Genomic DNA, 144179 nt, shown 5'->3' with positions numbered 1-144179 from the left:
TTCCTTCCCAAAAACTATCCAAAAATACCCACCCAGTCATCTGTAATCATAAAAGGTGAGGGGGGAGGTGTTGTGAAAGTCGTGAGGACACATTGTGTGTGTGGGGGGGCAAAACCGCACAAATTTTCTGTACCGACCTATGTCATTTTACACCTGCACAATCGTGTTTAAAACTGCCCAATCTGGCAACACTGTCCACACACGCGACAGTCTGTAAAGGGCCGCACACACACACACATCGCGAAATGCGGAAGTTTTTCCTCTTTCTATTTGGCGTTCGTTATTAAATTGAATAACACTCTCACCAGTCCTTACTCCTTATTTTCGTCTAATACCTCAATTTGTCACGAGGGCATAAATTACATGTTCATGAGTGAATGTGAAACTGCGAACTGCAGTTAAAGTCACCCAAAATTACTTGAAACTCTTACAAGAAAGCACTTCACGTAAACACCTTAATTATATTATTGTCTATTAATGCAAATAACTAGATTACAGATGTCCATGTTAACATATTCAGTAATGTCTTTAAAGTTAGTGGAAGATCCAGAAGGGCATCCTGCTGATTTGATGCAGACTATCATTCACCGTCATTCATTTTAAAAACCACCAGCTCCATTTTATTTGTATATATTTTACTGGAATGCATTAACTCTATTTGTGCCTGATAGTTACATGTGGAGCTAACATTAATCAGATTTACTCTAGTGAGCACATACAAAACACGTCTCAATCGCGCGCCCCACAGTTTGAAAATCCCTGCCCTAAAGAATCCTTAGTCTATATCGATCGCTGATTGGCTCCTGTTCAAATAGGTGGGGCTTCATTTACCATATTAACACAAGTTACACTTTTCCTCATGCAAAACTATATAAGTGACACGTCTTGTGTATTCTATAGTCACTGTTTATATTTCTGCCGTGCCACATAGCAGCATCTATACAATTTCATTTTAAATAACATGCGAATGTGTGCATCCGGTGTGTGTTACTTTCAACCATCGTGTATACTGCACATCCAGTGTGTGACCCTCTTTAAGGATGGAGTCTGCTTTAGCTTTGTGGATCAGTGACTGCAGGAAAAAGAACATTGCGCTGGTTTTTTGCTGACAGAGATGAATGTTTGTGCCTGCAACTGATTTTGATCTTTGGTTTCATTCTATAATACTGGACTTAGAGAGTGTTTAAGTGAAGTTTATTCATAAACTAATTTCGAGAGGATCACAGGATTTTGATTGAAACATAATTTACTTGAAACTAGTTTAAACTTTAACAGGCCGGTGGTCGTTTCTGTGCGTAGTTTGCATGCTCTTCCCGTGCTCGCGTGGGTTTTCCCCGGGTCCTCTGGTTTCCTCCCACATTCCAAAAACACGCACAACAAGCGAATTGATCAATCTAAATTTAGCACTACCGTCAGTCCCTCATCCTTCAGCATATCTCCTCATAGTATTCATTTTAGTCATCAGCTCTTATCAAGGAGGGATTTGTCGAGATCTACCTGAGCTCAAGGCTCCCCTCTCACCCTGCAAACAGGAGGGAGCCCAGGGCTCAAGGACCTTTTGAGCTCAGGGCTCTCTGCCGGGACTGCATGCCAAACTTGCTTATAATCAATCATCATGTGAACTCTTGAAACAAGAGAGAACAGTGTGAAAATGTTAATGCCGGTCTGAGAACAGTGTGTAAAGTGTGTAGTGAGGGGTTTTACAGCCTTAAAACATCTCAAATCATTGTAAAAAATAAAGCGGACTACTTCAGGGATTTCGCCTATTGCGGTATATTTTTAGAACGTAACTCCCTCGATTATCGAGAGACCACTGTGTATGAAATAATTCTGGACACACTTTACTGTACGCGAGTATACGAGTGGTTAAATACAAGAATAAAGCGAGTAAAGACACCACACCACATGTTTCACCACTAATTGTTTCGACAAATCTGTACAAAGTGAAATGATCTCACATGTATTAAACAGTTGTTTTATTTCGATGAATAAATTGAAATAATAAGGGCCGTTTTTCATGGGAAAGTGAACATGCATCCGTGCCGAACCACTGCTTGTCCTCTGTGTGGGAAGCAAGAAAGTAACTTTCCAACTTCCTTAAATGCCACCGTAAATTGGACATATTCAGTCAAGTAATTCACTTTTGATCCAGATTATATCCTTCTCCAATACCCACCCTGTGATTTCCTCTTAAAATACCCTATAAGTCTCACTAATTGCTCTCTAGGGGGGTGGAAATCCAACCCTTGAATAATTCTTACTTTTAGTTCACTTAGTAGACTTACCTACTGCGTGTGGATCTATTCCTCGGGCTCAGGACGAAATAAAGGTCCATCAGTAATTTGAAGAGTGTGAAGCACTGGTCACAGTTAATTACCCCTGTGTGTGTGTGTGTGTGTGTGTGTTGTAGCAGGCTTTAATAGGCTGGGGACGAGGTCGGCACTTCAAACTTCTCTACCAGGTAGTCTCCATTAGACCTAATTGTGGAGAGAACACATTTTAGTAACAGATGGACCAAAGTTTCCAGTTGGTCTGTAATATTAGCCCATAAACACACACGCATAGACACACTTAAGTAGGACAACCTGACGACAGACCTAAAATGAGAACACACACACACACACACACACACACTTGCAAATCAAGCTGCTAACCTGCGGTAGTTTTAAAGTGTTTTTTGTGAGTTTGGCAGGTGTTGACCCTAATGGGAGTGTGTGTGTTTTGTGTATTTGGGTCTGTAATTTTGAGAATTTGCTTTCCATGGTAGTTTCATGAACAGTTTGTCTTCTAAGAAGCTCATTATTGTTGAACATGCTTAATGTGCTCTCGGAGAAGCTCAATTGAAAGTGTAAAAAAATGCACAAAAATTGGCATTTCAAGCATGTTTTTCAGAAATTGACCATTCGTGTTTGTGATTAAATCTGTTGTGATGGAAAATGGTTATTCCAAGAGTTACACTGATTTCTTGGCTCTTTCAAATCAAAATTTTTGGTATTGTGTTGTCTAAAAATGATTAGAAACATTTCTAAAAGCATGGAATGTTTTATTCTTTAAATAGCACAGATTTTGTTTTAAATTTGGGAGAAAAAGCGTCAACTGAATATGATACATTCATTCTATTGGTGTAATAAAATGTCTATATATGCATGTGTATGACACTTGTATTGAAAGGAGATAGTGACTTAAGAGAACATTGTCCATGTTCACATCAAAAAAACATACACAGTTGAAGTCATAATTATTAGCCCCCCTTTGATTTTTTTTTTCTTTTTTTTAATATTTCCCAAATGATAACAAAGCAAGGAAATTGTTCACAGTATGTCTGATAATGTTTTTTTCTTCTGGAGAAAGTCTTATTTGATTTATTTCGGCTAGAATAAAAGATTTTTTTTTCGATAGTGTACAGAACAAACCATCATTATACAATATATATATATATATATATATATATATATATATATATATATATATATATATATATATATATATATATATATATATATATATATATATATATCAGTGGCGTAGCACCGCGTGATTAGGGGGCCCCGCGTCATCGCGATTTAAAAATCCGGCAATAATCAAAATCCCTGGGAACAACTGTGGTCGGAACCAAAGTTCACAGGACTGTGTTTTCTGAACTCCTCTAAAGCGGTGGACTACTTCACACTGATTGCTTGCTGCCGAACCACGTCATAGCTTATTACCATAAAGTTGACTTGATTTCAACTCTCCTCGACACCCACACCGGAGAAGATGCGCTGCGATGCTCCTCGTCGCCGGTTCTCATTGAAAATGAATGACTACCGGTTACTTTGACGCTCTTGCCACTTGTTTGTGATCGCTCCTCAGTTTGTGAACGCTACCCCGCATCGTCGCTCTACCCCGCCCCCCTTTCCCACTCCTTAGTTTGTGATCGCTTCTCAGTTTGTGAAGGCTTCCCCGCGTTGTCACTCCACCCCGCCCCCTTTTCCCGCTCCTCAATTTGTGATCACTTTGTTTGTGATCGCTGAGTGATCGCTCAGTTTATGATCGCTGAATAGCGATAATATTGACTGTTTTTTCCAAAAGTTTTCCAGAACACTTTTCTCATCTGCTATTGGTCAGTTAACAGTTATTATAAGGTTCTATCTGCGTTCTGAATGATTTTGAGATATTGAGCATCAAAGTTTTTGCATTCCATATAGCAAAAAGTATGTGTGTAACATTTCTTTTTAAATTAAAAGTCTTAAAATGTAAAGAAATTATACAAAAAAACACCCCATGATGTAAATAAGTTGTCATTTAATAAGAATATGTCAATAACTCAATTTTGACTAAAATGTCAGATAGAACCTGATAATTCTAAGGTGACGATGCTGGCTCCGCCCCAATTCTCCTCATTAGTCGAGCTGTTGTTGCTGTGCTGACTCATGCTGAAATCCAATATAAATAATTTCCTCATATTCGACTCAAATCCATAAATCACAAAACACAGAATCCTTATCAGCGGTAAGCCTTTATCCTGCATTTAAATGACTAATAAAATAAGGAAGTGGAGGCAGAACAGTCTGTTTATTAAATGTAAATCATCTTCCCGCTGAGGCCTTGCGCGCACATTTAACAGCCCTGAAGGGACAAACACATAATCACACACTTTCACAATATAAAGTTACCCCATGAATTGTGCTGTTGTTTATGTCCCCGCTCAGATTTTCGGCGAGCTTTGCAAATGTTAGAAAAAAAACACTCGTTTGTTTATTTCGACAGAATTTGAGCAAAACCATTTGAGATGTCTGACATCAGTTATCATAAATCCGATTGTTTGGAGTCGCCGGCTTTAGTCAGTATCTCCAGCACTAGATGAGCAGCTCTCCATCTCCATCATAGATCTTTCACCTTCTCAGCCGGATGTCTGCTCCTATACAACGGCTTACACTGATGGTTTCCAACAATTCAACTGCATGCATTATTAAATTTCTTCCTACTGCGATGCATCTTCAAATGGATCTTGTCAGAGAGCAACTTCACAGAATGCTGGGTCTGAAACCCTTAGAGAATGCCGTAGGGTACCTTTAAGCGACCTGTGGGAGGAATGAATCCCATAGAGAAGAGCAACGAGCAGAAGCCTAGTGAGGAATCAGACCCGAGGGGAGCCTGTCCTGCTTTAATTGGCAGTGGGCAATTACTGTACTATAGTTAGAGGTTGTTCGGTCTTGCTAACTCATTAAACATATATTAAGGGGTTTGGGATTACTTTGGGGTTTTGGAGACATTCGGATGAAAAAAAAAAAAAGAAATGGAAAAAAAAAAACAAAGAGCTGGAGAAAGCGTGGGAGTAATATGCAAGTTGACGGCAGTTGGAAGAGGGTGTAAAGACCAGCAGGCTTCTTCTGTCGCTAGCTGAAAAAAAAGATGAGTACTGCCAATCTCAAACAACGCACCATTGTGGAAGACCACTTCAGCTAAACTGATCTATGACTAGCAGAAATCATGCATTTTAGAAGATTTGGCTTAAGTTCAGTGTTCTTTTTCCCAGCTAATATGTTAAAATTATTCATTTTTACTTGTGAACAGGCTAAAATAAGTCTAACACTAGGTCTGTTTTGACTGAGAGATGCTAATACACTACCTGACAAAAGTTTTGTTGCCTATTCAAGTTTTAGGAACAATAAACAATAACTTTTAGTTGATTATTTGGTATCAGAAGTGGCTTATATGACAGGCAAAAGCCTCTAGATTATGCTTATTTTACCAAAATAAAATATGATCATGCCTTGATTTTTTTTGTTATTGAATTAGGACAGTAAGGTCTGACTTTGCTTAGACAAAAGTTTTGTCACTAAACAGAAATAATGTACAGTATAGAATATATAAAGTCATGCTGCAGTGGAGAAAGAATCAATAATGTGTATGACTCCCATGAGCTTGGAGGACTGCATCCATACATCTCTGCAATGACTCTAACATTAATAAAGTCATCTGGAATGGAAAAGAAAGCGTTCCGGCAGGACTCCCAGAGTTCATCAAGATTCTTTAGATTCATCTTCAATGCCTCCTTGGCATTGACCCTGAGAAAAATTATTTTACTAGAAGAACATTTCAGGTGGCACTTAATGGCATTTGCATGTGAACTCATTCATTCATTTTCTTTTTGGCTTAGTCCCTTTAATAATCTGGGATCGCCACAGCAGAATGAACCGCCAACTTAACCAGCACGTTTTTCCACCTGCAACACATCACTGGGAAACATCCATACACGCTCATTCACACACATACACTATGGACAATTTTAGCTTACACAATTCACCTATAGCACATGTTTTTGAGGCGATTATGCTACCCACTGTGCCACCGTGATGCCCGCATGTGAACTGATTTTATATTTAAAATATATTCAGCGGGGTGAAGCAGTGGCGCAGTAGGTAGTGCTGTCGCCTCACAGCAAGAAGGTCGCTGGTTCGAACCTCGGCTCAGTTGGCATTTCTGTGTAGAGTTTGCATGTTCTCCCTTGTGTTTGCGTGGGTTTCCTCCGGGTGCTCCGGTTTCCCCCAGAGTCCAAAGACATGCGGTACAGGTGAATTGGGTAGGCTAAATTGTCCGTAGCATATGAGTGTGTGTGTGTGTGTGTGTGTGTGTGTTTGTGTGTCTGTGTGTGTGGATGTTTCCCAGAGATGGGTTGCGGCTGGAATGGCATCCGCTGCGTTAAAAAAAACATGCTGGATAAGTTGGCGGTTCATTCCGCTGTGGCGACCCCAGATTAATAAAGGGACTAAGCCAACAAGAAAATAAATGAATGAATGTATTCAGCCCTTTTTCTATATTAAGCACAGTTGATACACATATGCATGTTTATTGACAAGTCATTGCAATATGAGGCCCCTAGTTTAAATGCAATGAAAGCTCCTCCTACTGATAAGTGGTCTGATTGGCAATAAACCCAGTGGGCTGTGATTGGCCAAACGCTTTGGTCAGAAATATAATGCCCCTTAAAAAAAAAAAGTCACAGTTTCAACTCCTAAGTCTTCAAAAGCAGTCATAAGCCGACTGTTAATAATGGCGTCAGGTTTATCATATTCCTTTTAGACCGTGTCAGATTCTGACAATGCAGATGATCAAGCAGATCCAACTATGTGAGGAGAAGAATTCAGTGTGAAGTTTTTAATTCTCTGGAAACCCACAGTCTCTTCACACTGAAGCCTCCCTTCTTAATTTGCATATGCAATTTCCTAAAAATTATCCTAAGCATCATCCTTAAACGTGACGTAGACTTTTATGTAATTCCTGGAGTTCTTATATTGGAGATTATGAGCTTTATAGCTTTGCAGATTTTAAACATGCATAAAAAATACATCATACAATAAGTGAAGAAAGTATTAAACACTTTAAGCTGAAATTATATATATATAGTTGAAGTCAGAATTATTAGCCCTCCTGTTAAATTTGATTTCTTTTATATTTAAGTTCTGTTTAATGGAGAGAAGACTTTTCAACACGTTTTGAAACATAATAGTTTTAATAACTAATTTCTAAAACCTGATATGTTTTATATTTGCCGTGATGACACAATAATATTTGACTAGATATTTTTGAAGATACTAGTATTCAGCTTAAAGCGACATTTAAAGGCTTAACTAGGTTAATTAGGCAAGTTAAGGTAATAAGGCAAATCTTTGTATAATGATGGAAATATATATATACACATCTTTTTTCTAATAACATTGATCTTAAAATCATTTTAAAAACAATTAAAACTGATTTTATTCTTGTAGAAATAAAACAAAAAAGACTTTCTCCAGAAGAAGAGGTATTATCGTAAATACTGTGAAAAATTTCCTTGCTCTGTTAAATATTACTTGAGAAATTTTTGAAAAAGAGTAAATATTTCACAGGAGGGCTAATCATTTCGCCCTTAACCCATATATAATATTTTGACACTAGCTATGTTCCATCCAAAAAATACGAATTAAATGTATGTGCTAAACTGCAATATCGCATTAAAGACAAGCAGATAAAGCAGAGTTTCCATCCAACAAGTCCAGGAGAACAAAATCATCACTTCCTGATCAACTGGCACCAAATATCAACAGTAAAAACAGAATTGACTGACGCAGGAGAAGCTGTGTGAATCTTTTCCTCATTTAATAAATTACTTGCGCCTCAGAAGACAATGCCGACACGCAATGAATACACAGTGGTTTTTGAAGGCTTGAGTCACAAAGCACGGTTGCTGCGTCCTAATTCACTTACTTATATTACACCCTAAAAGTATGTACTTTTGTATGTTAAAAAAATATGTAAAAGTAAATCTTTCATGCAAAGAAATCTCCTCAGGTTTTTGGATATATGCATTCAGACGTTAATGTCCAAACACGTCTTTTTTCACAATCCCATTTATAAGACAAGAAATCCCACTCATTAAACCTGACGGGGCACACCTGTGAAGTGAAGACCATTTCAGGTGACTACCTCATGAAGCTCATCAAGAGAATGCCAAGAGTGTGCAAAGCAGTAATCAAAGCAGAAGGTGGCTACTTTGAAGAAGCTAGAATATGACATATTATTAGCTGTTTCACATTTTGTTGTCATGTATATAATTCCACGTGTTAATTCATAGTTTTGATGCCTTCAGTGTGAATCTACAATTTTAATAGTCATTAAAGTAGTAGTAGTAGTATAGTAGAGAACTCTTTGGATGAGAAGATGTGTCCAAACTTTTGGTCTTTACTGTATATCCAAAATGCACATAAAAATAGGTGGATGGAAACGTAGCTATTGTATTGCCGTTGTTTATTTTTCACTTCTCTTCAAAAATCTGGAACAATATACTTAAATAATATAATATACTTTAATACTTAAAACACAACCCGTAACTCCATTATGTTTTTAAGTGAACTTACTTCATTATTCGAAATGCATGTGTTCACTTAACATTAAATCTACCATAATGCTTTCCGTGATGAATGCACATGCAGAAGGAAGTGCTCATTGTATTAAATTATTAACAAAGTCACATCTGCACTCATGAAAGAAAACAACCCTCATGCAAAACCACACACACAATCAGCTAACCGATCATTTTAATAGAGGAGCAAACTCTTCCAGACATCTCCAAAGAACAACTTACTGAACACAGCGACTGGGTAAATAAAACTGGCAAACGGTCAAACAATGCAAGTGTATTATTTATTCATGCCCCAGTGCATGCTGGGATCTCTAGCACTCCGAGAAAACAGCATCTGCGCTGCTAGTTAGTATAGAAATAAAATGAACATTTGCCACAGTCTTGACAGCTACTAGACTCCGAGCTATGCCATTATGACACAAGCCAGAACAATTCAACAATACAAGTTTCTTAGGCATTTTCTTTGCTGTAAGTTTGATTGTACGTTGCAGGAGAGGTCAAGACATGACCTGAATAACCAGGCATTTCTACCCGCAGGGCCACAAGCTTTAATAGGAAAATGGCAGATTTAATTTAATCAATATTATTTTTTATGTGTGTTTTCGCACTCTTTTTCTGGAGTAAGTTCTAACTCAGACTTCCAGCTCATAGTTTTCCGTCTCATGATATTTGCAGAATTTATTAATTGACTAATTTTGAGCTTTTCATGTTTTTTTTTTTATCAGTTTTTTGTCAGTCGAATGTAAAGAAAATATCCAGCATGCATTCTTAAGTGTTACTTTTGTTTCACTTTATCAATTTGTGGCTATAGATTAGTTAAATATACATCAGATATAGATCAGTTACAATACCATAGTATTGCTGTATTCCGATTGGGGTTCCTTGAGGTTTTTTATTTGATTAATCTCCATTTTAGAAGCTCATATCTATATTCTGAAGGTTTTTACAGAAGTATATTGTAATTTGCCTGATTATAGACAGCATTTTACAAACACTGTAAAAATGCTGGGCTCCACATAAGCGATTTGTGTTTGGTCAACATAAAGGAATTAACTTAACTGGTTAGTTTTTACTAATTTGAGTGGATTGAACATTAAACAATTAAGGGTGCTACTTTATATTAAGTGTCCTTGACTACTATGTACTATAGAAAAATAGAAATACAATGCACTTAATGTGTTCATAATGTATTGCAGAACACTTCTGGTGATATTAAGGTGGGATACGGGTAAGTTTTGGTAAGTTTGGATAGGTTTAAGGATGGGTTAAGGTGATCATCAACTGTGTAATTAAAAATGTAATAATAGAAATTAATTACAGATGTAATTACATGCAGGTATTAAATCAATCATAAGTACAATGTAAAAAGATGTATTTACACAATAAGAACATTGTAATGATTTATTTATTTCTATGTAAGTACATTAGTCATGGCCACTTCATATAAAGTGGGACCCAGTTAAGTTGTCACAAACAATCTCAAGAAATGTGTTGTTTCAGCTCATTTTAAATAAGTAATTTGAACAAACAGCAAACATCTTTTTTTAGTGTAGGCTGTTTTCTCAAGATTAGTTTTTGCATCATTCTCCATTTCTGAAACTCATATACACACCAAACAACTGTTTTATTAATATCTACTTTCCGAAGGACTTTACTAAAGGATATTATAATTTTCCTGATAATATACAGCATTTTACAAACACTGTAAGAAATTGATCGATTTGTGTTGAGACAACTTAATTTACAAATTTTTACAATTTTAAGTGGATTGATCATAAAACAATTAAGCTACCAATTAAGCTTTTTGTCAAAAATTAGTTTTTTTCTTTCATAAATCGCCTTTCTGGGGCTCATACATACACCAAACTTCAGTTCCATTCATATATAGGATTTTACCAAAGAATATTGTAATTTGCCTCATTATATACGACATTTTTTAAAGCACTGTAAAAAATGCTCAGTTCCACACAGTTGATTTGTGGCAACATGAAGGAATTAAGTGAAATGAACATAAAACAATCAAGTTGTCCCAAAAAAACCTTAAGAATTGTTGTTACAGCACATGTTAATTAAGTAGTGTGAACAAACAGTGAACATAATTTTCTTTGAGTCTAGGAGTGTTTTCTCAAAATTAGTTTCTCAGTTTTTCTCTAGTTTTTCATAAATTTCCCTTTCTGAAGCTCATATACACACCAAACTTCAGTTTTATTTATATCAGCATTGTAAAAGACTTTGCAAAATTATATTGTAATTTCGAGCCTGATCTCACAAGGAAACGTATATATTTTACGTTTCGTCAGTTAAGTGGCTAATTTGTACGAATTCATACGATTTTAAAAAGGAGGCCCGACACTAAACCCCGACCCTAAACCCAAACATCATTGGGGGATCAGCAAATCATACTAAATAGTACGAATGAGATCGTGCAAATTCTTACAAATTAGCCACTAAATCAAAAAGCTATGAATCGCCGTGAGATTGTGTTATTTCCTGGTTATAAACAACATTTTAAAAACACGGTAAAAAAAAGCTGGGTTTCACACAATCGATTTGTGTTGAGAAAACATGAAGGAATTAACTTATTAGTTTTTACAAATTTAAGTGGATTGGACATAAAACAACTAAGTTGTCCCAAACAAAACCTCAGGAATTGTGATATTTCAGCTCATTTTAAATAAGTAGTTTGAACAAGCAGAAAAGGTCATTTTTGAGTAAACAAATTAATAGTCATTATTTATTTTATTTTTATTTATTTAATAATTTTCCTTTGGCGTAGTCCCTTACTAATCAGTGGTTGCCACAGTGGAATGAACTGCCAACTATTCCTGCATATGTTTTAGCAAGTGGGTGCCCTTCCAGCCGAAACCCAGTACTAAGAAAAAATTTATTCAGTATTTATTTATTAATTTATTTTCTGAATTATAGAGTGATAGTAAATAGAGATGTCCAAAATATTCACTCTAAAATCCTTCAATTGAATGTCAATAAATAAATAAATGTTGATTCTGATTTTGTCTGATGTTCAGATTTGTGTGCTAGAGATATATGCAAATAAGTGCATATGCATACTTTAACAACATTTTAGAAAACTTGTTTTCTTTCAGAAATAAAGGTACGCAAGCTGTCACTGGGGTGGTACCTTTTTAAAAGGTACAAATATTTACCATATTAGTACCTCAAGGGTACATATTAGAATACTTAAAAAGTACAAAAGTGTTCCTCTTAAATTTTTTAGGTACTATACTTTCGAGGTACCAATATGAACCCTTTAAGTACAAATGTGTACTTTTTGAAAAGGTAGCACCCCAGTGACAGCTCGCGTACCTTTATTTCAGAGAGTGTACATACAATTTTTGCAATTTCTAATGTAATCAATTAACTGGGGAAGTATTGCCAGACAGAATTTTTTTGCATTTGCACAGAATTTTGTGAAAAAAAAAAAAAGAAAATTGAGGGGGGATTTTGCGAGTATCATAACTAAAGACGTAATATAAAAAATAGTACATTTTTAACTTTTATTTAATGTTTGCAACACTAATCCAATCTGATCCACTTATTTGGTAAACAAAGCAAGTCTCTTCTATAATACATCTACTAAAAGACAGAACATATTACTTTACAAGCTGAAGAATAAATAAATCATATGAACATTTTCAAATTAGTCAGTAATATTACTGCCATTCATTTAAAAACTGAGTAAATATAAATATACACACATTTACACAAGTAAATAAATAGACTCAATGTCTAAAAATCGGTGGAAATCTGTCTATATATGTCTAGTTATAATTATTAGTATTTATTTTTGTTTTATTTTTAAAAGCATATTAACCTGCAGCGTCTTGCCTTAAATTTCAATTAAACATCTTGTGAGATTCTCTTTGGACTTCTAGAAGTCTTATCTAACATCCCATTAACACAGACACACACATAACACACACTCATACAAACAGACGCTGAGTTCACGAACTGTTAACAGAATGATATTTATTCAGTCGGACACCCACTAAGTACATAATTCATCATGCCATACACACTCATTTTAGGCGTATATTCACATATTTATGACCAAGCCCCTACTCCCCATGCACATACATGAACATACACACTCTGACACGTATTTATTTATTTATGAAAGACACACACACAAATTCCCACACCTACATGCTTTCATCCGAGGCTTCATGAATGCATTTATGAAAGGTACACTCATAAGATCTCATCAGCTGATTCCAGCATGTGCAGCGTCATGAACATTTATTTCTTCGTCCTGTCCATTAGCCTCTACACTAACTCTAGTTCATGTTACAATTAATTAATAAGTACTACTTTTACCGCATTTGTTGTTGTTTGCTTTATATTTAAAGGTTTTTAAAAACGAATACATTTGATCTTTTGATTCTGATCTTGCAGAACAAATAAAAAATTACATTAACCTCAAATTACATTAACCTGTAAAATTACATTTGTTTTGTTTGTTCAAACTTCTTATTTAAAATGAGCTGAAACCCAATTCTTGAGGGTTTTTTGGGACAGCTTAATTATTTTATGTTCAATCCACTTAAATTTGTAAAAACAATTAAGTTAACTAAATGGATTTGTGTTTAGACAACATGAAGGAATTGTGTGAAACCCTGCGTGTTGTACAGTGCTGTCACGGTTATGGGTTTGTGCACACTTTCTGTTTGTTTTTATGTCAGTTTTTGTGTGTCTGGGTTGTTGTCACATGGTTATGCTTTTCTTTATTCCATGTGGGTTTGTTGTTGTGTGTCTGTGTTGTTGTGCTCATCATTGCTTTATGTAACCCCGCCGTTACAACACCACTCAACCTGATGCGAGCTGAAATTGAATCATGATTCTTTGCAAAGGAGTCGGTTGCTCTAACCATGGCCATCTATGGGTCTGTCTTTAAAGCACCTTTAGAGGTCAGAGGAGTGAGGTTTACCTGCACAGAACTTTGATAGCTGGCCTCTACTACACTCACTTCCCCAAACCCCACTCCCATCTGGGTCACGGCCCCAATGTAATCCCACCAATCCAACACCACCCAACCCGCTCCGAGCTGGAATTGTACCAGCAATTCGTTTAAGCTAAAGAACATGGCCTCTAGTGTCTGTCACTGGAGCACCTTTAGAGGTCAAAGGAATGAGGTTTACCTGCACAGCACTTTACTAGCTGGCCTTCGCTACCCTCACCACCCTAAACCTCACTCCTATCTCGGTCACGGCACCAAGTTGACCCCGCTAGTCCTACACCACCCAACCCGCTACAAGCAGGGATCCAACTGAGGATTCTTTGCATCAGAGTCGGTTGTTCTAACAGGGAGGCTAAACACCATGGCTTCATAACGTCTGTAGCTAAAGCACCTTTAGAAGTCAGACAAGTTAGGTTTACCTGCACTTCTCAAGCTGGCCTCTGCTGCACTCATCCCTTTAAACCTAACTCCCATCTGGGTCACAGGATCAATGTAACCATGCTGGTCCTACACCACCAAACCCGCTCTGAGCTGGGATCGAACCGGTGATTCTTTGTATGGAAGTCAGTTGCTCTAACAAGAAGGCTAAAGACCATGGCCTCTAGCTAGAGCACCTTTAGAAGCCAAAGGAGTGAGGTGTACCTGCACAGCACTTCACTAGATGGCCTCCGCTACACTTACCCCTCTAAACCTCAATCCCATCCAGGTCACGGCACTAATCTAACCACGCCGGTCCTATACCGACAAACCCACCCGAGCTGAGATCGAACCGTCAATTCTTTGCATGGGAGTCGGTTGCTGTAGTAAGGAGGCTAAAGACCATGGCCTCTAGCTTTAGCATCTATACTTGCCTAGGGCGGTAGAATAGTGATATCACTTCCATCCGCACATGGCAAATGTAACAAATTTAAGTGGATTGAACTTACCACAATTAAGCTGTCCCCAAAATATCAAGAATTGTGTTGTTTCAGCTCATTTTAAATAAGTAGTTTGAACAAACAGCAAATCATTTTTTAAGTGATTCCTCAAAAATATTTGTTTTGCACTTTTGTTCAAACTACTTGTTAAAAAAGAGCTGAATCCACACTATTCTTGCTCAAAATAAAGACATTTTATTTGTTTTATGTTTAATCTGCTTAAATTAATATTTAAAAAAGTCATAATTTTGAGTTGGGACAACACAAAGGCAACAAAAATAATCTGAGATGTGTTAAGAGAAATACTTGTTAGAGTTTAATCTCCACATAGTTTGAAGATTTAGAAGGGTTGAGTAAGGTTTTGAGGTTACCACCTTGCAAAAAAGTAACCCTCATGATTTGTGTGTTGGCAGTTTTATTAACAACATTAAGGTTTGCTGCCTCACTCAGAGAGCCATAACTGTGCTTGCTCTGACACAAATATCAGTCAACAAGAAGCATTATTAATCTAGCTCCTAAATCTGAACTGCAATACATAACAAAAAATTCTGGTTGTCTAAATGAAGTGATTAAGATTAATTGGCTCCACAAGATTAAACTGTGGTCCAGGGAAATTTAATTCAATTGAACGTGATTTGTAATTAATTTTGCTCTTGAGTTCCATTTGCCTAAAATACGTAGAAATAATGCATTTAAAATAAGTGGGAACGTGTAATTAGTTACAGTTACACCAACGATTTATTTAGTCATTTAATTGGTCAAAATGAAGAAAAAGGCTATTCTGTTTATATTCATGCATGCACATAATACTGCACTATATACAGCATAAAGTCAAGGCTGAAATTATTTTTATCCCAGGCAAAGTCTGACTTGACAATTAGTGTAAAAAAAAAAAATAAAATATATATATATATATATATATATATATATATATATATATATATATATTTTATTTTATTTTTTTATTTATTTTTTTAATATATATACACACACACACACATACACATGTATATATATATTTTCCACAATAATGCCTCATACATCATCTTATTTAATTTTAATCTTAAAAAATTTAAATGAAATGTAATCAAAGTAATTCTATTTATGAATTGGTCATAATAATTTTTGAATAATTTTGGGCTGGACTGTACATTTGTAGGCTATTGGTCAAAGAGGAGATGTACTATTTTGATGTCCGCATTAAATGACATTAACAAAAGTGATATTATATAAATAGAAACAAGTGAAGTTTCTTGATATTTCAAGTAACTTTTGTGAAAACAAAATGTCAATAATCAATGGATTACGGTGCGATTCCAAGGTCCTTTGTCAAGTTATGGAAACGTTAAAACTAGTTTTGCTCATTGCATTGCAATATTTACAGAAATGTCATAAGTCATGACTTGTTATATCATCTAGTCCCTGTTTTAATCAGTCACAGCCAGACAAAAAGGATGGCAGATAATGTGTGGGCTTGTAAACAACTAATATAGCTCATAGTAACATCTGTTAGCTACCTCTTTGGAACTTGTTTGAGCATTGTGATGAGGTTGGTTATGTTGAAGTTAGTTTGTGTTATTTATACAAACATTTTTACTTATTCATTTTTGCTAAGTTATCAGCTGCAAAAAAAGCTCAACTTCCAGAAATATTTGTCAAAAAATTGAAATCAGAATGATTTTGAGGTTGCATTTCCATAGCATATGCGTTTTTAAATTCCAAATGTTTTGTGTGCTTTCATTAAACCGTCATCTTCACACCCCCTATAGGTTATTGATCCATTTATTTCCTTTAATATGCAGGAGCCAGACGGCAACATGAAGGCAGCGCCGGTGGGAATTCATTCAGGACGCGCGATGCAGGGCAAACTCAAACCTGGCTCTTAGCAAACACGTGCTCAACCTGCTGCGTCACGACTCCAGCAGAGAGTATGCTTCCAGAAGCTGCAGTCCTTCACGCTGAGTATCACCAGCATCTCACCACGACCAGCTGTTTGGCTCAATTTCACAAGCTCATTTCAAAAACATCCCAATCTCTCCCATTCATACCAAATGAGAAGCAGAAATGCCAAAAAAGATATGCAAATTAGCCACGTAGCGCCCCGTCTACTTCTAAGGGTGGGAAATCTTCCGAATGCAGCAGAGTTTTTCCTGTTTCCTCCAGATTGCAGGCTTTGGCAGTCATTATAAGCGTCCCCTCACATTTAGAAATGGGGAACGTTCTTTGTCAGTGCTTTTGGGTAGATAATCATTACTTTTCAAAGATTCGCGCTTTGATGTGTCTCCCCTCCGCTTCTCGAATCTGCTTTTTTTTTTTATTCTGTCCATCAACTCACTCGTAATAGGAGAATCAGAATAGACAATGTTGGTGCTGCGCAATCACAGGCCTTTTCTCTTCTTTCAAAGTGCGCCCTAATTATTCAGGAGTCAGAATTCCTAATTTCCGACCATTTGGATTTGAGTTTGATTAGAACAGATCAAACATGGCACAGTGCCTTATGTGTGCGCCTTTGTGATTACTTCTGATCTGGGAATTTCTGCTCTAATAAGGGCACCTGAGTTTGCATAAGGCCCTTTGTTTGATAATGCATCACATAGGCAATTACAGGCTCAATTTAAGGGGGGTTTGGGACCCTTGTCTTTCATCTAATCAGTGATGAATTTAGCTGTCAGTATACCCTTAAAATGGTGATTATCTGATCGTTTGTGTTTACTGAAACATCGGCATCTTATTTCATGGGTCATTTCTTCCTCTTACTAGTCATTAGACTCATAAACAGTAAAGCTTATTCGGTTAAAGGGATACTTCACCTTAAAATTAAAATTGTGGCTTTGGTTCTTCACCCTTGTGTCATTCCAAATCTGTGGAGGGAAAAACAAGACAGAATCTCAAACAACTGTCTTGATATTTAGACATATACAGTTGAAGTGATTAGCCCTAAATATGTCACAAATGATAAAACAGAGCAAGGAATTTTCAACATTATTTCCTATAATATTTTTTCCTCTGATGAAAGTCTTGTTTTATTTTGGCTAAAATAAAAGCAGTTTTGATTTTTTTAAAACCATTTTAGGGTCAATATTATTAGCCAACATAGGTTCATTTTAAAAACATACCTTTTTCTGGATGGCTGGGATGGGTGGGCGGGTCAATCAGTGCTTTCAAAAACACTACCGGTTGGGTTTTGGGAAGTGGGCGGGCGGGTCAATTAGTGTTTTTGAAAACACTATCGATTGGGTTTAGGAAAGGGGAGGTCAGGCAGTCGACAGCAGCCTCTGGTGGATTTACGCAAGAACAGCAAGAGTGAATGGCGTGAGTGAAATTTGAGATCTGAACAAACCATTTAAAAATTTTAATTTCAGTCTTTAAATTGCAATATTAAGCTAAATACTAGTATGTTGAAAAATATCTAGCAAAATATTATTTACTGTCATCATGGCAAAGATTAAATAAGTGAGTTTAAATGAGTTATTAAAACTATTATGTTTAGAAATGTGTTAAAAAATCTCTTCGTTAAACAACAATGGGGGGGGGGGTGATTACAGGCGGGTTAATAATTCAGGACTTCAACTGTAAAAGGTAACTTATTCAGCTATCCTAATTAACTCTGCAGTTTAAAAATATAACTAATTCTTTTGTACCTTGTATCTGGGATGCTTAGATTTGCGTTTGTTCCAGTCCATCTGTGAGATCCATTGTAGCAAATGTCGAGTAAGGCCGTCAAACTCAGACTTTGTTCTTTCCGTGGATGTAAAAAAAGGAAGCTTCCAAAACTTTATAGCCTTCCTAAAGATCTGAGTATTAAAAGTGCATGGCTGAAGTTTATTTTTAATAATGCGCCCGAGTGACTGAAAGAAACTTTTTGTTTATTCTTCACATCTCGTGCTGAACTCTTCTGTGAAGTAATCTTAACATGCTGCTGGTTTTTCAAAATCTTTTTTTTTTTATTGAAATATACGGCAGTGGCAAGCATTTCGTCTTCTGAGGCAATGCAGGTACATGCATTTATTTTTAATCCCAGAGTATATTTGTAGTAAACATCAAACCAGAATTGCATCTTAAATTCCACACTAGGGGTAGGAACATTACAATTTATTCTCGCTTCAAAAATAGTATTTATTCAAGGGATAGTAAAGCATCCGTCTAATGTACACCCTACTCTTTATTCTAAAATCTACAGTATGGATGTACGCAAATTCAGATGCAGGTGTGAGTGCTGGTGATAAAGGCAAATCTTATAATCTCTAATCAGAAATCTTAAAAATCGTTGTGGTTGTGCTGTTTCAGGCATCTTGAGTGTAGAAACATATGACCTGCTGCACAGGAGGGTGTGGATGTAGTGAGATTAAACCACAGTGTGCATTTACTTCAGTTTCTGCAGGAGGTGTAATGCCCTTGACATTGACTGTTTCTTGCAGAGACTGAAAATGGGGATGCATAATATTGGTCTTTTTGTGGCTGCAATCATAAAGTAATCTTGACGAACGTAATACAGAAATAAAAAAGTGCTTTCATTACCCCTTCAAAGCGTATGGTACCTCACTTCAAACACCAGTAATGGTGTAGGTCAATATTGGGTCAATAATAAAAGGTCAATAGAAAATCCTCCATGACCTCTATTTTTCCAAATATTAAATGTTACCCTGAACCACAAAACCAGCAGGGCCGGACGAATTTTGTAGATATTTTTTTGCAGAAATCTGTTAATAATCTGCAGTTTTATACAGAATTATGTTGATAGTAACTAAAAACCTAAAATATAAAATCTTTTTACAATGCAAATCCAATTAGATCCACTTGTTGTGGCAAACAAAGCAATCTCTCATATAATATATCAAGTAAAAGACAGAAAATATAACTTTACAAACTATTGTAAGTGAATCATATAAACTTTGCATAAAAATGTGTATATGATTCAATAATATTACTGAAATTAATTTTAAAACAGAATAAATATAAATTTACACTTACATAGGTAAATTAATAGGCTAAACAATCTGTAGAAATCCGCAAGTGCAGATTCCGTGCGGATAGTTATAAGTGTCCATTTTATAAATTGAGATTAATTTATCACCTGAAAGTTGAATAAATACATTTTCCACTGATGTATACATTCTTAGGTCTGGACAATATTTGGTGTGATCATTAAAAAAGATCATTTTGACCCATTCAGTGTATTTTGGCTATTTGCAAAAAATATACCTGTGGCTATGCAACTCATTTGTGGTCCAGGGTCTCGTATATAAAAAATGTCATAAGTATCAGGACAAATGCCAGTAAATAAATATGTGACAGTGAATGTGTAAAAAGATTTATGATATGATTTTTTTAACACTTACATTTTTGTCGTCTATATATAACATTTTAATTAATGTACAATTACAGTTAATATCTGCGAAAACAAAGACATTCTACTAACTTTTAACTTTATCAACACTGACTACATTTTAATGGACATCAGTAATCAAATGATGCGCATTAAACTGAATAACAATAATATGATTCAGGTGTTTACATGAGTTGCTTTTGAATGTTCCTTTCACGTTTTACATGTTACAGTTTGATTAACATCATTTTGTCACCATTTAATGCTAGTTTACTCCAGCGTTTCCAATGATATCCCACAGCAATTCGTAACTGTTTGATTTAGTGGCTAATTCCTATGAATTCATACATTTTAATTCGTACAGTTAAGTAGGATTTCCTTATGCCCCAATGACGGTTAGGTTTAGGGTGGGATTGGGTGCCATGGCTCCTTTTTAAAAATCATACATTTTCGTATGACTGAACTCTAAACTGACAAAACATAAAATGGTTACGTTTCCTTGTGGGATCAGGCTTGCTTTTCACGCAACAAAACTTTGTGTTTGTCATGGCACCCATGCCCGGCCCTAACCAATTTGGCGCCCAGTCACATCACGTTTATTCCACTGCTAGTGTATAGTTATAAGAGACTAAATAGCTTTTTGATCGACTACTACAAGCTGGGAAAACATCATATAAATATGTTATTACTGAATAGATCTAAGATTTACACATTTGCTTGAGGAAGGAATGATGGAGGTAGTTACATTACTATTACTATTTTCCATAACATCTATGCCCTTCCATAATAGAAAATATTGACAATAGAATAAAAGGTTAAAAACATGTATGGCTTATACAGAAATTAAATAAAGCTATAAAATCGATTTAACTTTTAATTGTATTTGCATATTTCTTAAAGTTACTATAGTTATTTAGTGAAGAGCAGCAGACGAATCTCTCAGTGTTTTGTTTGATAACAGAGATGTTAATGTAAGAATGCACAGATCTATATGAATGAATGAATGACTGAAGCATTCGACTACTTTAGTAACTGTTTGTGCTCATTTAAGAGAAAATTAGTTGTGTTTAAAATAAAACACGCAGGACAGAGCAAAAAAAAAAAAAAATTTAATAAACGAAAAAAAGAAGCACTTTTCCGACGGTCCCTTACTGAGAGCTCCACTCCGGCGAGCTCTGCCGGCTAAACGCATATCTCCGGCTAAACGGAGCAGTGCTCGTAATGTCGAGCGAAAAAAAGCAACAGACAGCTGTGAAACATAACCAGCTTTGTCTTTTTGTAGGAAACACACTTTAGATCTTTTTAGGGTAAGAGGTTTGAGTTATTGCCATCTATCTCTGAATGTGTCAGGAATATCAAAAACAAAACCAACTTGACCGCGCTCATTTCTGGCGCCCCCCTGGATGTACAGCGCTCTTAGCATTTGCCTATACTGCCTATGCCACGGGCCGGCCCTGATGGCACCATATGTGATTTTGGAAATTTCATTTTTAATTTTGCTACAAATTCAACTGCAGTTAATCTCTCACACTATATGTTACAAGATACAAATCCTCAATCCTTAACAGCCTTGTCTAGCAATTCATTTACCAACTTTTCAATCGTGCCCCTCATGATAAACCCTGTGAGGTACTGCATGAGAGCATAGACATCGTTTCCCACAATCGCACCAAAAAAAAGTGCCATTCTCATTTATTTGTCATCAAACGCCTGACAAATATGTAGCGAAAAGTACTACAAAATGGTAACAGTCTGATAAAGGTGTTTACATGTCTGTACTGTGCATCAATAATGCGACTAAAATAGGAATACTCCACGTCTTATTTTGATTTCTGTTTAGTTTATGACTTTAATTGGTTTAAAGGAATCAAAAATCACTGCTTGCACCATAGGTCTCAAAGTCGATTCCTGGAGGGCCGCAGCTCGGCACAGTTTTGCTCTAACCCTAATCAAGCACAGCTGATGCAAATAATCGAGGTATTCAAAAGAGTCTTGAACACATTGATTAGTTGCATCAGCTGCGTTTGATTACAGTCGGAGCAAAACTGTGCAGAGCTGCGGCTCTCCAGGAATCGAGTTTGAGACCCATGGTTTACATGGTAGACTCTTAATCAGAGTATTGTCTTAATCATATTTAAATCAGAGTATTTGTGTCCATGTAAACATACTCACTGTCAAGTAACCCTAACTAGACCCTAACAGTCTACCAATACTCAGCGTACACTATACTGACAGTCAGAGGATACATTATTATCAGTTATTAAATGATAACCTCCTTTTTTGTTTGACAGCATGCGTGTTCATCTCAACATGAGGGAGAGCACATAAAATGACAGATTTTGAATTCTTGTGTGCGAAATATCTCCGTGAAGCAAAACACATCATTCTGAGTCACAGGATCTCAGGATCACCCTTTGTAAATCAGCGCTAGCCTTCAGCCTGCGCCATATTTACACACGCACAGTTTTATGACTCAAACAACTTTCTCCTTAATATATTTCTCTTCTTCCACTCCACATACACCTACGGCATTTCCTGAATCAGACAGCTGGCTTCTAAAGACCATAAACGCTCTCCAGATTAATCTGTATTTAAATCTGGCTTCAAAGTTGCAGTTAACGGGTGACACCATCCGAGCGTCAGCTTGAATCGTACAGTGGCCCCGAAAGCGTATGAGATCAGACTTACTAAATTTACTACCCTAGTAAAGACAGGATGATTCTCTTGAGCTGCTCCTGCGGTCACCATATATTATTCAAAATAGTGCATAGGTCCATGCTGAGTCCTGTGACTGTGACTGCATGTGTGTGTGTGTGTGTATGAGGGAGAGAAAATGTTCTTGCTGTGAAAGCTCTCATCCCAGACAGCACACCCTGCGGGAGATAGTGAGAGAGAGAGAGAGAGAGAGAGAGAGAGAGAGAGAGAGAGAGAGAGAGAGCGAGAGAGAGAGAGAGAGAGAGAGAGTAAAAAGACTGAGAGTGTCTGGGGAATGCAAAACTTGAACTAAAGTTAGCATATTTTCTGTCCGTTCTGATAAGTGCTCATCGTTCTATTGTGCGTGTCTGTTGTGTGTGTGTGTGTGTGTGTGTGTGTGTGTGTTTGACTTGGCCAGCTGGTCTAACCCAGATTGAGAGGAAAAACTGGTGTCTGATGGAACATTGCTGAGTGGCCTGAAATTATTGAGCAGATTTTGCAAAAGATGTACATTTTCATAGTTTAAAAAATAAAAAAAAGATGTTTGGATCGATAAAGGAGCGCTCATCAGAACCACTTTATGGGATGCGGCGTAATTGAAGTCTGTGCATGAAAGGGCTAAGCTAGTCTTTGCTCTCCACAACAGACAAATCTGAGTTTCTCATCATCTTCTTGTGTGGAAAGCCGTCTTTGTGACTGTAAAAGTAGTCAAATCTGACAAGGATGTGAGGAAAGCATAGGAAGCTGTGTTCAGACTGGAATATGCCTACATATAGAGCGCAGAACAGATGGTGTTTTTATAAAATATGGTGATAAGACAGTGGGGAAAAATCTATTTGCAATGTATCACAAATCCTAAATTATTGTAAATGTGTTTTAGACAAAAACATGATGTTCTGTGAGAAAAAGAAGTAAGATTTAGGACTGAAACTGAATATCTATATCTGGATATATAGAATAACCTAAAACAGTCATTTCCACTGTTTTGAATAATTGTTTGCAAAAAATTTCAAAATCCAAATGATTTATTAAGCATTTTCATGATTTAACATACAATTGATGAGTTTTTTATTATTCAGCATTTTTACCCCAATAAAATATGTGATCTGGATTACAAAATCAGTCTTAGTTTGCACAGGTAGTGGGGGAAATAAGTATTCAGCTCGTCTTAAAGACGACTCTCATATGGAGAATGAAGTCACATGCATTGCTCAGGTGTGAGTTTTTCACAAACTTCAACAGAGCGTAAAAATCTTGATCGTTTTGTGGGCCTCGTCTATCAAATCTGATCTTTTATTTTGTTTTTTCTATTGGATTCAGGTCAGGCGATTGGCTGGGCCATTCTACAGCTTGATTTTGTTTCTCTGAAAGCATCTGAGAGTTTCCTTGGCTGTGTTTTGGATCATTGTCTTGCTTTAATGTCCACCCTGGTTTCATCTTCATCATTTTGCTAATGTAGATGTTGGACTAAAGCAGCGAATGTTAATTTATAATCTGAGGAAGGGCAGAGGGTTGCTGAAGAACTGCTGAGAGATTTCAGCTGCTGTCTGGACTTTCATTGTCTTTCTACACTTCCCTTCCTTCATGTGTTTGATACTTTTTCCCTGCGTCATTTTATTTTATTGCACATAACTTCATTTGTAAACTAATTAGTTTTGTTTTCTTTTATGGATTTCTTTGGTTTTTGTCCACATCTAGTGAAAATTTCAAGTCAGCAGCACCTTCGGAAATTTGTTTTCTGAGAAAAATGGTGAAATATTTAATACTTATTTACCCCACTGTATTTTTTGGCAAATAGTTAAAATACATTTAATTGATCAAAATAATTTATTTTTATCTTATGCCTAAAATTATTAACATTTTAAGAAAATTTCATGTTCAATGAAGAAATGTAAAATTTTCATTTATAAATTTAAAAATCATTTTTAAATTAGTAACGTGCATTACTAAATGCTTTATATAGACAGTTTTAAAGGTAATTTTCTTAATATTTTTCATTTATTTTTTTATTTTCAATCCTCATATTCAAAATTCAAGATAGTCGTATCTCGACCAAATATTGTCCAGTCCTGACAATGTACATAGATCAATAGAAAGTTGATGTATCAATGTCCATTTTTTTATAATTATTAATTATTATTATTATTATTATTATTATTATTAATTATAATTGGTTATTCTCCAGTTTCATATTTTAAGCCCAAATTCCCCAACCCTGTTCCAGGAGGCACACCAACAGTACATATTTTGGTCGTCTCCCTTATCTGCCCCATTCCTTTCAGGTTGTGGAGTCATTTCTAATGTTCTGATGAGTTGATTCAGGTGTGTTTGAATTGGAAGAGGTTGAAAATGTGTACTGTTGGTGTGCTTTCAGGAACATGGTTGGGAAACTGTTTTAAGAATACAGAAATATATTCTGAACATTAATAAAAATGCTGATGAAGATTTAATTAACTTATTGCCCTCTCTAAAATTAAAATCAATATTAGAATTAGGCTTCCTAAGCAGGATCAAGATGCTGGTCCTTTATAGAAAATAATCCAGTTGTTAAATTGAATTTTAAAAGTCTGAGAAATATGAACTTTTTAATTTATTTTCAATTAAATAGAGACTCTTTTTGAAGTTTTCTTAAAAATACATGACATGCTATGAGTTAAAATGATTAGCCCCTTCCACGGGTCCTAAATGACCTCACCTGAAAGCAACATCATTTCAAAGGTGCAAAAGTAATATGCGTTCTGTATTTGCATTATCAGCAATGCTAAAAACATGGGTTAGACTTATACAAGAATCTGTCTAAGAGTGCATCCTTCATACATATAAGGACATCGGCGCACACAGATTCTGGTGATAAAAATAGGCCTTTGTTCACTCTGAGGTGTTTCTGAGATGCAAGTAATTTCAGAGAACCAGCCTCGGGGTCTCTCACTTTGTGTGTGTGGCAGAGATAGAGCCGCAGACAGAGTTGCCCTTAGACAGAAGTAATAATATTTCGTAGGCGCTCCGGGGCTGACCATTCAATACATGAGAGAGGGACCGAAGTGTTTGTGTGTTGGCAATGGGAACACAGCCAAGGTAGATGAGGAATATCTGGGTAGATGAGCGAAAAGGGGAGAAACTTGTTTAAGAGGAGATATGGGGTCAAATGGGGTGAATTTAGGTTAAAGAAATATCAGGGTTGTTGACGTGACATTACATTTTTACTATCACACATGACAAAAATGAATAAACAGTGTAAAAAATACAGGGTTCCACACAATTCCTTCATGTTGTCCCAACACAAATCGAGTAACTCCTTAAGTGAATTAAACATAAAAAAATTAAGTTGTCCAAAAAAAAAAAAAAAACCTTAAGCATTGTGTTTTTTCAGCTCATTTTATATAGTAGATATATAGTAGAAATATTTTTATTTCTATAATTTTATAAGTAGTTTAAACAAGCACAAAAAGTCGTTTTTGAGTGTAACTGGTATTGCCGTCATTTCAAATGCAGTAAATTGTTTAACATTTTTTCAGCCGGAGTAAAAACTGCTGTGTTATTAAATTTTTTACATTTTTGAGCCGAATCTTAAAACTGTCCTATGGTGTGACTGTATCAAGCATCGTTCAATAAATCATAGCTCTTAATGATATCGTAAATACCTCAGGCCTGATTTTAAAAGTGGCTTTTTTAGTGAATCATTTTTTCATCCATAAATTTCTAAAAATATAGGAACTCTGGTGCTATGCTAATTTTAAATTGGAAATTCCTAGAAAAACTTAATTAAAGGGCGACACGGTGGCACAGTATGTAGTGCTGTCGCCTCATACAGAAAGTATGTACCAAATGCTGATGTTTTCTCACAGTATAGTAGTTATACACTTGGGAAATTGTAAATAGTTAAAAAAAAAAAAAAAAAACAATATAGGTGACACAGTGGTGCAGTAGGTAATGCTGTCGCCTGACAGCAAGGTGGCTGGTTCGAGCCCTGCATTGGGTCAGTTGGCATTTCTGTGTGGAGTTTGCATGTTCTCTTGTGTTCAGGTGGGTTTCCCCTTAGTCCAAAGACATGCACTATAGGTGAATTGGATAAACTAAATAGGTTATAGTGTGTGTGTGAAAATGAGTGTGTATGGGTGTTTGCCAGTAGGACCCCATTTAAGATCATGTGACTGAAGCCCCCTGTGAAGCCCATGATCTGCGCATGTCTTGGCTTTGTTTTTAAAATGCCAGATTCCTTGTTTTCATTCTCCTGCTTCTGTGAGCGACGTATCTCTGTAATCCAATAGCGTTCAGCTACGCGTCTAGCTTTTTTTTTTTTTGTACCCTTTTCGCGTGCTAGGTACCCTTTCGAAAAAAAAAGTGGTACAGTACGGTTCGCTTTTAGGTACCCTTTGACAATGGAAACAGCCATAAAAGCCAAACCTGACCATACCACTCAGTGGAAACGGGCCATAATAGGTAATGTAATCTACACAATATTTAGTGTGGGAAAAAGGGGGCAGTGTTTCGTGATCCGGTGATGTTGTGGTTCTGTGACTGCTGGTCTTGGTTGCTGTATGGTTAAAATTATAACAGTTAACATAACTAGGTTAATTTCGATTTATTCATTCATTCATTTTCTTGTCGGCTTAGTCCCTTTATTAATCCTGGGTCGCCACAGCGGAATGAACCGCCAACGTATCCAGCAAGTTTTTACGCTGCGGATGCCCTTTCAGTCGCAACCCATCCCTGGAGAACATACACACACACATTCACACACACACACACTCATACACTACGGACAATTTAGCCTACCCAATTCACCTGTACCACATTTCTTTGGACTGTGGGGGAAACCGGAGCATGCAAACTCTCCACAGAAACAGCAACTGAGCCGAGGTTCGAACCAGCGACCTTCTTGCTGTGAGGCGACAGCACTCCCTACTGCGCCACTGCCTCGCCCCTTAATTTCGATTTAAATAAATTAAAATTTTATTTTATTTTATTATTAGTTTTAGGTGTTTTTTGTGCATTTTTGGTGGGTTTTAGACAGCTTTTGGGCTGGAAAACTTGCGTTATATATCTGGCAACACTGATCGTCAAAAATGTTGTTTTACAAAAAAGCTTTTTTTAAATGTCTGTTTGTCACCTACCTATTCACACAAAATAAAAAATCCAACTCAAAATGAAATATATATATACATATACTGTATACACACACACACACACACAAATTAAGAGACGATATTTACAGTTTTTCTTAGTTGTTTACACACAATTACTTGTACTTCAGACACAATGACTAAAACAACTGATGCACCAACCCCCTGAACCAATTCTGCTGCAAGCAGAACTTTACTCTCAAATTGCAGGTTTAAAACACACTTTTTTCATGCCGAAAATCTCGTTTTCACAAGGAACACACTGTCATTCAAAATTGTAAGGTCAGTTGCCCTACTTTGCATACTAACTCATCACATGAGTAAACACCTGTCACACAGAATTGCAACTTAGAAATCAGAGCTATGACTGGTTCACTGCCCACCCATGTTCCCTACATATTCTGCATTTCTCAGTTGGGGAATTTTTTTCTGCCTGGGGATGAAAAGTTTATGACCAAAATCCACTTTTTTTTTTTTTACTATAACTGTATTCTGTAAATCCTTCTGTTGATGGCATATGTAGACCACGTTAGTGCATCTTTGTGTTGGTTGGGAGAAACACTGTGTACATGGTTTTTGTAGTTAAAAATACAGTAAAACATATTCAGCACAGTGTATTTTGTATAAAAACAATTTTCTGAAATATCTTACAATGCACTTATGTAAGCATATGCACTGTCTGTAGTAAGTGTAACACTGAACCAAAAAAAGGCTTAAAGTAAGATGAAGAGAAGTGGTCATAGCGTTTTACATTAAGCACATAGGTGATCAACCGGGTCTTATAAATGTCTATTGATGTGATGGTTTGTGTGTCATCTAAAAACAAAATACCATTTAAAAAAAGTAATTACATTGTTTTGAATGTAAAGTTTAATTTTGCAGGAGAATTGAAGGGTTTTGCCCAATGTGTGTGTGTTTTGATTAGTGTGTAGAGTTCTGACAATATGAGATATGCTTTCAGAAAATGTGTAAACAATTGGGGGAAACTGAAACACTTGATGTTTTCTATTGTAAAACATTAAAAATTGGAGCTTCCAAATTGAATGTAGATCTAGCTTGTATGATTAATTCGCATGATATGCTGTGTTTTGTGATGAGCAGACCCATTCAAACTCATTTAAATACCAAACTTGACAGCCTCAGTCCCTATTCACGTTCATTGTAAAATAATAATAATAATAGCCGTACTTTCCAGCACAAACCAGCAGATCTTATATTCCGCCTAACAACTTTCTTTTGTGTTCAACAGAAGGCAATCATTCAGGTTTAGACAGACTTGAGGGTGAGTAGATGACACAATTTTCCTTTTTTGTGCCCATTGTTAAAGTGTTTGATGTGTATTATAGACAGCCTTCAACAATACACATTTATTTTCTACTTTCTCTCTCTCTCTCCTCTCTCTCTTTCTCCCTCTTCCCACTCATGAAGCTTTGTTTGTGGTTTTTCTCATTCAGCACAGCACCACTGAGCTCATCTTTACAGAAATTTATCGCTCCAAGTCCCCCTCCCTCGCTCATTTCTCATCAAAGAGACAGAAAGCCACCTTGTTTTGACCCTTTTCCGCCAAAACTACTTTCAAAAGACGCTTTTACCCCATTCACACACCATCTTGTCGACGAGACGCGATCTGCAAGAGCAATGTTGTTTATGACGGTTTTGATTTTCCACGCTCTCTAGCTGTCGTCACGCTGTTTTGTGTTGTTAGCTGCTGACCCCTAGTGGTGACTGCGCGGCATTACGCGACCAAAGATAAAAACAGCATCAGTTTCTCCTCGCTGGGAAGGATAAATATTACTTCTAGATATGTAACGTGTTGCTATGGAGATGGACTCACGGTCTTCTTTACCGAGATGATCGGAGGACACCAGCAGCAGCAGCGGCGTAAAGCAATGCGGCTCAGGTGACATTGTACTGAGTGGCGGACTGTTCCCATAGAAATAAGCGATGGTCGTTCCACGCCTGAAGCGCGCGCGCACGTAAAGCGTGAACGCTAATTTTGTCAATGGAACAACAGGTTTCGCGTGAGGAACAGGGGGGATTCAACGTGCATAGACTATGGCGAGCGAGTGAGAAGGTTAAACAGATATTACAGAAAAGAAATGTGTGCTGAATTTAAAACAATTCATTCTTCAATTCATTTTCCTTCAGCTTAGTCCCTTTATTAATGAAAAAAAGATGTATTAGTGATTTTTGTGTTGAATTTAAACAAATTAAATTTAGTAATGTTTAATTTGTTTGTTTAAATTCAGCCCAAATAAATTGTTGACAACCACTTAACTTAAAAAAAAAATGTAGTAAATCCAAGGATTCATCTTTGAATATTTTTTTCAGTGCATCAGTGTTCGCCGCAGTGGAATGAACTGCCAACTTATTCAGCATATGTTTTACATATACAAGGATGCCCTTACAGCTGCAACCCAGTACTGGGAAACATCCATACACTCTCATTCACACACATACAATTTGTTTAATTCACTTCACCTATACCGCATGGATTTGGACCCAGCGGAAACCCACACCAATATGCAAACTCCACACAGAAATGCCAACTGACCCAAACTCGAATTAGGGACCTTCTTGCTGTGAGGCGACTGTTCTAACCACTTAGCTACCGTGTCGCCCAAATTTAACACAATCTTGAACTTAAAATTAAAGGTTCTTTAATGCCATTGATGGTTCTAGATTGATTCCATATTTTTTTCCACTAAATGTTCTTTATTGTGGAAAAGGGTTATTTAGAAAATCAAAATGTTCTTTACACAATCACTCGGTGATTCTTTAACGTTTATTTTTAAGAGTAAAGTGTTTTTTAAAAATCTGATTTAATTTAAGACAGTTCTTGACATTTATCTAACTGTGATTGACTCTTAAACTGTAAAGCCACCAGACAAAAAAAACTATTCAGACTGTGTTGTTGTTTTATTTAAATTCAATGAGGTCTCAAAAACACCATACAGTGCTTGACAAAAATTATTGAAATGTGCTGTATGAAAGTGTTTGACTCTTCTAAAGCATAAAAATACCATAATATGTTTGCAGATATTTAAGAAACATGTCAAGTGTACATTCAAAAACACAGTGCTGAAAATGTGTTTTCCGTGCTGGAAATATATATATATATTAATATTTACTATTTTCCCAAGTGTATAAAACTACTGTAAGAAAATATCAGCATTTGCTACATACTTTCAGTATTATCTTTGCTTGAACTGACCCGATCTAATCCTGTTAATATGAATTAAGCTGCTCCCAACCAGGTTTAAGCTACCAGAACTGTTGCTATGACAACAACTCTCGGATCAGCTTTGAAGAACGAAGCAATCCTGGATCGTGTCGAATCTTCAATATCCAAATCCAGCTAACTGAGTAATCCACGTATGAAGAACAAACCCCTGTCCTCAATCTGGTAACCTGCGCTTGCGTTTGTTTTGATCCAGGAGTGCAATACCAAGCTCAACCACTGGGTGTCAAACTTACCGCACGGTAAATAAAGACAATTTAGCATGGAGTTTTGACATTTTGGTTCCTCCTTTCCACACAATCCATTGCTTTCCTTTTATATCAGACTGGAACCCTTCTATGCTGCCTTTTATATCACAATTATGTCAGAAATGATAAAGCAATATATTAAAACAAGAAACTGTGGTGGATTTTAAGCTAGTATTGTGTGGGTTTAGCCCGACATGTGGAGAAACTCAGTAAGTGTTCATACTCAGCTGAACACATGGGCACAGACAATCATTCTGAAAGCATCGCTATTGACAGCTGTTGTTCACCGAGTGTCAAAAGAACAGTAACAGATTGCACTTTTGACAACAGAACGTGCATTCAATACATTAGCATTTTAATAACGTTCAGGGATGAAACCCTATTTGCCCACAGAAGTAAATGTGCACAAATGTAGCAGGAAAAAAGGAGGTAGTTAAAAGCTTGATTTCTTTAATGCAAGAATCATTATTGTACATTAACAATTCAATGGTCTCTGCACAGCTTTTTTTTTTTTTTTTTTTACAATATGTACCACAAGTCTATGTCAGCACCTACAGGTATTTACATGACATAATGTTACACTGGAGATAAAGGTGCTGGGGAAGAATGACAAAAGAGGATGAATGAAAAGAAGATGGATGCTCAGGAAGAACGAAGGGAAATTATTGAAGAGATTCAAAAATGATTGAGAGATGTGCATGACAGCGGATGTATAGCCATCACAGCACTTGTGCCTGCTGCTCGAGCAGAATTAAGAGAAGGCAAAACAAAAGAGAGAGAAAGAAAAGTCATGAAAAACATTGTCAATAATATTAAAATAAAACATTTGTTGCTTTTGAAAGCCGCAGCATGGTAACTGAGAGCTGGGGCAGTGACAGGTGCTGGAGGAAGAGGCAGGTACCACACACACAAACACACTCTAACACAAACTCATCAGTCATACACACACACACACACACACACACACACATACACACCAAGTACTTGTATACACACGCAATCATACAGACGTTGCTCATTATGTTGCGAACATGCACACAAAAATGTTTTCTTGTTCCTGCGTTCGATCACGTCTCAGTTCAGCCATAATAACACACACTCACACACACACACACACACAATCAACTCACACAGCAATATAGTGAATGAGGGTTGTGTGTTTGTCGACAGGATCCTATGGAAGGGCACTTAGGCCTCTGCACTGAACACCGTCTCCCACCGATGACCTCAACAGGGCTCTGTAGACCAATCAGAGATGTGCTGGGCTGTGGTGAGCACTGTTATTGGCTGCTTTTATTTCCTGGTCTGAATAAAGATGGGAGGATGACTGAGGAGTGGCATTTTTTTTCTCACGCATGGTGTTGTTTCTGTTTACTTAAGAGCTCAGATCATCCTATTGCGTTTGTGAGTGGGAGAGTCTGTTATGACATCATTGCACTGGGCGGAGCTTCGTTTCCGAGTTCCGTTGTCGAGGTGGAGCGCCATCTCCTCGGCAATGAAAGTGTTGAGGTCTACGTCGTGGAGACCGTTTCTGCGGCGACTGGGGGCGGAGCTGGCGCTCAGGTGTGTAGGTGAACCTGGAGCTCCGGAGCGCATACTGATACTCGCCATGGCTCCACTTAGACCTTCAACACAGAGGTAGAGAAACATATTCAATATATTAACTATTACTTTTGTCAAAGCAACATGCGGCCACTGTTGACCTTACTATTCAATGCGGAAGTACGCTCATTTTTGCCATTGTTTTAGAACTTCTGATTCAGTCATCTATGGGAGAAATGACTAGGTATAATACACGGCAGAAAACGGTCAAACTACTTGCTCTACAAACAAGTGTGTGCATGACTTTACATAATAAGTAGAATAATTTCATTAGAAAATATCAGTTTGCAACAACAAGCAGCAGAACGAGCTGTTTTAAACATCTAAAAATCAATGGAAGTGAACGAGACTGAAAGTCTTGAGCCAAAAAGTATGTGAAGAATAAGGTCAAGCCAATAAAGCAGTGATCAAATATTGCTATTTTATTATCAGTGAGCACAGTTTTGTGCTCTGAAAACCTATCATCAGTGATCTTTTTCTGAATTGTGTGGTAGTATTTTGGATGGGAGCACATTTGAACATAACCGGAGGACAAAGAATGAGTTGCAGCGTTAAAGTGTTCGACAAAAAAAAAAAGCCCAAAGCAAGGGAGCATTTTAAATTATACCGCTTCAAAGAATGTCATAAGACAGTCTGTGCTGTTCAGGTACAGAACATGCAGCGTACTAATGTTTTATTTTAATAGAGCGATTTCATTTTGCTAATGACCCATTCTAAAAGCAATCAAGCAATTATAGGACTTTTCCATATTTCTGGTATTGTGTTTAATCCTGTGGTGTGTTCTTCGTACATGGATTACTCAGTTAGCTGGATTTGGTTATTGACGATTTGACACGATTCAGGATAATTTCATTCTTCAAACTCTTCAGAGAGTTGTCATAGCAACAGTTCTGGTAGATCAAACCTGCTCGGGAGCAAGCTCATTTGACATATACAGGATTAGTTTGGGTCTTTTAAAGTAAAGATAATACAGAAAGTCTGTAGCAAATGCTGATGTTTTCTTACAGTATAGTTGTTATATACACTTGGTAAAATTGTTATAGGTGACATGGTGCCACAGTAAGTAGTGCTGTTGCCTCACAGCAAGAAGGTCACTGGTTCGAGCCTCGGCTGGGTCAGTTGTCGTTTCTGTGTGGAGTTTACATGTTCTCCCCGTGTTCGCGTGGGTTTCCTCCAGGTGCTCTGGTTTCCCCCACAGTCCAAAGACATGCAGTACAGGTGAATTGGGTAGGTGTGTATGTATGGATGTTTCCCAAAGATGGGTTGCAGCTGGAAGGGCATCCTCTGCGCAAAACATGTGCTGGATAAGTTGGCAGTTCATTCCAATGTGGCGACCCTAGATTAATAAAGGGACTAAGCCGAAAAGAAAATGAATAAATGAATAAAAAACATTAAGTTTAAAAAGTATATACTTCTAAAAAAATAAACATAAAACTTTACAATCTGCACTATGAAATATGACTGTACGAAGAAGTTTTAGACACAAACGTGTACTATATTAAAGGTACCAGGATTAGTAAAATCTTTGTATGATAATACACATGCACAATATTCGACAGTTTTTTTTAAACAATAATAATTTGTGGTCAAGCACACAATTGACTACTAATATGACGGTGATCTGATGCTTCACAAGAGTTGCTGACACCTTTAGCAAAAATTTTTACTTGGATCAAAATGCTTTTTAATGCAAAATTAGTTTAAACAGCCAGTTATTCCTCACCCCAATTAAGAAACTTGAATAGGCCTAATAAAGAAAATTTGCTCTAAATGTAAAACTACATAAATTGCTAAATACTCTCGACACATGAAAGTGTAGAGCATGCAGCCCACAACAAAGGTGTAAAGTTATTGTGTATCATATTTAGCCGTTTTAACTGTTTATTGTTAATGTAATTTTTCCCACATGAATAATTTGATATTATTTCGATGATGTCATCAGCCAATCGTTGCATTGCTGATCATGATTTCCAGGATCCATAGATCAGTCTTTCACAACACACGCAGCAATCTCCAACCATTTCATCCAGACATTTTAATCTGATCTGCAAACTTGCCAGAGATCAGTTATTAAGATTAAAAGTTTCAGGATCTGTCAAATCATCTAGTATGAAGTAAACAAAAACCTGCTCAATTTAAAGAAATCATGAAATTGTGCAGGAATTGAAAGGTTTAACACAACATAGTTATAAACTCTTTAAAAATGTAAAAACTGTTTTATTCCTGTTGAAATTAAAATGTTTAAGATAAATGGTGTAATTGTTATTATCATTACACTAAAGAGTATGTTACTCTCAACAATACATTTTTTACAATTTCAACAAGATCAAACTTTAACTGATGGGTCTTTGCAAAGAAGCTGTGATTATATGATACTCTGGAGATGACATTCATGTGCTTATATATTTAAAAACATCAAGTGTCGTGTGTTTGACTGTAATGCATGACACCACGCAAATCATTCACACAGACGTCATAATCCAATAGCCTTTATCCTATTTAATATTCACAGATACAGATTAACATTACAATGCGATTAGATATTACTCCTTAATTATTACAGTTTCAAAATTGTGACATTCTGCAATAAATAGTTTCTGTGTGAAGTCTCAATGAAATGGATGTCATCGAACACACTCACCGTGCAGGGCAATGGCCTCCCTGAAAGGCTGCAGGTCAGTTTCTACAGATGAACTCGTCTCCGAGGGCGTGGGTCGGCTTGGTGACACCATTGCAAGTCTTGGCGGAGCCCTGGAGCTACGTGGCGGTGGGGCTTTACCACAGAGGAAGCTGATAAGATCCTCACGCCGAATAGTCCGCCTCCGTTTCTTCACCCACGCCAGGACATCTTTATTTCTCCTCTGATGGCCTATCTGAATACCCAGCTCATAACTCCGCTGATGGGCATCAACACTCTCTGAAAAGAAGAAAAAAAAAATAGGAAATGAGCATTTTTGCATGCGTGTCAGGAATCAGCACAGCTGCATCAACGTCTCCTAGTGTTTTATGCCCAATGATGTCAGTCTCATTTAACAATTCCTGAAATCAAAAAGCCCCTCTTAGAATTTTAAAACAGCATCAAGCAGAGAGCAAACATTTTACACGAAGGAAGAAAATGAACAGCAGGTAAATTATTGCTGATGGTTAAAATAGGAAGATTTAATAATGTAATTATGTAAATCTTACATCATCAACTTCCAAAGCAATTGTGTAACACCATAAATTTTTGTTCTGCCAGAACAGCAGCATTATCTCCTCAGGACCGGCAGCCACTGTTCTTCAATATATTATTTTCTCTCCATAATAGGCAACAAATAAACCGCCTCAACCAAAACTGGCAGGCATGAAGATTTGTTTCAATTGACAGGGTTTCCGCTGCCAGGCTGGAACCAGACTGAAATGAATTATACGCTTAGAAAATCCTGAGATGGGGTGCATGAAATGGTTGAAGAGATGATCAAATCTCAGCAAGGTGTTGGTGAAAAATGGGAACTTTTATAAAATACACTTTTCCAAACTATCGGCAGATCAGTTCCAAATATGAACTTGCACACTAAAGAACACACAGCATGATGAAAACCAACTACATCCTACATGCTTTGAAAAATACTCATAAGTCAACTTGCTAAATCAGTCAATGTTGTAAGTGATCTCCAGTAATCTGAACACACAAACAACTCCCTATGCGTGACAGTTCCTAATAGCATGACTCAAATCATCCACATGACATCTAACATCCTCCCTACCACATCATCTCTCATTACCCCAACCAAACCTATAAATGACGACTCAGGTTTTTGCTAGAAGACACTACCAAACGATGCTGAACACATGTCCATGAAGTTCTCATAACTGCAATCTAATGATACACAACTACTCCAGGTTGTGTGAACCAGGCGTCCACTCTTACACAGACAGATTCTGTCTGGAAAAATAAATCAGCTGGACATTAAGAGTCACTGCCAGCCATGTTGTTGCTATTTATCAACATATAAACCTATTACACACTGTTTAATAGTGAATTTTAATGAGCAGGCAGGCATTCTTCACTACAAACTAAATAGTGGAGATATTAATTAATCTTAATTACTAAACAAAATACACTATAATTAATCCTTAAATAGAACATTTATGCAAGGTATCAAAATAATAATTAATAAGTTTGTTTTTTTGTAACTTGGGTTTTTCTCCTACTCTAGCACTAAATTCTCTGAGCAAGTAACTTTGAATAAACAGCACTTCTTGTGTGTATTGCCTTTTGTTGAATCGCTGAAAACCTCCTCAATTTTTAAGTTGCTTTGGACAAAAGCATCTGCTGAACGACAAAATGTAAATGTAAACAAGACTGACTTGTGTGATAAACTGCCTGAATAACTGATAGGTCAATAGGACAGTAGTTGTGTAATCATAAAGTGCTTTTATAATTAAAAACCTTGTTCAGATTTAAAACACTTGACCCAGTGACTGTTTGTGTAAAGGACCAACCAATGACATTTCTCCTTAAAGCCTGCACTTGAATGCTATTGGTTTGCACTAGGTACTACGGCAAGAAAAATCTAATCCAATCAATGGTAGTTCGCATAGTAAACACTAAAGAGTGATTTAGTCTTGATACAAATACACTGCATATAGGTACAGACAAGCACACACACCCTTTTAGTAGTGTACTATGCAAAAATGCACATTATGCATTACACATACAAACGAAAACATTTCACTCATGTCCAGTGTATTCAATGAGGGCTGTGAATTCAGAAATTTCATCATAAAAAGTTTTTCACCAACTAAATAATATAAATAAAAAATATTCCAGAAGTCATAAATAAAAAAAAAATATTTAAACTGTGACTATCCCTAAAATCAAGGGATAGTCATTTGATCTAATGTCAAATGTGCCTATTGTTGTTGCAGACTCTAGTAGTTTATTGTTGTTCAGTCTCCTTGACAGCATCTGAAATCACATACTTCACTAATACATAATGGGTAGGAAAAGACATATGCGACAAGCGCAGAATGTCTGAATTCCAGTGCACAGTTCAGTGCATATGAACATTTTACAATACCGTGAGGACTTGTGTCTGTAAGTGAAGCAGCAAAACTAATGCTATTATCAGCAAAATGAGAAACAAATCTTGTTGTATTAGCTGAATACAAAACAGGTTCATACTATATAAATACTTTAAGTGACCTGTAAAAAAATAAATGAAGAGTTTAGATAAATGGTCCCAAACTTAATTCCTGGAGGGCTGCAGTTCTGCGTAGTTTAGTTCCAACCACCTCCAACTCAGGTTTGAGACCTTTGGTTAAGACACAAAAACCTCTAAATGTCTCCGAAATTCTCGTCTAAAATGAGCATTTTATCAGGCTCCTGTGTGTTTGTTCAGTAATATCACTTTTATGACAAACAATAAGTCTTGGTCCTGGTCTTTAAGATGAAACATCTCAATATAAACAAAGGAACTTTCATATCTTGATGGAATTTTTTTTTTGTTTTTTTGCATCTGAACTCTTCAAATACCTTTTAATAGCCTTTAAATTATAATAGCCGTATTTCTTTTTTTTTGGCTTCGAGCATGTACTGCATTGATACAGCAAACTATATGCATCCCCTTACATATGCAAATACAGTATATTAGCTTATATGCATAGGCTTTTGTAATGTAAAATGCAAAGGAATACACAAAAGTTCTCTGAACTTACCTTTGTATAGGTTAGTGACGGCAGTTGCAGCATTTTGAAAGGGAACCCACAAGGAAAGGCCCTGTTGTTGTTGACATACTCTATCTGAGGGGAGGTAACAGACAGGACAGGAAATGTTTACGTTGCAATGGAGATACATCATTTCCCGTTCAAATAACACACACACACACACTTTTAGACACTGTGCTGAAAGAATACCAAAAAAAGCACACACACAAGACAACTAAACCAAACCTAGGCTTTATATTTAGTACCTTTACAGCCTCTCACACTGACTGTGTGTTATGAGATAGTGAGCTGCCTACTTAAACAGCACTTTTGGGGCCGTAAGCACGCCTGGAATGTTCTAAAAGCGTCTGTGATGACCAAAAGTGCGGTCCACATCAGCAGCTCTATGTTTTGAGACATAGCCATTAATTACACGACGTCTAAATTTGATATGTAGCAAGAGCACTCAACGCCATTTTGTTGAGCAGATTCAGTTTATCTGATTGTAGCGTTTTGTCACAACAGAACATTGCGTGTAAAAGCATTGTGTTCATTAAACCAGCTTCGTACTGTTTGGCATATTTAATGACACACCAATAAGAACAGAACAACTCTGACACAATAACACACAATCTTTGAACTTAGCCAGCTAATCCTGCCTTCGCCATTTTGTTTCGCATACTATTATTGTTGTTAAAGAAAAATATCCCGTTTTCACCCGGTCACTACGTAGTTTGTATTTCTAGATCGTTTCGTTTAGATACACGACATCTGAGTTCATAACAGAGGAGTTTTCGATCCTAAATCGAGTTATTTTCATCAGATGAACTCCTCCCTGCACTTCGCCATTTTGTTTCGCTCATAGACAACCAGCTGGGTGACGCTTTAAATATTTTAAAATATCACAATAACGTTAGACGTTTACGCATTATGTAGTCAGCTCTATTAACAGCTAAAACTGATAAATGGAGACATTTCTGGGTTGTTTCCTCATATAAACGATGAGTGTCAGTTTACGTCGCTCGTCTGCCACTTAGCATCAATGCTAATCTGTAAACACCACCGACCTTCAAAACAAGCAAATAACAGACGACATAGCCGTATTTGAACCCCAAACGTGAGTGTTTTGTTATTAAGCAACCGCTCGCCAGCCTAATTTATTCGTGTTAGGTTTAATTTGGTGGCTATTCACTGAGCTTTTGAGTTAGTGTCCTTTGTTTGTCAGTGTCAAGAGTTAGCTGGCTAGCTCGCGATGACTTTTTATTACACATTTCACACCTTTATACAGTTGTGCGACGGCGGTGGCGGAGTTTTGGAAAAGATGCCAGAGTTTTTGTTGGCTCTGATCGGTCTCCTCCTCGGCCGGTTCCTCCTGCTCGGCCTCGGCTAGGCACTGCCGCTCCCATTTGGAGAACCAGTGCTCGGGTCCGTGTTCCTGGATCTCCGCTTCCCCCTCCTCCTTCTTCTCCTCCATGGCCACAAAAACACGTAAACCGCTGCTGTGATGCTCTAACGTTCGCTGGAAAAGTTCTCCGTGGCGTTTAAACCCGGCCGAAGTGGTTTGTCGGCGGCGGCCTCATCGACAGCTGTTAGTTTACGTCTGCATAGCGAACGGTGCTTGCACTTCTCCGCCACACAGCCGATGAAAACAACTTAACGTTGCCGAGGCACAAGCCTCTCCCTCTAGAGTTATACTCGATTCTCCTTGGCTACATATTTTTGGGGGCGTGTACTGGCCTAAACAGCTTAAATGTTTATTGGTCGCGTGAACAGTCAGTCATCTGTCATAGAGCGACAACGAATGAAGACACCGCCCCTGTTTATGTGCGCTGCCACACCAAATACTTGAGCCTCAAGTACACTCAGTACGAACAGGAGATTGCGCAAGCACATAATGAGTCGCTATTCATGCAGAAGAGTGTCCTTTACAGTCCTTTACTGTTTCTCTTCTGTTCATTACAGTAGGCGACTGTTAAACAAAGAGAACGGTGTTTTGATTATACATCCTGTTGTGATCACCATCTTCGGACTGCAGATGGCGCCAATGTGCAGCTGCACGATGCGTCTTTTAAGTTTGAAGGGCAGAGTCAAGACTTTCACAGGGAGGAAACTAAATCACGGTGGAGGATTACAAAAACAGTCTAATTACATGTCTAATCATTCATTCATTTACTTTCCTTTTGATTTTTCCCTTTATTCATCAGGGGTCGCCACAGCTGAATGAACCGCCAACTTATCCAGCATATATTTACACAGCAGATGCCCTTCCAGTTGCAACTCAGTTCTGGGAAACATCAAAACATACTACGGCCAATTTAGTTTATTCAATTCACCTACTGCACATGTCTTTGTACTGTGGGGGAGACAAATGCCAAATGACCCAGCTGAGACTCGAACCAGTGACTTTCTTGCTGTGAGGCAACAGTGCTAACCACTGAGCCACAGTGTTGCCCACTATATTTATTTATTGCATATAATATTTTATATATCATGCTTTTGGGAAACGGTATTTGAAACTATTTAATGAATATTTAATTGAATAGATAGCCAATAAATAATCAAACAGTATATTAAGATCAATAAATAAACACACCTACGTATAAAACTATTAAAAATAAAAGCAAATTATGGCTTACAGTTATGCAGTACTTTTGATTATAATAAATCCACAAATATTATCTAAAATGCAAATAAATAGATTTTCCAAAATACCATAGAAATAAATGTAAAAAAAAAAGTTTTAAAAGAAATAAGCAATTTGGCTAAAATTGATTATAAAAATGTTATTAAAATAAATATGTAAATACTGTATATACAGTATAATAAGTAGGGACAAAGTATTAATGCAAGCGAAAATATTTTCCTAATATTATATTTTGGGGTCCATGGGATCTGAAAACCCTTTAGATTAGATTAGATTAGATTAGATTCAACTTTATTGTCATTACACATGTACAATTACAATGCAACGAAATGCAGTTTAGGTCTAACCAGCAGTGCAATAGCAGCAAGTGCAGGATACAGGTATAAGTTATAAAGTGCAGTTATAGAAAAATATGGTGATATTTACAGATGGATGTACTATGAACATTATATACAGGTTGTATTAGCTTTAGGGCGGCATATAAGACTCAGTTTTATTAAGAAGTCCAAATTAAGCTAAAATATGTGTTATGTTAGTTCTAGTTGCATACATTTCCAATAGAATTAAGATAATATTATGAAAGATATAAAGTTAATGAGATGTTTATAATCCCATAACACACTACTTGCATGAAAACTTGGATGTCCCAGTCTTAAATGCTGATTTTACTTAGTCTTATAATAAAATAATTGCATTTTTTTTATTGCGAATGCTCATCAAAAACCTGTTATATCTTATTTAATACTCACATTTAAAGTGATTTTTCTTTAAAAAAAAGATAATCAAGTAATATGTTAAGGATACATTAAGCATATAACCAACATGGATGTTGGATAATCAACATCTTTCCATGTGATAAATGATTAATTTAAAATATAGTTTATTGAATTTGACACCACAGATGGTTAAAAATTGACACTGAAAAACATTTTTAAACCATCAAATACAAGTAATTCAAACCAAAATAATATTACGAGTAGATCACATCATTTTACATCACAATTCTTTCATCTTCAAGAAAGCTAAGTGCAAACCTTAACATTTTATATCTTCTTACCTAAGCACAAGAGTTATACTGTCGCAGCAGAGTTACATATAGCCTGTGAGGACTTTGGCAGGAGGCGTGCAGTGAGCTCTGCTTGTATAAGTTAAAAGGTCATCATCTGAAATAAAATGCCCTGAAAGGGTGGAGCATCAACAGTCTTTTGATTGTTCATTTCACCAGGATATTCCTCACTTTTCCTCTCCTCTTCAGCTCCATGGAGGTGTGTGAGATAAAAATGCTGCCTGCTTTGGAGAGTGATGGCGCAACAGTGCATGTAAAAGTGCCAGGACCAATTCTGACATACCAGAATATTCACTACTGTATTAGAGAAAGCCGTGGGCTGTGCTGCAAGAAAGCACCTGAGAGAGACATCCTGAAAAATGTCAGGTAAGTGCTGTAGAAACAGATTTTATATGATAAATCGCTTGTAATGTGAGTATTTGCAGCAGAACACACTGCTGGGCTGTTAGATGTTGATTGCAGATTAATTCGATAGCGATAACTGTTATCTTCAAGATGTGCGTTCCAGAGATATCAAAGTCTTTCGGTTTATTTCAAGAGTTTTCATATGTGAAATAAAGTGACTGACTTAATGTATTAAAAATATCACACTAAATTTGTTGCAGAGTTCAAATGTTTATAAAGATATGAATAGAAGGAATAAGTGCACAAAAAGAAGTGTTATTTTTGCATTCTTCTAGTCAACAATTGGATTTTAAATTTTATTTATTTATTTATTTATTGTTTTAATTAATTTATTTTATTTAAATTTTTATTGAATATGTCACTGCTTATGTTCTACCTCCAAATATGATATGTGGAAAATAACTTCTGTTACATTATTACGTTTTTCATACTAATTATATACTATATTTACATATTTATTTACTTATTTTAATTTTATTTACATTTTCATGAATCTTTTTAACCATAATTCTTTTTAAAATCTAATTTTACGACATTTTGGATTGTGTTTTATTCCAGAACATTAAAATATATGTGCTTGAATTTGCTGTTGCATTTTGATTGCAGATTAATTTGATATCGATACCTGTTATCTTCAAGATGTGCGTTCCTGAGATATGAAAACCTTTCAGTTACTTTTAGGAGTTTTCATATGCGAAATAAAAATGACTGACCTAATGTATTTGAAAAATTTCACACCAAATATGCTGCTGAGTTCAAATGTTTATAGTGATAAGAATGTAAAGAGTGAGTGCACAAAAGAAGTGTTATGTTAACATATTTATTTACTTATTGTTATTTTATTTACATTTTCATAATTCCTTTTAACCAAACTATATATTTTTAATATCTATTTTTACGACATTTTGCATTGTGTTTTATTCTAGAACATAAGAACTATGAGTATTATTTTTATAACTTATTTTTTAATAAAAATGTTTTGTGTTTAAGCATGTGTGTTCAAGTATAATGATGCACATAAAATAATATTTAAGAAATAAATAATAAAACTTTTAGTGATAAATTGTACACTTTAACAAAGGTTTGTTGTCAATATGGTTTTTCATGCTTTTCAAAATCTCCATTTACTGACCATACAGCATTTATTTAATCAAATATACAGTAATATACTAATACTTTTGCAATGTTATTACTGCTACATGTGTTTTATTTGAAAATGTAATTAATGGGATGGCATAAATGTTCATGAACTTTTAGCATGATTTCTCTAGTCTTCAGTGTCACATAATCATCCTCATATATGCAGATTTGATAGTTACAAAATATTTATTGTTATCAATGTTGAAAACATTTTTTCTTATTATTATTAATTGATGAATAAATCATACAAACAGCAATTAAAATAGCAATCTTTTGTATCTATAAACGTATTTTGTTGTTATTTTTGGACAATTGAATGCATCTTTCCTTAATAAACATGTTTATTTCTTGTATCTTTTAAACACTACTATGTATATGAAGAGTTCAGATGCAAAAACCTCTAAGTTCCATCTGGAGTTATCATCTACAATAAGCATTTTTCAGTTATTTCATGTTAAACGTGTTGAAAATAACCTTTTTTTTTTGCAATCAAAGTGAAATTACACATCAAAGAAAAATACTAACATTAGAAGAAAATTTTGGATGGTACTTAGAGGTTTTTGCATCTGAACTCTTCATATATATGTTGTGTATACTCTAATTTAGATGTTGCCACATGAAGCACTTTTCTATCTTATTTGATAAACTTTTTACAGTGCACTTACCGTAATGAATGCTTTGTTATTGTCCTTTTGTTTCTGTTTTATAGTGGAATCATGAAAACAGGACTGAATGCAATCATGGGAGCAACTGGAAGCGGCAAAACATCGTAAGACGATCACAAAATCATTACACCATACAAAGGTTGCAAATGCCAACGAGCACCATTTATAACCTTTTTTATCTGAAGGCTGTTAGACGTGATGGCTGGTCGCAAGGATCCTCGTGGTTTGCGCTCAGGTCAAGTTCTGGTTGACAACAAGCTTGTGACCTCTGACCTCCGACTCATGTCTGCTTATGTAGTACAGGTGAGAACGCATTATTCATTCCTTTTAGTCCCTTATTCATCAGGGATCACCACAGCAGAATGAAGCGCCAACTATTCCAGCTTGTTTTACACAGCGAATGCCCTTCCAGCTGCAATCCAGTACTGGGAAACACCCATTAACACACACACACACACTCATACACCATGGCCAATTTAGTTTATCCAATTCATATATAGTGCATGTCTTTGGACTGCACCCGGAGGAAACCCACGCCAACACAGGAAAAACATACAAACTCCACACAGAAATGCCAACTGGCCGGGACTCGAACCAGTGACCTTCTTGCTGTGAGGCAACAGTGCTAACCACTGAGCCACCGTGCCTCCAGAATGCATTATTATCATTTTCTGTTCTTTTGCTTTAGGATCAAACAATTGGTTTAATGCCCGGCATTTTCTTTGCCCTCTGCTTGTGTGTCCATCTAGGATGATGTCCTGATGGGCACTCTGACTGTGCGGGAGAATCTTTTATTCTCTGGAAATCTGCGCTTACCAAGGGAACAGTTTTCCAGTGCTGATAAGAAAAAAAAAGTGGAGAGCATCATCGAGGAGCTTGGACTGGAGGACTGTGCAGACACCAAGGTTGAATTCAGTTTATTATGCATCTTTATTTTAATGTCTAGATATAATTTTGGTAGAAGCAATTTTAAAACTGCAAATATTACTTAATTCCTTTATTTTTGTCTCCAAAAATGTGACTATCGTGATTTCACATATTGAAAATGTAACTTTGATCATGATCATTTTTTGAACAACCAACCAGCAGCCATTAAAAAGTATCTCCTTAGCCTAATTTACAATAGTAAGCTGATAATATTATTTATCCTTGTGTTATTATGTCAAATCAGTAGACATAAAGAACTCATTATCTGTAGTTTGTGGATCATTTATAGCATTTTCTGACAGAAGCTCAAATAAATAAACTTAATGAATTAATTTTAAATGAATGAATGTAATTAAAATGGTATAACAATTACATATTGCAGTGGTTCTCAAACTTTGGTACGTGTACCACTAGTGGTATGCGGACTTCCTTCTGTGGTACGCGGATGAATCAAATATGTCATATGTACATGCTACATATATTTAAATAAATTATCAAAATTATTTATATATGAATATGATGACATAAATGAGGTCTAGGCAACATTTCCAGGTGCTGATAAACCAGGAGTTTTTAGTTTTTTTACTTTTTAAAAACAGTAACCTACCATTTTTAACTTTTAAAAGCACATTTTAATTTAAATGTTCTTAATAATAGGGATATGCCTTGTTTTTGAACCTGAGTTTTAGCTGCTTTACTGGACCTGATACGCTGCTGTATTTTTCAATTATGACGGTGCTTGTAAAGACAACTTTTTTCTGAGGTGGTACTTGATGAAAAATGTTTGAGAACCACTGATATATTAGATTGTAGAAAAATTGAGATCTACAAGTAACACTAATATACATTAAATACACTCATTACAAAGAGGCAAAAGTAAAATTGATATGGTATAATCATTTTTATTAGTTCTTCCTTTTATTTTTGTCCAAAAAAACAACCAATTTTGCTAGTTTAATAAACTGTCCTGTAATAAAAAATATTTATTAACTTTATAATTAAGTTTGTTTTAATGTACATTTTTAACATTTATTTAAATGTATAAATAGTAAAATAGTAACATTTGTCTTTAAAATAGTAATATTTGAAAAAAATCTGGTCAACCCTGTAAAACCGGCCGCACAGTCAAATTAATACAATGAGCTCATTTCACTTTAATATTGAGGAGAGTTCATTGTACTCAATAGACCAAAATGACATGAACATGACTTTTAAACGTTACATAAGCAAAAAGGTTATTCATGAGTAAATTATTTATGAGAATATTTAATAAGCTGAGCTGCAATTATAAAGCATGATCCCTAACTAAATGCATGCATGTCTACACTATAAAATGACTCTCTTTGATAGATGCATTAACACAAGCTATGGCCTCTAAGCACAGCGAGAGTTTTAAAGCTAAACATCCAGTGAAAGCTTAATGTGAGTATTTTCAATTTCATAAGGCTGTTTTTACAGCATGGATGTTGTAATGTAATTACAATACATTCAGTTGAACAGGCTTAAGCGTTCATTTATTTGTTCAAGCGTAAAACAAAAGACCGTTGTAACCACAAGTGCTATCAGTAGCAACAGGTTAGCGCAGAAATTCCATTTGTAAAACTGGGGTAAAATAAACTGTCATATTATAAAGACATAGCAAGGGGGAAATGAGATTTAATACAGGGCTTTTTGTCCAATCTGAGACCCCCTTCATATTGTATATCTAACAAGCAGTGAAGATTTTTTAAGAAATCATATAGCCCATTGACAAACACTTAATCATGAAGATTTGAGTCTGTGTGATGTTTATGCTGCACAAATTAATTTATTTGGTATTTTAAGAAAAAATTGATAAACATTGTGACTGTTAATGAGAGACAGATATGTGCCATATGTACTTGTTTTAGTACAAAATAAAGTTGTACAGTTCTGCTAACATCTTAGAAGATTATTGGTGAAGTTTTTTCCTCGGCGCTGTCGCCACTGGCTTACATGTTTAGAGATCTGTAGAGCTGCGCATAGATGGATTTGCTCTTCAGTGTGTGGACTCTCAGTAGTGATTATGAAACCACACTAAACTAAGCCAAACTGAACTACACTGTTTCAATTTACTATGATCTTCTATGTGAAGCTGCTTCGACACAATCTACATTGTAAAAGCGCTATAGAAATAAAGGTGAATTGAATTGAATTATGCTTTTATTTGAGGAAAGTAGCTAAAATTGTTTTTTGCTTAAATGTTTTGAAGTAATTAGAATTTACCTGAAAATAATGAAGACAGAAAACACACAAAAATGTTTTACAAATATCTTTTTATTTAAGTAAATATTCCCATTGATTTAAAAATACCCCCTGAAAAATAGATGTCACTTAAATATGTTAAGTAGGTATCGTCTTTCTTCCAGATTGGTACTGAGTTTATAAGAGGTGTGTCAGGAGGAGAACGAAAGCGCTGTAGTATAGGAATGGAGCTCATCACGTCTCCTACGCTTCTGTTTCTGGATGAGCCGACCACAGGCCTGGACTCCAACACTGCCAACAGCATCATTGCTCTCCTGCACAGGTACACACTGCTTCCTCCTGAACACTCCTCCTGAAAGAAGATTTTTTTCAACACATTTCTAAACATGATAGTTTTAATAACAAATTTCAATTTAATATCTGATTTCTTTTATTTTTGGCGTGATGGCAATATTTTACTAGATATTATTCAAGATACTAGTATCCAGCTTGTTAAAAGACTTAACTAGTTAATTAGGTTAGATAAAAAATGCTAGGATAATTAGGCAAATCATTGTATAATCATAGTTTGTTCTGTAGACACTCGATAAAATATTGCATATGGGGGCTAATAATATTGACCCTAAAATGTATTTTAAAAAATTAAAAACTGCTTTTATTCTAGCCGAAATAAAACAAATAAGACTTTCTCCAGAAAACTGTGAAACATTCCTTGCTCTGTTAAACATCATTAGGGAAAAATTAAAAAAATAAATTCACAGAAGGGCTAATCATTTTGACTTCAACTGTTCTCCAACACAGCCCTGGCTTAACCTCGGCTTGTTCGGTAACCTGTAGAAATCTTTATGTTCATGTCTTTTTTATCTTGTCTCTTCTGATTCTCTGCTCTGGTTGTCTTTCAGGTTGTCAAGAGGTGGTAGAACGATAATTTTCTCAATCCACCAGCCACGTTATTCAATCTTCAGGCTCTTTGATTACCTGACGCTGATGCATAAAGGAGAAACCGTTTATGCTGGCCCTGCTGGAAAAGCCATCGACTACTTCCAGAGTCTGGGTAAAATGAGTGGTTGGCTGGCCACATAAATATGAATTAAATACTAAAATATTTATAAAATTTATAAAACATATTTATAAATACTAACCCATCTTATATATATATATATATATATATATATATATATATATATATATATATATATATATATATATATATATATATATATATATATATATATATATATATATACATATATATATATATATATATATATATATATATATATATATTTTTTTTTTTTTTTTATTAATACATAAATAGAGCAGTCTTATAATCAAACTGCAAATTATAATAATTAATTCATTTATTATTTTATTGGTTGTAATTTATTGAGATCTTATGCATTGTTTCCTACAATACTCAACATTTTATAGAAGGAAATATACAAAAGATAGAATAATAGAAGAAGAATCAATAAAACAGTTTATAAAAAACTGAATTTAAATATATATCTAAAAACATTTTTACATTTTAATTAATATTTAATATAATGTGTATATAACTATACAAATAACCCTAAATTGAACTGAATATCTTTATAATGCTTACTATACAATAGAAATATATGCTAATATTGAAATATTAAATTCATCCTTAATTAAATTTCACATCTATTGATTAGGTTATGAGCGTGATGCTTTCAACAACCCTGCAGATTTCTTTCTGGACATAACCAATGGAGAGACGGCTACTTCAATGCCAACAGGTATTTCATATACTGTACATGCACTGACTGAGACATCATTGTATATTTATAAATGTTATGTGCTATTGTTACTATATACAAGAAAATACATTTCATATACAAGAATCTGTACTGTCTGTACCTTTGATAAAGATTAATTTTATTGAATTGTTTATAATTCAATAATTTATAAACGAAACTATGCCGTTGTTTAACATTTGATTGTTACATTTCTGTAATACTGTTTGGCTCTCCAGAAAACCATAGAGCATGGTTTATTGTAGGGATGCACGATATATAGAGCATCGATATCGCAATGTTAGCGTCCGCAATAGTCACATCACATGATGTGCAGTGGTGAGTTGGGATTTTAGTTGGCCAGAAGGCACAAGTCAAAACACATGAGATTTGTGGAGGCACTGCAGAATTGAACCATAATAGGGGGAAAGTTTATCATCTGCAAACTGTTTTAAGGCCTGTGATTATTTGAGCATTTTAAGAAAGTTTAAAACATTTTAATAGTGCATAATGAAGTTTAATAAAGATTAATTTTATTTAATTATTTATATGATGAAGACTGTTATTTATTTTAATTTCTGAAAACCATAAAGCACTGTTTATTTCACTTTGCAATTGTGATTATTTATGACTGTGGTTTATTGTATATGCCGTTGAAGTCAGAATTATTAGAAACCCCCTTTTTTTGAATATTTCCAAAATGATGTTTAACAGAGCAAGGACATTTTCACAGTATGTCCGATAATATTTTTTCTTCTGGAGAAAGTCTTATTTGTTTTATTTCGGCTAGAATAAAAGAAGTTTTTAATTTTTTAAAAAACATTTCAAGGACAAAATTATTAGACCCTTTAAGCTATATATATTTTTAATAGTCTACAGAACAAACTATCTGTTTATAAATGTTTTGAAAAAAAATCTTCTTTCTGTTAAACAGAAATTGTGGAAAAAAATAAACAGGGGGGCTAATAATTATGACTTTAACTGTATATACTAACTTACATAAAAATATATTTATATTTCACTCCCCTACAAAATCATCCCAATAAATCTGAAACATTGACTTTCCAAACAAAGCTGTTTAAGTCATCTGGTGAAATTATGTTTATATCGTAATATATATCACAGAGAATAAAATTGCAATGTCAAATATTTTTAATATCGTGCAGCCCTAGTTTATTGTATATTTGTACATGGTATTTTTTAATTGTAGCTTGTATCTTTGCTGTGTTGTATTTATCTTTGTTTGTAGTTTGATTATTGTATTTTTATGCACAATTTACTTTCCTGCTTTCATACAAAATCATCCAAATCTGTCTAAATTAAGAAATTCTTTGCAAATAGAGCTATTTAAGCCACGTGGTAAAGTTGTTTTTATATTGTAAATTCGTAATATACATTTGTAGTCAGAATTATTAGCCCTACTGTTCAATTATAGACTTTTTTTTCCTCAATTTCTGTTCAATGGAAAGATTTCTAATCATAACAGTCTCAATAACTAATTTCTTTAATCTTTGCCATGATGACAGTACATAATATTTTACTAGATATAATATTTTATTCAGATTAAAGTGCAATTCAAAGGGTTAATTAGGTTAATTAGGCAGGTAAGGGTAATTAGGCAAGTCATTGTATAATGATGGCTTGTTCTGTAGCCAAATGAAAAAATACATAGCTTAAGAGGGCTAATAATATTGATCTTAAAATTATTTAAAAAAAATTTAAACTGCTTTTATTTTAGCTGAAATTACCCAAATAAAACTTTCCCCAGAAGAAAAAATATTATCAGAAATACTGTAAAAATGTCCTTGCTGTGTTATGTCACATGTAGGGATCAAAGCAAGGAACAACAGAGACGAGGATCCAAATACAGGTAAAATAAGATTATATTTAAGGCAAACAATGCAGGCATAAGGTCGTACTAAAACAGGAACAACAACAAACAAGGCAATGATCTTAAATACAAACTGGCAAAAACAAGACGCTAGGCCATGCAAGGCATTTACACCAAAGACTCCATGATAAGCTGGTGTGTGTGTGTATGTGGTGCATATATAGTTCGAATGATCAGTGATACAAGTCTCAGCTGAGTGTGTGTCATCAGCCGGGATCAGCATCTGGTGTGTGTGACATTGCCTGAAGGGATTTGTAGTTCTTAGAGGCATCTGTAGTTCACCTCAGTCTATCTGGAAGGGTCACTGGTGATTGTGACATGTTAAGCATAATTTGGGATTTTTTTAAATCACATGACGGCTAATAATTTTGACTTCAACTGTATATCGCAGAAAAGCAAAATATCAGATTTTTCCAATATTCCGCAGCCGTAGATTGAAGGTTTCTCTCTGTTGCTCACTCAGAGAAGTCATTGGCTGAGCTTTACAGAGAGTCTCAGTTCTGCACCGCCGTGGACGAGGAGCTGAAGTGCATCACTGGACCATCAGATTCTTTATCTGAAGCCAAGAGCAAAGCACCATCCTATGTCACGTCCTTTAGCTATCAGGTTTGTTTCATAAAAAACCTTTCAGCGTGTCTGCTTACCAAGTAAATGGTTAACCTGTATGCTGCTAACTTGACCCGCTGTTCAACTTCAGCTCACTGCTGTTATCAGGTCAGCTATGGGTGAAATGAACAGAGAGTCATAAACCTTTATAATTGTTTTCTGCCTTTTGCATTTGTCTGCCTGCATGAGTTAGATAATTCTATATATTTTTTGTAGTTAAAGGTGGTATGTTGGAGGACAGGGCTGAATGTTGTCAGGAATCCTCAGACGTCATATGCTCAGATTGCAATGAACATCCTCTTTGCTCTGCTGATTGGACTTGTCTACTATCAGATGCCTTTAACTCTTCCCGAAGCCCTACAGAACAGGTGCTGCCACATTCACTGTCTATCAGTCCATTTATCTGACTCTCCATGCATATCCTCATCCAGCTGTATGACCACACATCTATCCATATAGACATGCATTCATCCATTTACCCACACATTCATCCACTCATACATTTATACATTAGTATTTATCCACCTTGTATTCGTCCACCCAACTATTTATCCATCCAATTCTTCCATCCATCCATTCACCAAATCAGTTGTTCACTCCTCCATCCATTTGTCCATCTACTCTTCCAATTACTTATACATAGATCCAGCCACACATCCAACCATTCATCCATCCAGACTGCCACTCGTCCATCCATCCACCCATTCCTGTGTTGACTTATCCATCCATTTATCCATCTACTTATCCAATTACTTATACATAGATCCAGCCAGACATGCATCCATGCTGACTCCAACTCATCTGTCCATCCATCCATCCATTTATCCATCTACTCTTCCAATTACTTATACACAGATCTAGCCACACATCCATCCAGTCACCCACTCATCTATCCACTCATCCATTTATCCACCCATTTATGTGTTCACTCATCCATCCATTTATCCATCTATGATCTACTCATCCATTATACATATTCCAGCCACACATTCAGCCATCCAGACATTCACTCATCCATTTACTCATCCATCCATCTATCCAACCATTCATGTGTTCACTCATCTATCCATTTATCAATCTTCTCATCCAGTTATTTATACATGGATCTAGCCACACATCCATCCATTCAGACTCTCACTCATCAATCCGTCCATCCACCTATCCAACCATTTATCCATCCATCCATTCACCAAATCAGTTGTTCACTCTTCCATCCATTTATCCATCTACTCATCCAATTACTTATACATAGATCAAGCCACACATCCATCCATACATCCAGTCACCCACTCATCTATCCACTCATCCATTGATCCACCCCTTTATGTGTTTACTCATCTATCCATTTATCCATCTACTCATCCATTATACATATTCCAGCCACACATTCATCCATCCAGACAATCACTCATCCATTTATTTACTCATCCATCGATCTATCCAACCATTGATGTGTTCACTCATCCATCCATTTATCAATCTTCTCATCCAATTATTTATACTTGGATCTAGTCACACATCCATCCATTCAGACTCTGACTCATCAGTCCATCCATCCACTTATCCAACCATTTATCCATCCATCCATTCACTAAATCAGTTGTTCACTCTTCCGTTTATTTAGCCATCTACTCATACAATTACTTATACATAGATCCAGGCACACATCCATCCATTCAAATTCCCATTCATCCGTTCATCCATCCAACCATTTATCCATCGATCCATTCACCACCCCTCATCCACTCATCCATCTATCTGTAAACTCATACATTCATTGAGTTATCCATTGATCCACTTATCCATTTATCCATCCACTTATCCAATTACTTACACATAGATCCAGCCACACATCCATCCATTCAGACTCTTACTCATCCGTCCATCCACCCATCTAACCATTTATTCTTCCATCCATTCACCAAATCAGTTGTTCACTCATCCATCCATTTATCAATCTACTCATCCAATTACTTATACATAGATCCAGCCACACATCCATCCATTCAGACTCTTACTCATCCGTCAATCCACCCATCTAACCATTTATTCTTCCATCCATTCATCAAATCAGTTGTTCACTCATCCATCCATTTATCAATCTACTCATCCAATTACTTATACATAGATCCAGGCACACATCCATCCATTCAAATTCCCATTCATCCGTTCATCCATCCAACCATTTATCCATCGATCCATTCACCACCCCTCATCCACTCATCCATCTATCTGTAAACTCATACATTCATTGAGTTATCCATTGATCCACTTATCCATTTATCCATCCACTTATCCAATTACTTATACATAGATCCAGCCACACATCCATCCATTCAGACTCTTACTCATCCGTCCATCCACCCATCTAACCATTTATTCTTCCATCCATTCCCCAAATCAGTTGTTCACTCATCCATCCATTTATCAATCTACTCATCCAATTACTTATACATAGATCCAGCCACACATCCATCCATACAGACTTTCACTCATCCGTCCATCCATCCATCTAACCATTTATTCATCCATCGCTCCATTCACCAAATCAGTTGTTTACTTATCCATCCATTTATCCATTTACTGATCCAATTACTTATACTGTACATAGATCCAGCCACACATCCATCCATTCAAACTCCCACTCATCCATTCATCCATCCAACCATTTATCAATCCATCCATCCATCCATTTACCAGTGCATTTAATCACTCATCCCTCCATTTGTCCATCTACTCATCTATGGCCTTATCCATCCATAGTTCCAGCCACTCATGCATTCATTCCTCCATCCAGGCATCATTTATCTGTTCATCCCTCATCCACTCATCCATCCATCCGTCAACTCGTATATTCATCGAATCATCCATCGATCCACTCATCCTTTTAACCAGCCACAAAACAATCCAAAAAATCATTCATTTATCCATCCACTCATCCATTCATTTATCAAACCACTCATCTACCATTCCGTTCTTCATGTCTGTGTGTTTGCAGGATTGGCGCTTTCTTCTTTCTCATCATCAACATGGTTTTTGGCAACTTGTCAGCAGTAGAGCTCTTCATTAATGAGCGAGCAATTTTTGTGTGAGTATGATTTTATCTGCCTTGCTTATAATTGTATTTGATGTTTCTAATGTTTCATTGATACAACATTATAGTATATATTAATATTTTGAATTAGCTTTTCATTTCATATTTGATCATTTGGGCATTTCAATTTAAACATTATTTCAGATTTTTTTCAGATTTTTTTTGACAGATTAAATAGAAACAATAACACTTACATTTATGTGTTCGAATTATATGTGCATGTTATGTATGGATGTAAACAAACTTCACTTGTTCATTTGGCTTACTTTTTTAAAAAGTTTTTTTTTTTCTGTATGTCTGTGTCTGTTTTAGGCATGAAAACTCTGGAGGATATTACCGTACATCTGTGTATTTCCTCTCCAAGGTGTTCGTGGATCTGTTACCAAATCGCATTGTCCCGATTTTAATCTTCTCCAGCATTTCCTACTACATGATGGGTAAAACAATCTCTGTTTCACATAAAACTGTGATTAAACGTCAACATCAGCACATGCTGTTTTCTAAATAAGCATTAATATGCACAGTAATTGAATATATGTATTTGTAAACAGGGTTGAATCCAGCATTCACATCCTTCCTGTGCTTCGCGTTGACCATGTCTCTGGTCAGTCTAGCAGGAGTGAGTTTGGCCTTTCTGGTCAGTGCCAGCGTGAGCACTTTCGCCATGGCCAACATCCTCGTCGTCTTGCCTTTCGTCTTCATGATGGTCAGATTTCAAATGCTTACTTGCTCATAAGCTTTTTACAAGATGTAAAATAAGTCGCTGATGTCCCTAGAACAGGGATGGGCAAACTTGATCCTCGAGGGCCGGTGTCCCTGCAGAGTTTTGTTCCAACACTAGTCAAACACACCTGAGCAAACTAATCAGTGTCTTCAAGATCACTTGAACTCTATAGGGAGGTCTGTTTGAATAGGGTTGGAGCTAAACTATGCAGGACTCTGGCCGTCCAGGATCAAGTTTGCCCACACCTGCCCTAGAATGTGTATATGACAAATAATGTTTTTTAACTGCCTGTTTTAGGCTTTGATACTAATCGTGCTATTTTGGTGGCTGTCACTTTAAATTCAAATGAGATTGTGCTCTTTTCAAAAGAGGGCGGAGCTAAAATTACTATGTGTTAGCACAGTGGCAGATTTAAAAACAAGGATAACATCATATGCTAATGAGGGAGAGATCGTCACTAATGGGCGGGGCTTTCCCCGCTGATGACATATACAAAGGGAGAATGTCGATCAAAGTGTTTCTGCAGGCTATTTTATCAAGTGTGGGTATAAAAATTTTAATTATAACATTTTTACTATTAGAAGCTGGCTATATTAACACACTGTTGACACACAACTGTGCTTAAATTCGTTATAAAAGTGATTTTTGTTTAACAGGCCCCCTTTAATTTGGTTCAGTGTTGGCTTTAATTAGTTACAAAGTAGCTATTTACTGTATTAAATTACTTTCTTCACTTAAAATGTAAAGTAAGGGATTCATTTTAATAATTTAAATACAGTAACTTATAATTTACTTGCCTAAATGTAACTTGTGCCTAATGTGCCTAATGTTACTTTTGTAATGAAGGAAACGCTGAGAGCAGACTTGCGGATCCATGTGCAGTTTATTAATCAAGGTCGTGCAGGCATGGGTCATAAACAAGGGCAAAACAGTATCATAAGGGTAATCCAATAATCATGATCAATTTACAGGTGAGAGGTCAGACTAGGCGGCAATGGGTCAAGACAAGAAGCAAGGCAAGAATCAAAACACACAGGAAAACAAACCAGGAGCACTGCTTTGTAATGTTCAGGATAGAAACAAGACTCTGCATTGGGTGAATGAAGGAGAGGTGTATTTAAAGTCCTGTAATCAGTGTAGATGAGCAGCAGCTGTGTGAGTGTCCAGATTATTGTCAGCTGTTGCAAGAGTTGATGAGCTCAGGGGGTTCTGGGCGTTGTAGTTCGTTCAGCAGTAAGCTCTCTGGCAGCTAGCTCTCTGCAACTCTCACATGGTCGCCCACTGAAGCTAAGCAGCGCTGCGCCTGGTCAGTACCTGGATGGGAGACCACATGGGAAAGCTAGGTTGCTGCCGGAAGTGGTGTTAGTGAGGCCAGTAGGGGGTATTCGGCCTGCTGCCTGTGACCCAATGCCCCGGTGTAGTGAAAGGGACACTATACTGCTTAGTGAGTGCTGTTGGATAAGACGTTAAACCGAGGTCCCGACTCTCTGTGGTCGTGAAAAATCCCAAGTTTGCTCACTGGCCTCTGTCAATCATGGCCTCCTAACCATCCCCATATTATAATTGGCTTCATCACTCTGTCTCCATCAATCAGCTGGTGTGTGGTGTGCAGTCTAGCGCAATAATTATTATTATTATTATTATTATTATTATTATTATTATTGTTATTATTATTTTTAGAAGTAGTAGTCGTAGGGCGACGTACTAGGTAGTACTGTCGCCTCACAGCAAGAATGTCGCTGGGTAGCTGGTTCAAATCTCGGCTCAGTTGGTGTTTCTGTGTGGAGTTTGCATGTTCTCCCTGTGTTTGCTTGGGTTTCCTCCGGGTGCTCCGGTTTCCCCTACAGTCTAAAGACATGCAGTACAGGTGAATTGGGTAGGCTAAATTGTCCGTAGTGTATGAGTGTGTGTGTGTGTGTGTGTGGATGTTTCCCAGAGTTGGGTTGCGGCTGGAAGGGCATCCGCTGCGTAAAAAAAATGTGCTGGATAAGTTGGCGGTTAATTCTGCTGTGGCGACCCCGGATTAATAAATGAACTAAGCCGACAAGAAAATAAGTAAATTGTAGTAGTAGTAATCTCCCTTATAGAAAACCTTGCTGGCAATTGCAACAAACTACAGGAAGGTAAACGCCAGCAGAGACAACACCACTGGCAATCATATATTTTGTTGTTTAAATATACACTGCTTAAAAAAATAAAGAGAACACTTAAACAACACAATGTAACACAATTGTCTGAGCAGTATATTTAGCTAATTTTTTTAGTTGAATTCTAATTTCAACTAAAGATTATATTTATCATGACAATTGCATATGCTTAAGATAAAATGAATCGAGAGATTATATTGTTTAACTTCAGAGAATCCTCAAGAGTATCTTGACATTCAGGTATTTAACATAATAATTCAGTTTTTTCAAATAGAGAAGGTTAGCATTATCTGACAAATAAACATGCGGAAGAAACAATAAAATGTTTTAGAAAATTAATGTCAATATATGTGTATGCAATATGGTGTCATTACTTTGAAACATTTGATTGAAGTTTTCATTTTTTAAAACAATCTAAAAGGTTTGACTCAAATTTAATGAATGTTTTTCAATATCTGTTGTCTGTGTGTTTAGATTTATGTGGAATTTGGTTGTGACATGTTTATTTAAGGTTATCAGAATTTATGTACAATGGGCTTTTACAGGCATAATCAGAGGCCAGTTTTAACAAAAATTATGCAATGGGTAGGCCCAGACAAAATCTGCGCGCGCAGAATTCTGCAGATTTTCCACAGAATTCCGCAGATTTCTGCAGATTTTTAGCCCATCATTAATTTTGTTTATTTACTTAAGTAAACGTGTCAATCTAAATTTATTCAGTTTTTATTCAGTAATTTATTACTTTTTATTTCATATATCAAGGTTTTAGTTATGATACTCTGCTGGATACTCCCAAAATAAATCTGCAGAAATCCGTAGATTTTTACCAAAATTCTCAGCAGAAATAGCAAAAAACATCCGCAGAATCCGTCTGGGTCATTATCCAAATACAACATCAAATAATAAACATAAGTAGCAAATAGGTTAACTAAATATTTACCAAATTAATTAATAAATACAAGAATATTTAAGGGCAAAATAATTATAAAGAAATTATAGTAATCCTTAAAAAGAAGAAAGTAATAAATAAATAGATGGAGATAAAGAAAAAGAACAAGAAAGGGAGACATCATACCATCTAGAAGTACTAATTTTGGTGTTATGTGGATTTTTAGTTTTGTGTCAAGTAATTAAAACTAAAAATAAAAACTGAGATCTACATTAAATACAATTTCTTTCTTCACTCAAAAAACACCAAACTGTTCAAACTACTTATTTAAAATGAGCTGAAACAACACAATTTCTGATTTTTTTGTGACAACTTATTTGTTCAATCCACTTAAATCCATAACACTTAATAAGTTAACTTAATTCCTTTATGTTGTCCCAGTTTTTTACATGTTTTTCTTTCTCTCTTTCAGGTGTTCGGAGGGTTTCTGGTGAATCTGAACTCCATGCTCAACTGGTTGTCCTGGCTCAAGTGGATCAGTATCTTCAAATATGGACTTGATGTAGGAAGCATTTCATTTTAAATGCGTAAAGTACCATGCATAAGAGTTTATATAAGAATGATTTAATATATAAGAGTGCAGAAAAGGATGTTTTATGCATGTTTACACATTATGAGATTATACAAACACAGCACTGATTATAACATGGTTATGTGTTGCTCTTTTGTATAGGCTGTGACTATAAATGAAATGAAAGGGCTGGTCCTCTATAGTGGCAATGCTACGTAAGTAAAACTGTATAAAGATAACGTAATGGCAGTTCACTGAAAGTTCAGGGTTTTATAACTCAGCTGGACGACCTTCTGCATATCATAACAGATAAGCACACTACTGATCAAAACATGACCTTAGTATGATAAAGTTTATTGAATTAAATGATTGAAATTGAATTAAATGATTGAAATGAATGATCTGCCATTTCAGATGACTTTATTAATCAGTGATTTAAGTCATTGCAGAGATGTATGGATGCAGTCGTCCGAGCACATGGGAGTCATACACAATATTCATTCTTTCTCCTCTGCAGCATGACTTTATATATTCTTTACTGGACATTATTTCTGGGAAAAGTGACTGACTTTTGTCTAAGCAAAGTCAGACCTTACTGTCCTAATTAAATAATGAAAAATCAAGACGTGATCATATTTTATTTTGATAAAATAAGTGTAATCTAGAGGCCTTTGCCTTTCATTAAGCCACTTCTGATACCAAATGATCAACTAGAAGTCAAGTTAGTATTTGTTGTTCCTAAAACTTAGATAGGCGACAAGAATTTTGTCAGGTAGTTTACATTTTATAGCAACTACCAATTGTTTACATCTGTTTGTTTGTTTGTTTGTTGTCCTCCTGTTGGTGTTCAGACTGCCAGGAGAGCTGTATCTAGAGTCTCAGGGCATCGACTACAGTGTGTGGGGTTTCTGGCAGAATGAGGTGGCCCTTCTGGGAATTGTACTGGTGTGTATGACATTTGCATACATACAGTTACGCAGGATCAACCGCTGGAAATGACGAACAAACCATCCATAACCGTTTCCCCCCATACACTGAAATTTCATCAAAGGTTTATTTTTGTAAACCAGCTCTGTTGTATCTCTGATTCACTGTTTGCAGATTCTAATACTTGAATTTAATAGCTACTCTTGACTTATTTTGTAAACTAGAATTACTAAAAAAATTATATATATTTTTTATTTAAAAGTTATTTTATTAAGTTATTTAATGTTTAATACCGAACTGAAGTAGTGAAAGAATGATTAGTTAATTATTAAATAACTATTTTATTATTTTTCTGCCAAAAACACTATTTTTTTCACACAATTGCACAAAATTTCACAGTTACTGAGATATAGTGTGATGTAAAAAAAATAAATGTTCTTAATTCTCCATGGGGAATGTATGATGCACTGCAAAAAGATGCATGGTGATGAAATTGGGTCTAGCTTAATTACAATTTGAATCTATCTATCTATCTATCTATCTATCTACCTATCTACCTATCTATCTATCTATCTATCTATCTATCTATCTATCTATCTATCTATCTACCTATCTACCTATCTATCTATCTATCTATCTATCTATCTATCTATATAATGATCAATATGTTTGTTTTTTACTACAATGTGTTGCCTATTAGTGAGTAAATTAACCCATTGAGGTCTATTTTGAGTCAAAGAAGATATGTAAAAGCTTTTTAAAATGTATAGCCCTTAATAAAGAAACAAATTATGCAAATGCTATATAACACCTCCAAATGCACAATATGTTTGAGACTTAACCTTTAAAAAAAGTTCATATTTCTTATTGCTTATGCTTATGCTTATTTCACTCGAGGTGTCAAAAAATAATAATGTAAATAATGTGTAGCCCTTTCCCCATATCTCACATATCTGAAAATGAAATTCGTAAGGATGCATATGACTGCATGTATTGCTAGTATTGACCATTCATTGGACATTTTTGTTATCTGGAAGTGAAAGTTTATGTATAAACTTAGTAAATAAATGTATTTTATTTAAAAACTTTACTGACTAATGTTTGTTATTGTTGTCATTTTGTTAGAAATAAGAATGTGCATTATTGTATACATTTTTATGAACCATTTTTGAGCAAATTAATATTAATTAAAATAAGTGTCATTTAATTACTGATTATTATGGAACTCTCAGATAATATGCTCTGATAAATGTGAAACAATTATATTATCAAATAAATGTACTCCTTTATTATTAAATTCCGCTTATTTCTCAGTTTTTGTATTTATAGAAAATGTGGGAAATGCAGTAATAGCATGGTAAACAATTGAGAAAATATTTTACCATTGACTGAGGAGCTGCTTATTACATACTAATACTATGTATTAAAATTAAAATTAAAAAAACGTACCAAACACGTGGTTAGCAATATCACCTCACAGCAAGGAGGTCGCTGGTTCGAGCCCCGGCTGGGCCAGTTGACGTTACTGTATGGAGTTTCCATGTTCTCCCCATGTTCGCGTGGGTTTCCTTCGGTTTTCTCTAATGACATGCAGTTGTGCAGTTCAGGTGAATTGAAGTGTATGTGTCAATGAGTTTCCCAGTACTAGGTTGCAGCTGGAAGTGCATCCGCTGTGTAAAACATGTGCTGGATATGTTGGTGGTTCATTCCACTGTGGCGATCCCTGGTTAGTAAAGGGACTAAGCCGAAGGAAATGGAATGAAAAACGTGAAATATTTGGAGCGTTATGATAAGGGTGAGCCGCTAGAGGGCAGCACCGCTCTGAATCACTGTAGCTGCGTCCCAAATGGCACACTATACACTATGCACTCATGCACTATGTACTTATGCACTTACACACTCAACAGTATAGTATATGTATGTAGTGTCGTCCCAAATGGCACACTAATGTTTTTTTACTAAGCGGAAATTCAAACCGTTTCCCTGATGACGTTTGACGGACGCCAAATCAGTGAAATAAACGACCGAATTATCAAATATTACCTGCCGTGAGTATAACCGCATTCACCATCGGGAGGCGCTATAATCACTCTCGTAGAAGAATTTTGTTTTCACCATCCAAAATAAATAAAGTTATCCAACATGTGCGTCCGATAGCTCCGCCTCTTCCGCTACGTAGGCAAACCTGCGGTCGTTGAGTGCGTGAAGTGTCCATCATTACACACTTTATTTTAGCGGATGAATGAGTGCATCATCCGGGTAATTTAAGTGCACTTATTATTTTTAGAGTTTTCAGTGTGAACACACTACTTACACTATTTATACTACAAAATGGCGTAGAATAGTGCATAAGTATGCGATTTGGGACGCAGCTTGTGACACATCGCACATGCTCATTAATGTCTTCCTCTGCCCTAATATTAATTGTGTAGCTTTGGAAGTTTGAACAATGACATTATCCTTTAACATGTTCAAAGTTTGAAAGTGAGTTGAAATTCATTTTTGGTCAATTAAAGGAGCCTTATAGCCTATGTTCCTATGGATATTTTCACATTAAGGAAAATGCTATTCACGAAAGTACAACTTGTAACTATATTCAATCTGAAGTCATTTATACTGGCTTCAGGAATCTTGAACTCTCTGCTCAACTTTTTAAGTGAAATCTGTCGTGTTCTCTCTCTGTCCTCGTTTTTGCTATTGTGTCTCACAGAAAGCAGCTGCAGACACTTCTATGTTATATCCACAAAATATTCACATCTGTTAGATATTAGTATCTCTGTGTGTGTGTGTGTGTGTGTGTGTGTGTGTGTGCGTGCGTGCGTGCGTGCGTGCGTGCGTGCGTGCGTGTGTGTGTGTGTGTAGTCTCCTTGTCTACATTCAGACCCAGAGCCACACTGTCAGCGTAAAACTCTTGGAAAATCTCCAGGGTTGATGTGCACAGAGCACATAAAGAAAGACAAAGAAGAAACAATAAGTTCTCATATTTCCTTTAGAAAATGTAAGTTTTTACTCATCTCCAAGTTAAAAATGCATTTCTTTTATTCATTAAATATTACATTAAAACTTCAAAGTAATCACTCTTTAAAGGTGCCACAATATCAAGCCACAAGCAAAATGTGACATTTATTTACAGAACTTATTTAACACGCTTATCTCTATAAGATGTTTAGCCTTCTAATGTTTCTCAATGTTGTTTTAAGTGCAAATTCGATGTTAGTAGCCTACTGTGATGCATGTGTTGTGGCACTGTGACAGGATTAAGACTGGAAAGAAATCCCAGCAGTCAACTTTATCGAATGAAATGAGTGTAGATAACTCAAAATGTTAATTCTACTCATATGAAAAGAGTTTTGAACTCAGTGTTGAAGCTAATGAGTTAATTAAATACCTCATTACCTTAACCTAAATGGAGTAAGTTCACAGTACTCATATAGATTCGTTTTTTAAATCAAATGGTTTGAGTTGTCTAAACTTATTTGTTTTACTGTGCTCAAACTGCTTTGTTTACTCAAATGGATTGAGTTCACAGTACTCATTAGGATTTGTTTTTTTACTTGAAAGGTTTGTTGCAGTCGGTTTCCTCAAATGGTTTGAGTTACTTTAACTTTTTTGGTTTTACGGTGTTTTAATTATGTGACAAACTTAAAGACACAGTATTTACTTTCTGACATTTTTATTAGTTTCATTGTCATATCCAGTTGCAAATGACACATGATGAGAATAAAATAAGAAATAAAAAAGTTCAAATAACTGCATTTTCACACCTTAGGGGATCTGACCTCACCAAGGAAGGCACAAACACTTCATCTTAATCTTCAACACTTTCACATGAAAAAGCTTTAGCCGAAAAAGAGTGCAAATCAACATGTTATCAACAATAAGCCGGAGTTACATTAAAAAAGCGCTTTAGTTCCTGTAGCCAGAACAGCGCTGAATACAAATCTTGTCATTGAAAATGGCCACAAACACTACAAAATTGACAGACAAATGATTTGCTTTTGAGTGTGTGTGTGTGAAGTCTGAATCTCTCTAATGTGAACGTGTATTTTTCTCCTGTATTTTCTGAGCCGTGATGCTGCTATTTAAATCCTGGCCTCATTACAGACGCCAGCTCACGCTAAAAATGTTTTTGGGAGCAAGAACAAAACCTATGGCCAAAGGCTCAGCTTATGAGACACGGATCTACGCCCATTTTACATAAGCAAATTATTGTCCATTATGTAACAACATCTAGATTTTGAATTTCTTAGAAGCAGCTATTGAGTAAAATAAGGCCATGAAAGCCCCTGGGAGGCAGACACAGTGACTTTGCATGAGCCTATATACAAAGTGCATTCAATTGCTTAGTCTAAATTAGTATTTCTCCTTTTTAGGAACTTATCTTAATCTGTTATTGAGCAAAGCACATTAGGAGTTTGTGTGACAATAATTTTAAAAATACTATAGCTTGTGCTTCTCTTAAAGGGCCAGTTTACCTAAAAGTAAACATTCTGTCATCATTTCCTCGCATCATTCCAAACATGAATTAACTTTCTTTATTTGAAACAACAACAAAAAACGATTATGGAAAAAAGTATGGAGCCAGATCAGTCTCAAAAATAATATGCAAAAACAAAACTCATACTGTACATGCACAGCATAATTCAAATCTACAAAATCTAGTTAGTAATTTCAAAACACAATTCGTAAATACACAAATCCAATTTGTAAAAATCTAAACACAATTTTACAAATCATACTGTAAATGTTTCATAAAATCATAAACACAAATAAATATTTCCCCAACTGAATTGGATGTGTGCATTTACAAACAAATTGTGCTTAGAATTTACTAATTGGGTTTGTATATTTATGAATTGTGTTTAAAATTTTGTAATTATGTTTTGCATAGTTATGAACTGTTTTGATTTTACGAATTGTGTTTTGTGTATTTACGAATTGTGTTTTCAATTTACGAATTGGATTTGTGTATTTATAAATCATGTTTTGAATTTACGAATTGGATTTGTGTAGTTAAAAACTGTGTTTTGAATTTATGAATTGCGTTTTCTTCATTTACAAACCGTCTTTTGAATTTATGAATTGTGTTTTGTGTATTTACGAATTGTGTTTTGAATAGATTAGTTGTGTTTTGTGTATTTACGAATCATGTTTTGAATTTATTAATTGGATTTGTGCATTTAAGAGTCGTGTTTTGAATTTACAAATTATGTTTTCGAGTTGTGTTTTGTGTATTTATAAATCATGTTTTGAGTTTACAAATTGTGTTTTGAATTTACAAATTGTGTTTTGAATTTACGAATTGTGTTTCGTGTATTTACGAATCATGTTTTGAAAATATGAATTGTGTATTTACGAATCATGTTTTGAATATATGAATTGTGTATTTACGAGTCGTGTTTTTAATTTACGAATTGTGTTTTGTGTATTTACGAATAGTGTTTTAATTAGATTAATTGTGTTTTGTGTATTTACGAATCTTGTTTTGAATTTATTAATTGGATTTGTGTATTTACGAGTCGTGTTTTAAATTTATGAATTGGAATTGTGTATTAAAGAATTGCCTTTTAAATTTACAAATTACATGTTGTAAATGTGAATTGTGTATGAATTGTATTTTGCAAACGTATTATTTTTGAGACTGATCTGGCTCCATAAAAGTAAACATATCTTGATTTGTGATTCTCAAGTTTGAAAAAAAAATAAAAACAGAATGTAGATTTCTGAGTGAACTACCCCTTTAAACCAAAGACAAATCGTTTGTGCATTTGTTTGTACTTTTACATTCAAATGTGTTTTTGTGCCTTGAAGACTTATGTTGAGATGTAATGTAATTGTGTTGTGTGATATGACGACTGTCTGCTTGTGCTATAGAGGATGTGTTTAGTTGGAATATTGAAAGGAGCACACATTTGTTTGTCTGTGTGGCTTCATAAATGTTTCTCAGTATTCCCACAATGTGGCATCAGCAATCCCCTGAGCGCTGGCTTTCAGCACTCCAGCGTGGTCTCCCTTAAGATATTTGCCCTCCTTCGTCTTAATAGCCACTTTGTTAAAATCGCAGAACTCAAAGTGGAAATAGACAGGAGCCGCACCACTGCTGATCACAGAGCCGTCTGACTCCACCGTCCAGTACTTCCCCACGGAGTCTGAAAATCACACAAACACACAATTTAGGAAAACTCGTAGGACTCTAATAAAGCAACAACAACAAAGGGGGGTGGCAGCACCGTGGCTCAGTGGTTAGCACTGTTGCCTCACAGCAAGAAGGTCGCTGGTTCGAGTCTAAGCTGGGCCAGTTGGCATTTCCTCAAATATGGCGAATGCAGTAATATATATCCATTCAGCTTCTTTAAGGAACTGTTTTTACATCTTACCAGCTGTCAGTAATGCATCAGGAGTAACTGTTGGCTCTGTCGCTCACCTCTGAGGCTGTATGCATTGTTGTTGTACTCTAACTGGAAGACATCATAGGAAGATCGGTTGGAATCGAGTGTACCGGTTCCTTGTTTGCGGCAGCCAATAAAGCCATGTTCACCGCGCAACACAATCAGCGGCCTGTTGATGAGCTTCAACACAAACTCCTCCTGCTCGCCTGTAAAACAACATCAGCTACTCTACACACAGTACATCGTTACCTATGATCAATATCTGAAATATATGTGTGAAGCCGGTCAGACCTGCAGAGTCCACCGCGGCTGCCAGCTGTCCGTTCTTCTTGGCTGCCAGATATTTGCCATTGCTGGCCTTCAGTGCCACTTTTGAGCCCTTCCACTCCAGGTCGAAGAAACAACTGGGAGATCTGGATATGAGCAATAATTAGATTTAGTCTCTAATGTACATTTCTGGTCAACTGAGTGATTATTACTTTGAATAAATGTATCTGAAAAAGTCTCTATATAAGTCAAGGTTTTTATTTTACTTTCTAAAGTATAATGTAGTTCAGTGTGAAAGGGTGTACACTTTTCTCTAATATTTTAGATCTGAAAACATTAAATATGTTATGCTGATCTAGTGAATTTTGGCAAGTAATATATATATATATATATATATATATATATATATATATATATATATATATATATATATAGATAGATAGATAGATAGATAGATAGATAGATAGATAGATAGATAGATAGATAGATAGATAGATAGATAGATAGATAGATAGATAGATAGATAGAAATGACAGTTTTGTCTGGTTCTTGAATCTGATTGGTTGATAGCCGTGTAATATTCTGCAGCAATAACAGCACTCATACAGCCTCCTCACCCTTCTGTATTACTCTGCCCACGTAGAGTGACAGCAGATCAGTAAACTCACAACAGTTTGGACAACATAATGTACTTTTAAGGCTTTTTAGGCAAGAATGTAGTTGTTTAGATTGCAGCTATGCAGTTTATTTATAGGAATAGTGCCTGTTTTAAATATTTAACATTTCGGAGATACAGTGTGTCGGCATACATCAGCCTGTCATACTGAGCAGAGCAAAGACGGTTGACGTTCCACCAAAAGATGGCGACAGAGACAGCATAAGTCCTAATGCTGTGTTCGCACCAGACGCAGAACGCGCAAACAAATTGCGATATTCGCGGGTAAATAGACGCATGAACATTTTGAGATTACTCGCTTCATTTGCGCGTTTCAGCGGCTCTTCAGACTGAGCCGAGACAAGTTTGAATAACTGTTGTCTTGTGTTGGAAGGAGGATTTCCTCCTGGGACACCAACAACAGGCTCCATGCCATAATCATGCCCATACAAGACAAAGCTCATAATTGGTTAACGCGGCGCAAATGTAACCACAGAAGTTCAGAAATTTTAACTTGAGCGATTTGCCCAAAATGCGTGATAAACATATTATGTGCATCAATCGTGCAAAACGTTCGACTCGCTCACTTCGCTCTCGCTGTTTGTTTTTGAATGCGTCTCCTGTTTCCGTTACTGCAGAGTAAAAATAAAGAAAGAAGAAATGCCTGCATGTGTTTTTTCTTATTGCAAACACAACAGTTATCTGGTAGTGTTTGTGTTGCTTTGGCTTTTTTGCGGTTCATTATTGTGATCTAATTGTAACAGTGAAATACTGGGAAATGTCTCTAGACTGATGGCATTTCATGACGTTCAGCCTTATAATCTTGAAATATGAGCAAAATCCCCTGTTTTATCATCACATTAGACATTACGCTTGAGAATCATTCAAATACTAGCTTTAAAGTGACGTTGGTGAATTAGTTACGGTTTCTGTTGTTCTGACGTCAGCTGCATGGAATGGCGGAAGAAAGTAGTTCCTCATACAAAAGATTTATTATGACTCTCCGTGTTTGATTTTCTTTTTTATCCACGCGATTATGTCGTCGAACTGTTCTATAAATGCAATATCACACTCGTAGCAGTGCAATATGGCTGTGTATCGTCACTGGTGGGACACTAATGCATGCTTCCCACCAGTGACGATATACAGCCGTATCGCACAGCTGTGAGTGTGATATTGCTCATATATGGCTATGGAACTCACTTCCACTAATCTTAGGAGCAGTGATAGTCTTCACAATTTTAATTCACGTCTAAAGACCCATCTTTTTAAGCAGGCTTTTACTTAACTTTTTTTTAAATCATGTTTTTATTATGTTCTTTTATGTTCGCTATTGTGTTTTAACTTGTTTGGTCAATGATTGTTTTAGTAATGTTTAATTTGTTTAGCATGTCTGCTGATGCTTATTGTAAGGCGACCTTGGGTGTCTAGAAAGGCGCCGTTTACAAATGAAATTAATTATTATTATTATTATTATTTATCTCCAGTTGAGGTCTCTTATTTCTGTTTCTGCTTAATGAAAAGATTATTTTCTACACATTTCTAAACAATATTTTTTAATGACTAATTTGTAATAATTGATTTCTTTTATCTTTCCCATGAGGAGAGTACATAATATTTGTCTATATATTTTTGAAGATACTATAGTATTCAGGTTAAAGTGCAATATAACACCGTTACTAGGTTGATAGGCAAGTTACAGTAATTTGGCAAATCATTATATCACAAAGGTTTGTTCTGTAGACAATTGAAAAAAATATATTGTTTAAGGGGGCTAATAATATTGACTAATATTTAAATAAAAACTGCTTTTATACTAGCTGAAATAAAACAAATAAGACTTTCTCCAAAAGAAAAAATATTATAGAAAATAATGTGAAACATTCCTTGCTCTGTTAAACATCATTTGGGAAATATTTAGAAAAGAACAAAAAATTCACAGGAGAGAAAATATATATATATATATATATATATATATATATATATATATATATATATATATATATATATATATATATATATATATTCTTTAAAAATGTATATATGTTATCAGTATGACATTTTACTCAAAACTTGTTATTGGCAAATCCCGAGAACTGATAATAACTTTGAAGTCATTTCCACAGCTATATATAGTTTAAAACTTGAGTAAACAGATGATCAGACAAACATCTCCGCAAGACAATCTGTTCTGTTATTCTGTTTATTAATTCCTTTTGCCATATGGTTCAGTCAGCAAGCGATCTTGAGACTGGCTAATCTGCTTTTCTACCCTGTGTTTGGTCTTCTAGTATGCTTCTTACTTGGTTAAAGCAGAGCACTGGATGGCTCCACTCGAGGTGAGACTCCAGTATCTCCCATTGAAAGACCTGAAGGCACAGCGCTTGCTCTCTCTGTCCATCTCCATCTGAAACACCTCCTGATCAGACTCCTCATCCTGATTGGCTGATAAATCAACTCCTGAAATACAGTGGGGTTTCAGAGGGAGTGATGTTAATCACCGATGATAAAAAGCACACAGGTGTTCTCATAAAAACTGGAAATGTACTTCTGTGACATTCAAGAACAGGATAACCTCATTTGCATCCTGAACTATAAGTTTTTCCTGAAGGGTGACTTTGTTGTATTAAATAATATTTAGATTTCTTTCAATCCTGTTAACATAACAAATTACACTCTTTTAAACTAAATCTTTATTGGCACTGGAGGTTAAAGAACTTTTAAAGAACCATCCACAGAACTGTTATAGTACACAAAAGGTCCTTTAAAGTGGAAATAAATTACTCAGAAAATGTTGTTTACACTACGGAAAAGGTTATTTTTGGAAGTAAAGAAAAATACAATTAAAAAATATTGCAAAGATAAAGTTAAAGAAATGGGAGCAGAAAAAAATAAATGGGAGCAGAATAGAGGAAGGGTTGTTGAAATTCTGATGATGTATTTCTGCATAATGCACACATTTACTGTAAAAGCACAGTTAAAATGTACATTCTTTATTGTTTTCAGTGATGATCCATCGAACGTTTCTTTTCCACATTTAGTTATTTTTAGATTAAAGGATTCTGGAAATATTTCTTTAAAATAATGTCCTTTCATGAACTTGAACTTTCAAATACTCAAATACTAACATTGTTCTGTGATAATCGGCTCGACTAAAAAGAAAAACGTAACAGTGAAAGGTTTAAGAGTGTACAAGAAGTTATGAACAATTTGGTTTTGTTTATTTTTATTATTATTATTTGCGTTTTAAGAGGTATTTTTAATCTTTTGCGTTTGATATCTGCTACATGAGACAATTATGCTGAAACCTAAGTAGAAGTGCAGCTAAATGGAAAGTTTTAGAAGAAATAAAGAGCAGCCTGCTGTTTTAGATTACTTTCTAAATCCAAACATTTGCATAAGTTAAAAAAACGCTCCATAAGCATTATTAATATTAATGAGTGAGCATGCTGCATTGGCATCTCACCCTGGCGCATGGAGATGTTTCTGTCATTGCTGGCGGTGAGCACCACTTGCCCGTGACTTTGCTCGAGGACAAACAACTCATCTTTGCCAACACGCGCGCTCCTGCCCGACTTCATGGTCCCGGTGGGGCCCGTAGGCGCGATGTATTTTCCCGTGGCGTCTCGGAAAGCCACCTTACCCGCGCGGAATTCCAGCGTGAAGCCGGTGTCCCGGTCTGGTTTGGCTGTCAGGGTTCCGCCGCACGAGAGGAAGCGGTTGTCAGCGGTCTGCAGGTGATAGCGGTGGTCCAGATACACGAGTGTGAGCAGCGAGTCCACACCCCACGGCACGTCGCGGTCTACGGCGAGCTCATTCCTATCGGCGCACAGGTGCGCGTACCGTTTGCGCGCGATGCTGTACACGTTGACCTGCGGGTGCACGGCCAGGTGCACGTTCCACTTCTCCGCAGGAGAGATGCTTTGCGCAAAGCACGCGATCCGGTCCTCGGTCCCGCCCAGGTAGCGCGCGTGGGGCTCGGACTGCAGGGACCACCGGCCGTCGTCGTGGGCGATCACGAGGAACCGACAGTCCGGGCCGGGCTGCTCGCTGTCTGCGGTCACCTTGCCGTCCTTGTCGGAGGCGAGGTATCGACCCAAGTGGCTTTTGATGAACACAGCATTGGAGTCTCCGTGGTCCCCGGACTGCTCCAGCGTCCACACCTGCTTCTTCTTCATTGAGCTCGCGGAGGCGTTGATTTTAAAACCAAACATCTCCGCTGTCAGATATTTGTTATCGGCATTTATCAGGCCGAACCGAATCACCAGCGTCTCGCCTATTCCCTCTGAAGACATGCTGGAGCTCGGTGGATTGTTGCACGGTTCGGTGAAGATCGAGCAGCGGTTCTGAAGAGTAGTGGGTGTGACGAGGATGAGCGATGGAGAGAGAGAGAGAGAGAGAGAGAGAGAGAGAGAGAGAGAGAGAGAGAGAGAGAGAGAGAGAGCATGTGTGTGGTAGAGAGAGAGAGTGTATGATGCTGATATGTAGGCTGTATGTAAACTTTTAGATGTCTTGCTGTATTATTCCACATTCAGAGTCTGCTCTGATCTTCACAGCTGTTTGCACCTTTTAATTTACTCAGTAAAATGCAATGTGTGGAGCCGCTACAAACCCACGTCATCTCGCTGCTGTTGCTATGGGAAGAACAGACCAATTTTAAACTGCCTCCATTGTGAACAAAAATAAATAATAAAATTTTTAAAATCCTTAAAGGATATTCTCATACAAAAATAGCTGGTTTAAAAGAGCACACATTTAAAAAAAAAATATTGCAATTGCAATGCACTTAAAAATTTAAAAGTGAAGACTTAAACATCTGTTTTAGTATTAATTAAAAAGTGCCTTTTGGACCCAGCTTTTTAACAACTTAACCTTTTTATGCAATTACTGTGTCTTGTATTGAAATAGCTACTGTAGCCTATTTATTATAGACATTTGCAATTTTAGGTTGCAAATTACCATTTAAAAAAGTAATGGCTGTTTAATTAATTATATCACATAATCTATGATTAAAATAATACCCATTACATGTGGCAAAATCTAAATATTGGTCTGTCTGTGTGCATGTTTGACAAACATTAAAAAAAAACAATGATTTAAGGTGTGTTTTAAAATAAATTGTTTAATTTATATTGTAGAAGATTTGTACATCCGTAATTGTGAATTCAATAATTATACAGTTCGTTTTAAAGAGTCATCACAAACAAAAAATCTAACTGATTTACTGCCACATTACGAAGAAATAAAATACCTCAGGTCCATCTCTAGATCTGTGTGGCTTTTTCTAAATTACTACAAATGCTATTGAAATTTAAGCCAGGAAAAACAAGAACCAGCAGGGGAGTATTTGACACGGAGGTCTTCCGCAACAGCTGTCAACCTGTAGCTTTTGACTGAGGGATTGAGTCTGGTCAGGGTGGATAGGAAATATTCTGAGGAAGCCAGAGGGGGGCGCTCCTCCTTAATCTTAATGCCACATGTGAAAGCAAGGTCTGGATGCTAATCCACATTGCTGACTCTCTGAGGCTAAACTTGGGATCTTCATCTCCAAAAAAAAAACTGTTTAAATTCTTCAGAAATAAATTGTTTATGATAACTGAATTATTTGGAAGTTGGAAAAAGGGGATTTGCCATCTCCAGGTTGGAGGAAAGTCCTTACCCCAGGTGGAGGAGTTCAAGTATATTGGGGTTTTGTCACGAGTGAGGGAAGGATGGATTGTGAGATTGACAGGTGGATTGGTGCAGCGGCAGCAGTAATGCAGTTGATGTAGCGGTCCGTTAAAGAAGAAGCTGAGCCAAAAGGCAAAGCTTTCGATTTACTGTTCAGTGTACATTCCTTCACCCATGGTCATGAGCTTTGGGTCATGACCCAAAGGACAAGATCTCGGATACAAGCACCCAAAATGAGTTTCCTTCGCAGGGTGTCAGGGCGCACCCTTATGGATAGGGTGAGGAGCTCTGACACCTAGGAGGAGCTTGGAGTAGATCGGCTTCTCCTCCACATCGAGAAAAGTCAGCTGAGGTGGCTCAGGCACCGGTTTTAGATGCCTCCTGGACGCCTACCTAGGGAGGTGTTTCAGGCATGTCCCATCGGAAGGAGGTCTCGGGGAAGACCCAGGACATGCTGAAGGGACTCTCGGCTGGCCTGGGAACGCCTCAGGAGCCCCCAAAGGAGCTGGAGGAAGTGTCTGGGGAGAGGGAAGTCTGGGGTTCTCTCCTAAAACTGCTGCATCCGCAACCCGGCCCCAGAAAAGAAAATGAAAGAGTGAATGAATGAATGCAAATCTTCTCATTGTGTGTCTCAGGAAAAACAAGATGAGTGATCATCCCATGCAAAGCATTTTAGGAACTTCAAATTTGCAATCTAGACCGAACATTATAGTTTCAAACTAATAAAAAAGTCAATAAAAGTCACTCAAGACACAAAAAAAAAAAAAAAAAAAAACTGGAGAAGGGATCAAGTTCCCAAAAAATCAATGCAAATTTAACAGCATAAATAAATGAAAAACATTTGTCCCTGACATCCTTCTAGAACATTTAAGATTATGTGTATAAGTGTTTATTTGAATCTTTACTCTTATTATTTTGCTGTTTATATCGTAGAAAAATGATTACGACACTGGCGAAGCTAGATTTCAGAGACTGCTCTCTGTGGATTTATAGCCTATAAAAACTCTATAAAAATACTGAATGTGGATGTTTCCTCAGCTGGATGAAGGAAGCAGGAACTGGCTCGGGTTATTTTCAGGGCAAACAGCAGCTTTCCTCTTCTTGTAAAGGACAGGATATTGATCGAGTCCTTCATGCTTGGCTGAGTGTCTGATGGAAATTAAATCTCTTCACTCATATTCTCTCCTTCGCTCTTCTGCATGAATATCAGTAGGTAATCAAGAGGTATTATTGATTGCGTTTCAGGGATAATTCATTATTAATGTGTTTCATTGTTTGAGAGGGAATGCACTGCATTGTATGGGGCGACTCAGTGGTTAGCAATCACAGCAAGAAAGTCGCCATGTTTGCTTGGGTTTCCTTCTATAGTCCAAAAATGAACTAAATTGCCTGTAGTGTATGAATGCGAGAGTGTATGGGTGTTTCCCAGTACTGTGTTGAGACTGGAAGAGCATCCGCTGCATAAAACATAAGCTGAAATAGTTGGTGGTTTATTCCGCTGTGGCAGCCCCTGATAAATAAGGAATTAAGCCAAAGGAGAATGAATGAATGCACTGAATGGAACTGTATTATATCTAAAAATTAAATGTTACCCTACACTTACACTGATGATTAACACGACACACTGCCTAAAGCAGACCCCAAAACAGTTTGCATTCACATACATAGAAGGAACTAATTAAACAAGCTTCATTTGCTCTTTTAATGAGCTGGACTCTTGTGTGGCCCAGAGATACACACTTACGACCTGCTTCCAGGCTTCCAGAATGATCTGTCAGTTCAGAATCAGCTTTGACTGAGTCGTGCCTGTAATCTCAGTCTGCTAATGAAGTGGCGTAAATGATGCACAACGTTTTCTGTCAAACCCAACTAATAAAACCATTAAGTGAATTAACATCCTTACATATAATGCTGCAAGCTAAGTTTAGTTTCATCCTACACAGTTCACAAAAAATAAGTATCAGAATACATCGGTTTTAATATAGTTTGATGTGTAATGTGCCATATTTTCTATTTGAGGTCTAGAATTATTAAATATGTTGCATTCCTCTTTGTTTAAAAACCCTCAAGTAATAAAAGTCAAAACATGGATCTCTGGTCTGTCGGCTGGAGGTTTGTGCCCGTGATAAGACAGCTATTCCAAGAAGTCAAAGAATCCTTACGGTTTCTTGTCTTGAAACTAATCTTGCTACAAAAGTATGATGGTTACAGACTCAACAGCTCTCTCTGCTGATGATATTGTGGTAGTTAAAATGTAAATCATTTCTGGAATTTGTGCCTGTAGAAAATGTAGCTTGTGACTTAAATTCCAACAACATTTCATGATTTTAAACAGGGGTGGATTTAGCGAATTAGGGGCCCAAGTCCTGAAATGCATCCTTTCTACTTTTTTTTTTTTTTTAAGCAGTTGTTTTTATTTTACTCAATCTTTTTTATGTTTTAATGCAATCTCTACATTTCAAATAATTAATTTTCTTAAAATGAATTTACAACAAAAAATAGTTAGTTATTAGCCCCCGTTTATTTTTTTCCCCAACTCATGTTTAGAGAAGATTTCTTCAACACATTTCTAAACATAATAGTTTTAATAAGTCATTTCTCAATTTCTAACAGCCATGATGACAGTAAATAAAATTTGCCTATATATTTTTCATCACCCTTCTATACAACCTAAATTGACATTTAAAGGCTTAACTAGGTTAATCAGGCAGGTTAGAGTAATTAGGTAAGTTATTGTATAACGATGGTTTGTTCAGTACAGTCGAAAGAAAATATAGCTTAAAGGGGCTAATAATTTTGTCCTTAAAATGGTTTTAAAAAAATTAAAAACTGCTTTTATTCAAGCCGAAATAAAACAAATAAAGGGGGGCTAATAATTCTGACTTCAAGTGTGTGTGTATATATATATATATATATATATATATATATATATATATATATATATATATATATATATATATATATATATATATATATATATATATTTTTTTTTTTTTTTTTTTTTTTTTTATGTAACTGCTGGACTGCTCCATGATTGGGGGTGCTGGATATTTTTATTTTATAATATTATTATTACATAACATTACATTATTATAATAATATTATATTTTAGTGTATATTAAATAATATTTAATTATGTAAAAAAATTCTCTCATTAATTTAAATTTAATTATATATAAAACAATGTTATATACAGTTTTTAGGTATATATTTTTTTATTAATAATATAATTTTTTTATTTTATTTACTCCTAGATATTTATTGGGGGCCCACAGATTTCCTGGGGCCCTAAGCGACCGCTTACTTTACTTATAAGTTAAATCTGCCCCTGGCAAGTATAAGCTGAAAGCATGCATTTATCTGATTTAAAAACATTTTAGGGATCATTACTAGTCTTTAGTGTCACATGATCCTTTAGAAATGATTCTAATATGCTGATTTCTTTTGTTTTAAAAAGGCTCTGCTGCTTAATATTTTTGTGTACATGTAAATAAAAAAACTGAAATCTTTTAATAAATAAAAGTCATTTATTTCATTGTTTAAAAATCTGTTTATTATTTGTTAATAATAAATTCATGGTATACCTTGAATAAATTGAATGCGTCCTTGCTTCATAAACATATTGGTTTCTTTAAAAAAAGACTTTTGAATGATAGTGTATTTACATTTAAAATAATTATAGGGTTTTTAAACAGGCGTCACGGTTGCGCAGTGGGTAGCACAATCGTCTCACAGCAAATAGGTCACCAGTTCGAGCCTCGACTGGGTTAGTTGGCATTTCTGTGTGGACTTTGTATGCTCTCCCTGTGTTTGAGTGGGTTTCCTCCGGGTGCTCCAGTATCCCCCACAGTCCAAAGACATGCGTATAAGTGTCCGTAGTGAATGAGTGTGTGTTTTCCAGTGATGGGATGCAGCTGGAAGGGAATCTGCTGCGTAAAACATATGCTGAATAAGTTGGTGGTTCATTCCGCAGTGGCGACCCCAGATTAACAAAGGGACTGAGCCAAAAAGAAAAGGAATAAATGAATGATCTCTATAAATTAATCTATGTATGTTTTCAATCAAATAACTGAATTTTCATTAAGGGAAGCTGTTAAAATGGAGAATCTCCTTTACATAATTTAACTGTGTGCGAAAAGAGAAACTGAATCTTTAAATGCCTGAGTTTGAGCATGTTCTGACACACTTACATTCCTGGAATGACAGCCACTAAATACTGCCTTCCTCTCCTTTTTAGCAAAGATGCGTTTGTAACCCTATACATTGAATTCAATTGCAGGGTGCAATATTTCTTTCTTGACTTCTCCTTGGTTTTATTTACATTTATACCTTCTTAAAATACATTTTGGCATCACTGGTTCCATGAAGAACCTTTAAAAGAGGCTTTCCATTGAACAGAAAGTTCTTTATCAGTGTGAAAAAGCTCTGTAGATGATGTAAAATGCTCTTGACAAAAAATCCTATGTATATATAACTGTTTGCTGAAGGATTCTTTAGAGAAACAAACACGGTTCTTCTATGGCATTTAGAACCTTTCAGAGTGCAACAGCCTAATTATACTACATAAAGTTGGCTTCTTCCACATATCTTAACTAAATGCAAAGCACTGAGCTCTGACATGCCCTCAAAGTAAGCAACTGACACATTGCCAGCCAATAAAAATACCTGCAATGTTTGTACTTGTGGAAAACATATTAAAATAATTGCACCAAAGTAAACTAATGGTGTTTTTTTAGGCATCGATGATTCCATCAAGAACATTTGAAACCCACAGAACATTTCCATTGCACGAGATGTACGTTATAGGGGGAAGAAACGCTGAGAAAAAGTTTATTTTCAGTAGAAAAATGTTATTTTTCTTCTATAAACCACTTGTTGAAACATTTTTTCAATGTGTAAATGTTGTGTACCATATTACATCAGTCACTCTTAGTTCCCCTCTGTCAATCTCATTTTGGTTACATTTCCATATTAGGAATCTACCTGTATCAGTGCTTAGAGCGAGCAGCCTCAACCAGTCCATCCCATCAGAACTCTGAGTTTGTTACCTGTTGGTGTTTCCATATAGGGTGCTCCAGGTCTGATGGGTGGAGACAGTCAGTAGGCCACTTCTCTGTGTAATATTATTGTGTTCTTTCATTCTCCTATGCTGTATACAGTAAACAACAGAGCAGATGTTCAGCAAATTAAAAAAACGACAACATTTAATAAAAGCAACAACAAGAGAGAATCGTAGACTCTCAATCACTCTGTCTAATTTCCGCTGTAAGTCACATGACTTCGCCTTGGTTGCAAAGAACTACACCATGTGACTCATCCACAGATTGCCTTATAAGGAGATTGGCTGAATATCTCTTAAAGGGGCCCTGAACAAAGTGTCTCAGCAAACAAGACACAACACAAAGGTTATCTCATTTCCTTCATATTTTTCATTGACCTATGGCTTTGGAAGAAAATCATTTTTAGTTGCTGTGTGTACATATGCAAGCTCCCATCACAATAAAACACACCCATATGTCAAAACAGCTGCTCAGACTAATAAACGAACAAGCAATCATGCTTTACAAGTTTACCACAGAGTTTATATGCTAGACTTATTTCCACAGGGCTCCTAAAATTAGCTTTGCTCACTTTATATTTGTTTTTTGATAGAAGCCTCAGCAACTTCCTCTCAGATTTGTCACATTGTGCTGTGGCTGCTGTAACACTTAGTCGCCTCTCTCTCTCTTCCTCTTCCTCTTTCTGTTTGAAACAACCTTATAAGGGCCTCAGTAATCTGCTGATGACAGAAATGATAGGAAATCAAAAAGTTATCATAAACACATATGCAATACTTTCTAGTAATCATAAAAGCACAGTACATTCAAAAATGACGTATTTCTCACTATTTACTCATCCTCAAGTGGTTAAAAACCTTAAAGAGTTTCATTTTTCTGTTCAAAACACAGGAGATATTTTGAGGAAAGCTAAAAACCTGTAGCCTAACCATTGACTTGCATAGTAGGAAAAAAATAGAAACCTTTTCAGATTTCCTCTACAGCTAAAAAGAAACTCCCCTCCACCCTAAACACCAAGCTGAAACTCACACACCTAGGAAAGAATGGGCCCGGTATCAGGAATGTAGAGCACTTTGTGAAATAATCATGAGGCAATAAACTGTACCTATGACTCATTGACCTCTGTGATGAAGTTTATCTTTTCTATAAGGCTCAGTGAGTTATAGGTATGACATTTGGATTCTATAGGTAGTCAAAATTCAATATTTACATCACTGCACGCCTAGGATGTGGGGGTGGGCAGATGTATTGGGTGTCACTGCTGTTGGAAGCATCATTACAGACATTTTCTGATGACAAGCTGCTTTCGTCACTAGATAAATCACACAACAGACTGTTTATCAAGTGGTGACATAGCCCTACTGACATTTCAATAACCATAGCTCCTAAAGATTTTAACATTAAATGCACAATTTAGTCCTCTTTTTGGTTTCATGCTGACAAGATAAGACAAGAATTGCAAAGCCCCCTGGATAAGGCATGCTGCCACGCGTCTCAGATTGCCCATGCTAAAGGCAGGACATTATAACTGGCATTAACATCTATTTATGACCCCATGGCCTCCTAAAAAACCCGAATAGGTAAAGGATTTACATATTTCAATGTAAATTCATATCAAATCGATCTGGGACCTTGTTTAGCCAAAATAAACGCTGTGTAGTATTTTGGTTTCTTTCATGATAGCATTTGTTGCTAATAGTCCCTACACATTTATCAATGTAAACTAGTCTTTGCTTCAAAACATCAGCATTTAACATTTAAGAATGGGCAGATTAGGGAGTGGGCAGATGTATTAGGTGTCATCCTGGTGACGTTTTAACAGCCATTGCTCCTTACGATTTTAACATTAAATGCACAATTTAGTCCCCTTTTTGGTTTCATGCTGATAAGATAAGAATTGCAAAGCACCATGGATAGGGCGTGCTGCCACGCGTCTCAGATTGCCCAAGCTGAAGGCAGGACATTTAAAACTGGGATTAACACCTATTTATGACCCCTTGGTTCCTCTGAAAAACCGGAATATGCTAAAGAATTTACATATTTTCAATGAAAAGTCATATTAAATCAATTTGGGATCTCGTTTAGCCTAAATAGGAACCCTTTCTAGTATTTTTTTTTCCTTGAAGCCATTAGCCTAGCCTATCAGTGTCACATTACTTTATCGAATGTAAACTAAACAGTCTGTGCTTCAAAACATTCACGACATATAGTGTTATTCAATAGTTTATATTATCAGTCTTTTTAAGTAACAGGGTATGTAGGCTGATTTTTTTTGTGCACTCTTCAGATTCCAGTAATGCAGCAGCGTGAAGCGTCATCGGTTTATGACGTAATTACGCAAAAGCCGGCTTGACAGGAAGTGTTGTTTTCTATGGAGCACCGTGCCCTTGTTTTGTATCCCCTGCTTTGCAGATAACCAGATAAAATGAAATATGCTTAATACGGTTGCATCTAACATGCCGAGCGGCGATGTAACAGACGCCGATCTGAGCAACAACAAAACAATAGTCAATATTTCATTAATTTCCGAATGACTCCTGATCTTCTGCAGCTTTACATCCATGATATTATAAACAGCAAAGCATTATGCACAAAAGCAACCTACGATTGAATTAAACAGTGCAATGTTCACAAATAAAGCCTTTTTTAAATATGCTTTTACATTATGTTTTATAGAGTCACGAGAAGTACCTGTACTTTAAATGGGAGCCACGCCCACGTTGTTCATCAAACTAACCTAATAAAATGACACACTTAAAATGTCTTCTCAAGAATTAATCGTAAATGAGTCGTTTTCAACTAGCTGTCAAACATTAACTGAAATGTAAAGCAGATTAGTGTATAACGTTAATCAAATAATGATTTCTTCTCTGTTCTACCAATAATGGCTCTTGTATAACGTTAGTTTACACATTGTTGTCATTTATAGAGCTGAAACATACAGTAAAATACAATATAAGTTTAAATACTATTGGACAATGTCGTACTGCTATGTTTAAACGTCCTGTCATTCCTGCAGCCTAAGTACAGCTTATATAAATGCAACTTTACATCATGCATTGCTCGTTTTTCACAGAAATAATAAACTATTTAACGTTACTCGCTGTATGTGAGGTTATTTAAAAGTAACGTTAAGCCACAGACATGAAGTCTAGCATCCTTTACTGATTTAACTGTGTTCCAATCCAAATGATATACATATCCTTAATTCAAGTGTTACATCTGCCAATGCTGTGTCAAATCAACTTATCGTGTATTTCCTTATCAAATTATTTCGCCTTTTCGCCGATCCCTGACATACATTATTTCAACCCAGAACTTGAATTTCAAGCAACTAGCTTGAAACTCGCCAAGTGGACGACGGCTGGCCAATCAGACCGCTCGCTGCCGAAAGTTTACCTTATATGGAAGGAGCCGGCCGCAGTGCCGGCTATAAAGCTGTGACCCACCTCACGCTCAGCATTGTGAGTTTTCAGTGCACGCTGAGAAGATCTTCACTCCCCTTGTTCACAATAACCTACTAATACACAGGTGAGAATGCTTTTATATTAATATTTACTGGTATTTGGAATAATTTAGTAATGCTTATGATGATTATTGGAGATTTATTTATTAAAGCTATATTTCATTTTGCTTGCTGATCGGATTTGAATTGAAGTCTTGGTCCTGTCTGCCTAAATATGTACTTTGCTGTTGATTTTTACAACGCTGAATAAGTTATGCTGATTTTTGTGCTTGTGTTTTATTAATGGTTTTAACCGGTAGCAGTTCCAGCTTTCAAAGCTAACGTTAGAGTAATACAACTGTAAAGCCTTCTACATAAAGCGATTTATTAAATTCATATTTGGTAGTAAATTGATTTTTAATGTAAGGTTTAATTTAAATGTGGATTTATTAATCAACGTTAACGTTAGTATCATCAACGGCAGTGTTCGCAGTTTGAATGGTGGGTGTGGCTACTATAACGCATTAACCGGTATCACTGCCGTTTAATTCGTGTGCACGGTCAAATATATATAAAAGCTTTTAAAGTTTCTTGTTTGTCTGTAACGTTGTTGGGATTTCATAAACTTGTCAGTCACACACGAAGTTAAAGATTATTGCAGCACTTCTAGTTCGTTAAAGTTAAGTTACTCTTTCTGTTGAAATGGCTTCGTTTTATTTCCTTTTCAAAAGACAAGAGCGTGTTTTAGTGAGCACCGGGATTTCACTCGTGGCGTTGTAAAGCGCTTATCTCGGCCTTTGAGACCGGGAGGGAGTGGTCGCGTCCGTTGGTCTGATTCCACGCGCTGAATCGGCGGCATTGAGCTGCTCTAACTTATTGCCATATAAGGCAATAGTGAGGCTGCCTGGCCACTTCCTTTGTCTCAAATCTCTTGGTTTCAACCCTGCGCCTTTGCGCCGCCTACTGGCCAGACGTCACAAATCCATCAGTCATCACCGCCTATAAAAGACACTACCCATTCATATTTTAACAGTTTCGCTTTTTTTCCCTACAGCCATGGATGAGGAAATCGCTGCCCTGGTCGTTGACAACGGCTCCGGTATGTGCAAAGCCGGTTTTGCTGGAGATGATGCCCCTCGTGCTGTTTTCCCCTCCATTGTTGGACGACCCAGACATCAGGTACATTTAATAAACCATCCTAATAACATGTTAATCATATTGAACCACATTAAACTCTCATTTGTGCATTTTACATCTTTTAAAATCGATTTATATTCGTTTTTAGATAATGAAGTTTATTAAAGTGTTAATTCACAGCTTTATTGCCTGTTTTGAGAATCTGCTTGCATAAGTGATTTTTAAACTTGATCTGATTCTCGTTTGTTTCGAAGTTCTTCAGCTTTGAAAGTCAGATCTAATAAAAGTTAATTTAAGCGTTCATTACAATAAATTCAAGTGAATCTGTTTTAAGCTAACCTTCAACGTTTTTAAATTCCTTCAAACAAATTGGTTCCTCTTTGCAGTTCCTCATTTCTCGGTGAGCTGGTGCTTTAATCCCTTTACTTTTTCTTCCTCTAGGGAGTGATGGTTGGCATGGGACAGAAAGACTCCTATGTGGGAGATGAGGCCCAGAGCAAGAGAGGTATCCTGACCCTCAAATACCCCATTGAGCACGGTATTGTGACTAACTGGGATGACATGGAGAAGATCTGGCATCACACCTTCTACAATGAGCTCCGTGTTGCCCCTGAGGAGCACCCTGTGCTGCTCACTGAGGCTCCCCTGAATCCCAAAGCCAACAGAGAGAAGATGACACAGGTGTGTTCCTGTGATCAATTTGATTTTCATATTGCCTTATTTGGCTTTCTTCCCCTCTTTGTTCACTTCCTTTCTGTCCATTTCCTCTTAGGCTCTGTCACTTGCCATGATCTCTTGATAGGAGGTTCAAAAGGTTCATCCCTATTTTTTCATTCCTTTTCCCCCTCTTGCATGGTAGCTTCTAACCTTAACTCTCCACAGTTGAGCGTTTTAGCATGGTGTGTTGGAGGCTTTCTTGCCCTGTTGTGCACCCATACTCACGCAGATTTGAGGCTCTGAGTTTGGTTTTTAACCAATTATCTCTTCTACAGATCATGTTCGAGACCTTCAACACCCCTGCCATGTATGTGGCCATCCAGGCTGTGCTCTCTCTGTACGCTTCTGGTCGTACTACTGGTATTGTGATGGACTCTGGTGATGGTGTGACCCACACCGTGCCCATCTATGAGGGTTACGCTCTTCCCCATGCCATCCTGCGTCTGGATCTGGCTGGTCGTGACCTGACAGACTACCTGATGAAGATCCTGACCGAGCGTGGCTACAGCTTCACCACCACGGCCGAAAGAGAAATTGTCCGTGACATCAAGGAGAAGCTGTGCTACGTGGCCCTGGACTTTGAGCAGGAGATGGGAACCGCTGCCTCCTCTTCCTCCCTGGAGAAGAGCTATGAGCTGCCTGACGGTCAGGTCATCACCATTGGCAATGAGCGTTTCCGTTGCCCCGAGGCTCTCTTCCAGCCTTCCTTCCTGGGTGAGTTCCTTGCCATGCATTTAAACTGATCTCCCTTTCAAAAGTGATCCTTCAACAGTGACTAACGTTTGCTTTTATTGGTGCAGGTATGGAATCTTGCGGTATCCATGAGACCACCTTCAACTCCATCATGAAGTGCGACGTGGACATCCGTAAGGACCTGTATGCCAACACAGTGCTGTCTGGAGGTACCACCATGTACCCTGGCATTGCTGACCGTATGCAGAAGGAGATCACCTCTCTTGCTCCTTCCACCATGAAGATCAAGGTGATGCACCTGCCCATTTTCACTTTCATAGCAGTTTGCTTGCAGTGATTTCAGATGAGCTAACGTCCCCTTTCTCTTGTAGATCATTGCTCCCCCTGAGCGTAAATACTCCGTCTGGATCGGTGGCTCCATCTTGGCCTCCCTGTCCACCTTCCAGCAGATGTGGATCAGCAAGCAGGAGTACGATGAGTCTGGCCCATCCATCGTCCACAGGAAGTGCTTCTAAACAGAACTGTTGCCACCTTAAAATGGCCATGCAATGAGATTCAAACGAACGACCAACCTAAACCTCTCGAACAAGATGACATCAGCATGGCTTCTGCTCTGTATGGCGCATTGACTCAGGATGCGGAAACTGGAAAGGGAGGTAGTTGTCTAACAGGGGGAGGAGCTTTCCCCGAGAGGACTTCAATGTACATTTCTTTTAGTCATTCCAGAAGCGTTTACCACTTTGCCCTCCTCACAATGGGCGTCCATGACCTTTTTGTTATAGTGTTTATGTAAATTATGTACTCGATACATTGTTTTTCTTTTTGTACTTCAGCCTTAAACTTGGCCCAGTTTGTTATTGTTGCAATGAGGGGAAAGCTTTACCTTTTAAAAAGTGAAGATCTTGCAGGACTTCCCTAGGGTATGTGAATAAGGGATGTCCCTTGAAAATGTAAGCCAGGGTGTCTCTGTACACTGACAAGTCAACCCAAATAAAACGTGCACATGTAAAACCACACAATGTCTACTGTCCTTAGTTGTCCAAACTCTTGTTTTAAAGTGAAGCTGTGTCTGTAACTGTACTCCAGTCTTTTTCTTTGGATGCAAATTCACAGTGGCATCTTTAAATCCTGTCAGTATATCATGATTTTTAAAGTACAGGCCAGTGTTAAGTTACAGTGCCAAGTAGCATCTCTTCTAGATTATTACAGTTACCAATGCAAGAAGCTTCTAACTAAAATTTACTTACTCGAGCAGCTTTACAGTACAAGTGTTTTGTATAGACTTGCTCAAAGGAGTTGCCAGTTTTAGGTTCATCAATTTGACTTGAGTTTAAGTGCAAAAGCAAATTTGAAGTTTGCTTTATCAAAGGTCCAGTAAATGCACTTAAGTAGTCTGTTACTTTACAATAGCTACGAGCACTTTGAGTCAAGATGGATAAGCAAAATGACTATACATGGCTCCTGATCAAATCAAAACGCTGCAAGAAACCTTAAATACAAAGGATGTGCATGTATGTTGCGTTCTGTTTGTTATAAGCTGGATTTTGCACCCCAAAATCCATGCAGCTTTTATTTAAGCAAGGCAAATGAGAACATCACCTCTGTCTGCTGTGAAGTCTTGCCATTTATATTTGCTCTAATACAAATTGAACATGGAAGACATAAAATGAAAGTATTTAAGAAGAGAATTATTTGAGACCTTTTATCTGTACATGTTCTAATGAAGCTCAGTTTATTTGTTTTCCTTTCAACATCTTATTTTGCTTCATATTACATTTATGTGCTGCACCAAACTATACTGACCAGAAATAATAGATTGCACTGGTCAGAAGTTATTACACAATCTAATGTTGGAAGCAAACTTCATAGATCCTTAATTATTAATAGTTGTTTACATTTTGATGTATTTGTTTCCTTAAACTGCGCCACTAAGAAAAAAAAGGATTGCATTTCTTAATTCCTAATGTCACTAGTTAACACGGTGCTTTTTTTTTTTTTTTTTTCTAAAATATCAACCTCTACCAAATAGTTTATATGTTGGTTTATAGTAAAAGTACAGAAATTATTACATATGATAAATCTGAAAAATTAAAGTCTAAGACCAATTTATATAAAAACAATCAAATAAAACCTTATTGAACACGAAATCTTTTTTTTAAGTACGCCATAAAATATTTCAGATTCTCATTTAACATTTTTTTTAAGCAAGTTAAGCTTTGTTTACTTTGGCATGGAAATATGTCTGAAAATGCACCCTTTAGTTGTCACATATTTGGTGGACAAAGATTAAGCTCAATATGCATTATCAATGTATTTTTTTGTTCATTAACTCCAATTCTGTTTTTTTTTTTTTTTTTACTTTTAACCTCCTTTTCTTTTGGATCAAATCTGACCGATTTACAACTTAAAACACTCTTAAATGTGTTTTCACATCGGAGTGCCTCATGATATCCTCCACACGATGCATTTGAACATTTAAGTGATAATCACCTCTATTATTGAGTCTTGTGTTTTAGTCAACGCTGTTACACCTGTGGTGAAGGTTGTTCCATGCCACTGTTGCCACTGACTTGTTTGGTTGGGACTTGTGGAGCTGTGCATCGATGGATTTGCTCTTCAGTGTTTGGACTTTCAGCAGTGAAATTTTACCACACTAAACTGAACTGACACGATTTCAATCTACTGGAACTTCTATTTTAAGCTGTTTTGGCTCAAAATACATAGTAAAACTGCTATAGAAACATAAACATAAATTTTATTTACCTGTGCTGTTCCTGGTCAAAGGTGACCGCCATAGCAAATTAATGGGACTAAAATCATCCATTATGTCTAATTCTATAAAATCCTGTCAAACACTACATTGAGACCTTGTTTACAGCTAAAGAAGGTTAAATAAAAATAATGGTTTTGAAAAATGTTTTCTGTGCTAGTTTAAGAGACCGGTCAGTTTTGTCCAGGAACAGTAAAGTAAGGGGCGGGAGGTGAACACGACAGGAAAGTTAAATATACCATATTCTATGTATACATGACTTACTGTCAATATAAAATAGAATAAGACAAGTAGTAGCCGAATAATATAAGAGTATATTTTTGAAGTTTTAAAGCCAGACCACACCCGGGGACATTTTTACAAGTTGCACACAGGAAATAAGAACGCCTCCCAAAGCGTCCCGGTGGTGCTACACTATATACTGAACATACACCATTGATATACACATATTACCGCTATGCGTGTGCCAGATTTTACAGTATCAACAACTGTTATACGTTTATTGAGATGGCAAGAATTAGTTTTTCTATATTACTGAAGTACACATCCCAACACCTTTCCCAAAAGCGCCATGAATAATCAAATTGAAACGGTAAGTTACAGAAAAGCTGGCCATGCTAGTTAGCTTCTTCATTTGGTTGTCTGCAAATATTATTCGGTTAACAAAATGTTCTGAAATCATCACGATATGTTTGGATTTTTGACATTCGGTCAGGTTTTATAAGGTATTTATAAACAGATCAGTAATATATTTTTACTCCGTATCAAAATTCACCATATTAAACATGTCAAAATGCTATACATTACTGAAGTTTTGGTTACTGTAATAGAGTTATAGTTAAATTCTCTCAATTTCAACATGCGTTTATATTCTAAAATATGCTGTAACTGTTGTTCAAAAACCTTTCTGTCATGTTTGACATTTGTTTTGACAAAGTTATATTGTAAAATCCACTGCAGATATTTCAGTATTGAGCATGAAGGACTTCAGTGTCACATACATCTAAAGTATCCCTGTATAATGATAATGACTGCTTCTTGCTTCTCTCCAGGCTCAGTGCTTCTCAGACAACATTTCTCAGGTCTCTGTCACCATCTCTGACTTCTCAGATGAGATTTTACTGAATATCCTGCGATTCATTCCCAGCCATGACCTGATACTCAACGTAAGTCGAGTGTGCAGAAAACTCCGAACTCTCTGTCTGGACAAGAGCTTGAGAGTCCATGTACACCTGCATAAAGAATACACGGTAAGGCTGAAAACACACACTTCTACTGTTTCCTATTAGCATTTTTAAATGGTAATTTTTTATTTGCACATCTGCCAATGTGTTTACTGATTTAATAAAAATGTATGTGTTTGATTAAAATTAATGTTTAATTTTAGTCTATAAAGGTCTCATGCGTATCTTTTTATTTCTCAATTAAAATACTGTGATTTAGAACAATTTTAGAGCAGGTTTCCATTTGTTGTAATTTAACAATCATGGCTATTTCACAAAAAAATATTCTGATAATTTAAAACATTAATATTGTGTTGTCAAAAATGAAAGTAAACATGCCTGGGTCACACTTTATATTAAGGCACAAATCAAGCTATCAACAAAATATTTAATAAGGATTTTAGCTAAAAAAAAATTACTTATTGGCTGCTTATTAATAATTAGTAATGTAGTAGTTTGTTTTGGGTATTAGGTAGGATTTGAGATGTAGAATGAGATCATACTTTACATAAGTACTAATAAACAGATAATATCATAAAATAGACAGGTAGTAAGCCAATAGTTAATAATGGAATTGACACTTACATTTAAGTGTTTCCCATGTCTGAAAACAAGGTTTATTTTGTTATTTATGATAACTTTTTATTTTAAAGCTTAGAATCAGATGATAAAATGATCTTTCATTTGATTTTGGATTAAAAAAAATGGATTATCCTGATCCCATTATAAGGGTGGATTCATTTGTGATTTTTTTTTTGTCAAACCAAATAAAATAAAAAAAGTTTTATTATTCAAGTAAATGATCTCAAACTTAATGGTTACTAATGATATATAAACTCCTTCATATTTGAAGCCTATATGAATCATGTCACATCTAAAGAGCAGTGGTTAATTTGTAAATAGTGAGGTCCCGGAACAGATCGGGGTAACAGATCTGGCATGTTACCACAGGAGGGAAAGCTATCAGAACATTTGCGCAATCAAATTCTTATCATTCGTGTTTGAGAAGAGGGATCGGAAAAAAATAAACCCTGCTAATGAGATATGCTGAACGACAACAACAATATAATATCAAAGCAGTATTGTATTAGAACAAACTAAAAATTGTCAAATGTTTGTTAATTGCAGTGTTTCTGTTTCTTACTATTAAAGCAAACAATGGCTGTTTGTGGCCGCTGGTATTTTGCCTACCTGTTGTTCTTTGCTAAGCCAGTAGGCTACACTGTTGGTTTAATTTAAGGCTCTGGTAAACATGATTTTGGTAATTCTGAAATTTGGTATTGAGATTACAATGATCCAACCATATGTTCCTTTAAAAAAACTAAACATAAGATAGATCAGTTAATCCTGGGTAGCAAAACATGGGTTTTCCAAATCTGGACCAATTTGATTCTCATTATTCATTCATTCATTTTCCTGTCGGCTTAGTCCCCCTATTAATCTGGGGTCGCCACAGCGGAATGAACCGCCAACCCATCCAACAAGTTTTCATGCAGCGGATACCCCTCCAGCCGCAACCCATCTCTGGGAAATATCCACACACACATTCACACACACACTCATACACTACGGGCAATTTAGCCGCATGTCTTTGGACTGTGGGGGAAACCGGAGCACCTGGAGGAAACCCACACGAAGGCCGGGAGAACATGCAAACTCCACACAGAAACGCCAACTGAGCCGAGGTTCAAACCAGCGACCTTCTTGCTGTGAGGCGACAGCACTACCTACTGCGCCACTGCCTCGCCTGATTCTCATTATTTAAAAAATAATAATTCCCTGAGAATGTCCAATCAGAAATATACAATTAATCAAATAACTGTAATTGAAGTCTTCGTCTGTATTAACCAATTATATATGATCTTTTTCACAGGCAAACGACGATGCTGTGAAGCAGCTCTTAAAAGTAATTTCAGCTGACATCCAGACGTTAAACCTCAATGGCTGCTACTGGCTGGCCGGCTCTACAGTGGATCAGGTCACCCGCTGTAAGTCTTTGGTCAGTTTGGACCTTTCCGGCTGCAGATTGACATCAGTTCGCCTCTCGCATCTGCTGAGCTCTCTTAGCTCTCTGAAGTCTCTGGCACTGGATGTGGGGCCGGGGTTTGATCTCCACCAGCTGAGCGCAGAGGGTAAGTCTGCTCTGGCTCGTCTGCAGGAGCTCAAGCAGACGCTGTTGACTCCTTCCTATGGCGTGGTTCCCTGCTGCAGTGCCCTGCGGCGCCTTCACCTCTATCTAGAGGCCAGCGAGGTCTGGAGGGAGGCCGGCGGCTGTGCGCAGCTGATGGTGGGCCAGAGCAGCGTGCCGCACTATCAGAATCTGCGCTGGTTCTCCGCTCGCCTCGCACCCGGTGAAGTCAACCGTACTCTGTTGGCGCTTTACTTAGCTGTTTTCAGTATGAGAGTTCCTGAAGGCCTTGCAGGATTGGTACTCTCTGTGCCAGGCCCTGCACCGCCACGACCAGTCGCAATGACGGCGCTAATGGAAAGCATGGCGTCAACTGTGGGAAATACTGTTAGTGCTTTGCAGCTTCCACGTACATGGTTGGACGGTGCTATACTTGGGCGGGTGTTAGCGCATGGATGTCCTGCATACCTGAATGTCTCCCGGTGTTCATCTCCAGGGTTCAACCCTTTACATGTGCTACTCAGTGCGGGACGTGACCTCACACCCCTGCGGAGCCTCAACCTGCGGGGATGCGGTCGAGGCCCGCTCTCTGAGAGCTGTGGGAAGGGCGATGAGGAGATGGACACGGACAGCGTCAAAGCACTTGCTGAATGTTGCCCACATCTTAATCACCTTAATTTATCTGCAACGCACTACCATCATAATCTCTCCACGGGGCAGGATGGACACTTGTGTGGTACTTTGGGACGCCTCACTGGCTTGTGCTCGCTTGCACTTCCGGTGTGTGCATTAGCACAATCTCCTCCAACTCAAATAAACAATCAAGACTCCAACACAGACCTCGCCTCAAGATCACTGCTGCTCGGGCTTAAAAAGACCACCCGCATTGGTGTGCCCACATATCGACCCACATCTGAAATCGCAGTGGGTCAGGGGGAAGAGCGGACAGACCGGGGCTTGTGCATTCAACCACTGCTTCAAGGTTGCCCGTATCTAGTAGAGCTGGAGCTGATTGGTGCAGGCTTTTCCTCAGCCATGCCCCGGAACGAGCCGGCCATTCGCAAGGACCCCGCTGCATGTTCCTGGTCCTACAGCGTTGGAGATGGGGAGTTAGCTGCTTTAGGTGGGATGAAATTTTTGCGCAAGCTCACCCTCGCGCATTTACCAGGAGTTCTGAAGGGGACGGGACTCATCGAGCTGCTTCAGGGGTGCAAGGACCTGCATTCCTTATCGCTGGCAAATCTAGGATCTTTAAAGACCATGAACTACACGCAGGCCCTGCTGGAGGCTCTTTCCTACTGCACACAAGTCAGGGACTTAAGGTGAGCGTGCACGCCAATACTCAAAAGGTAATCAATAAGGTTGTTGCGGAAAGAGATACAGCTGCAGCAGGAAGTTAAGGAGAATTATTAATATTATTTATTAAATTACCTGTTAATTGTATTTTATTAGTGTATACCCCAACCCTGAACCCAACCATCACAATAATGCAAAAACAGAATTATATAGTGAGTATTATTAATATTATTTATTAAATAGTATTTTATTAAGGTCTATCCCTAGCCCAATCTTAAATCAAACCATCACATTAATGTAAAAATAGAATTATAAAGCAAGTATTATTCTTATTATTAATTAAATTACCCATTAAATTGTTTTTTATAATGTTTACCCCAGCCCAACCCTAAACCCAACCATCCACAGTAATGTAAAGTTGTTGTCGTACAGCATCACAAAAAGTCTGCTATGTTTACATGAATATCCGCAGCTGTATCTTGTCTAGACTTTACCAGTCAACAACCTACACATAAACTTGTTGTTCATTTGTTAGCAATGACATCATTTCACCAATAATGAACAAAATCTTCTGATGTTAAGAGAGTTTTCCAGCAGAAGAGGGCAGCACCGTTACACCAGACCTGCTGTACATTTTAAGTGTTCAGACACATACGCTTAAAATAATATCATTTTATTCGATTTTCATTATTGGGCAACTGAACAGTCAGGTGAATGTGACCACTTAATCATAAATATTGTGAATCACGTTTTGCTCAATAGTAGGTATTACTCTAATAGCTGCATACAGTTTAAGTCAGAACTCTTAAATCCCCCTGGATTATTAGCCCCCCTGTTTATTTTTTTCTTCAATTTCTGTTTAACAGAGAGAACACATTTCTAAGCATAATAATTTTAATAACTCATCTCTAATAACTGATTTGTTTTATCTTTGCCATGATGACAGTACATAATATTTTTCTAGCTATTTTTCAAGACACTTCCATACAGCTTAAAGTGACATTTAAAGGCTTAAGTAGGTTAATTAGGTTAACTGGGCAGGTTAGGGTAATTAGGCAAGTTATTGTATATTGATGGTTTGTTCTGTAGATTATCGAAAAAATATAGCTTAAAGGGGATAATAATTTTGACCTTAAAATGTTTACTAAAAATTAAAACAGCTTTAATTCAACGAAAATAAAATTAATAAGACTTTCTCCCGAAGAAAAAATATTTTCAGACATGCTGTGAAAATTTCCTTGCTCTGTTAAACATCATTTGGGAAATATTTAAAAAAGAAAAAAAATTCTGACTTCAACTGTACATTTAAAATAATAAAACATTTTTTTCAAAAGTTTTTTTTATGTATTTTTTATGTGTTGTAACGAAATCTTTTTTTTAAACTAATGAAGCTAGCAGAAGTCAGTGATTTATTTTAATTATTTACCCTAACATGTTTACTGCTCCAAAATATTATTATTAATTGTGAATAAAAAAAAATGCCAAATGAAATACTGTATATTGTGTCAAATGGGGACAAATGTGTTGTTTTTTACTAAGATATTTAAAAAGAACTTCTTTTAGAGCTGTAATAACAGTACCTTAAAACTGTAAAACCGTGATATTTTTATCCAAGGTTATCATATCTTTACAAACATATACCGACTGATAAGTTTGGATTGCCTCAATTTTAATCTCTAATTAAAGTTGGCAAAAATGACCACAGAAATGTGAAGTAAAATACAACACAATAACGGATCTTTTGATTAGCGTAAGCAGACCATGTGTATTTTGTTGTGTTTGCATCCGTAAAATGCATTGGAGTTTAGCAAAAGTTGATCTTGTTATTATTTTTGCTTAATTGGGTAGTTATTCTGCACATTTTATGATTGTATTCGGCATTTAGGCTCTTAAACTCTAGAATTTTCACCAAACACAACAATGCAAGATGAAATATCAATTATATAACCTATTGGTCAGACTTTACAATAAGGTTTAATTAGTTTATATTTTTATTAACATAAACTAATTATGTACAATACTTTTATTCATAATTTATTAATCATAGTTTAACATTTACCAAGGCATTATTAAAATCCAAATTCATGCTTGATAACATAAGATAATGCACTGAGAGTTAACATCAACTTACAATGAATGACTGTATTTCCATTAGGCATGGGACGAGATCAAGTTATAGCGCAGTTTGGAAAAATCAAGGTATTAAAATGCAAAAGTATTTTGCTATACCGTTTCTAAAGTATATGTAGAGTTTTTTTTTTAAGTGTCTTTTTATGTGTTGTAAGAAAATCTGTGTTTTTGAATCTAATAAAGATAGTAGAAGTCAATGGTTTATTTTAATTATGTAGCCTGACATGTTTACGGTTCCAAAATCTTATAAATGTTTCCCAACATGTAAAATATTGTGTTTAATGGGGAAAAAGTTGTTGTTTTTTAACCAGACATTTAATACCAGCTCATGCCTAATTTCTATTCACTAACATGAAGAAATACTGTAATAGATGTATTGTTAATTGTTTGTTCATGTTAGTAAATGCATTAAATAATACAACGTTATTGTAAAGTGTTACCAATTTATTAGTAACATTTACATCTTAATCAAATATTTCAGCCCTATAACTGCTACATTTATTGACTATTTCTCTCTGTGTGAACTTGCAGGCTGGAGCAGCCCTACTTTAATGCAAACGCAGCGTTTTTCGAAGCGCTCAGTCAGTGTGGTCAGCTGCGGCGTCTGTGTTTAGTTTCTCGACACGGCACTTTCCAACCCGCCGCTGTGACGGCCTTCATGCAGAGCTGCTCTGTCATCATGTGCCACATGTTCATGGGAGGAACGCTGGTGGCCTGTAAAACGCTGCAGAAAACCCTTCTGGACAGGTCACAAATCTTAATAAAGTCTTTCCTAATGTGTGAATGATCATTGTTCTTGGAGTAACTTGACTTACATTTGATCAGAATTATTGGCCCACCTGAATTATTAGCCACCCTGTATATTTGGATTTATGGAGATTTTTTTCAACACACTTCTGAACATCATAGTTTTAATAACTAATTTATAATTACTAATTATTATCTTTAGTTATCTTTGCCATGACAGCACATAATATTTTACTAGATATTTTTCAAGATACTAGTATTCAGCTTACCGTGACTTTAAAAGGCTTAACTAGGTTAATAAGGGTAGTTAGGCAAGTCATTGTACAATGATGGTGTGTTCTGTAGACCAGTGGTTCCCAAAGTGGGGGTCACAAGACCATGACAGGGGGCCCCTTGATGATTTAAAAAAAACAAATAAATTTTTATTAAAATATTAGAAATGCCTATTGCCTATTTTATTAAACTATTAGAATTATTAGAAAACACAAATAGTAGTTTTTGATAAACAATAAACAATTAAAAACAACAACATGCAAATGAAAAGCCATCAGTCTTTAAATCCTTTTTTTATAGGATTGGTGTGTTTACGTTGTGGACTTGTTTTTTTTTTATAGCACCAGGTAACACTTTCTGACAACTTTAAGCAATTAAATACAGGCCACAACTGAATATTGAGAATGATCTCTCATTGGCGGTCTCCAAAATTAAACCAAGAATAGACTTGTGCTGAAAACATTGTGCCAAGCAGGCTCATTGGTTGAGTTTAATATTAAATAAACAAAATAAATAAATGACTATAAAATTATATAGTTGTTAGACAATTTTTGTGTTGTGTTTGTATAGCCTTTTGTGTGCAATGTTTGTATATTTATAACAACCTCTGAGGAATTTGGGGGTAGCAAGTCACTGGCATTGTTATTTTAGGGGTCGCGGGCGGAAAAGTTTGTGAATCGCTGCTATAGACAATCTAAAACAAATATTGCTTAAGAGGGCTAATAATATTGACCTTAAAATGTTTTTTAAAAATTTAAAACTGCTTTTATTCCAGCTGAAATAAAACAGATAAGACTTTCTCTAGAAGAAAAAACTATGATAGGAAAACCGTAAAAAATTCTTTGCTCTGTTAAATATAATTTGGGGAATATTTGAAAAAAAAAAAAAAATCTGACTAATAATTTTGACTTTAACTGTGTATGTTCTTTTCTCTCTGCAGTTTTTCAGTGTCTCGTCCAGCTCTTAGTGTGGTGATTTACCCTTTACTGCATGAAGACCTGGCCCATGTGATCAGAGGTATGCCACTGTGCCACCTGGACGAAATGACACTTTTTAAAAGTCGTGTTGCTGAAGAGCCCATGAGTCGGTGACTGTGGAAATATTGACGAAAAAAGAGAATCATTCTTTGGTGGATTAACCTGGGTCATACATCTGTGCTGTTTTTGAGAGTGTATTCATAATTGTGCATTATGGAAAGTCTGCTTTCTGATAATGAAATATTAGCAAACCGGTTGAAGGATAATTGGAAAACTTTTTTTTTTTTACTTGAGAGATCATATGGACTATCATAGCTTTCCTAATAAGCTCATTGTTTACCAGTAAAGAGGCAGTATGAACAAGCTCTATGTCAGGTTATAATGTCATCTTTGGATATGTGCCAAAATAAAACCTTCATTTCTTCATGTGTTGTGTTCACTGAGATATAATCACTCCCCTAGTTTGACAAAACATTCTTACATCATTGAATATGAACTCTTGAGAATGTGATATGCTTTTCTCGAAGTTAAAGCAGCACAAGTTTATCAGGGATGTCTCATTTTATAGCAGATTCTTTTAAAAAGTGTGTTACAAATAACTCCAAGTTTGGAGTCTTTAAAGTGATAATTTACCCCAAAGTTTTAATTTCTGATAATTTACTTGCTATCAGTCCATGCACTATTTCAGCATAGTCAAATCAACGTATTTAAATTTTCAGGATCATGTCATGCTGATGTTAGGAGTCATAATTCTGAAATTTCGAGAAAGGTATAAACAGAGGTCAGAGCCAGCTCCAAGTGGGGTGGGATTTGAGTTTCATGTGGGCTACAAACCTAGAGTTTTCATTTATTTAGTGTCTTGTACAGGAGTCAAACCTTTGGTGTTTTATTGACAATATAATATAATATAATATAATATAATATAATATAATATAATATAATATAATATAATGTGATATAGTATAATGTAATATAAATAATATAATATAATAAAAAATAATATAATATATAAATAATACAATATAATTTAATATATTATGAAATAATATAATATAAATATTATAATATAATATAAATAATATAATATAATTTAATATATTATGAAATAATATAATATAATTAATATAATATAATAAAAATAATATATATTATATAATATAATATAATGCACTTCTCATCTGTGCTAGAGTTTTGGGGAGATTTTAATTTATTCAGGTCTCCAAAAAGACCTCAAAGTGCCCCTCCACAACTCTCCAAAACACCTGAGGTGCTTTGTCTGAATTTACAGCCTCTGAAGATTCTCATTATGTCTTTCAGAATTTCGGGAGCAGCCATTATGATTTTAAAGCATCATAAATTAATAAATCAGCTTGAAATAGGCGTATCTATAGTCACTAGAACAAGACAAACAGAAATGTACAAGGCAAATGAGAAACATTTGCTCTAGAATGTTCTTTAAATTATGTGGCCCAACAGGAAATCTTTAAGCTTTAGAAAACACCTTTGTAGAATTTAGTATTTCCTTATTTAGTCAAACATGAACAAAATTTGCATGACAGGAAAATATACCAGGAGTGATGTCAAGATTATCGTCAACTCTACAGTTCACCTGGCAAAAATAAATAAATTCTTATTTGTCTTACGTTAATGAGCTTTTCTAGTAGATTTGCATACATAGGATCACTATATATATATACCTGACTAAAGTCTTGTCATCTATCCAAGATTTAGGAACAACAAATAGTAACTTGACCTCTAGTTGATCATTTGGTAACTCAGAAGTGGCTTATATGAAAGGCAAAGATTATGAATACGCTTATTTTACCAGAATAAAACATGATCAAGCCTTGATTTTTAATGATTTAATAAGGACAGTAAGTGTCAGTGTCAGAAAGTCTTGTCACAGAAATAATGTACAGTATAGAATATAAAATTATGGTGAAGAAAAAAATAATGAATATTGTGTATGACTCCCATGAGCTTGGAGGACTGCATTCATACATCTCTGCAAAGACTCAAATCACTTATTAATAAAGTCATCTGAAATGGCAAAGAAAGCGTTCTTGCAGGACTGCCAGAGTTCATCAAGATTCATCTTCAATGCCTCCTCCATCTTACCTCAGACATTCTCCATAATGTTCATGTCCAGTGACTGGGCTGGCCAATCCTGGAGCACCTTGACATTCTTTGCTTTCAGGACTTTTGATGTGGAGGCTGAAGTTTGAGAAGGAGTGCTATCCTGCTGAAGAATTTGCCCTCTCCTGTGGTTTGTAATGTAATGGGCAGCACAAATGTCTTGATAGTCTTGACTGATTTCTGTAAGAATCTTGGGTCCATGCAGGTTCCAATAGGTCTTCTGCAGTATTTGTGCTGATTGGGATGCAGTTCAACAGATGGATCAATCTACCGTCTGCCACTTTTCCATATAGGCAACTAGAAGTCAAGTTATTATTTGTTGCTCTTAAAATTGTGATCGATAACAAGACTTTTGTCAAATAGTGTACTGTATCCTGCAACAAACAGAATATCATGTGAAGTGGATATCATGTAAACATGTTAACAGGATATCATGTAAATTGTTTGCTTTCAGTTTCATAAATGAACACATGTTGGTATTTGGTTTAAAGTTCATTTCCTTGAAAGTGTTCATGTGTTGACAGACAAAAGCCGGAGGTTAGAAATACACATCCGGCTCACTGAATCAACAGTATTCAGATTTAGTGTGTATTTGTAGAGTTGCCTTGGGCTGTTTAACATGTGATCATTTATTATTTGTTGAGTATTTCATGCAGTAAATGTATATTCTGTTTACATAAAAAAGGGTGGCACCAGGTACAGATATGCTGAATAACAATATCAAAGTCAATATGTCCTGCTTCATTCTTCTGCTTAGAAAAGAATCAATATCAAATCTCGGAAGCATTTATCAGAAACATTCCTCTCAAAATTTTTTTCAGCTACATTGCAATGTTAAAAATCAAGTTTTATTATAAAAAATTGCCTGAGTAGAAAATTTAAGTACTTTTTTAATGATTGTATCTTTAAGAAGTCCAATGTAATACTCCAGTTTAAGATATGTTTAACTGTGATTTATTAAAACATTTATAATGTTAATAAATTAAGTTCTTCATATGTTATATTACAGTAGCTTGTTTGTATAGAAAAAAAATCTTTGTGTGTTTGTTGTATGGGCATCCATTATATTTACACGTTGCTGTCATGGCTTGTCTGTCCTGAAATATAAAATTATTGTAAGTAACACTTTTACTAATATTTACCTTGAAAAAAAACAAAAAAAAAAAAAAACAAGGCAGATTAAATAATCTGAATTCGTATACTTATACTTATAAGACATATACATATAAACTTTTCACCCATTTACTTTGATTTAATGCAGCACAAATGTATTATATTTACATTACAATCACAATTCCTGAAAACATTGGACATTTTATGTTGGTTCTCATGTTGAGAAACTGACACTACACACACTCAGACTGATATATGTGAAAGTTAAAGTCTACATTTCAATATTAGAAATCCAGAAATATAGAAAGACATACACATATGTGTATATATAAGATGTATTTGCACGTCTTTGGATTCATTATTTATACATTACAATGTACTGGTTTTAATAGTTAAAAGTTGATCGTTTGTAATGTTCTAATGTTATTTGTAGTGGAAATTATTAAAATGTTACATGATTTCCATCATCTATTTGCTCCCCAGTAAAATTAAGCTGATAAATCATTATCAGGAAACAGAAGATAGTCTAAGACATGCTTTCTTGTTCATTAAACATTATCGTTTACATAATTTGAATTAAAAAAAAATTTGTAGACACTAGCTCGAGTTAAAATATCCTGGACATCCTAATTTAGTTTTAAAATGTTGGTCACACTATACAATAAGGTTCATGTAATGTTAATGTATTTATTTGCTAACCCTAGGTAAGAAGGAGAAATACCAGTAGATCATGTATTAGTCATAGTTCTGCATTTACACTTGTGCTTGTTAACATTAGTCAATGCATTAACTGCATGTTCATTAACTAATGTCATCAAAGATAAATAAGATCAAATGTACTGTTCATGTTAGTAACTACATTAGCTAATATTAATGCAACTTAAATATTCCTAATAAGGAAACATTCTAGATACTCAGATATATGTCAGTAAAATACAGTTTTTCCAGTGGAGTTGTTCATTGGCTGTGAGTTGCGCTTGCAAACATTCAGATTTCTGTGTGGAGTTTACATTCTCCCTGTGTTGGCATGAGTTTCCTTCGTGTGCTACGATTTCCCCCGCAGTCCAAAGACATGTGGTACAGGTGAATTGGGTAAGCTGAATTGCCCATAGTGTATGAGTGTGTGTGAATGTGAGAGTGGGTGCTTTCCAGTACTGGGTTGTGGCTAAAAGGGCATCAGCTGCATAAAAGTTATGCTGGAATAGTTGGTGGACTGAGCAAAGGAAAATGAATGAATGAATGTTTTTTTTTTTTATTAAATATCAATATGTTTCAATGTTGAAATGTGCACCATGTTTAAAGAATAAAATTCATTCATTCAATAATTTTCTTTTCAGCTTAGTCCCTTTATTAATCTGGGGTCACCACAGGGGAATAAACCGCCAATTTATCCAGCATATGTTTTATGTAGCGGATGCCCTTCCAACTGCAACCCATGACTGGGAAACATTCATTCACACTCATACACTACGGACAATTTTAGCTTACCCAATTCACCTGCACCGCATGTCTTTGGCCTTGTGGGGGAAACCAGAGCTCCCGGAGGAAACCCACATGAACACAGGGAGAACATGCAAACTCCACACAGAAATGCCAACTGACCCAGCGACTTTTTTTGCTGTGAGGTGACAGTGCTACCCACTGTGCCACCACGTTGCATTAAAGCAGAAAATAAACAAGCAAAAATATTATTAAATATACAGTATTGACCACAAATTTGACCACAAATTGTACTAGATATATGTGAAATTAATGTAGACTCAAATGGACACATACAGTAATAAGGCCAAAATGTGTCCCTGCTCCTACCTTGAAATCTATGCAAGATTAAAATGCAAAACGTTTTATCTACTATGTCTTGTCAGCCTAGCTATTCAAAATCTGCAGAGACCAGAACTTAATTTGCACATCGCTACACTTTATGTATAGTAATAGGTTAAAAAAACTGCAACAGTGAAAATAGTGATGGAAGCATTTTTGTTTCTAAAAGACGTCTAACAGATGTCCCAACATATCGTCACCTTAGAATTATAGGTTCAATCTGACATTTTTGTCAAAATTGAGTTTTTGACATATTCTTATTAAACGAGATCTTATTTACATTATGTGATTTGTTTTTATTAGTTGTTTTACATTTTAAGACTTTTTATTAAAAAACAAAAAAGGTTTATCTACAAAGTTGAACTCTAGCTTGGCTCTATAAGGTTCTATCTGTGAGCCAATCAGCATTTTTAAAGCTTGCACGAGGACCAATCAGGATCAGTTTTCTTTGTCATTTCGCCGGACTGATCCATTGACAGCGGGAAACACCAGCAAGACAAAAATCACACAAAATCAGACTCAATTAAATAATGCCGCACCACACAAAATTGAGACCTGTGAAAAGGTAATGATTTAGAAGCATTTCTTGACATTAAGATTCAGTCATTTTCTTTACAGCTTAGTCTCTTTATTAATCTGGGGTCATCACAGCGGAATGAACCACCAACTTATCCAGCATATACTTTACGTAGCGGATGCCCTTCCAGCTGCAACCCATCACTGGAAAACACCCATACACACTCAAACACACACATACACTACGGCTGATTTTAGCTTACCCAATTCACCTGTACCGCGTGTCTTTGGACTTGTGGGGGAAACCAGAGCACCTGGAGGAAACCCACAGCAAAACGGACAGTACATGCAAACTCCACACATAAATGCTAACTGACCCAGCTGAGGCTCGAACCAACGTTTTTCTTGCTATAAGGCGATCGTGCTACCCACTGTGGCACCGTGTCGCTGACATTGAGATGAAATGTTACATTTTATATTGTTGAAAAAGAAATGAATATTAAAAAAATGTATACATTAAATGTGAAATATATTTGTTTACATATAGACAATGAAACTCTGTTCAGTGTTTATTAAACTCATTGGTCATCGTCTGTTTCTTTTAAAGTCTTTACATTAAATATTAAGCCTTGAAGGGCATATACTTAATTTATTGCATAGGGCATATAATTCAATAAATATGATTCAATAATTCATATAAAGCATAAAATGTCATACATATTACCATATTAATTAGATAAAATTAACAGCTGCACTGGAAAAAAATATTTAGCTCAGCCTTGTAAGCTCAATTTGAACAAGAAAAAATATTCATCCCAAAACATGAAATAAATGTTATAGAAACCAAAATGTTACTCTCTCAAGCATCAACATATTGTTACAACACCAACAAATATTTCTTGATTGTATTTCTTGATAAGTAATGCTTCAATGAATGATCTGCCAGATAGAACCTTATAATTCCAAGCGGAAAATAACTTTTCAGAATGAGAAGTTTCTATCTGCATTTATTGTGGTATATTTACTCCAATTTGCAAATGTAGGAGAACTTTGATCCATTACATTTAGAGAACCCTTAGGGTCTCTGTCATGTTAATGTAAGAAAGAGAACTGTTACACGCATATTGTTTGCTATATGTACTGCAAAAAACTTTGAAGCTCAACATCTCAAAATCATTCAGAACGCAGATAGAACCTTTCTAAGGTGACAATATATGTCTTGGCTTAAACACTGAGAAACAAAATAGATCTTACAATAGTCTAACACTAATCCAAAAAAAAGAACTGTCTATTTGATGACTAATCTATTTTTGCACTACGGTATAAAACCCAAATGTACTTTTTTTTAGCCAAGATGGCTATTTGGATATTAATTTGACAAAATTTCTTGTGTGGTTTTAAGACTCTGCTCAAAACATGATCAGTACACCAGTTCTCTTCCAGTGCTTGTGTCAGTTCATAACAGGTTGTACTATCATGAAGGAAAGGGGTTTTAAAATAAGACATGATACAGACATAATGATGAGAATATGGCCTTTTTTTGTATGAGTGTGTATATGTGCAAGTCTGCTGCCATGACACTATTGGAGAATGTCAATGTTGGACATATAAGTATAGAGCTTCAGAATGTATAAAGCAACTGCACTTTGGGAAGCTCTGATACCTTCATTCCTTGAAACACACATACTAAAATTGAAAAGGCAGCTATATATTTTAATTTGTTAGCACATTATACTGTAAAATATCTATACAATATAATACATCATTACTTTTTCACTATAATACAGTTAGATCATGAATTCATTGGTTCGTTTGCACATTACATTAGCCCTGTCCAAAAAATAAGTAAAATGCTAACTCTTTCAAAAAAAGCTGGTTTGTTTTAATCCAACATTGAGTCAAATATGGACGAACCCAACAGCTGTGCTGAAAAATGTAACTTAAATTTAATGAAACAGTTATTTGTCCACATTTGACCCTGAATAAACCCAGCTTTTTTACAAGTGGAATTAAATACTAGGTGTAAAGCTACAAGATTAACAACCAATTAAACCATTTCTTCTTGTGGTTTTTTTCTTGCATTTGCGTGACAGTCTTATCTGCCGACTCGTCTATTAGTTTTACAGTTATTTGTATCAGTAACTTGATAAATTATCTCTCCATAATATTCAAAATCTGCAGTAGTGACCAGAACTAAATTTGCATATCACTTACTTACATCAGCAGCTTATGTATGGTACAGGTCAAGTAAGCCTATATGTGCAGTATATAAGTGGCTTAAACTGGATCTCAGCTCAGGTTTTCTGGAAATCTCAGGTGCTTTTCACTTTTTTTCAATCTTATTGATTCTTGATGCAACTGTATAAAATCTCTTATTGGCTGACTCTGATAAAATCGTTAGCATTTAAATGTTACATTTTTATTCTTAATTTTTTGTTTGTGTTATAATTACAGACATTTAATGAAGATGCTGTGCATTATGTTTGTAATATATTAAACTTTTTGTCTCTTGAACAGCTCGATCTACTTCTGCTGCTTAATTTTGAGGCAAGTCTCATATTATTTCACAATATCAGCTGGCATGAAATTAAAACCTCACATATTACATTTTATTTGAATTAACAGTATTTAAAATTGTATGCAAATTATCTATTTAATTACTTTTTAAAATATTATAATGTGTGTTGTGCTGGATCAAAAATATGACATTGACGTATTGTGGGACGGGACATCACTGTAAAAATGCAGTGTTCCACAATTTTTTCTTGTTGTCTCAAAACAAATTAAGTTAATGTAACACATTCAAATGGATTTGAGTTCCCCCCCAAAAAATCTCCACAAATCTTTTGTTTCAGCTCATTTTGAATAAGTAGCTGGAACAGGCAGCAAAAATAATATTTTTTGAGTGATTTTTTTGACATGTTTGTGCACTAAAAAAAACATGCATGGATGAGGAATTAAAACAAGGGGCATGCTTGATGTTAAAAAGAGTTATTAAATGCAATAAGCTGTGAAAAGCAGTGTTTAAACTTAGCTCTATCCAAAAAAAAAACAAATGCGCCACAACAATTTTGGGACAAATGTACCAGGCCACAGATTTAAAGTTATAGTTCACCAAAATATGAAACCTCTGTCGTGTGATCTACTCATTCTCCTCTTGTTCCAAACCTGTTTGAGTTTATTTCGTATGTTGAACACCTATGAAGAGATTTTGAAGAATTTGGGGTGGGACATTGACTTCCATAGTATTCTTCGTTCCTACTTTGGATGTCAAATTAAACCAGTGGATAAAGAGGAGATTATATCATCACAATGTCTCAGATTGAGATGAGGTGTGGTGGAGTGAGGCATTGTCAGCTTTGTTTTGTATGAATTAAAAAATTGCACAACACTGACATAAATGGAAAAAACAAAAAGGCTACAGATGGTCTCTTCATCAGTCTTACAGTGACAGTAGCCAAAATTATCTATGGCTGCCCAGGAACTCATCCTCCTTTTTAAAAATGACTCATTAACTTTATTTTACTTTGTTGTTAATATCAAATACAATTCTCAGAGCAGTATTTTTTGTACTTTATTTACAGTTGCAGTCAAAAATACTAGCCTTCCTTTGTCATTTTAATTATATTATTTAATTTGAATCTAGTTTAATATTTTTTTAAACATAATAGTAGTTCCTGTACTAGTTTCTAATTACTTATTTATTTTGTCTTTGCCTTAATGACATAATACATACAAAGTGCATCATATTTTTTCTAGTTATATTTTAAGACACCTAAACTTAGATTGTGTTATTTAAGTTAAGATAATTAGGCAACTTGTTTCTTAACAGTGGTTTGTTCAAATAGAGGATAGCCAACCAGGATTGATAATCATTTTAATGTCAACTGTATGACATGGCTATTTGTTCCCATAACCATCATGTATTTCTTGTTCTTTTAGATAAACCATATAAATCATCTTCATCATGAACCTCCTTCTTCATCTACTGATGCTGTCACTTCTCTCAAGTGGATCAGCTGAAGTTGTGAAAAATTTTCAATTTGACTGTATTGAATTTTTTGCAAAAGGAAAGTCACCAACAATACTTGCTGGAGATCAGTACAGGCAGATCTGCCAAACTCTAGATGGAGATGAGTATCATTTCGCCACACTTTACGACACTCACAACAGGATCCCTGTGTACTCGGCCTATGTGTTTGAAGGGGCATTGAGCTGTGACAGACGAGACAAGTGGTACATTGAACCTCAAGTAAGTGTATTATTTCTATGAAATATGCATTATATTAATGTCAGTTGTTGCTTTTATTAATTGTATAATTTTGTGTAATTGGAGTCATTTTTATATTTATAATTAAGAAGTCAGAATTATTAGCCCCCCTGTATATTTTTTGCTCCAATTTGTTTTTTTTCAGCACATTTTTAATCATAATAGTTTTAATAACTCATTTCTAATAACATATTTTTTTGTCTTTGTCATGATGACAGCACATAATATTTTACTAGATATTTTTCAAGGTACTAGTATTCAACTTAAAGTGACATTTAAAGGCTTAACTAGGTTAATTAGACAGGTTAGGGTAATTAGGCAAGTAATTGTATAAAATAGTTTTTTTCTATTAGGGGGAAAAATCCTAAAGGGGCTAATAATTTTCCCCTTAAATGGTATTTAAAAAAATTTAAAACTGCTTTTATTCTAGCTGAAATAAAACAAATAATAATTTTTCCAGAAGAAAAAATATTATAGGAAAATTTGAAAATTTCCTTCCTCTGTTAAACATAATTTGGGACATATAAAAAAAAAGAAAAAAAAATCACAGTAGGGGTTGTGTACAGTGCTCAGCATAATTGAGTGCACCCCATTTTAAAAATGAATATTTTTTTAACCATATCTCAGTGAATATTGGCAATGTAATTTGGTGCATTTAAACAAAACTAATTTATTAAACGGATATATTTATTAAAATAATATTTTATTCACCGAACATTTACAATTACATTTAAACTCTTGCAAAATATTGCAAAAACAAAAGTACAACCTACTAAATTTCAACATTTTAAAATTTTTTGCTTCTTTTGATTTTTCCTCTTTTTTTATTTGTATTAAAAAATTCTTTACAACATATACATTTGGCTGTACTAGTATTTGAATCGTTGTTGTAAGATATTTTGTTAGATGATTGGCGTCAGTACTGACCAATCTGACTAATGTAGATGCACAAATATAATATTGTATAGCTTCCTATTAAAATATTAATTTAAAAGAAAGATTTGTGAAGGGTGTACTTATAGATGCTGAGCACTGTATGTGCACCTTACTTGACACTGTCACATAATGCTCTACGATAAAAACTAGTTTTGCAAACTTACTAAAGGATTGAAGCTCCTTCTGTTAAAGAACCATTAATGAAATAAAACATAAATGTTGGCTGAACTGTTGTTTTCACTCATGTTTTCACTTGATTCATAATTTCAGCTTGATGATATTAAAGCAAAACCAAACATGATTTCTGAGAAAGAGCTAATAAAAGGACTTGGAGATCATCAAGCTGTCAGTAAAGACTATGAAAATTCTGGTTTTGACAAAGGTCATCTGGCTCCAGTTTACCATGCGAGATCTCAGGACTGTGCTGACTCCACCTTCACTCTCACCAATGCTGCTCCACAAGTGCCCAAGTTTAACAAAGGTCCATGGAGGGCACTAGAAAAATTTTTAGCAGATAAACAACTCCACAACTGTCTACTACAAAAATACACTCCCTATGTAGTGACCGGAGTGGTGCCAGGCAGACGTACACTGAACGACAGAGTGAATGTGCCTAGTCATTTCTGGACTGCATACTGCTGCTTATACAAAAAGAAATGTGAAATCTCAGAGGGATTTATTGGACAGAACAAGAACAATGTTGATATCAAAGGAAGAACTGTGGAAGAGTTGGAGAAAGAGTTGGCAGAGCTGTATAAAGTAAAATCTTTTAAGTTGTTTAAATAGTTCTGAGTAATAAATATAAAAAGCTTTATTGAGTTATTTTCTCAAAAAGAAACAATGTTTCCCGAATGTTTACAAATCTGACTGTACACTACCTGAAAAAAGTCTTGTGGCCTGTCCAAGTTTTAGGAACAACAAATACTAACTTGACTTCTAGTTGATCATTTGGTATCAGAAGTGGCTTATGTGAAAGGCAAAGGCCTCTAGATTACACTTTTTTACAAAAAATAAAATAAGATCATGCCTTGATTTTTAAAGATTTAATTAGGACAGTAAGGTCTGACTTTGCTTAACAAAAGTCTTGTCACTTAACAGAAATAATGAACAGTATAGAATATAAAGTCATGGTGCAGTGGAGAAAGAACCAATATTGTGTATGACTCCATCATGAGATTGGAGAACTGCATCCATACATCTCTGCAATGACTCAAATAATTGATTAATAAAGTCATCTGAAACGGCAAAGAAAGTGTTCTTGCAGGACTCCTAGAGTTCATCAAGATTTATCTTCAATAATGTTCATGTCTGGTGACTGGGCTGGCCAATCCTGGAGCACCTTAACCTTCTTTGCTTTCTGGAACTTTGATGTGGAGGCTGAAGTATGAGGAGCGCGATCCTACTGAACAATTTGCCCTGTCCTGTGGTTTGTAATGTAATGGACAGCACAAATGTCAAGATACCTCAGGCTGTTGATGTTGCCATCCACTCTGCAGAACTCTCGCACACCCCCACACTGAATGTAACCCCAAACCATTATTTTTCCTTCACCAAACTTGACTGATTTCTGTGAGAATCTTGAGTCCATGCGGGTTCTTATAGGTCTTCTGCAGTATTTGTGATGATTGGGATGCAGTTGATTCATCAGAAAAATCAACCTTCTGCCACTTTTTCAAATGATCAACTAGAAGTCAAGTTGTTATTTGTTGCTCTTACAACTTGGATCGATGGCAAGACATTTGTCAGGTAGTGTAGATGATAAAAATAAAAAAACATTGTTAATAATTTAAGGCATTTGTATTTATATAATGAAATAAAGATTTTAAAAAAAATTATAATTTCTTCTCTCTATTTAACATGCTGTTAGATTTTAACCCATGCACACATTTTCACTATGCCAAACTGGGCCTCTACCCTGAAACAGACTTAATAATACTTTTCTGAATGTTTACCTTGAATAAAAATACACTAAAAAGATCAATACCGACAAATGCCTTTACATACTTTTGCCATTACTCACTGATTATAATGCAACATCAATATATTTACCCTGATACAACATTTGCGAGAAACATATGTTAAAGGCTTGGTTTTCATAAATTGAGAACAGCACAGTGCACACAGTGGATTTTGTAGATCAGCAGATTAAACATTGAAACGTATACTCTGATGTGTCTCTAAAACCTAAGCTTGGAAAATACCTTTAAAAATTTGTTTCCTCATTCAAGCAGACATGAGCAAAATTTGCATGGGCAGATGATCACAATGTCAACTGTTTCAAGCCAAAGAATAAATAAATAATCAGCAAGTTAAAGCATTAAAAAGACCCCCTCAAGTACATTTAAATACAGGCAGGGTCACTATACTCTATATCCTGCAAACAACAAGCATCCAATGTTATGTATGTAGTATTCTCTTCATTTATCTTTTAAATGAACACATTCCTGAGAATCAACCTTCAGGAAGTTAAGCAAAACGAAAATAAAAATAAAATCGTAACTGAAGGGAAAAATGAGTTGGATCAAGTTTGTGTCCTGCTTGAAGTACATTTCCTTGAATGTGTTAATGGTAAGAACTGGAGGATAAATACTCGTCCGTCTCACTGAATCATCAGTGTTTTCTTGACTTCAGAGTCGGTGTGTACTGCTGTATTTGTAGAACTGCCTTTGACTCTTTTGCATTTTATTTTATTTTTTAATAATTTTCGTTCATTTATTAATTTTTTTTAAATGTTTGTATCATGTTACATTTTCACATTGTTTTCTCTTCATTGATAACAACTCAACCTTTAATTTGGACATCTATTATTCTGAGGTAAGTGTTATTTTACAAGCTGCTAAAACGTAAATATCTCATTGTTCTTGCAGATACACTGATAAATCATCATCTCCTCGTCTTCATCATGAGTCTTCTTCTTCATCTACTGATGCTGTCGCTTCTCTCTGCTGGATCAGCTAAAGTTGTGGATGATTTTGAGAAGAGCTGTGGTCAATTTTTTGCTAATGGAAAATCTCCAACAAAATTTACTGGAGATCACTACAAGCAGATCTGCCAAACTCTAGATAATGCTGTTTATTTTGCCACACTTTATGACACTCACAACAGAATCCCTGTGTACTCGGCCTACAAGTTTGAAGGGCTAATGGGCTGCACAAGACTAGACAAGTGGTACATTGAACCTCAAGTAAGTAAAATATCACGCAAACTTAATTTTTATTCACACTCCACATTATAAAGTACAATAATAGCATGCCCAATAGGATGAGAGAAAACATTTTCTACCTATGCAGAAATGAGTAACAGTGCCTGATAGTGCCATTATGTATTCATTTATGTATTCATTCCTTCTGTAAAATGTCACATTAATATTTAAGTATTTTTTTTATCTTGTATTTTCTTTTTCTTTATTGTGGTGGCTTGTGAAAGCCAATATACAGTTAATCTTTTTAGACTATTTTAAGATTGCATCTCTTTTCATACTACAACCACCAAACTAACTCCAAACTTTCAAAAAATAAATTAAGCATCTATATCTTTTCCAAATGATCCGACCTACGGTTTTCTGAAAACTGACCTGGACAACTTAGAAAAGTCCCATTGACTTAACATTAGACCTCTTTGTGACCTCATAACTTCACATCAGACTTAAGGTTGAGCTCATTTAACTTGGACTACCAATCTGCCAATCATTGATGACCTTTCTAACTAGCCACACCTTAGCAACCACTTACAGCACCTTAGCAACTGACTCATTGACTTCCATCGTAAAAAAATGACAACTTACATTGGACATACTAAAAACATATCAATTCATACTAGCAATATACTAATCCATACTAGAAACATACTAATGACATACCAATCCATACTGGAAACATACGAATCTAGCAACCACCTAAAACACCTTAGCAACCACCCAGAAAACCCTAGCTATTCCTTAGCAACTGTGTTGCAACCACTCCGCGTTAAAATGCTAGCAACATGCTAATCATACTTGAACCATGCAAATTCAAACTAGAACCATGCTAATTTATCTTAACTGCCTAGCAACCACTCGCTACACCTTAGCAACAACCTAGACCACCCTAGCAACGCCTTAGCAACAACTTAGAACACCTAGCAACAACTTACCAACCACTCAGAGAACACCCTAGGAACTGTCTAGCAAGACCTTAGCAACATTCTAGCAATGTTTCAACAACGACTCAGAACACCATAGCAACCATCTAGCAACACCTTAGCAACCACCTAGAACATCTTAGCAACTACCCAGCAACACCTTAGCAGACACTCAGAACACCTTATCAACCACCCAGCAACGCCTTAGCAACCACCTAGAACCCAAAGCAACCACACAGAACAATCTAGTAACACCTTAACAACCACATAGCAACCCCTCAAAACACCCTAGCAACCACCAATGCCTCTGGAACCACTCAGAACACCCTAGCAATTTCCTAGCAAATACTTAGCAATGTCTCCACACACCCTAGCAATAGCCTAGCCACACCCAACACTTTCAAATGATTAGAAAGAAGCATGCCAAATTAAACAACAAAATTTACTTTTCTATTTGCAGCTTGCATCATCAAACATGGAATTGAAGAAAAATTTAGGAGTTCTTCAAGCTCTCAATAAAGACTATTATAAATCTGGCTACGACAGAGGTCATCTGGCTCCAGTTTATCATGCAAACTCTCAGGGCTGTGCTGACGCCACCTTCACTCTAACAAATGCTGCTCCACAAAACCCCTCTTTTAACGGAGGTGAATGGAGGGATCTAGAAAAAGATATTGCGAAACGTTTGGATAGTGAATGCAAGAACCTTACTGCTTACATAGTGACAGGGGTGGTTCCAAGTAAAAAAAAAATTAAAAACAGAGTGGCTGTGCCTAGTCATTTCTGGACTGCGTTCCACTGCTTAGACAACAACATGAAAAGTAAAATCGCAAGAGGGTTTATTGGAAGAAATAAGAACAATCCTCCCAGAAGCATTACTGTGAAAAAATTAGAGACAGAGTTGAAAAAACATTATAATGTTAAAGATTTTAAGTTGTTTGACTTGTCTTCAAAGAAGAGGCAAAGAAAGGAGTCGAGCTCTTCTGCAAAAGAGAACATCAAAATGCAATGTGTTCGTAACTAATATTACGGTCAATGTAATCAATGACATTTTTTAAAGCACTTTAGACATCAGTTACATCTCCTAAAAATCCTAAAGGTGTAGGTGTTTTGTGCAATGTATTTATGTACTTTTGTATACATTCTGTTTTGTCAAAATATTTTGTGTTTCTTTGCTCTCTCAGTTGCCAAGAAACAATCCTTAGGGAGACAAATAAAGATAAAGAGCACATTTGATTTCAGATTTTTAATGTCTCTCTGGATTATTCTCTTTTTGTATTGCAGTAGGCTACAGAACGTGTGTCCTTTTGATACTTTATGTTTCTATACTGAGATTAAAAAGCACCACCTCATAATAATAATCTATAGTGCCTTTAAAGGGCATATCGAAGCATTTAACACTAAAAAAGGTAAAGACATCCACCATTATAATAATAATAAAATGTAAAAAGAACCTCATACAAAAAACACTGAGAAGTCAGTTGGTAACACAGGTGGATTGGTTTGTCTTGAGTTTTGCACTCTGTTTACAGGCCTAATAGGTTGTAGTTTTAGTTTTATTATTGGGACTCTCTTTTCCTCGCAGCTTATTTTATTATTATTATTATTATTATTATTATTATTATTATTATTATTATTATTATTATTATTATTATTATTGTTACTATGGTTTGGCCGTTGTCTCTGGCAATTGAATTTTTATAGCGGTCTCTAAATTGAGTTTTATTTTCATTGACTATTACGTTCGTTGACTTCATTATGAGAGGTGTCGTTTGGGGACAGAGTCGGGGTGGGTATGCGCTGAAACATGCTCTTTGATTTTTTATGTGTTTGTTGTAAGCCAGCACTCTGTTGTCTTTTTTATTTTTTATTTTTTTGCAAAAAAATTCCTTTATCTTTAATTCATTTGCGTCCTTCATGGTTGGTTCGCTTAAACCTATCACTTGGAATGTTCAAGGGATTGGAAATGTGGTTCAAAGGAAAATTTTTTAACTCATTTGAAAAAACAAAAACCTGACATAGTGCTGCTCCAGGAAGAAAAGCTATCTGACAAAAAACACTCAAAGCTGAGGAAAGACTGAGTAGGTTGTCTACTTTTCTCCTTACACACAGAACAAAAGAGGGGTAGCCATTCTTATTAGTAAAAACATACCTTTTATTTTAGATTATAAAGAATCAGATACTGAAGGGAGATATATTTTGATTACAGGATCAATTTTCAAACATCATATAGCAATTCTCAATCTCTATGCTCCAAATTTTGACTCTCCTAATTTTATATCCCATATGATCTTATTGTTCTCTCACCATTGTAAACGCTTAGGTTTTCTAGCTGGAGACTTTAACTGTATAATGAATGCTTCCATAGACAAATCTTCATCTGCAAATGTATCAAACCCTCATTTATCAAAGGTGCTCAGTAACTTAAGTTCTGATTCTGGTTTAATAGATGTATGGCATCAATTAAAGCCTAAAGTGAGAGATTATACTTTTTATTCTCACCCCACAATTCATATTCCAGGCCTGACTATTTCTTTCTCCCCAAGCATTTTTGCATGCAGTTCAATCTTGTCTTATTGACTCTATTGTCCTGTCAGATCATGCAGCAATATGTTTGGAAATTGATCCCGCATTCAGTATTCCCAGAACTTCAAACTGGAGATTTAATACATCTCATTAAAACATCCCTTTTTGTCATGTGTCTCAATTTTGATTTTAATCAAATTGTTTTTAAAAGTCTTAGAGAAGTGGACTCCTTTGCCAATTTCCCTTCTCGGGAGAGTTATTGTCATTCAAATGAACATACTTCCATCTATTCCCCTTTGGCTTTGAACCCAGACTCAGATTAGGAGCATCGAATTGCGGGACTGGAGTTATAAAGGTTTGTCTGACTGTTCAGAAATGTTTATCTCTGAAATTGTAAAATCATTTGAACAAATTAGAACAGAGTTTGATATTCCCTCTGAAGACTTTTTAAAATATCTTCATATTCGACATTTTATAAAGTCCCTACAAAAGCAAAACTAATTTCGATTTAAATTATCGGAACTGGAAGAAACCATGCTGTCGGTAAGACAGTAAGACACTTTTAAAGGGCTCATTTCTAAACTCTATGCCTTATTAGTTTACTCTAATTCCTCAGTTTATGATTTCTTGAAACTACTATGGGAACAGGACCTTTGAGTTCTGTTTAACCCTTAAGTTATGTGATGGTACCTTTCTAAAATGTACCTCAATTTCCATACATGAACAAAATTTTTGGTTTTTCTACAGAATTTATTTTACACTTGTTTGTCTGCATAAAATGTTACCAGCCTGTTCCAATCTCTGTTTTAAGTGCAAAACTTGTAAGGGCACTTTTTTTTATGTATTTTGGTCCTGTGTTCACATCCAACTATTTTGAAGAGGGGTTCATTCTGCAATCCAGGGCCCGGTTTTTCAAAAGGTTTAAACGGATAAAATTGATCAGGATTTAGTAATCCTGTATTTGCTATCCGTGATCAAGTAATCCAGTTTACTTTTTGAACCAGTTTTTAAAGCCACATCGGATTGGATCAATCTGATCCAGATCACTAAATTTGGAACCTCTTTTTACAATTGTTGAAAGTGATTTTAAAAATCTGTCATTTTCACTCTTTGCATGTTTTTTTTTTTTTTTTTGGTTATTCTGTAATCATTGCATGCATCACTAATAAATATTCTAAAAATAAAAATATTTTCCATAAATATTTTTCCATATTTTCTCACCGTGATGCCACTCACTCCATTTGAGTGCATTGTGTCTGACATTGCATTGCTGAGTAATGCAATCTTAGCTTACATCATAAAGGCTGCATCCAGATACTATTGAAAAAATCCTGAATTGGGAGACAACCAGAGTCAGCAGCAATCGACTGATTATTAATAACCTTAACTGAAGCTGTTTCAGAGCTGTCTGGACAACAGCCCCTTGAGAGGAAAAGCAAGATTTAAACAGTTGAGTGGTGATGGACTCAATAATGGATGTGGTAGCTTTCATTAGAGAGAGCTCTTTGCATAGAAGCCAGATCATTGAGGAAAAACTGAACCAGAGAGGAGCCAGACAGGTGTGAGATACTTCAACATAACTTGTCATAAGTCTGCAAATTACATTTGTCATTCAAATGTCATTAAATATTAAAGATGCTGTTTTAAAATAATTTGACAGAGTATTGACACACTTACTGACAATTTTAATGGCATATCCAATTTCTTCTTGACAGTTATAATGGCCTGATGACAGTCATGTTTATGACAGATTTATGACAAGTTAAATGACATCAAACAGTCATATTTACATTTAAAATGACATAAGTAGGCTAATAAAGTTACCTTAAAAAACAGACTAGAAAGATGATTACTTGCAAATGCTTTTGAACTACTCACTGATTTTAATGCAACATAATTTATCCTCATACAGCATATAAGCATATATATCAAACTCTGTTCTCATAATTTGACATCGTAACAGTCCAAGCACACTGAATTTTAGATCAGCAAGTTGAAACATTTTAAACATGAGACAACCAGATAGATGAATGTCAAAAAGAGGAAAAACAATAGAAAAAAAAAACATTGTCTTATGATTTTGCTCCACGATTCTGGAGGAAAACTTTTACTCTGATGTGTCATTGAAACCTAAGCTTGAAGAACAACTCATGTACCCAAAAATGTAGATTTCTCAATCAAGTAAATATGAACAAAATTTGCAGGGCCGGATGATCACAAAGTCAACTGACCCAAGGGGGAAAAATCATAAATAATTTAAAGCATAAAAGACCAAGTCAATTACATTTTATAGGGTGAACTAATCCTAATATCTTGTAACAAGCATCCAGTGTTATGTATATTATATAAAGGACCACATTCATGTTAAGAGGACTTCAGGAAGTTAACAAATGTACTGTAACTGAAGGGAGAATATGGATCATGTTTAACTCCTTCTCCTTATCACACATTTCCTTGTGTGTTCATGCGTTGAGAGACAAGAACCGGAGGATAAATACTCGTCTGTCTCACTGAATCACCAGTGTTTTCTTGACTTCAGCATTGGTGTGTACTGCTGTATTTGTAGAGCTGCCTTTAACAGAGTTATAGTTGATTCTTTATTGTTTATTGAGTGTTTTATAGTTTATTAATGTGTTTTGTATCATGTTAAAGCATTCTTTCATGTTTTTCATTGATAACAGCTCAACCTTTACTCTCCACTGCGATAGATCTTAGGTAGGTGTTCATTTCTGTTTACTTTGTAAACTATTCAAGTTTTTACAAAAAAAAATCTTGTTGCAGATATACTGATAAATCAACACCTCCTCATCTCCATTATGAATCTTCTTCTTCATCTGCTGATGCTGTCGCTTCTCTCTGCTGGATCAGCCAGAGTTGTGCAGGATTTTGAGAAGAGCTGTGGTCAATTTTTTGCAAAAGGAAAATCTCCAAAAGGATTTACTGGAGCGCAGTACAGGCAGATCTGCCAAACTCTAGATAATGCTGTTCATTTCGCCACACTTTATGACACTTACAACAAGATCCCTGTGTACTCGGCCTATGTGTTTGAAGGGCTAATGGGCTGCACAAGACTAAACAGCTGGTACATTGAACCTCAGGTAAGTGAAATATCACTCAAACTTAATTCTCCTAAAGGTTTCACACTCAACAACATGAAAAATACTTCAGTAAGTTTTAATAAATACACCACACTACAGTGAAGCACACTAGAATATGCTGTATTTATAACATTTTGTTACCGCATACTGTAGTATTAACTATACTGAACTGATATAATGTAATAACACTTATAAGCACAATAAGCATGGGTCAATAGCGCCGCCATATTTGTACAGTGCTCCCAGGACAAGTGTCATTCAACTACACTAGTCAAGACAGTGTTACTAGGCCTACGTGAAGATGCAGGACTTTAGTGCTGTCTACAGGTATAGTAACGAGCAAACAAAGAAAACAAAGCACAAAGGCAGAACATTACATAGGTACGGTTTAGTTTTTTTACGTTTTTGTATGTTATGAACTTTTGTCACAAACACAAGCTTTTTGTCAGGAATGCCTGTGCGGTCACTGATCCATCAATGTAGAAAAGTGACGCAAAATTATAAGTTTCGTAATTTAAAAAAAAATCAGCATACTGACCTCCGGGAAAACTCTCGATCATAGATATATGTGTATATGTGTAATTCTCTGGCTCTGGATGGCCTCAGTCCTCCACTGCACCTTGGTCCCGCATTCATTTCAAAGGAGCGCTACCCTGTTCTAAAATGGCGGCTCTATTGACGCATTCCTTCTAATAGACAACAACAGGGTAGGTGACATCTAATGTATATATCCATGGGTTAGCACTGTTGCCTCACAGCAAGGAAGTCACTGGTTCGAGTCACAGCTGGGATAGTTGGCATTTCTGTGTGGAGTTTGCATGTTCTCCTCCAGGTGCTCTGGTTTCCTCCACAGTCCAAAGTGAATTGAATGAACTAAATTGCCCATATAAGTGTAATTGTGAATGAGTGTGTATGGGAGTCTCCCAGTACTGGGTTATGGCTGGAAGGGCATAGTGATGTGCATAAAGGATAAATGAAAATATTGGATCATTAATTACAGAAACTAATAAAGACATCTGTTAGAGGTTACCGCTGTTATATTAACACTTAGGACTTAATAAAATTTTAAAAAGAGAGAAACTGCTTAATTTCTAGAACCACATGATAAACAGCAGAAGAAATAACAGATTAATAACTGTAACATAAACAGAATAACTGTAAATAAATGATTTAAAGTTAAAGTTTGTGGCTCTATCACATGTGTATTTAAATAAATGTCTCGTGCTGCTGGAAAAGATTAAACTAAATTCATTCATTCATTTACTTGTTAGTTTAGTCCCTTTATTAATCCGGGGTCGCCACAGCGGAATGAACCGCCAACTTATCCAGCACGTTTTTACTCAGCAGATGCCCTTCCAGCCACAACCCATCTCTGGGAAACATACACACGCACAAATACACCATGGACAATTTAGCCTACCCAATTCACCTGTACCTCATGTCTTTCGACTGTGGGGGAAACCGGAGCACACGGAGGAAACCCACGCGAACGCAGAGAGAACATGCAAACTCCACACAGAAACGCCAACTGAGCCGAGGTTCGACACCAGCGACCTTCTTTCTGTGAGGCAACAGCACTACCTACTGCGCCACTGCTTCGCCATTAAACTAAATGTTGCCTGTAAATTTCTTCATTCTTACCTAGTATCCTGTTATTAATATTCCAGCTTGATGATAATAATGGAGGAGCAAACATGGCATTTTCGAGCACCGTGAAAGAAAATTATCGAGGAGTTCATCAAGCTCTCGATAAAGACTATGATAAATCTGGCTATGACAGAGGTCATCTGGCTCCAGTTTACCATGCAAACTCTCAGAGCTGTGCTGACGCCACCTTCACTCTCACCAATGCTGCTCCACAAGAGCCCAATTTTAACCGAGGTACATGGAAGGCACTAGAGGGACAAATTGCCAATGATCTGTTCAAGACATGCACAAAAAAAGGCTGTCGTGTTTATGTTGTGACAGGGGTGGTACCAGGTAATGGACAACCAGTGAATAACAGAGTGAATGTACCTAGTTATTTCTGGACCGCTTTCTGCTGCTTAAACAAGAATGTGTGTCAGTTCTCTGAGGGAGCCATTGGAACCAATGACAATAATGGCAATATTATGCCATTGAGTGTGGCTGGTTTACAGAATAAGTTACAACAGTTTTATGGAAAGGCTATTACATTGTTTCAGTAGGCTAACGATAACAAAACCAGACACCGTTTGTTTCTAATAAATCCTCACTGAGTGATTAAACATGGCAAACCTATGTGAAATTGTGTCTTTTAATGCAGATTAGTACAATTTGATCAAAACTGTAATCACTATAATTGAATTATAGAACATTTAAGCTGTTTTATTTAAAAGGGATGCAAATGTATCTGTAATGAAGTGTATCATGTACTTAATCAAGAATGATGATGATTACCCTGTGATATTATAATGAAAACAATACTGATTTTACTGTAAAATCTTTTAAGCTCTAATAAAGATCTTTATTGAGGCAAAACCTGCACTGCATTCTTCAAGAAAACATATTTACATCTCATTAATAATAATATTTCACACGCAGAATTATGACATCTGACAGCATCAGACAGTGTCGACTGCACAGATTATATACTTGCAAAAACCAATGCGAATGTTTGCTTATTTTTAGTATAAGTTGCCATTTTTGTTGCTCATGGTACACTCAAAAAATGGCTCGTTGTTGCAAACAATTTATATAAGCTGAATTTAAGCAAAATTAGTTGTTGTAGAAGTCCATCTATTAGCCCAATGATGAAACTAACAGCATGGTCGAAGGTTTAATGCATGTCAGTTTTTTCTAGTACTTCTAAAAAAAAAAAATAGTGTTATTTATGAAAATTTATTTATATTTGTTAAAGTTTTATGGGGTTTCACCTATATTGTATAGGACAGTAGAGAGTATTGACAGGAAAGCATGGGGAGCAGAGAGAGGAGAAGGGGAATTCAGAGTAACTTTTACTCTGAATTGTCATTGAAACCTAAACTTGAATAACACCTTGAAAAAAATGAAGTTTCCTCATTCAAGCAGACAACATTTGCATGTGCAGATGATCACAATGTCAACTGTTCCAAGACAATGAATAAATTAATTATCAACAAGTTAAAGCATTAAAAAGACCATGTCAAGTACATTTAAATACAGGCAGGGTCACTATATTCTATATCCTGCAAACAACAAGCATCCAATGTCATGTATACTCTTTATTTGTCTTTTAAATGAACACATTCCTGTTAAGTGGACTTTAGGAAGTTGAAAAATGTACTGTAACTGTAGGGAAAAATGTGGTGGATCAAGTTTGTGTCCTTCTGCTTAGGACATTTACTTGAATGTGTAAATGACAAGACAGAGGATAAATACTCGTCCATCTCACTGAATCATCAGTGTTTTCTTGACTTCAGCGTTGGTGTGAACTGCTATTGAAGAGGTGACTGACTGTTTTATGTTTGATTATTTTTTATTTAGTGTCTTATATTTTGAATTAATTCACATTCTCACATTGTTTTCTCTTCATTGATATCAGCTCAACCTTTATTCTTCACTGATTTAAATCTGAGGTAGGTGTTTATTTATTTTCATTTTACATGCTGTTAAAATTAGGAGATCATCTCATCTTGTTCTTGCAGACTGATAAATCATCATCTCCTCGTCTCCATCATGAATCTTCTTCTTCATCTACTGATGCTGTCGCTTCTCTCTGCTGGATCAGAGTTGTGCAGAAATTTGAGAAGAGCTGTGGTAAATTTTTTGCTTATGGAAAATCTCCAACAAGATTTGATGGAGATCACTACAAGCAGATCTGCCAAACTCTAGATCAGTGGTTCTCAAACTGTGGTACGTGTACCACTAGTGGTACACAGGCTGCCTTCTAGTGGTACGCAGAGGAATGAAATATGTCGTACATGCGACACACATTTCAAAATTTATCAAAAATGATGTATATAATATGCCATATATGACATATAGGCTATATTTTTAAGGTAATCTGCCACGTTTTTCTAACTGTGCAGAGGTGTAGCTGCTTTACTGGGCCTTCTACACTACTGTACTTCAATACTGCTTATTTTGGTGGTACTTGGAGAGACAATTTTTTTCTGAGGTGGTACTTGATGAAAAAAGTTTGAGAACCACTGCTCTAGATGATGCTGTTCATTTAGCCACATTTTATGACACTCACAACAAGATCCCTGTGTACTCGGCCTATGTGTTTGAAGGGCTAATGGACTGCACAAGAAAAAACAGCTGGTACATTAAACCTCAGGTAAGTGTATTATTGTTCAAAACTCCATTACTTTAAACTTTATATCATTAATGCTAAAAAAGACTGGAATGGTAGATAGTGAGCTAGGATAAGAGAAGTATGTTACAAAAGATTACAGAAATGAGGAATTACTAATTCTTGTTTATAGTCTCATCTAACAGGATGTTCATGCTGAACATAAAGATGAATCTGCCTGTAATGTACAGTACATTTGTTTTATATCCAGCATTCTCAAGTGTATCTTTTTTAATAATATTGCAGCTTGATGATGATAATAATGCAGAAGAAAACATGGAATTTGAAACATTTGTGGATATAGGGGAACTTGGAGAAAATCAAGCTCTCAATAAAGACTATTATAGATCTGGCTTTGACAGAGGTCATCTGGCTCCAGTTTACCATGCAAACTCTCAGGAGTGTGCAGACGCCACCTTCACTCCCACCAATGCTGCTCCACAAAACCACTCTTTCAACCGAGTTGAATGGAGGTAACTAGAAAAAAGAATTGCAAATGATCTGAGCATAACCTGTGCAGAATACAATGTTCACATTGTGACAGGGGTGGTACCAGGTAATAACCAAACAATCAACAACAGAGTGAATGTGCCTAGTCATTTCTGGACTGCATACTGTTGCTTAGACCAAAATAATAGGTCTGCACACTCTGGGGGAGCCATTGGAATCAATGACAATAATGGATATATTACTCCAATAATGACTGTGGCTGAGTTAGAGACAGATTTGGAGCAGTTGTATGGAACAGCCTTTACATTGTTTCAGAATGGGCCAATAATAAGGCAGTTCTTTGCTTATATGAGTGATTAAACTGTAAACATTTCATGAAATCTTTAAGTAGGATTTCATGAAGCTCATCATATTTTCTAATATTACTGTACTGTAATTAAACTGATAAAACCTTACATTTTTTAACACTTGTAATGTTGCAGTTCTTGAGTTCATGAGTTTTATGGCTGATTAAGAAACAGATCTGGGAAAACAGTAAACCAGCATTTAATTGTTTATGTTTTATCATCATTTTGTTTAAAGACTGGAAATATTTTTAGGGTGATGTTATGTTGTATTTCATAATCAATGGCAATGATAATTATGTGACAATGATAATGAATGTGCTGATGATCTCAACTGTAGAACTATTAACCTCTAATAAAAAATCATTTATGCTCCAAACCATTGAGTTTAATTTATTGCAATGACTCTTGTGAATATTTCATTGTAATGATTGTACTGTATTTTCCTGGACTGAAATCAGATCTCTTAAACGTGGTCATGGACATATTACTGCAATTGCTGATCTGTAAAGTTTAACAAAACCAAGCTCACGTTCTTAAAATGATAAGACCCATCTTATTTCCATAATTTCATGAATTTATTGACGATAACATGAAAAAATTAATGAATGATGAGACAAGTGACAAAGTGCTTCATGTTTCATCCTTAACGGAAGTGCTACAACATCCCAGACTGCAACGATATTTGCTTTATCCCTTACAAAAAAATAACTGCAGTAAACTGAAGTACAAAAGCAGTATATAGAAGTATAACTGCAGTAAAATTAAGCACAATTGCAAAACTACAATACAATGAAGTATAAACACAGTTCTAATACAGTACAATAAAGTTAAACAGCAGTATAAGTTGCACTAAACTGCAGTAAAAAACAAGTAAACTCTGTATTTACTGCACTTGTGCTGCTGTAGTCTAATATCCCAATAATGTGGTAAGAACTGTACTGCACTTGTGTTCCAAGGGGTTTTTTCTTCAACATTTTTCACGAATGTTTATTTTTTTCAGGGATGTTTTTTTGGTTCAAGTCATTTTCTAATTTCGAATTTTAAGAGTTTATGTGCAAAAACGAATATTAAAAAATAACTGCAGTGAACTGAACAGTACAACAGCAGTAGCCTATATGCAAGAATAACTGGCAAACTTCAACGCAATTGCAACATTGCAGTATAATGAGGTATAAACACAGTTCAACTATAATACAATAAAATTCAACAGCAGTACAACTGCAGTACAACTGAAGTAACAATAAATAAACTAAGTGGGGCAATATAGTGATATAAGTTATATAATTTAATGCACTTAGGTATATAAGTATTAAAAGAGCACTTTAGTTTTGTTAGGTATTGCAGTACATGCATTTCTGTAGTTCTGAAAAGTGCAATACAATATTTTGTGGTAAAACTTCAGCATTACAACTTAAGTGCTGAAACTTCATTTGGAAACCAAGCAGGAAAAGTGGTAGTTGTACTGCAGTTGTACTGTAGTAGTATCAGCTGTATTGCAGTAACAGTACTGCATTATAGTAGTAGTTTCACTTTAGTGACATTGCAGTAGTTGTACTGCATTTTAGTAGTCGTGGTAGTATCACTTCAGTACCATTGCAGTAGTTGTAATTCAGTTGTACTGTAGTAGTACTTCAGTTGTATTGCAGTAGATGTACTGCAGTTAGTTGTGTAGTAATTCAGTTGTATTGTAGTAATATTGCAATATACTTGAATAATGCATTTTTTTTTTGTGTGTCCAAAAAAACTGCACTTTACAGAAGTTAACTATGACTGCAGTATTTCTTTAAAAACTGCAGTAATTTTTTTGTAAGGGATTGGTCAATATTTGTGAGATATGTGGCATCTTATCTGGTGCGATCACACTTGGCATGTTGGGTTTGAATAAAACAAAAGTGTGACGGTTCTGCTGATGCAGTTCGTTTGAATATTAATTTTGGTGCACATCAACCAAAAAAGTAAGCTTAACACGGCGTAAAGACATGTAAACAAACAAAAACATTCAAACAGAATTAAGTATTTTTCCCCCATAGCTGGACAAGGTTTAAGTTTAAAATGTTTAAATTAACTCAAACAAAAAAACAATCAAACATATTTTAGTTTTTACATCAGTCTGCCAATAATGAGGCTAATTGGTTATTAATGAAACAGATCAAAATGGAGCGCCTAAAACAAGACAAGACTATCAATCATTCAAAAAGTACAGCTTTACACCACCTCACTGTAAATAACACAAGGTGGCCGAACATTTAAAGATAACTGGAACAATAATACATCAGATTATCGAACAATATTCCCAATAATTTCAATATGCTTAACCAGAAGACCTTCCTTATATAAACCAGCTTGGACCAGAATGCATTTTCAGGTTTAAGCTAGTGTTTCCAGCAGGATAGCCTTCGGAAATGTTTTTTTTTAGTCCTACATAATCATCACCTGTACAAACCAATGTTCATGTGTGCTGGATTCTCCTCAGTGGCCAGGCATATAGTTGTGCAACGTGAGTGTGCTGTTGAGTTTCAGCGTGGTGTGAGAGGAGTGTGCCTGTGAGGTCAGACTGTATGTTGAGTAAGACACTGCAGACCCTAGCATCAGTCCAGCCATGTACGACACAGTCATGGTGTTTCCTGTAAGATCAATTAATAAGAAAACATAATGTCAACAGGAGGGCTCAATATATCAAATGCTTAAAGTCCACATGAACCAGAAGCTATGACTGTAGACTTTTGTATTTTGACACAGGTCCTAGAGAAACGGATTACTAAATGAGAAAACAGTGGGCGTGGCTTGTTTTTTCTACTGTAAGGTGATTGGATGTTGTAAAGTAGGCATTTCTCACCATTCTCCTCCTCACCATTTCTGTTTGTTGATTAAACTGACAGTTGGAGGGGCGTGGTTAAGTATGTCAGCCACGCCCAGTACCTCAAAATCACATAATCTGAGAAATTAACTGTAGAGCTTTTTCAGATTTTAATTTCAGAGTGAAAGGACAAACTGTTTTTTTTATGTCATGCTGATGGCGAGGATTTTTTGATGGATGTCCACTGGATGGAGTAACACTTTCTTAAATTTCTAAATATTACAATCTGCTGACAGTCATCATTGACTACAACAATTTTAGACCAAAAACGTTGTGTCAAGGAATGTTTTGGATCAAAATTACCCTAACTGTAACTGCCCTCTAGCGTTTGAAGAACAAAACTGCACAATTACTGGCAACATAACTGCACAAAACTTGCGATTGTGGATTAATTTGATAATTTGAAACGTAAAAAATGTCACTAACGACATTACAACGTTTGACACGATACACCATTTTGTGGCGCGTTAATTTACGGACACGACGTCAACACGCACAAACGAGAGCTCAGTTTCCCTGGAAGCAAAGAGCTTAGAATGACCAAGAGGCGTAGCTGAACGCTATGGGATTACAGAGATACGTCGCTCACAGAAGCAGGAAAATGAAAATAAAGGAACCGGCCATTTTTAAAAACACAGCCGAGACATGCGCAGATCATGGACTTCACAGGGGGCTTCAGTTAAATGATCTTAAATGGGGTCCTACTGGCAAACACCCATACACACTCATTTTCACACACACACTATAGCCTATTTAGTTTATCCAATTCATCTATAGCGCATGTCTTTGGACTTGGGGAAACCCACCTGAACACAAGAGAACATGCATACTCCACACAGAAATGCCAACTGACCCAATGCGGGGCTCGAACCAGCCACCTTGCTGTGAGGCGACAGCATTACCTACTGCACCACTGTGTCACCTATATTGTTTTTTTTTTTAACTATTTACAATTTCCCAAGTGTATAACTACTATACTGTGAGAAAACATCAGCATTTGGTACGTTCCATTGCAACTGCAACAGCAGCGCCCAGCAACAGCCCCAGATTCTGCCATTTTGGAGTGAAAGCGATCGGCTGTCCTTTGTTTTTTATTTATTAATTTATTTAAAAAGTGCATTAAAGCTGAGATACAACCTGAAAGACGACAATAAATATTCGGCCAATAAATAGATATTTGCACTTTTATCCTGGAATATTTCTGCAAGGGAAGCATCTTCCAACGTGGTTATTTTTTTTACTAAAAAGTTCCACATTGCATCATTTAAGGTTAAAATAGTAAAAAAAAAGAAAGAACATAATAATCATGTAATAAAGATCAAGTCATAGATGCTTCAAGATTTCCTTAAATCTAACCTGCAGCTTTTCTTTTGCCAAGTCAATGTGTTTACATTTGAGTCAGGATGATCACTTTATTTACAATGATTAAACAGCAGTTTGCTGAACTCAAAACAGGTGAAACAAAGCGAAGAAAACGTTCACTAAATTGACTTTATAACACAATCATCAAACAAAAGAGTGCATCTAAATTAAACCCATTCTAGAGATAATCTCTGACAAATTTCAATGTTAACTAAACTAATGCAAATTTAATAATGCATTTAAAACTAATGCAGATCTGTACTTTAGCTCCTTATCAGAAATGTCTACACATCCCACTTCATGTGTGTGCCATACTCACCTGCCACCTCTCGCTGCTGAAGTGGCACTTTGCCAGCTGCCTGTATCATTGGTACAGAGCCAAGATATCCGTTACTGATACCTAGCATCACAGACAGGCCGCAGGGCCAGGCAGGGTGTGCCAGCAGGGGGCGCTGCACAGGCGACACACACATCACAAACAGGGGCAAGAAGAGAACGCGCAAACACGAACACACCAGCAGCTGCACACCACCCCACTCGTATGGGCACGCCGCCAAGATCTAAAGAGTAAAGCAAAGAGATTTGAACTGTTACCATTTTACATTGATTACAATAGATACTATACTACTTCTTGCTGTGAGGTGAGCGACCGTGCTGCCCCATCATCAATCATTCCTAACATATATGACTACAAAAAAAGATTCATTTTACCTTGCCCACAAAGTCAGCCATGTTGAACAGAGCCATGGTGAGGATAGGCAGCCATTCTCCCAGTGTATCGTTGTGCAACTCTGACTCCAAACCAGGGAACAGACACAGAGTGATGAAATATGTCACCAAGATTGAAAGCATATATGGCCAGATCACCCGGGCTACAGCACACCTCCGACCCAGCAGCTCTATAAGAAAACATCATACATCATGTTCAAACTTCAGTTTCTTTAAGCTACAATATACACGTTTAGTCTCTTTTTCACCATCTCTGTTTGAAATAGTAAATAATAAATAAGGAAATTGTTTATTTCACAGAAAAAGCAAATTAACCATCTTTATCACTTATATATTTATATTAACCTAACAAAGGTTACGTACTCCAGCTTTAACGGCCAGTGATAGTGATAAAATCATAGCTCACCCTTCACACTGATCCAGCTCCTTTTGGCTTCTGGTTTAGGCACATCGAATCTGACGTATATGCCATCTCCATGGGAACCGTTACCCAGATTAACCGCATCAGCATCGTCAACCATGCTTGACGCCATTCCATCCTAATTTGTGGAACAGTCGTGAGTCAGAGTAGTGCAATCTTTTGAGCAAATCATCCTAAACGTTTTTTTATTTTCCTTTAGATTATTTCCTTATTTATCAGTGGAATGAACCGACAACGATTCCGGCATATGCTTTAGCCAGCAGATGCCTTTCAGCTGCAACCCAGTACTGGGAAACACCCACACACTCTCACATTCACACAAAATCTAACCTAAAAATATCCAAAATTTTGTCCAATGTATTAAGAATGTTGTACATGAGGATGTTACTTTTTAAAACAAACTCGATATGCCTGTCCATATACAGTACACATGATTATGTATACAGTATACTGAATATACAATGTCTGACTCAATGTTCAATGTGTTACTCAATATACAATGTGTGACTCAATGTCTGGAAAAGGTGCTATATAAATAAACCTTTACTAACTTACTTACAAGTGGATGAAGTCACAAGTTTGTGTTTTTGTAGCTTACATGAAAAAACATGACGGAATAGTTGGTGGTTCATTCCGCTGTGGCGACCCCTGATAAATAAGGGACTAAGCTAAAGAAAAATTAACTTGCTTTAAATTAAAAAAAAATTGGTCAGTGACCCAAAAAAACCTTTCAAAACAAAACAAGTGTTCCTGTGTGTGCATGTACCTCTTCCTCTGCACTGCTGTCGTAATGTATCTGATAGCCGCTGTGCTTTTGTGTCGTAACGTTATTAATCTGTCCTTTGAGCCAGCTGTGGCTCTGGCGAGCTCTGCTGGTGTGATAACGGACAAAGTGTGTTCGGCGAACCACCACATGAAGCAGAAAACAGAGCGTCTCCATTGAGACGGAGAACAGGAAGAAGATAATAGTGTTGTTCTTCTCATCCTCCACCAGCAGCTTTGTAAAAATCCGGCTCAGAGAAACAATAACTCCTGCAGTGCCTGAAACAAGCATATTTGACAAAAACAGCATGTGCTATGATTAAGAATTTCATTCATATACAAGAAAAACATATTCAGAATTTTTGTATTGTGCTGTTATCTCATGCACATACAAGCAGATTTCTCCCACCAATTCATATAACCATAATGCACAAAGGTCGAACTATTTCAATATTGTAATGTAAAAATATATATTTAACGATTATAATATATAATAATTTTAACATATGATTACTTGTGACATACATTATCCATATTTAAATCCTTAATTTGCATATTTAATTATGTATTCAGTTTTAATAATGCAGTATATTGTTTTATTACAGTAATTTTTTTAATAAATTACTGAGTTAATTTTATAATTACTGATAATATTTATTGAGACCAGTATATCTAAATATTATAATATATAATTTTAACATTTTATGTATAAAAATTAATTATTCATATTTAAATACTTAATTTGCATATTTAATTGTCTTCATATTAAATTATATTCAGTAATAATAATGTATTAATAATGCACTATAAATAATGTTTTAATAAAGTTTTTTAACAAATTACCGAGTTACTTTTATTATTACTGATATTTATAAAGACCAATTCATCTAAATATTATAACATATAATTTTAACATATGCTTAAGTATAAAATGTATTATTCTAATATAAATAATTACTTTTGCATATTTAATTATGTATTTAATATGCAAAAGTCATTTTTTAAATATGAATCATGTTTAATCAAGTATAAAATGTATTATTCAAATTTAAATACTTAATTTGCATATTTAATTATGTACACAACTCAATAATAATAATAATGAATTAATAATGCACTATAAATATTGTTTTATTATAGTATATTTTAACAAATTACTGAGTTACTTTTATAATCACTGGGAATATTTATTGAGACCAATATGCCCTAATATTATAATATATAATAATTATAACATGATTATGCATACTATATTATTAATATTTAGATATTTCATTTGCATATTTAATTATGTACTCAATGATAATAATGCATTAATACTGCTCTATAAATATTCTTTTATTACAGTATCTTTTAACAAATTACTGAGTTATTTTTATGATTTCAATTGACATATCATTGAGACCAATATGTCTAAATGCACAAACCCAAAATGCATTACAGTAAAGAGAATGGTGGTGTAATGTGAAGTAAATGTCACATTTATTCTATTGTAATGGTTGAAATTTCAGCTCACTCTCTCCAGTCATCACACCCTGCGTGTATCTCTTGGGCAGCATCCCTGTGTAACCATAGAAACTGGACTGCTGCACTGTAAAGGTCAAAAGGACAAGGTACATGTTTAAAGATTTATATATCGATGTTGTTTCTGCATCCTTTCAACAGCTCTCAGATGAGTTTTTGTAGCCCTGAATCATATTTTCAGATATTTGCAAGGTTGCAGTTTTATCCATATTATGGATCACTTTCATTTCCCAAGCCTCCCCTCTTCTGCTCCTATGGATTTAATACTTGAACCACTGTGTATTAGGAATGGGATGATTTCAGTTTTTATGAAAACAAAATATGTTCTCTGCATAGAAGCTTACTGACATCCATAAACTTTCAATGGGAGGAAGACTTTTTTTCTCTCCCCATGTTGGCATGAGTTTCCTCCGGGTGCTCCGGTTTCCCCAACAGTCCAAAGACATGCACTATAGGTGAATCGAATAAACTAAATTTGCTGTAGTGTATGTGTGTGAATGAAAGTGTATGGGTGTTTCCCAGTGATGGGTTGCAGCTGGAAGGGCATCCACTGTGTAAAACATATGCTGGATAAGTTGGCGGTTCATTCCGCTGTGGTGATCCCTGATTAATAAAGGGACTAAGCCGAAAAGAAAATGAATAAATGCATGATTATTTTCCTTCTCTCTCTATATATGTCAGAATAGTACAAAATAATTTTGTAATTTATGGAAAATTCTATAAAAAATGGGGGAATGTGAAAAGACGAGGCCCAGTTTTAGATCTCAAAAACACAATATAGGAAAAATGCATGAACAATATGCATGTATATACAGTACCTGTGCATCCAAATGCAACAATGGCAACCGCAGCCAGAGTAACAGCATAGGACTGCTGAGTGTTGAACAGCTCCAACCAGACGTCAAATACACTCACACACACCAAAGGTCCCAACGCAAACAGGTATCCTGTAAATGCAACAAATTTTTTAATGGCGTTGCATTTTTTTTAACAATGACTGAAAACTCATGAGGAGCTCCTGAGCTTGTCTTAGATCTTACATTGACAGCTTTTGCATGTTCTCACCCACACAGATGCGAGTATGTAAACTCAGTCTCTCCACCAGCGCGTTGTTCACGATGACAGCGCTGAGAGCCACCAGTATGTACGTCAAACTCATGTCGAACACAATAGAGGTGCCTGACAGAGGAACAGAAAAGAGGAATTGATAAGCACAACTTTTTTTGTTTACTGTACATGCAATAGTTTGTTATACAGCACTAGGTACGTTTAATTTTTTGTGTGATGACTTCATGACACAGGTTGGTTGCACCTTTGAATTTACGATGGAGATAATCCACATCAGTGATAAAGCTGTTGTATGGCAGTAGAAAGCCCACACCAGCCAGCAGCATGGCAAAGTAGATGCTATGGTATCGATCATCTGGAATGGATTCGTCAGAGTCTGAAATTAAAGCATAAAACATAAATGAATACCTCCTAAAAAATGGCTAATTTTAATTAATTTAATTAATCATTCATTTAATCATTTATTAAATCATAAATACATTTAAGTAATAACTACTATCTAAATAAAGCACTTAAAATGTAATATTTAAAACATTTAATACTACTAAATAAATAATACTTCTCTTCACCTATGTCATGTGTGACAACACAGAACTGTGAACATACTGTATGTTTTGTTGAATTATTGTTAATATTTTATGACTTTGGCGGACAAAAATAGGTTTGCACTATTCTATGCAATATTTTACATCAACAGTTTATATGAAAGCTACAGTACATGCAAGTTTTATCATATCAAAACCAAACCAGAAATCGAGAGTGTGCAAGGGCGTAGCATGAACACACAGATCACAGTCCATGTCACTATTAAAATTGCTTATTTTTTAGCGATTGGCTTTTTGAACATTTTTCAAAACTTCTGGTTAATATAAGTTCATAAGTCAGCAAAATATAAAACAGTCTCCAGGTGTGTTTTTTTTATTTTATTTTAATGACAAAATCTTAAATATTGTGCTTTTAAAGTGCACCTATAACTCACCATGAGCACTGTGAGGTTTTCTCCTACCCGTCTTCTCCTCCTCTGGCAGCTGACTAAAACTGAAATTCGTGATCACAGTCTTCTCTCTACCCTGCCGATTCCTGCTCCACTCCTCAGAATACATGACTGGAAGAAAATATGTCAGAATTTAAATAGTTTTATTAGAATTATTATATTATTGTTGCATATTACAAACAGATTTTTCTCTTTGAGGCTGACTGAATGAAGGGGTTAATATTAAGAACGTTTAAAATAACATAATTCCTATTTAATAGAACACGGTGGCTCAGTGGTTAGCACTGTCACCTCACAGCAAGAAGGTCGCTGGTTCATGTCCCAGCTAGGCCAGTTGGCATTTCTGTGTGGAGTTTGCATGTTCTCCCCATGTTGGATTAGGTTCCCTCCGGGTGCACTGGTTTCCCCCACAGTCCAAAGACATGCGCTTTAGGTGAATTAAATAAACTAAATTGGCTGTAGTGTATGAGTGTGTGTGTGTGTGTGTGTGGATATGAGTGTGTATGGATGTTTCCCAGTACTGGGTTGTGGCTGGAAGGACATCCGTTGTGTAAAACATATGCTGGATAAGTTGGCGGTTCATTCCGCTGTAGGAACCCTTAAAGAATAAAGGGAATCAGCCTAAGGAAAATGAATGAATTAGTTATTCATGCTGCATACATTATAATGAAATTCAACATGCACCAGCGTGACAACTTGCCTCAGTGTAAATGTTGTGCGTGCAAGAAAAATCTTTAGATTTTTTTCATGCAACAATGCATGGCAACTGTTCAATCTTTGTTCTTAAACCTGCTTTTCTTTCAAAGCATGCGTTTTTTCTCTCACAGCAGCTGAATGTGTCCATCCGCGCGCGCTTTGTATTTTACAGCACGTTATGATGAGTCAGAAAATGAGTGATAAACGCGCGATTAACACTGACACGCCGAGGTCACCTGACAGAGCCAACAAGGCTATTTTTAGAAATACGCACCCTCAGTGTCCGAGCGTAATTTTAACACAGGCAAAAACAAGATAGAGATGCTGCATTCTATTATCAATTGGAAAGACGGATGCTTTGTGTTTGAGTTAATTGACACGTCTCTACACATCTCTACACAGTGCTAATGAACGTCTGTCAGAGCTTTCGCGCGCTCTCCTGAATGGATAACAGGTCTCTTACCTGATGTGCCAATGTCATTCACTCCCTCACAAGCGAATGATTTTAATTATAAGCCAGGGTGTTGATTTCGGTCGGTGTTATTAGCTGAGGATGCTGGTTTTCTGCTCCTTCATTCTCTCTCGAGGCTCCCGCCCTCCTGCGCAAGTCACGGAATCATCAGGCGCGGAGCGATTGATCGCCGGGGCAAGTTGTCACACTTTCTAATAACGGGGGTTCATTTCTAATATTTAATGCCTTCTTATATTTTTTTTCGTAGGCAACAAATATCCATTCAACATACCTTTTTATTCAAACGTTGATATCGGGCGTGTTGTCATGATGCATGCCACACAACCTTTTATTGTTGTTTATTCATTTCTTGAATAAAACGATTGATTAAATGATGAATGAATCAATGAAACATCAAAAAAATAGTTTAACTGCTAGTTTTTTTAACTTGTGTAGTAGGCTAGGTGGACAAAAATCAACTTGTAGGACTGGTTAATTTATATATATATATATATATATATATATATATATATATATATATATATATATATATATATATATATATATATATATATATATTCTATATATATATGTACTGTGGGTTACAGAATCCAAAACTTCTGTTGTAATTACATAGATAATAAACGTTAAAAAGTTTAGACAAATTACAATAACTTTTAATTCATTGCATGCTTGCATTTGATATATATCTTTGAATTTATACACTAAAAAAATCTATGAAAAATAAACCAACAAAAATAGTGTGTAATGTAATGCTGATTTGTATTAATGTTTGTGCATATAATGGAGGGTTTGGCCAATTTTATTTTGTACAGAATACATTTGACTTTAAATATTTCCACTTAATATATGTTAACTTAATATTAATTTAATACTGAATAAACAGAGGGTTCTCTGATGGTTGCATGACATTCTGATGAAAAATATATATCAAAAATATATATTCAAATCGCAAACCCCCTGTAGTTCCTTATAAACCTCAATTAATCATTCATTCATTCATTCATTCTTTTTTTTTCGGCTTAGTCCCTTTATTAATCCAGGGTTGCCACAGCAGAATGAACCACCAACTTATCCAGCACATGTTTTACGCAGTGGATGCCCTTCCAGCTGCAACCCATCTTTGGGAAACATCCATACACACTCATCCACACTCATACACTAAGGACAATTTAGCCTACCCAATTCACCTGTACCGCATGTCTTTGGACTGTGGGGGAAACTAGAGCACCTGGAGGAAACCTATGCGAATGCACGGAGAACATGCAAACTCCAGACAGAAACGCCAACTGACCCTGCCGAGGCTCGAACTAGCGACCTTCTTGCTGTGAGGCGACAGCATTACCCAATGCGCCACTGCATCGCCCATCAGTTAATTACGTTGTTAATATTTTTCTTTCTCTTTGTGTTTCCTTTCTATAGTCAACACTGTAATCTAACCAGCATCAATCAGCACTGATGAGCTCATAAAATACCTACTGAGAAATACAAAGCCCCGGCTGTGTCAGTTGGCATTTGTGTGTGGAGTTGGCATGTTCTCCCTGTGTTCCTCTGGGTTTCCCCCACAGTCCAAATACATGCGTTATAGATGAATTTAATAAACTAAATTGGCCATAATAGGGCATCATGGTAACTCGTCGATCACCTCACAGCAAGAAGGTCGCTGGTTCGAGCCGCGGCTGGATCTGTTACTATTGCTGTGTGGAGTCTGCATCTTTTCCCTGTGTTCGCATACTGTTTTCCCCAAATTCCAAAGACATGCGGTATAGGCGAATTGCAAAAGATATGCTGGAAAAGTTGGCGATTCATTCCGCTGTGGTGACACCTGATTAATAGAGGGACTATAAGCCAAAAGAATATGAATAAATAAATAAAATTGGGATTAGCGTATATGTGCATGTCAGAGTGTATGGGTGTTTCCCAATACTGGATTGCAGCTGGAAGGGCATCCGCTGTGTAAAACATTTGCTGGATAAGTTGGCGGTCCATTCTAAAAATGGAAAATGAGTGAATCACCATTATTGACCACAAGGAAACCTTGCTTTATTATCACGCTGCAGAAGATTTGAGAATGTTTTTTGGATAAACTAATGCATGAAAGAATGAATGAATAATTAAATAAATGAACAAATAAAAACATAAATAAATAAATAAATTCATAGCTGGTGGTGCATTCCGCTGTGGCGACTTCCAGAATAAAAAAGGGACTAAGCCAAGAAGAAAATGATTGAATGAATAAGTTCATAGCCTACAGAAAGAATGATTCAATCAATCAATAAATAATTTATTAAATAAATAAATAAATTAAATAATTTTTTTTCAGGATTATGACATAATTGAGCTACAGTAGGTGTCAGAAACAAACCTATAAATAACCCTTGCTAAAAATGTCCATCCTTGATTTCCCTTTTTAAATTTTTAAAAACCACAACCACATTCATCTGAATCTTCATTTCTGCATTTGGATTTTCAGCTATATATAAACCAACTTGATCTTGTGCATTTGCACTTGAAGGGATGCCGTTAAACTCTTCAGAATTCAGCTTTTCTCTTCCTTTGTCGTTTGAAGTTCTGTGTTCATATTCTGATGGCTTGCTCCGGGCGCAGAAAGACCTCAGGAGATTCTGGAAGAAATGCAAAGCTGATCCCCTAAATTATCTATTATCCACAATTAGGTCATATATCTGAGTTAGAATTTACACAGTAATGCACAAGTTAAGACAGCAGACCCATCTACAATAATTCAACATAAATTAATGCATTAATAAAAGTCCTGTGCAAAGATTATTTGTAACTTAATTGCATCCAAAATAAAAGTTTATTTTGACACTATATATATATATATATATATGTGTGTGTGTGTGTGTGTGTGTGTGTGTGTGTGTGTGTGTGTGTGTGTGTGTGTGTGTGCGTGTGTGTGTGTGTGTGTGTGTGTGTGTGTGTGTGTGTGAGTGCAGCATAGTGGTGCAGTGGGTAGCACGATCACCTCACAGCAAGATCAGTGATTTGAGCCTCGGCTGGGTCAGTTAGCATTTCTGTGTGGAGTTTGCATGTTCTCCCCATGTTCACGTTGTTTTCCTCCAGGTGCTCTGGTTTCCCCAACAGTCCAAATACATGTGGCATTGGTGAACTGGGTAAGCTAAATTGTCTGTAGTGTATGTGTGTGAATGTAAGAGTGTATGGGTGTTTCCCAGTGATGGGTGGCAGCTGTAAGGGCATCCGCTGCGTAAAACATGTGCTTGATAAGTTGGCGGTTCATTCCGCTGTGGCGATCCCTGATTAACAAAGGGACTAAGCCGAAAAGAAAATGAATGAATGAATTTCAGCAACAGTCACTGTGGTGGTTTCATAATAGCTGATTTTGCTGCAGCAGGATTTAAAGCGTAGGAAGGCAAACACACAAGATGTAAAAGCATTTTGGGTGCACTGGAAGACAGAAACACATTTTAGATCAACTGCAATTCTGTCTTTTATTCTTATATGCAAATCACAGAAATGCATAAAGTGTCATCTCTATGGAAACTTAGTGTGTGTATGATCTCTGAGGAGATGCTGAGGAAAGCAAAGCCTTCATCCTCTTCTGTTCTGCAGTATATGTACTGTATGTGGGTGGGTGCGTTCAGCAGTCTAGGGGGGCCACAGTTAGCAGTCCTGCATTGCAGTCTGTCATGGAGGATACAGAGAGAGGAACCTACTGATACGATGTGAGAGCAGATTCAGACTCGCACACACACATGCACACAGAGCTCACTAACTCACTGTTTTTAAAATATCACACTTACGTAAGCAGCAGTGGATAAGCCAGAGAAGTTAACTAGAAGTGAATTTAAATGTCATGAATAATCCTTTCACACACTGCAGCAAAGTGTCTCCATTTATTTGTGTCTGTGCAGCCTTGTGAAAAAGAAGTGCGCTTTGTGTTGAATGTGCATTTGTAATGTGCTTCAACTCCAATAATAATAATAATAATAATAGTAATAATAATAACTAGAATTGTACATTTCCTAAAGGAAATGTGAATGGGGTTTGCGTGGCAAATCGATGGGGTACAAAATGGTACTAAACTGGGCAAAATAGCAGTAAATGCGGAGAAACGGTTAAATGCATGTGTTTATGTGGTTGCTAGGGTAATGTAAATGGTTGCTAGGGTGTGGCAACGCCTTTGTAATAGGTGAAGACAATAGAGATTTGATCAACCTGCATCAAAAGAAGCCAAATCCTGTCTTTCTACGATATTCCTGTGCTGAAATATGGCTTGTTTATGTTGTTATATGGTTGTTAGGGGGCCTAAAGTGGTTGCTAGGGAGTGTCTACAAATTTGTTATGTCACTACCTAATATCAACTTGATAGGCAGAGTAAGCAGTGAACCACCAACCTCTTAGAAAAATCTTAGTACACCTCTCCTCAACAGGCTGGTCGATTTGACACCTCACTCATCAGTGTAGGGCAAAAAATGTGGGAGGAGATGTACGATGTGGCAAATCGACGGGGTAAAATGCATTATCATACTGTTGCTAGGGTTTTGAAGTAGTTGCTAGGTTGTGGTAATGCAGTTTAATAGTTGAAAACAAAATAGATTTTAACAGCCTAAATCAAAAGAACCCAAACCCTCTTTCTGTAGAGGTCAAGTGCTGACATAAGGCTTTTTACTGTTGTTTTGTGGCTGTTTATATGCTATAAATGGTTGATAAGTAGCATCCACAATTTTTTATATCACTAATTAATACCAGATTGATAGGCGGAGTAAAATCAGTCCAAGTGGTGAAAATTGAAATACTTAAAAAATTGCTTTTAAAGTTGCTCAAATGAATTTCTTAGTAAAGCACATTATGAATCATATGTATTGATTTACAGTAGTAAACTGTAGTAAATATTATTTATATTAAACATTTTTTTAAGTGATTTTTTTGGCATAAAGGCAAATCAAAATTATGTATTCATATAGTGTAGTTGGCTTTTACTACAAATGTAGAAGTGCACCTAAATTGAATAAATTAAATATTGTTGTTCTTAATTACTTACGATGAGAGTGAAGAGACTTGGATTCAGGATAAAATTTTTATTTTTTACAAAATCAACACCAAAACAAAATCATGATAACTTAGGGATGACATAAGTGAGAATTCAAAAATGCAGTTTATGAACCAAGTAGTGTCAAAGCAAGCAGTAGGGCTGCATGATGTCAAAAATCTAACATATTTTGTTATTCCTACAATTGTATATTGCAATGTGAATAAAATTTCACCACATAACTTGAATATTTATATTTGAATAAAAAAAAAAAACAAGTTTAGATTGATTGAGATGATTCTGTAGTGGGAATACATGTGTAAAATCTAAGAAACAATCTACAAACATTGATAAATGCATGACAAATATACAATTAAAATGAACAGTGTTTTCTGAATCTCAGGTAATTCAGGTAATAATAAAAATAATTAAGTAAAATTAATTGCATTAAAATTTAAAAATGGTACACTCTTATTCCTGAATCCTTTTAAAATTATTATATAGTTACAAGCCTCAAAAACACATGCAAATGATACATTATAAAACAAACTCAACATTGCATATCCTGTGATGTGACTATTGTAAATGATCACATTGCTATAATGACACTAGAACGATGCATTGTGCAGCTCTATCAGGCAGGGTCAAAATGAGGAGCAAACAGCACTGTCAGGTAATCCACAAAGTAATACAAAATCCAGACAGACATTAAACAATTAAGAATCATGAAACAATGAAAATCAAAAACCTGATAACATAAAACAAGAAAACCTTTATACAGTACGTGTTGGCGTTCTTCCTCCAGGTGCTCTGGTTTCCCCCACAAGTTCTAAGAGGGTAGAGGTGAATTGGGTAAGCTAATATATCCGTAATGTATGTGTGTGAATGAGAATGCATGGGTGTTACTCAGTGATGGGTTGTGGCAAAAAGGTAAAACAAATGCTGGATTATTTGGCGATTCATTCCACTGTGGTGACCCCAGATTAATAAAGGGACTAAGTAAAAACGAAAATGAATGAAAAAAAAAAAAAACATGATCATGTAGGAACTTCATATCTTCCAAATGTTGCATACAGAAAATTATTATATTCTCAAGAAGACACGGATCCCTTCTCAAATGGCGTAATATCTGCCACCCTGTCCAATTCAGCATGTGCAGGTTTCTGCACACAGTGTAAAATGTTTTCTCAAAAATGTCTTGTATGTAGACAATGAAAAAGTTTGAAGCTGGTAAGTGGTGTCTCGGCTAAAGCTGGTGAAAGGATGCCAAACTATCATCAATATATAAATCCTGAAACCTGAATCAGTTCATCCTGGCCGAAAGGAATGATTCCAACAAATTGGACTATCCATTCCAGTTTCTGATGTGTAAGTCTTAAGTAGTCCAGATGACAGAAAAAAAGTGAAACAGCAATCAAGGAAATCCTCCTGGTAAAATGTATCATCTGTGGAGGTGCAAAGCTTTATGGGAAATGTAATCCAGATGTGGAATAGAGTGTCATCTAGTAGAGGTTGTGCATGCCCCAGCTGGTGATCATGACAGCTACATTCACCGTGGGGAAAAATAAATGCAACACTTTTTAAATACGGGACACATAGTTATAGTGTTTTTACTAGCATGAACAAACTATCAATTAATAATACATATATTAGTTCATGTTTGTAAATAGAATAATATTAATTATGTGCCCCGTATTGTAAAGTGCTGTAGAAGTTTATCAGGTGGATTGGCTGAGGAAGCATAGGGTCTGGAAAAGAGGAGAAGAGGGGAAAAGGTAGAAGAGGGAGAAAAAGCTGTGACAGATCTGTCTGAAGTGTGATGGCTAGGTAAAACAACATCAAATAAACAACAAAAAAAAAACACACACATTGTTCATCACATATCAAAAAAACTAAAACATCGTAGCCATTTTTCATCCCTAAATTTGGTGGAAACTTCAAATCCAGCATCACCCTACTGGATTTGATCTTTCAGACACCGGGCAAGGTTGTTTAAAAATATGTCATTGCCCAAAGGGGTCAAATGAACTCCATCACGTAAAAAATGGCTAGGATCTTTATGTTTTATCTCAGGGTGATGAACAATGGCACCACCAACTGACACCATAAAAGTAGCCATCACACGGTTGACAAAGCGCCGTGCCCTGTCAACCTTCTTCAGATTCTCAGCAGACCTCCACAGGCATCGCTGGGTGATGGCAGAGAAGATAATCTTCATCTGAGGGAACTGTCTATGGAGGTCTCGCAAGTCCTGCTTGATCATTGCGGCAAGTATAATACTCTTGATCTTACCAAGATCATTTCCACCACAGTGAACAAGCAGGACATCTGGCACAGCTCTTCCTCCAAGACAGCGGTGAAAGAAAGAGAGAAGGTTTCTCCAGACCAAGCCTCCACAGCCAAACCACCTGATATGGGCGTCGAGACCAAGGTTGGTCCCGACAGTCTGCCTTGCCCACTGTTCCCCACGGCGAATGTAGCTGTCACCGACCACGAACACGGTGGGTCCTGTTGATTGAAAAAGAATAAGAATAATGTCAGTTTTCAATAAAACGTTAAATAAACAAATAAAAAAAAAACCGTTGGTTCTGTTTTATATTTGCGGTGTACTGTAAGTTTAAAGGGACAGTTCCTAGTATTTCTCTGTTTTTGATTAGTCACTGTACTTGTTGCCAATTCAACATTTAGCAATATATTCTTGATGCGACTTTCAGAAATAATAAATGCTTTCTTGATTATGCACTGTTCTTTTCTGATTTCTAGTAAAGAGTAGTTTTCACTGTTAGTTGCAATCTTTTTTTTTTATGTGATAATGTTGGACAATTATGATGAACATCAAATAACAATGTATCATCTCAGGATTCAGAGGTATTGCTATGCATAACTACTAATTACTAAGCATAAAACATTTACAGAGCAGTATACTGGAAAAGAAGAAGCTTTTTTACATTTATGATGCAGATGCATAACATTTATTTATTTTTTGTATCTAAAATTACATTTTAAAAATACATAACCTAAGTAACATTGATATACGTTGTAATATCACTACTGTTGATAACACTACTGTTCACATAAATCGTATCAGAAATTGCAATTTAACATTATCTGCTTTTCCACCATTGTGTCGAACATTCAGACATGGTTACAAAGGTTTCCACGTGACCCTGTTACTGAACTGTAGTACCAGTGAACTAAACTGATAGAGTATGCCTGTACATGATGTCACCAAGTCTATATGACCATTTCCATGTTTACATTACACTCAGGATACCAAGGCAACAACTTAGGTATTTGTGTTATAAGCAGAGTTTGTTATGTCTGCAGCACAGTGGAAAATTTAGCCATTTGCATGCTCACTGGTCTGGATCCGCACCGTTCGACACAATAGTGGAAAATTGGTTATAGACCTAAAAATTTTTTAATGTTCATACTCACTGTTGCCTCTTGCATTAGATGCCATCGTCAAATATTCCTAAAACAGAAAAAGAGATGCCATGCATAAAAAAAACACTTATCAACCCATGTAAGTTCACATTAGATAAAAACAACAAAAAAACTACAAAACAATACTGCACTTTTTTTACACAGAATGAGTGGGCGATAAATAAAAAGGACACATAGATACAAATAGTTTATATTTTTTAGTATTATGATTAATCATTTTAATAATATAGCTTTGGAAAACACTAGAAAATATTCTACTTGTTCTAGAATAGACTAGTGAAATACTGAAATTGTTTTTATTAAAAAAAAATATAGTGAATAAGCTAGCTAGCTCCCTGCTGAAAAAATAAAAAAAACTGGTATGTTTCAACGCTGGTCTTGCTGATTTCATTGCTGGTCCTGACCAGACTACTTTACATGGACACCAATAATTAGATTTTAATGTGATTAAGACAATACTCTGATAAGGGGTTAACCTTGTAAACAGCATTTTTCATTTAGTGACATGTTAATTAGGTACACCCCTAATACAGCCACATCGTCACATTTTCTCCCTCTGTACCTGGATAGTGCCTGCCTGCACCTAGGACTCTGAAAGCGATGTCTGTCTCGCCCTAGCAGCACCTGTACCTCTCCTTTCCTCCTCTTCAGACTGCCTAGTCATGACATTGTAATATTCTGTCTTGTGATTTTTGTAGATGTTTGAATAGGTTTTTAGTATCACTACAGTACCTTACTGTTTTGTTACACGTGTTACAAACTGCAACGTTTGAGTTTATGGACGTGAAGTAGCTCCACACAAAATGTCGCATGTGCCAGCCCAGCGGACTGAGTGGCTACTGGCTAGCTAGCGTGCTCTAGTCTCTGCACTGCAGTTGTACGGTGCCATATTACGCACATGATTTTGCAGGCGGAAGAAAAAGTAGTTCGACTAAGTTGGCATTATTCAGAGAAACTATGGTAATTGTAGTTACTTTCCGCTGTGTTTCTACTTCCAATAAAATACATATTTGCTCCAAATTATTGAAATATCGATATTTTGATAAGATGATCGATTCTAGAATAGACAAAGCTGGTACGTTATCGGAGATAATCGATATTTAAGTATCGATCCGCAAATCACTAGTGCAGACTACAGACACCTGCATCGTGTAATGCGGAGGTTTTCTTTTTCTTCCATTTAGCATGCGGTATGAACTTTACTTAAAACCAGCAATTCATAGTTGCATCCAATATCTCGTAAACGCGATCATGAAAGTAACGTTAACACTTAAACAGCAACTCATGCAAACACCTAAAACTTATTATTGTCTTAATTAGATTAAAGCAAATAATTCGATAACTGATGTCCATGTAAACGTAGTCACTGAGACCAACAAGACCAGCATAAGCTGTTTTTTTCAGCATTGAGATATTAGTAACTAAGGTTAGTGTAGAGGTAAAGTTTATTTTATATTCGGATATTCAGACATTTTCCAGAATAACAGAAAAGTATTCTTTGCAAATTCTAAAAAGGAATTCATATAAGCAGCCAATGTATATTAAGTACAACATTTTAATATAGAGACCTCTAAATGAACAAAATTGTGATTATAAAACCAACTTTACCTCTATAAGGTTAGTTATGGCCTCGGCTTCCCGCCTAAATCTTTGTTAGCATGACTGCTCGCTTGTTCACACGAAATTAATCAGTATATATTTTTTTTATAAATTATATAGAAATGGCCAACATATATACATGTGACAACACTCCACAGCATTTTATTTATCATTTTAAGTGATTTAACAGAAGTTCGAAGAAAAAGCCACAACACAACTCACCTCAACTGTAGAATCCATGAAATGATCCAACTCGAACTTGTGACCAACTCTTTGCAACGGCTTAGCCAATTAGAAACAGATAATCAGTCATACATCCAATGGTAGCGCATTTGATTCCTTTTCAATTTAAAAGTATTTTAAAAAATTACGAAATGTTATATAACATGTTTTATATATGTATTTTTAAATGTATTTTAAATTTAAAATATAAATAATTTTTATTTTCTCTCTCAGAAATCATAACTGATTTTCCTTTTATACCAAGTTCCTCTTAATTTAGGCATCTTCATTTCTGAAATTAAATCGATGGGGTACAAAATGGTACTAAACTGGGCAAAATAGCAGTAAATGTGGAGAAATGGTTAAATTCATGTGTTTATGTGGTTGCTAGGGTGTGGCAACGCCTTTGTAATAGGTGAAGACAATAGAGATTTGATCAACCTGCATCAAAAGAACCCAAAACCTGTCTTTCTACGATATTCCTGTGCTGAAATATGGCTTGTTTATGTTGTTATATGGTTGTTAGGGGGCCTAAAGTGGTTGCTAGGGAGTGTCTACAAATTTGTTATGTCACTACTTAATACCGACTTGATAGGCGGAGTAAAACGAGCCCACTCTCAAGCTTCTACGACTTACTAATCTAGATATTGTTGTAAGCCATTTTGTGCCCAAGTTAAGTCTATGGGAATTTTTGGTTGTCAGCAATTTTATTTATAAATGTAAATAAGCCATTGAATTAAAGCTGTCATCACCCTTCAGAAGTCATACTTGTCCTCAAGCCGTTGTGACTGCATCCATGGTTCAATAACAAATGGTTGTGTCTAGGATAACCACAATAATGGTAAAGCTTTTAAAAAGTTGTGCAATATAGCAACATTGTTTCCCTTCACATATTGTAATTCAACATGGGTCCAAATTTGTTTAACCACTTGCATCTTACAATCATCTGGGTATCAGATGCAGTTGCAAAACTGTTATTATGTTTAAAAAAGAAATCATAACATCACCTAAAACCTTAAAGCACATTTAGGTAGACTGTGATTAATCTAACATATGCAATTAGCATTTGTAGTACTGAATACTTGCTTCTTAAAGTCAATAGTGATGTAGCATTGACAGACATTCAATAAAGACAAAACAAGCTGACTGTGCCAATTAAACCAAATTGTTTATTAAATCAATTTTTAAAAAAGCCTGTTGTGCTAAATCCTGCCCACCAGTTTGATCCCAGTCACACCTACTAAAATGTTAGAATAATGATTTAAGCAATTGAGCAATAATAAAGTTTATCTTATGACTGTTTTTCATTGTAAATTATTATAATTGTTATATTATAATATTTTATATTAATTATATATTATAATAAATTATATAATATTATAAATATGTGCATTTGAAATGGTTAATTTTAATTTAAAACCTCATTCAGTGCACTATC

The 144179-nt window shown here is 35.9% G+C and overlaps 10 protein-coding genes and 1 long non-coding RNA gene across 15 annotated transcripts; 6 read left to right on the top strand and 5 right to left on the bottom strand.

Moving 5' to 3' along the window:
• Window positions 1-31838: 31838 nt before the first annotated feature.
• hapstr1b (HUWE1 associated protein modifying stress responses b) lies at window positions 31839-40342 on the bottom strand. Of its 2 annotated transcripts, none has more exons than XR_012385554.1 (4): window positions 39977-40342; window positions 38711-38794; window positions 34092-35927; window positions 31839-33033 (listed from the first exon to the last, which is right to left on the bottom strand). XR_012385554.1 is itself a non-coding variant. In NM_199602.2 (4 exons), the coding sequence occupies exons 1-4, from the start codon at window positions 40170-40172 to the stop codon at window positions 32792-32794; spliced, it is 798 nt and encodes a 265-aa protein (NP_955896.2). In that variant the 5' UTR covers window positions 40173-40327; the 3' UTR covers window positions 31839-32791. The 2 variants fall into 2 exon arrangements, 1 of the variants encoding a protein (NP_955896.2); NM_199602.2 differs by having other exon boundaries at window positions 35652-35927; window positions 39977-40327.
• Window positions 39325-61465, top strand: abcg2b (ATP-binding cassette, sub-family G (WHITE), member 2b). 3 transcript variants are annotated; one of them, XM_068220601.2, is made up of 17 exons: window positions 39325-39815; window positions 42405-42497; window positions 42598-42774; window positions 44663-44722; window positions 44804-44921; window positions 45368-45523; window positions 47933-48090; window positions 48671-48822; window positions 49448-49531; window positions 51883-52025; window positions 52242-52393; window positions 55024-55113; window positions 55432-55556; window positions 55671-55825; window positions 59352-59441; window positions 59613-59665; window positions 60302-61465. In XM_068220601.2, the coding sequence occupies exons 3-17, from the start codon at window positions 42602-42604 to the stop codon at window positions 60447-60449; spliced, it is 1857 nt and encodes a 618-aa protein (XP_068076702.1). In that variant the 5' UTR covers window positions 39325-39815; window positions 42405-42497; window positions 42598-42601; the 3' UTR covers window positions 60450-61465.
• Window positions 61466-64033: 2568 nt separating this feature from the next.
• fscn1b (fascin actin-bundling protein 1b) lies at window positions 64034-72036 on the bottom strand. Its single transcript, XM_021471104.3, has 5 exons — window positions 71155-72036; window positions 69992-70148; window positions 67058-67179; window positions 66802-66972; window positions 64034-66526 (listed from the first exon to the last, which is right to left on the bottom strand). Exons 1-5 carry the CDS (start codon window positions 71981-71983, stop codon window positions 66321-66323), a joined length of 1485 nt encoding a protein of 494 aa, XP_021326779.1. The 5' UTR covers window positions 71984-72036; the 3' UTR covers window positions 64034-66320.
• Window positions 72037-72786: 750 nt separating this feature from the next.
• LOC137495411 (uncharacterized) lies at window positions 72787-81763 on the bottom strand. Its single transcript, XR_011015240.2, has 4 exons — window positions 79449-81763; window positions 78990-79134; window positions 78407-78507; window positions 72787-73914 (listed from the first exon to the last, which is right to left on the bottom strand). It is a non-coding gene; the product is annotated as an uncharacterized lncRNA (long non-coding RNA).
• Window positions 81764-81847: 84 nt separating this feature from the next.
• Window positions 81848-85423, top strand: actb1 (actin, beta 1). Its single transcript, NM_131031.2, has 6 exons — window positions 81848-81946; window positions 82915-83039; window positions 83439-83678; window positions 83990-84428; window positions 84515-84696; window positions 84779-85423. The coding sequence occupies exons 2-6, from the start codon at window positions 82917-82919 to the stop codon at window positions 84920-84922; spliced, it is 1128 nt and encodes a 375-aa protein (NP_571106.2). The 5' UTR covers window positions 81848-81946; window positions 82915-82916; the 3' UTR covers window positions 84923-85423.
• A 2160-nt stretch (window positions 85424-87583) lies between these two features.
• On the top strand, window positions 87584-96377 carry fbxl18 (F-box and leucine-rich repeat protein 18). The gene is given in 5 exon segments (NM_001030245.2): window positions 87584-87769; window positions 88230-88427; window positions 90274-91850; window positions 94486-94701; window positions 95915-96377. Coding segments are annotated over 5 exon segments (2163 nt in total). The 5' UTR covers window positions 87584-87748; the 3' UTR covers window positions 96066-96377.
• Window positions 96378-105504: 9127 nt separating this feature from the next.
• Window positions 105505-107529, top strand: LOC103911895 (endonuclease domain-containing 1 protein-like). The gene is made up of 2 exons (XM_009306398.1): window positions 105505-105789; window positions 107014-107529. Exons 1-2 carry the CDS (start codon window positions 105505-105507, stop codon window positions 107527-107529), a joined length of 801 nt encoding a protein of 266 aa, XP_009304673.1.
• Window positions 107530-109611: 2082 nt separating this feature from the next.
• Window positions 109612-121953, top strand: zgc:153118. Its single transcript, NM_001076642.2, is given in 2 exon segments — window positions 109612-109927; window positions 121027-121953. Coding segments are annotated over 2 exon segments (513 nt in total). The 5' UTR covers window positions 109612-109645; the 3' UTR covers window positions 121258-121953.
• Window positions 116176-119499, top strand: LOC101883376 (endonuclease domain-containing 1 protein-like). Its single transcript, XM_021475944.3, has 2 exons — window positions 116176-116486; window positions 118154-119499. The coding sequence occupies exons 1-2, from the start codon at window positions 116205-116207 to the stop codon at window positions 118670-118672; spliced, it is 801 nt and encodes a 266-aa protein (XP_021331619.1). The 5' UTR covers window positions 116176-116204; the 3' UTR covers window positions 118673-119499.
• A 177-nt stretch (window positions 121954-122130) lies between the features above and the next one.
• slc29a4b (asolute carrier family 29 member 4b) lies at window positions 122131-132574 on the bottom strand. Its single transcript, XM_693747.9, has 11 exons — window positions 132454-132574; window positions 131280-131405; window positions 130545-130676; window positions 130298-130411; window positions 130051-130179; window positions 129225-129299; window positions 127713-127987; window positions 126932-127064; window positions 126508-126695; window positions 126116-126356; window positions 122131-124201 (listed from the first exon to the last, which is right to left on the bottom strand). The coding sequence occupies exons 2-11, from the start codon at window positions 131401-131403 to the stop codon at window positions 124047-124049; spliced, it is 1566 nt and encodes a 521-aa protein (XP_698839.3). The 5' UTR covers window positions 131404-131405; window positions 132454-132574; the 3' UTR covers window positions 122131-124046.
• A 4935-nt stretch (window positions 132575-137509) lies between these two features.
• Window positions 137510-143258, bottom strand: LOC141375512 (uncharacterized). Of its 2 annotated transcripts, XM_073909149.1 has the most exons (4): window positions 143183-143258; window positions 142742-142801; window positions 140912-140948; window positions 137510-139981 (listed from the first exon to the last, which is right to left on the bottom strand). In XM_073909149.1, exons 1-4 carry the CDS (start codon window positions 143186-143188, stop codon window positions 139428-139430), a joined length of 657 nt encoding a protein of 218 aa, XP_073765250.1. In that variant the 5' UTR covers window positions 143189-143258; the 3' UTR covers window positions 137510-139427. The 2 variants fall into 2 exon arrangements, with proteins under 2 accessions (XP_073765250.1, XP_073765255.1); XM_073909154.1 differs by lacking the exons at window positions 142742-142801; window positions 143183-143258 and adding an exon at window positions 141653-141791.
• Between the last annotated feature and the right edge of the window lie 921 nt (window positions 143259-144179).

This window comes from Danio rerio, chromosome 1, assembly GCF_049306965.1.
Source record: "Danio rerio strain Tuebingen ecotype United States chromosome 1, GRCz12tu, whole genome shotgun sequence".
Lineage (NCBI taxonomy): Eukaryota > Metazoa > Chordata > Actinopteri > Cypriniformes > Danionidae > Danio > Danio rerio.
This window is presented reverse-complemented; position numbering and strand designations above follow the sequence as displayed.

Bases quoted from the DNA above. Each gene is read 5' to 3' on its own strand.
- slc29a4b (XM_693747.9), bottom strand. From the start codon at position 131,403: ATGTATTCTGAGGAGTGGAGCAGGAATCGGCAGGGTAGAGAGAAGACT. The intron at 129,300-130,050 runs GTACTGTATATA...TGACCTTTACAG, and splicing joins TGTTGCATTTGGATGCACAG to TGCAGCAGTCCAGTTTCTAT. The intron at 124,202-126,115 runs GTGAGTATGGCA...TTGATCTTACAG, and splicing joins TCAGCAGCGAGAGGTGGCAG to GAAACACCATGACTGTGTCG.
- LOC103911895 (XM_009306398.1), top strand. From the start codon at position 105,505: ATGAACCTCCTTCTTCATCTACTGATGCTGTCACTTCTCTCAAGTGGA. The intron at 105,790-107,013 runs GTAAGTGTATTA...TCATAATTTCAG, and splicing joins AGTGGTACATTGAACCTCAA to CTTGATGATATTAAAGCAAA.
- hapstr1b (NM_199602.2), bottom strand. From the start codon at position 40,172: ATGGAGGAGAAGAAGGAGGAGGGGGAAGCGGAGATCCAGGAACACGGA. The intron at 35,928-38,710 runs GTAAGTTCAGAG...TCTTCTTTTCAG, and splicing joins CGTCACTAACCTATACAAAG to AGAGTGTTGATGCCCATCAG. The intron at 33,034-35,651 runs GTGAGTGTGTTC...TCTGTGTTGAAG, and splicing joins GGAGGCCATTGCCCTGCACG to GTCTAAGTGGAGCCATGGCG.
- actb1 (NM_131031.2), top strand. From the start codon at position 82,917: ATGGATGAGGAAATCGCTGCCCTGGTCGTTGACAACGGCTCCGGTATG. The intron at 83,679-83,989 runs GTGTGTTCCTGT...TCTCTTCTACAG, and splicing joins ACAGAGAGAAGATGACACAG to ATCATGTTCGAGACCTTCAA. The intron at 84,697-84,778 runs GTGATGCACCTG...TTTCTCTTGTAG, and splicing joins CTTCCACCATGAAGATCAAG to ATCATTGCTCCCCCTGAGCG.
- LOC101883376 (XM_021475944.3), top strand. From the start codon at position 116,205: ATGAATCTTCTTCTTCATCTGCTGATGCTGTCGCTTCTCTCTGCTGGA. The intron at 116,487-118,153 runs GTAAGTGAAATA...TTAATATTCCAG, and splicing joins GCTGGTACATTGAACCTCAG to CTTGATGATAATAATGGAGG.
- abcg2b (XM_068220601.2), top strand. From the start codon at position 42,602: ATGGAGGTGTGTGAGATAAAAATGCTGCCTGCTTTGGAGAGTGATGGC. The intron at 44,723-44,803 runs GTAAGACGATCA...TTTTATCTGAAG, and splicing joins ACTGGAAGCGGCAAAACATC to GCTGTTAGACGTGATGGCTG. The intron at 55,557-55,670 runs GTAAAACAATCT...ATTTGTAAACAG, and splicing joins CATTTCCTACTACATGATGG to GGTTGAATCCAGCATTCACA.
- fscn1b (XM_021471104.3), bottom strand. From the start codon at position 71,983: ATGTCTTCAGAGGGAATAGGCGAGACGCTGGTGATTCGGTTCGGCCTG. The intron at 70,149-71,154 runs GTGAGATGCCAA...ACTGTATTTCAG, and splicing joins AAACATCTCCATGCGCCAGG to GAGTTGATTTATCAGCCAAT. The intron at 66,973-67,057 runs GTCTGACCGGCT...GTTGTTTTACAG, and splicing joins AGCCGCGGTGGACTCTGCAG to GCGAGCAGGAGGAGTTTGTG.
- LOC141375512 (XM_073909149.1), bottom strand. The intron at 140,949-142,741 runs GTGAGTTGTGTT...TTTCTGTTTTAG, and splicing joins TCATGGATTCTACAGTTGAG to GAATATTTGACGATGGCATC. The intron at 139,982-140,911 runs GTGAGTATGAAC...TTCAATCAACAG, and splicing joins ATCTAATGCAAGAGGCAACA to GACCCACCGTGTTCGTGGTC.